Raw genomic sequence first — 144,179 nt, forward strand, 5'->3', positions numbered from 1 at the left:
GCACATGGATCTCTCTATACTGTGGATCTCCACATTGTTCCTCTTATCTTATAAGATATATAAATTATATGTATGCAGAATTGAGTACTCTAAAATCAAGGTAAAAATAGTAAAGTACCTTGTTAGTAATTCTCATAAGATTTTGATGTGACCAGCACTGCGTCGGTGACAAGAGCAAACACGAAAAAATCCATATGCAACAAGGCTTCACATCTTTAAGGATAGTGATTCTGCTTACTTGTGTACCTAGGAACTGCCCATCTCTTTCAGCCATGTGGTGGTCGATCCATGTTTATAGAAACCTTTGTAAGAAGGTCAATCTTTCATGCATGCGATGATACAATTTTTAATAATCATATACGAATAAGAAACCTTGATATCAGAATGAGACAACCCATAAAAAAAGTATATGAAGATAAAGGGAACTATGAATCAACAAAACCCAAAAAATCCCTGCCTCAAATAAGCTGCGAAGATCCGCTCATTCTACTGTAAACCAAGTTTCAATGTCATCCTTTGTGGTAGCACCTCACCTGAATAAATCCATTGCTAGAGAATTGATACAAAAGGATCAATACCAAGTTCATTGAGGCGTTCGCACAAACACAAACTTGCAGTAAAATAATGGGAAGATCATTCCTGAATATGAGGAATTAACACAAACATATAACACAGTGTGATGGAGATGATCAAACAATGGGGAGAAAACCTCAATTTATAGATTGCCTGCTGCAAACAAAATATATAATCAACAACTTGTCCATAGCAATCATCAAAATTACAAAATGGTTACGCAGAATTTTCAACACAAATCTAATTAGGAGTCTTGTTTACAAACATCCATAAACACCGACTACCATCAGTAGCAAGATCTGAGCAAAAAAAATGCAGATTGGGGAAGGGGAGTGGGGGCTTTAGCAGCATATGGAGAGGGAAAAAAAAGGCATTGATCAGTTTTTCACTAAAGGATCCTCGCGGCAGTTGGAGCTCAGGATTCGACCTTGCTTGCTGATGCAACTTGTAGCACGAATTGCGGGAGAAACCAATCTTCATCTATCTCTAATAAGTGGGAGTCGAGGGATATGGTCGTCGGGGGCACGTGTCGTCGGCGAGTGTGATTGTCCACGAAGGCGGCGGTGGCGTTCGAGGAATCCCCCATCGACCATCTATAAAAGGTGCGAGCAACTGAGGTGTCGAGGAGGAGCTACTTGAACTGGAGTCGTCACCCAAGATGCTCGTAGCTTTTTCATCGCCGCCTCTACAGCCTGGTCAGAGCTTCACGATCTAGCGCGTGGCCATCGGCTAATCAACTCAATCTCCCGTGATAGGCAATCCGTTTGCTGGAGCACGAAGGGTGAGGGAGAGCACCAGGAGACAAAGCTATATGGGAGCGCAGGAACTGAAGCGGCTGTAGGTTGGGGAAAACGCACACCTCCATTAGTCGCCGCCCGTAAGTGGCGCACATCGCTCACGGTGAATGCTCCCTAGAACTGATAATTCATTGCCTCAATGCTTCAACTATAGTCAGTTTCACCCCTCCGCTTCACCGAATAGTTGAGCGACGCTTCGCCTCTACCTGCATTGGCGTGCGCGTCGGGAGGCTCGAACCAACACGGGCGCATGGTCTCGGTCCTCGACCAGTAACCGTCCGAACCGCATCGCCAACACTCGCCTCTCACCAGCAACCATGCGACTCACTTTTTTTTGCTCGAGAGAAGCGACCAACTGTCTCTACTCCTCTCGACGAAGCAAGTTCCTCTTCCGCTCCAAACGAGCCGCACCACATAACGCTACATGGGAGGAGAGAGCGAGTGCGCTCCACAATTTTTTTCTCGCCCTTCCAAAGTTGTGACGGACGGGAAAGCGATTACGACAAACTGAAGGCCTGTTAGGCCCAATTAACAGGAGATTGTGTATTTTGTTACGGGAGAAGCAACCCAGCCCATGCAGCCCGATTTGCACAGCAGAGGAAGGCTGGACCGGATTAGAGGGAAATCCAACCGCTAGAAACGCCCACAACTTAACATCTGACGACCAAAAGCGATAATGGCCTGAGAGGGCTCCAATAGTGCTCAGTTATAATGTCTTTAAATACTAGAGAGAAATCCCACACTCACTAAGACCGCCTTAGCCCTATTGATTCCAAACAATCTTCATTTCTCCCTTGCTCCCTTTTATTTTAATCTTGCACTTTATTTCTGTAGTCGGAATTCTCTCGCAATATTTCATAGCACCGTTTACACTTTTGCTTCGACCTACAACTAATTTGCAAGCATAATATTATAAATCTCTACAAGAGACAAAATCCATTTCATGTGCTCCATGTGGGATCAATACTCTTACTTCGAAGAAGCTACAACCAAACCACATGCAGACCATCACATATATATATGAAGCTATATTGTGTTTTGAGTTACACGCGGGATTCACGAATACTTCTATTTTGGCACATTGACCTGCGAAAATAGGAAAGTTATACTCGATGAAAGAAAAGATGCAATGAGCAGTTCCAAACCTTCTATGGACACATGTACACAAACTATACACTATGATTTTATATTTATTTACATCTAGACATACACTCTAGACACTCAACAGCTCTCTATCAAGATATTTAAGGATACAAAACTGGATGCTCATACATATAAGTACACTACAAACTCATCCAACCCCATGTATAAATCTCATAAGTAGTGTGAGTTTTGTGGTTTTATGTTTAATTTTTAGATCTACGAGAGTTTATATTGAACGGCTACTTTCATAAGCAATTTCACGTAAGCGTATTTGCAACGACAGACATCGCAACTAATACACAAAATATTTAATATCTACTCACATCTTATGTGATTTATTGTCCTAAGAATGATTGAAAGTATACTTCATCAAGATTTTATATTAATGTGACAATTAATAAATAAGTAAAAAAGTTTAATACAAATATGTATCGCATGTACTCCCATGTGTGATATCTGTGACGACATTTGTTACATTGCACTTCATCCCTTAGTTTCCTTATAAGTTTAGTATCCTGACCACCGAAACAAATATTTTATCTTATAACCCTCCATATTAGTCCCTGAATAGTCGTTGTTTTTCATTTGTAACCTTTTTGTGGCCGAAACCATTGGTCAAAAGCTGAGTATCGTTAATAAAACTCGAAGACCTTTAAAATAGTTGTAGACTGTTATAAAAAAATACAAGGCCTTAAATTCTACGACCAATTGTTTTGGTCACTCGCAATCTGCCTAGACCATGTCAAATACAACATGACAAAATTGTGACCAAATGAAATAGTCGTAGATCAGAATCAACCCAATCCAGTTCAGTCTTTTATAATCTACTGATTTTGTATTTTCGGTCATTTTATTTGGGTGCTAGTCAAATTGGTCAGTTGGTCCCACTTGTCATGTTCATCTCATAATTGATCACACACGTTAATTTTTTTGAAATTTGTCAAACCATTTTCAGAAGTAGGTCCCCCTAGTCAGGTTTCCAATTCACATACATAATTAATATTTAAATATCAATAGACTAGAGAGCACATGAAATTCGTGCAAAACAACACTAAGTTAGTCTATTACAATCTTTACAATCTATTAGAACCGATATATGCCTATTATTACAATAAATAATATGCTACTCTTTGCTGAAGAAGGCTTCATGACTTCGCACTTCTAACTTTCATTTAGGCCTGAAGGTCCTGTAAAAGAGAAATCGTCACATTTTTAATTAAGAGCTACAATACAAGAACTTATAAAAAAAATGGCACGACAACAAGTAATTCTCATCACAACCTATCTTAAAAAGAAACTTTACGCGTCGAGCTAATACGACTCCTAGCCAACAGTGGTGGTAAACAAAATACACTATGGAACAAAGGTGCTACTGGTGTAGCACATTGAAATGAGCATAAAAGTCTCGAGTTCTATTTTTCTAAGCTGAAGACAAAAAGTCTCGCCGTTTTGAAATAGTATGGATGTCTATATTTTGATATGGACATTCATATCAGAGGGCCTGAATTCAAATACGTCAAATAAATAAAATTTAAATACCAAATAACATGCAATCCGCAGCACAACGTAAGAATTTCTGCGTTTCTAACCTCTATTGAGAACATTTGCTAGCAAGAATGTGCTGACAATGATTGAATTGCACGCAATCACAAAATATGCGACCCAATATTTTTTTAGAGTTGCTAAAATCATCATAGAAGAACCAAAAATAATATCTAAGACATTGCACAACTGACCTTGCCTAATCCAATTGCTTAGTGCGCCAAAAAGGAGACCATATCCTCAACAACTCACCTGTGCCAATGCATCAACCTGATGCACTAAAACTGAGCAACTGAGACCACTATTTACATCAAACATATGTTTAATATATAAGTATGTGGCGTCACATAGCTACAGAAACCATATCATGAGTACACTGAACATTTGCAGAAGTAGAGCCAGGTTCTCTCAAGGATTGTAGCCTTTGATATATTTATGGTACCTATTTCCTACAGGATCATTTCACTCTAATCCCCTACCTGACTAAACTAATAAGTGGTCAGGTTACTAGTAAGCTGGCTGCAAATTTATCCACTCCATATGACAGTAAATCTGAACTGGAAATCGATTGGTTCAACGATGCAATATATAAGTTCATTTGTAATAAATAACTACAAGCCTACAGCAGCTCAAAATGGCAGTAGCTCAAAATAAGCACCACATATGTTGATACGCAAAGGCGAAAAGCTAAAACAAATGTTTGGTCAGAAGAACTAAAAGCTAAATCATGTCATTTAAGCAAGAATGAGTCATGCACTTATAGGAAAAATACAAAACTAGCGGCCTAGAAAATAGGTCGGCAAGTTACAGATAACTGATCGATGATAGAGCCAGACGGTTGTCTGCACGAGCTGCAGCGGCCTCTCGACTGGCGACGTATATGTCAAGGTGACCCATCCGGAGCAGCGCATAGTAGAGGACCTACACCCTGCATCCACACACATACAAATCATTCAACGAGTCCATCAACAAGAAAGGGTGTCGAGATTTCAAAGTTGGGAGGAAGCAGCTAACCGTCTGAAGAAGACGAACCAGTTATAGGTGGAGACACTGGTGCGCTTGAGTATCGACGCCATTGTTGTTGCCACCGTTTGGATCGGTGTGTCAAGGAGGAAGCCATCCGAGGCAACAACAACTGAGCAAAATGAAAAGTAGGCAACAGTAGAGGCAAGGATCAGGTGGGGACTCAGCGAAGAGAAAGGTATCACCGAACAGGTCAACAAAGACGTCACCGGCCCCGCGGCTCCCCCGCCTAGCTCGCCCTCACCCAAAGATGTTCAATGTAACCTTTTTTACCTTTGGGGGGGGGGGGGGGGTGTATGAAGAATGACCAACACCTTTGATGGTATAAGAACCAGTCGCCATAAGCATGTAAGCAACAGTACATGATACACAACTATTACTGGCGGTTTTGTGCGTAATTAAATAGTAAAAAATAGTTGTGCATGTTAAACGTCAATCTTTTGGGGTGGATGTACATGCGAGTGTATTATTAGCAGGTTGGGGGTTGGAACCCCATCCGCCCCAGCCATTTTCATTTATTTGAGGGCTTTTGTGTGTAACTATAGATTGCGAGGGTGTTTCTGCAAAACAATATGGCGTGCACGGGTCACCCAACGCGTCGTGCACTCGCAACCACTGACAGGTGGGCCTCTGCCACGTGGGCAGATCATACGACCAAATATGAGAGGAAGCACCGTATTTGCACGGAGGGAGAAGTTATGTGACCACAATAATGTATTTTGTAAGTTTTGAAACCAAATTGAAGTTGAGCGCAAGTTATATGACTCCCAATGATAATATAGGTACGAGCTAGAAAAGAAGACAGATCGATATATATAAAAAATGTTATGGGCTCCCAACAATGTTTAAACATGGTCTTGTTTTTGTTAAAAGGGGAGATGTCTTAAACATCTGTGTTGTGCATAGATCGTGTGATGTGCACCCTCAACACTCTGAGTAAAAGGCCAAAGCCCACAAATCCTGCATATGGTACGATATAGAATCGACTGGATATAGAAATTCTGCACGATACAACTAGTAGGACAGCAAGGCACGGCTGCATGCAGGTGAAGGGAATTGATGCAGGGTACCTAGCTTTTTTTTTCCTCTTTGACACTAATTCAGGGACCTAGCTAGCTACTAGTGGCCAAAGGCAAAAATATAATAGTAGCTGACGATGCCTGCCCTTCCCCAATTTGGCTCTTTCATTGTAGTGAACATTCATCTCGGAAGAAACAAGATATAATAAGAAAAGGAAAAGAGGACATATGCTCTTGGCCTCAGAGGAATAAACCCTCTTTTGACCTCATAGTATATGGGAGGCCTTGTCGTCTCTTGCATTGCATGCTCATCCCCATAAAACGGCCTCCTCGCCCACAGGGAAAGCTTGCCATTTCGGTGAGTCTCACTCACCCACTTTGCATGCCGTCATAGCTTAGCTAGATTTCCTTTGTAGTGGTGGTGGTGGAAGGAGGAAGAGGAAGAGGATGGGGCGGGGGAAGACGCAGGTGAAGCTGATAGAGGACCGGACGAGCCGGCAGGTGGCCTTCTCCAAGCGCCGCAGTGGCTTGCACAGGAAGGCTTTCCAGCTCTCGGTGCTCTGCGATGCCGAGGTCGCCCTCATCGTCTTCTCCTCGAATGGCAGGCTCTACGAGTTCGCCAACGCAGGGTAATTATTTAACCACCCCCCTCCTTCCCGAAAGAAAAAACCCATATGCATGGATCTTCGCGACAACTCAGCACAACATTATCTACCGCATTCCCGGCGAACTAAGCATAGTCAGCCCACTAGAGTTCAAATCCAAGAATTGACACAAATGCTCACATGTTTTCTAAATTTATTTTAGGTTCTCCGGTGCTTTGCTTTTTTCTCAACGGTGCCTTCATAGGGATGAGCATATGTTTGTACTGTGTTTCTCGGAAAAAAGACCCATTCTTTATGTTAGATTCCAACCATACCTCCATTTCCAGTTAATTGTACACCCCCCTCTTTTTGTTGGCTTCCTCACGTGTGTTAATTGGTCGATAAAGGAGAGAGGCATGACAGAAAGAAAGATGTGTTAACTGTGCGCATGCAAGGAGATGAGTTAATTGCACATGGAAAATTGTTATCATTCTAAAAAAGAACGTAAGGTTCTGTCATAGGTTATTCCTTCTTCCAATCTTATGATACGTTTACAAATCCAAAGGAGTAAGTACTTGGCTGGGTCTAATGGCCGATGATTTCAAGTTTCCAACTCCTCCAGACCATCTCCTGTACATCCGGCTATTGATGCAATTTGAGCTAATTTTTAAACAAAACGGCCTCGGGATGGAAGGACGATTAGTTCATCTAGGCTGCTCATTTCCCTATGGCCTAGATTCTCTAACCAGTAGGATAATTGGGATGCATGGAAAGCAAAGATGATGATTATTATTATTATTATTATTGTTGTTGTTGTTGTTGTTGTTGTTGTTGTTGTTGTTGTTGTTGTTGTTGTTGTTATCCCCATTGCTATTATCCAGGATTGAATTACCTGGGACGCACTAATGCTTGTCTGAATAGCTTATCAGCCTAACTTTTTTCTGGAGTGTCGTAAGACTGATAATTATGAAGGAAAATTGTCAGTACAATGGAACGAGAACCGGAAGCGAAATGACTAACAAGAAACAAAATTACATTGAAAATCATACTAGCATTCTTCTTCCTCCGTATGATTGCCACCCGTCGGCGAATGAAGATTGATCTAAATCAACAGTAAATAGGGCACCTGCAAATGCCTTCGTCATACCATGCTTTAAGGACCTAAATATTCACTCGCTGCTTGAAACATGATCTATATTATACTATAAGTCGCTGAAGAAACATTGGTTGGAGCATGACCCCATGCAGTATAGGTCCAGATAGTTGGAGAAAATGGGACATGCCGCAAACCAACATGGAAGAAGATGTCGAAGTCACCCCACCAATTGTCAGTCAATTGCTCTCCTTCATAGACACACCAACTGTCAAGATTCGAAGAGAGCAAACATATTTTGGAAACACAAAATTGCACAAGCCCTTCGTCAGCAGTATATCAAACGTCGTTGAGGTAGGGAGAGCTTGGAGAGATCTTATTCAAAGGCGTCATCTTCGCCACCACCTCGTCTATGCCGCCGGGGAAACAAAACCTAAGGAAAAGATAAACAAAACAGACCGATCCACACTCCTCTTACCGCCGACAAGCATTTGGATGGCGGAGAGGAGGCGGACCAATATTGTGGTGGCGACTAGGGTTGGGAACAGGAGCCCCGTGCGTGTGGCTGTAATGGGCCTTAATGCACCTGTATGGTTATATCAGGCTAACCTTGAGATCATTTACCGCGTAGTACAACTCATATTTAGCTATGGTTGGTAACTCTTGAGTTAATTTTTCTTTTTTAGAGTATTTAAATTTAATATTATCATATATTTTACATCTTAAATTCAAATTCAGCATGCAGAATACAATTGGACGTTATAATAATACAAGCACAAAGGACAGTACCATCTGCAGCCAGACGGTACATCAAGATATAGAGGTGCATAGTTTGTGTTCCTTCTCAAACTTTGTAAGCTTTCATCAAGTTTGTAGAAAAATTATCAAAATCTACAAACCGTCGCCGCGACCACCAGCTCGTACGGCCGCGGCGCCTCCGCCGGCGCGGGCAGGCCGCCGCCCCCTCAGCCCTCACGGGCGGTACCGGTGCGGCTGCTGTTTTGACATTAAGGCCGGGAGGTGGAAACGAAGGGTATGCCGTGGGGACAGACAGTTGGGCTTCTTTCTTATGTTTGCGTTTGGAGACCATTGGGCTTCGGTATGCACTTTAAGTTTGGAAACGGAGCGACGAAGTGGCATATAAAAATGTCAATAAAAATTGGCTAAAAAGGAAAATAATCGCTGATGTGGCAGTTTGCTGAGGTGGATAGGCTGTATGTCTAGAAAAATAGCATAGTGGGGATGAACTATTTAGGTATTATAGATACGGTGCAGCCGGTTTCGACTTGCATGTGTATTATGAATTTAGAATAGGGCGTGTCCAGGTCTTAGTCAATTGATATAGTATGTAAGAAGAAAAAAAACTGATTTTTTTGTATGAATCTTCATGCAAAATCAAAGGAATATAGCATGGTCTCAGTCGAGCGAGACTTAGCAAAACTGTTTAGAATATATAAATGCTTGTCTTCTTAGGAAGTGCCCCTAAAAAAGCAGTATGATGTTTTTTTCTTTTGTTTGTTTGACAAGATGAGCAGATGATACACATAAGCACTGTGTCCTTAACTGGGGCCTCTCTCTCAGGTTTACATAGATTTTCACTTCTAGCTACTCATTCAAATATACCTATGTTGTTATGTTGATTTGGTTTTGTGTTGTGCAGCGCACAAGTACAAACATCTGGAGTTAGTATGCCATGATATTTTACTGACATGTGTAATTTCACAAGTAGTTCCCCATTGCTGATGATTAACTTCAGAATTTTGGACTATGAACTCGATTTAGGTGTAGCACAAAGAGGAAATTTTTTGAGGAATAGACAATCTTCGACACATATGGTCTTTGTTAAAGAAATGGGTATAAAACTTTGTTTTTAGATGCAGTTTTCCCCCAAATCGGAATCTAATCTCTAATTTGGTGTAAACATTCATGGATCTTGTTGACTAAGTATTAAATTCTCACATAATAATATTGTATTACTTGGTATAACTGATTGTGCAATACCTCTGCATAGGCCAACAGAAAAGAGGAAGCCGGCCATGAACAAAATCAATATATCCATCATCTGTCACACGAACAATCTTTGACAAACACATATGCAAACCAATTTTCTAAAGGAAAGCAGACAGCGGGTGAAGCACAGGACTGTCGTATGCAAAGAGAAATCCAAACAACAAAGGACGCAGACCACCACATGTAGAGATAAAGGCAAATAGAAGACTGCCAAGGAGGACGTAGTCAAATTAGACAGAAAGCATGCATCCCATGTAGAAGGAGAAGGAATGTCCCGTATCTAATCAATAAATGTTGCAGCCACCCATTAGCTGATTTAAGGCTGCTCAAGTGGCCCTGGAGTACATTTGGGGTAACCACAATATCACCATGAACGCCCATAACTATCATCCACTTGAAGTGGCAAAAGAGAAGCTCCTTACAACACAGGAGAAAGCACAAACAAAACAATGACAGTTTAGCATGGCCCGCTAGCAGGTAACCACCTAGCAGAATGAATGTGCAAGGCAAACAAGAATTCTAGCAAAAATGTGCGACAACTTCTCTAATGTGATACCGCTCTGCATATATCCTTAGCGTCCATATAGTAAAGATCCTATCATTAGGCGCCTAGCCATTTGTGGGCCGGAGGAAACAATTCACTGAAGATTTTTATCACTTCATCACGGGCACTAATCCTGCAGGAGGCTACACCAGAATGATCTAAGGGCATGTACAATGGTTGATAAGATTGTCTTATCTTAAGTCTTGCATGTAATTTAGAGATGACATAAAAATATGTCTACAATGGGTCATCTCTTAGCCTTATCTTCAATAATTAATTATTTCTAAAAACAAGGGGAGACATATTGTGCTAAGAGATCATCTCTTGTCTTCTCATAAATAAGAGAAGACAAGCCTTATCTTATGATTTTTCTCTCCTCCACCTCATTGTTTATCCTACATGGCAATATTAAGATAGAACCATTGTACATGCCCTAATCTAGCAATATGTTTCTTTCATTTTACTATAGTGGAGTCGTGCCATGTTCGGTAAAAATAGATCATCCCTATCAGAGATGTATGAACATGTGTTTTCCTCTTTAGCAACATCCAACATGCATGATGCCTAAATTTGCTTCTTTCTAACTTTTTTCCTACGTTCACAATTTTAGGTACAATGATCTGCTATCTTAAATTGATAACTTTAATTGTAAATAGTAAATACAATCCATATGAACACACCGTATCGACGGGCTTGGCGTGCCGCCGTGCGGGCTATGCTAGTTAATGATTATTCAAGATTGCAAGGCCGGTGCAGGAGAAGTAGTGGTAAGAGAGTCCGGGGAATGGCGAGTCGACATGCGGAGCGGCGCCATTGACGAGACGCGGCCAGAGCAGAGGGTCGGTGATGCCGCGGAAGGAAACGAACGGCGACACGCATGGCGTCGCATGCAACCGCCCCTTTCGGCCTCGTTTGGTTCGCAGGCCAATGTTTGGACCCAAAAGCCCACAAAATACCCAAAGCAATGTTTGGTACATGAGCTTTTCAAGCGCGACGACTATATCTCGCCTTAAGCGAGTATGTAGAATGTCTCGCTGCAAGCAAAGCATGTACAGTTATGTGCCGACTCAACAACGACTTTGAAAGAAATGGAGTAACGGAGTTGAAAAAGGAAGCAACCGGGATTCGATCCCGGGTTATGCGAGATGGCAGCTTGAGCTCCTAACTAGTGACCTAGCGGCGGGCTCGGGGGATGCTGCAAGGCGTGGTCTACTTTAAGAGAATACAGCCGGTTAACCATAAGGCTTTCTGGGTTTTTTTGTGTTTTTGTTTTTCGCGGTTTTTCTTTGTCCTTTCTCCATTTTCACTGTTTTATTCGGTTTTCTATGGTTCTTTTTATTTTTTGTTTTCTTTTATATCATTTTTTCTTCCTTTTTTTATTATTATTTTATTTGTTTTTTGGTTTTATTTTTTCTTTGGTTTATCCTTGTTTCTTTTTTCGGTTTTCATTCTTCATTTTTTGTATATTTCAACAAGAAAAATCCTAATAGACTTTTAAAAAATCAATACAAATTTAGCATTTTTTTCATATATGATAAATTTTTATCTAAACACCTTTTTTAAAAATTTAAATACTTGATTAAATTTTTTATATATGGAATCAACATTTTGTCTATACATTTCTTCGAATTTGATGAATAGTGTTCAAATAAAAATATTAATATTTTTAATGCATTTTCAACATTTTTATACACATTTAATATTTCCAAATGCTTGATGAATATTATTTAAACACTTGCTCAACTTTTTGCTAAAAACTTGATTAAAATTTTATATATACATGATCAAAACAAATTCATGGTTTATTTATTACATGGTCAACATTTTTTATATACACATTTAACATTTTCTGATGGCTTGATTAACAATTTTTAAATACTTTTTCAATATTTTTTAAATCACTTGACATTTTTATATACAGCATCAATTTTTTTCATATATTTTTAATACATGGTCAACATTTTTTGTGTACACATTCAACATTTCCAGAATGCTTGATTGACATTTTCCAAATACTTTTTCAACATTTTTTTGAAAATTCTTGATTAACATTTTATTATACATGATAATTTTTTAGAAAAACTAATCCATGATTAAAAAAATCTATACACATTCAACATTTTTCCGAATGCTTGATAACATTTTTCAAATGTGTTTTGTAGAGTGCTTTTTGTAATATATATATATATATATATATATATATATATATATATATATATATATATATATAGAATATTTTAAAGTATAAACAAAAGTATAAAAATAAAGCAAAAAACATCAACAGAAAATGTAAAAAAAAAAACATTGTGGCTGCCGCGCGCGTGGGTCGGCTCCTCTTACTCACCCCTTCAGCGAGTCAGAAGTTGGATTCGTTGAAGGCGAGATATTGGGGCACCCGTTTTTAAGGGCCAACCCCTCCTACCCCCTCACTTTCCCCTCCAATTCACGGGGTCTCTGAGCATCGACGGTACCCTCGCGGCTTTGCCCCACCATGAGACGGAACCCGCCGCTGCCACCACGCCTCCACGACACCTGCTTCCTCTTCTTCCCTGGCCAAGCTAGCCTTATTGCCGAAGGTATCTCACCGATGCCACCTCCCTTACCCACCCCTTTCCTCTCCCTTGCCTAGTGTTTCTCCCCTCCCCCAACATGGCTGCAACCTCCGTCCACCTCTTCATCCCGGGCGAGCTCGCCGACAACACTCTCTTAGAAGGCATGCCATCACCAGTTCATCTCGTCATAAGCTTAGGTTTCTCCCGTCTGCTTGTGTTGCCCATAGATGTTACGTGATGTATGTTTGTTGGTGGTGCTATGAAGTTATTTCTTTCTGTTTCATGGCATTCTGCAAGGCAAATAGAATGGTGGCCTCGGCATTCCAAACTTGCGTCTTCTAAAGCGGCTCTCAGATCACGATGTCTTTGACTAACCAGAACGGAACAAGATTGCCCGTGGAGTGAGTTCAACCTACAGGTCTCACCGGAATCCATGAGCATTTACAAGTCGGTGGTCAAGCGCACGCTAGGAAATGGTGAGGTGACACTGTTCTGGACATACTGGTGGTTGTAGGACGGGCGAATCAAAGACCTCATGCCGAAATTATTCGCCGCCGTCAAGAAACGAGCGCAGAAGAGAACAGTCAAGCAAGCGATAACCGACGAATGGCGGCAAGATGTATCACCTAACATGTGTTCTAAGCATTGCGCGAGTTCTTACAGCTCGTGGATAGGACCAATCACATTCAGCTGCTGGACGGCACTGAAGACAAACTCGCTTGGTATTGGGAGACAAACGGCTCCTTCTCGGCAAGATCGGCGTACCGGACTTTCTTTGTTGTAGAGTGGAGGCCAAGGGTGCCATGCAAATATGAAGATCAAGGGCGCCGGCGACTTGCAAGTTTTTCACATGGCTGATGGCCAGGGAAAGGTGTTGGACGGCGGACAGACTCGAGCGCCGACAACTACGGCACCCTACAGCTTGCCCCTTCTACGATCAAGCACCAAAAACAATAAACCGCATTTTGCTAGGTTGTGTTCTGGCTAGGAAAGTATGGCGCCCAATCATCGACAACTAGAATAAACAAAACTGGCTACCAAGCGCGGATGCAAATCCAGTGGAATGGTGGACGTCCATAAACCCACAAAAACAACTCAGGAAGGAGACATGGACCATCATTACACTTGTGGCATGGATGTTGTGGAAACACATAAATGACATTGTGTTCAACGGAGTGTCCCCATCCGCTAGTGAAGTGCTCAAGAAATTTGACTTGGAGGGACAAGACTGGAGGACGGCCACGTTGCTGTGCGAGACAGGATCGCTTCCGATTAGAGTAGATGTGTGAGCTAGTAGTGAGTAGTTAGCATGTCGAGGCGTTGCCTATGTTAGCCATCCATAACAAGTAACCAACTTTCTGCCTTTCTTGGCACCTTTCCATCTATGATCTCGATGCGTCAACCTTTGACATATCCTTGAAAAGAAAACCATGAGCTCATCGTGAACAACTTCAAGACCATCGATGGTTGGGGAGCAAACCAAAGACCACGCCAAGATGTTGCCGATGGCAATGCACCTCCGTCGCCTCCCTGCTGCATAGGTTTCTTGAGGCATGCCTCCGTCACCGCCCAGCTTGCCCTCAATTTGTGTTCTAAACACGCGCGGCGGCTAACAGTACACACGAAATCGAGGGATGGAAGGCTGATTCAGGAGACGTACGAAGATGGGAGAACGTAGCACAAAAATCACCATCTTCGAGAGGATGGGAGGGGCTGAGATTGGATCCGAGAGGACAGGGTCGAGAAAAAAGGGGGTGGGTGGCGGGAAGAAGAGTTTGCGCACGTCCTTTGCAGAGTTTTCGCCTGCGCCTCAAATTGCTAAACGTACTATTGGCGAGGAATATAGTTCTTATGTTGACGGTTAGATCTAAACGAGTGGGCCTAACCGTGAGACTCTAATTGCTTCATGTAATTGTGTGTTCATTAGGCGGGTACGTTTAGGAAAGATAATGTTTCCTCTTTTAATTGTAGTATAGATACATCTACTCAACATAAAGAATTATTGCGAAAAATTTGCGGTATCGTGCACGGGTGGGGGGAAGGGGGCTTTTGCCCCCCCCCCCCCCCCCCCCCTAAATGATCCTTATATGGGATTATGTTGTCACACTTTTTGCCATGCCCTAGGGCCAGCCCTGAGGGCAACTCGTCGAAGCCGCTGATGTTTGCTTCAGGGGGCTTCTTGGAGGAAGGTTGGTTATGAGTTCATTGCCAAATCAATTTAAATATGGTCAATGTGATCATCCACCACAACTACAATCTAGGGCCAAGTATGTAAAGCTCACGCCGACAACCTAACGAAAGAATTTTATGGAAAGATCATTGAAAACGCAACAATTTTTCAATACATGAATAAAGTCCACCAAACATAGATCGCATGGGTGGATACACATGTCATCAAGAAGGGTGTGAAGGTGCAGGTGCCCTTAGCGACCGTGAAGGCACAACACAGGAGGAAGTCGAGGGGCTCCTGTCCGGCCGCCAGTAAGTTTTAGTTGAACAAACGAATTATTGTCCGGTTTATGTAAATTATATCGAATTTTATGTCAGTTGCATGACCACATTTTACTACAGCGCAGGGTTAGTTCCAAGTTTAATGCCAGGATAGTAGAAAACTTGTAGTCTCTGATGTTCCAAAGCGCAGGGTATATTTTGCGATGATACTTTGGAATTAACCTTGTTTGTTCCTGTGAAGCAGCAGACCATATACTCCCTCTGTTTTATATAATGTAATACATGTAGATATTTACAAAACTCAATTTTGGAATTTATCAAGTTTAGAGAGGAAATTATCTATATCTACAATACCTTACATATACAATATGAAAATGACGCAACAACGTACCTAATGGAGGTATGTATTTGCCATTCTCCATTTTTCTCCATAAACTTGGTCTAAATTTGCAAATTCTGACTTTTGAAAGAAATCTATATACTCCCTCCGTTTTTTATTTACTCCGCATATTAGTGCTGACTAAAGTCAAACTTACTAAAATTTGACCAAGTTTATACAAAAGAATATAAATATTTACCATAACAAATCTATATGAAGTGGAAGTACATTCAATAATAAATCTACTAGTATTGATTTGTTATTGTATATGTTAATATTTTTGTCTATAAACTTTGTCAAAATTTATAAAGCTTAACTTTGACCAAACCTAATACGCGGAGTAAATAAAAACGGAGGGAGTACACTATACGATAGAATGTAGGGAGTACCAACTAGCCCCATGCAACCTTCAAATGTAACCACAGGCCGACCCGTGTTTTGCAAAACAAGTCTTGGACATATTCCAGCCCAAAAGAAGCTGCACCTGAAGCTCATTCGTCGACAGCACACCGTTTCCCCGTAAATCACAGATCAACAATGATGCAAAAGTTAATCTGACAAATATTTACCTACTCTTCAGACCCCAAAAAACAGAAGAAACCTTTGATGAACCATGAGATGGCATAGCCATCAGTGCTAAAAACACATGATAGCTGTACACTGCGAGGCCGGCCATCTGGATCTCATAGTCTAGACTTAAGAGTCAGGGTCTAAAACAAGCTAATCCTTTCTTGCAAGGCACATATCCGATGCTGCGACGAGCGAAAATTGGAAGGAGACACGTCATGCTCATGCAAAGGTGAAATGACAAAAAGTATAGAGCAAACACGTTTCAGGTTCTCTTCAGTAGTTCAGTTCTTCAGCCACTGTACCCTGCCTGACCAAGAGTATTGTTTTTATTACTGAGAAAAAAAATATAGTGTTGGGTAAAGATTGCAGCACAGATAGGGAGTAGATCGTCGCAACAGAAGTGGCCATTCTAGCCCCGCACACAAGCCTTCAGCATCAACCACGAAGCGGAAGGTAATCAGCGTCGCGGAATCTGATACCGAAACAATCCAGCAGCCGACCCACCCGAGGCCGCATCAACATGCACGTCCGCCTATTTTGATGGGGAAAAAATGGACATGAAATTTCACAACAAAAGAAAAGGTAAAGCACGAGGAAAGCAAAAACCTACGGACACCATAGGATGGAGGTAGCTCAAACTTAAACAGCGCATAGCTGGAAATCAATCGCTTAACTGCAAGGTATATGCCACAACAATTTTCATTTTTTTTAAAGGAGGATGACCCCTGGCCTCTGCATCTGGGAAATGCATGCAGTGCAGCCACTTTATTAATTATTCACAAAGACCTTACAAAGTAATACATCAACATGTCTGAAGCCGTCATCTTAGCAACATCTATCGCTACTCATATCCATTGACGAAGGGGTGCAGAAGTGTGAGCCGAATACCCAGACTTCTCACATAGCCTAACATCTAAAGCCGAAGGGCCCGACTAAGCCACATACCGGGTCTGGGGCACAAACCGGTCCGACGCACTCATAGGTCGTCGCTGCCGTTTTCCATCAAACCATCTTTAGAGCCGCTTCTGCTCCGGTGCTCCCCCTGGGCTGAACGCGAGGGGGAGAAACACAAGGACGGCCAGGATTAACCAAAAACGGTTCGAAACGAAGGGCACGATCGTCTTTTTTGCCCGTGTGTATCGCCGTCAAGGAGCAGATCTCGGAAAAATCACAAATACCGAGAGCAGATATCGGAAATGACAGTCCTCCTCGTCTGTGCAAGGCCTAGGCATGCCACAAGGACATCACAAAGGATTTCCCGTGCCGCTACAGGGCATGATTTCATGTGCCGCCTTGCTGATCTATAACTTTCGGCAATGAAATCCTAGCAAAGCAATAAATTTATCGAATATTGCATGCATGCCCGAAAAATGCGGGGGTGTGGCATGTGTCATGCGATTGCCTCCTTTGAGAGCACGAGAAGTTTCGAGGCCAACGGAGCAACATGACCCGCACTTCCTGCACAAACCGGACACGTTCCCTCTCGGTACCCAGAGACTAGCTCGGAGACGGTGAGGTTTACAAGCGGCCTCTGGGGAGGCTTATTCGATCGCACCCAAACTTTTACCACACCCTACAGGGGCCATGTAATGACACCGTGCCATCTCCCGAGGAATTTCGGCATCGTACGATTTTCCGAGGATTTAAACGGTTGCATCAGGCAATGCCACTGAGGTACTTTCGCCTATTTAAACAGGTCATGTTGCTGCAACGGGACTATCTGACTATTTGGACTATCTGACTATTTAAACAGGTCATGTTGCTTGTCTCTGAGCGAGGTGGGACTAAAGTTTGCTGAGAGCCTGATCTTTACCGAGAGGTCCTCTCGGTAACTATTGCTCTACCGGGAGCTGCGCTCGGTAAAGGTGTGGTTGTATCATAAATTTATAAAAAAAGCAAGCATCCATTGTTTAGAATACGGAGTATCAATATGAACTTTCTCTGTCCGGAACATGAAGATTTATAGTGACTACATATTCTTAATAATGAAGACCGAAGGTTAATGAGATTGGACTATTGAACTATTTAAACAGGTCTTTCTGCTTGTCGGTAGGCGAGGTGGGACTAAATCTTTGCCGAGAGCCTCTCTCGGCAAAGAGTTGCAACCGTGACCGTGCCGTTATTCGCCGCCAGATGTGCCATGTGGCAGGCCACTTGGCTCTCGGCAAATAGTGCCTTTGCCGAGTGTTGCCTTTTTGCCAAGGTTTACTCTCGGCAATATCCTGTGTTTGCCGAGATTTGCCTGTTGCCAAGAGTCCCTCTCGGCGTCTGTGACTTTGCCGAGTGCCCGTGTTTTGGCTCTCGGCGAAGACCCTAACACCCGGTGTATACCAAATTTCCAGTAGTGATGTGACACGCCCAGCTGGAGGATCTTATACTTTTCGCAGTATTTTGCATGGGCGTGAGCTTCTGTTGGATGGTCTTGTTTGGAGAATTGGAGATGGCACTAAGGTTAGGATTCATCATGACAATTGGATTCCAAGGAGAGGCAGCGTTAGGCCACTGGGCCAAGATTATATGCATGGTATTACACGGGTGAGTGACCTCCTTTCAGCGGATGGGGATGCTTGGGACAGAAACAAACTCGAAGCCATGTTCTCCCAGGATGACGTACAAGATATTATGCAGATTATAATTGGGGGTAATGGAACAGATGACTAACAAGCATGGAACTATACAAAAAATGGGCAATTCAATATGTGGTCAGCATATCATCTTTGCATGGACAAAAAACGAGCGAAGTCGGGACGGCCGGAGTCTTCGTCAACGGTGGCTGGCGCTGCGGGGCTCAAATGCACCGGGTAAGGCAAAAATGCATACTTCGCGCTTGATGAAGAATGGTCTGGCGGTGGGTGTTGAATTGATGCGAAGAAGTATCAAGGCCGGAGTCTTCTGTCCAGCTTGTGAACCAGAAGAAACGGTGTATCACCGATTCTGGACCTGTTCGCATGCAGCAAAATTTTGGAAAGTGTTGAGCTCGGAGTTGGGGGCGGCGGTGGCGATCCCACCCATTTCGGTTAGCCCCCAGAGCTCGCTCAGAAACTGGCTGCTACAATGGTTTGCTGAAGCGTCAGATGGAGAGAGGTCAGTACTGATTCAAGGGCTATATGCTGTGGCTAGCCAGGAACGAAACACGTGAAGGTAAGAAAATGGAGGAGCCACATGTACTGGCGAAATCGGTGTGTTGTTACTTGGAGGAGTGGCACAAGGCGCATGGGAATAAGCAACCAAAGCAAAAGATTAAGCAGAAGGAAAGATGGACTCCACCGGAGCAAGATTAGATGAAAGCCAATTTCGATGGAGCACGGACAAAAAATGGGCGACGGCGGGGGTGGTGGTCTGATCTTCAGGGATGTTACAGGCGCATTCAGAGGAGCTGCATGCTCGTTTTTTCCATCGATCGCATGCGCTGAGACGACCGAGCTGCTGGCATGCAGGAGGGCGGTTCAGCTGGCAATGGAATTAAACTACCAGAAGATCCATGTCGAGATGGACTGCCTGAATGTTGTTAATATGCTCAATGATCAATCAAAGAATCTCTCTTCTGCTGGACAGGTTGTGGAGGAGCTGAATGTAAGCAAAATTTCTTTGAGTGCGGAACATTTGCAATACAAATGATTCAACAAAACATGCATGAGATTTTTTTTTTGTTCATGATCCGAGTGTACCTTGCTCCATCATGAAGCCTTACGAAGTCGATCCGTCGTTGTCCTACGTTCTTCTTATCTCTACCTCTTCCCTTCAGGTGTTCCTCCGATGGATGAAAAACTAGCCTTTTACTTAGGTGTATGCATGCACTGTAATGTGCCTTCTCTAATGCAGCAGCGTCTACTCTCCAGCGCGGCGTAAATGACCTTAGAGAATCACACATATCCGGCAGTGTGAGTGGCCCTTTTATAGGTTCTGTAAAAATGCGTCTCTTCCAAACAGGCGCGTCGATTCTCACCCAGCGGACACGATGTTTGCATCACCCAGCGGACACAATGTTTGCTAAACACATGCGGACGCGATGTTACTGTAAGATGTTGTAATTGCACGATGTATTGCTCTTCGTGCATAGGCACGTATATATAATGTACAAAGGTGGGACACGGACTTCAACTATACATGGAACTAGGAGACAGGCCTATCACACAATATGCACATAACACATATACTCAACACCCCCCGCAGTCGAAGCAGCACCGCGGCTGGCGCAAAGACTGGACCGGAACTCCTCAAATGACACCATAGGCAAGCCCTTGGTCATGATATCGGCAAATTGTTGGGAAGTAGGGACGTGTAAAACACGAATATGCCCAAGGGCCACCTGTTCCCGAACAAAATGAATATCTAACTCAATATGCTTGGTCCGTCGATGATGCACCGGGTTAGCGGAGAGGTAGACCGCCGAGACGTTGTCGCAGTAGACCACCGTGGCACGTTCAACAGGGCAAGAGAGCTCCTGAAGCGGCTGGCGGAGCCACGAACACTCGGCGACGGCGTTGGCCACTGCACGATACTCAGCCTCAGCACTGGAACGGGAGACCGTAGGCTGTCGCTTGGACGACCACGAGATAAGTGAGGGTCCAGGGTAGACACAATAGCCCGATCAATATAAGTGTCAGGACAGCCCGCCCAATCTGCATCGGAGTAGGCGGTGAGGGCGGTGTCGGCGGAGGCGTGAAGCTTGATGCCGAGATCCATAGTGCCACAGATATAGCGGAGAACCCGCTTGACGGCAGCCCAGTGAACGTCTCAAGGAACATGCCTATGAAGACACACCTGCTGCACGGCATACTGGATCTCCGGTCGAGTCAGAGTGAGGTGCTGGAGAGCACCAACGATAGACCGATAGAAAGCAGCATCCAAAGCAAGAGAACCATCCGTGGCAGAAAGCTTGGAGCGTAGCGGCGGGCTTGCAGTTAAGCATGCCGGCGTGCTCCAGGAGCTCATGAGCGTACTTTCGCTGATGAAGGAAGAAGCCATCCGGACGGCGCACCACCTCGACACCGAGGAAGTAGTGCAAAGGACCCAAGTCCTTGATGGCGAACTCAGCGCGAAGACGAGCTGTGAGCTGACTGAGGAGACTAGCCGTACATGTCGTCAGGATGATGTCATCGACATAGAGCAGCAAGTAGGCCGTGTCAGAGCCCTGATGATAGACGAAGAGCGAGGCGTCCGAGCGGGTAGAGCGGAACCCAAGCTGGTGAAGAAACGCCGCGATGCGCTGGTACCAAGCGCGCGGAGCCTGCTTGAGTCCGTACAAGGACCGCGAAAGCAGGCACACGTGGTCGGGAAGCGCCGGGTCAACAAACCCGGTGGGCTGCTGGCAGAAGACTTGCTCCTCGAGGTGATCATGGAGGAAGGCGTTGGAGACGTCCATCTGGTGTACCGGCCAAGCACGGGAGACCGCAAGGTGGAGAACCGTGTGTATCGTGCCGGGCTTGACGACTGGAGCGAAGGTGTCAGTGAAGTCGATGCCAGCATGCTGTCGGAAGCCACGAACGACCCAGCGCGCTTTGTAGCGATCAAGGGTACCATCAGGACGGAGCTTGTGTTTAAAGACCCCCTTCTCGGTAATCACGTTGGCGTGCCGGGACGGGGAACAAGCTGCCACGTCCGGTTGCGCAACAGGGCATCAAACTCCTCTTGCATTGCAGCCATCCAGAGCGGGTCACGAAGAGCGGCTCGAACGGAGGACGGCAACGGCTCAGAGGTGGACGCCGCATGGACGTAGTCATCCGAGGCGTAGCGTGAGCTCGGGCGAAAAATGCATGTACGGGCGCGGGTGACCGGACCGGCCACAGGCGCCGGGGGGCCGCGGGCGCCGGGGGGGCGTGGGCACCCGGGGGCCCGAGGGAGCCGCGGGGGCGCCTGGGGCGCCAGCGCCGCTGCTGGAGGAGGCGCCGCATACGGGGGTCGCGCCTCAAAGCTAGGGGCGGGCCAAGGGCGGCGCGCGAACCTCCCGGAAGGGGCGTCGAGGTTCCCGCATCACCAGCGACGGGAGGAACGGCCGGGGGTACCTGCTGAAATAGAAACACATGCTCATCAAAGTAAACGTGTCGGGAGGTGAACACACGGTGGGAGACGGGATCGTAGCACCGATATCCCTTGGAGTTAGAGGGGTAGCCGATGAAGATGCAAGCGATAGATCGAGGTGCAAGCTTGTGAGAAGCAGTGTCAGTAATGCTGGGATAGCAAAGGCACCCAAAAATACACAAGTTGTCATAAGACGTGGGCGTACCAAAGAGAAGATGGTGAGGTGCGTAGTTCCACCGTGGGCGGCAGGGTCTAATGTTAAGAAGAAGTGATGCAGTGGCGAGTGCGTCCGGCCAGAAACGAGGCGGCACGTTGGCATGAAACTGGAGCGTGCGAACGCAGTCATTCAGAGTGCGAAGGACGCGTTCGGCTCGACCGTTCTGCTGTGAAGTGTACGGGCATGTGAGACGGAAAACTGTGCCGTGATGCGACAAAAAGGTGCGGAAAGCGAGAATGTCGAACTCTTTTCCATTGTCCGTCTGAAGCGCAAGGATGGGACGCCCAAACTGCGTGCGGACATAGGAGTAAAAAGCCGTCAAGGTAGAGAGTGCATCCGACTTTCTGCGCAAAGGAAAAGTCCACATGTAATGAGAATAATCATCAAAAATGACCAGATAATATAAATAGCCCGAGTTACTGGGAACCGGAGAGGTCCACACATCGCTATGAATCAACTGAAAAGGAAAAGAAGCAAGGATGGTGGAATTATTAAACAGCAGGCGAACATGTTTGCCGACTCGACAGGCATGACAAGCGTGATCCTCGATCTTATTGAAACTGAAACTGAAACTCCTAAGAATATGACGAAGTGTGACAGGGTTGGGATGACCCAAGCGAGCGTGCCAGAGATCGACTCCAGCGGAGAGAGCAACCGGTGCGGTGGTGGTGGATGAAGGCGAGTGCACCGGATAGAGCTCCTCGGGGCTGTCACATCGGTGAAGTACTGTAACGCCCCGGATCCGATGCGCCACGTGTCTGCCAGTTATTCGCTGTCGTTGCCATGTCATTTGCTTGCGTGTTGCATTTTGCCATGTCATCATCTGCATTTCATATCATGTCACCATGTGCATTGCATTTGCATACGTGTTCGTCTCTTGTATCCGAGCATTTTCCCCGTTGTCCGTTTTGCAATCCGGCGCTCCTATCTCCTCCGGCATACCCCTCTTGTTGTTTTTCGTGTGCGGGTGTTGAACGTTCTCGGAATGGACCGAGTCTTGTCAAGTGTCCTTGGTATACCACCCGGAGACCACCGGTCAAGTTTCGTTCCATTTGGAGGTCGTTTGGTACTCCAACGGTTAACCGGGTAACCGCAAAGTCCGTTTGGGTGTTGCAGCAAAACCCCCCTTCAAACAGCCCCAAAACACCTCTAAGTCTCCGCCATGCTCTCGGTCGTTCGATCACGATTGCGTGGGCGAAAACCGCACCTCGTTTGGATTCTCCTAGCTCCCTCTACCTATATATGTGTGTCTCCCGAGATTTTCGCGCAGATGAACCCTAAAATCCTCCCCTCTCCGCGCCGGACATGTCCGACCCGCCGCCGGACGTCCGCGCCGCCGCTCCCGGCCAATCCGGAGGCGCCACGTCAGCCCCGCCGGGCCTCTCTCTCCTCCGCCGCCGCGGCCCGCGGAGCCCATCCGGGGCCCGCGCGGGCCCGAGTCGCCGCCGCCGCCCGAGGCGCCCGCCTCTGCCCGAGCGCGCTCGAGCGCCGCCACGCCGGAGCCTCGCCGCCCCGCCGCCTTCGCCTCCTCTGCCCACCGCCCGGAGCTCGCCGGCGCGCCGCCGCGCCTCCCGAGCTTCCTCGCCGCCCGGCCGCGCCTTGCCCAAGCCGCCATGGCCGCCGCCCGTAGCTCCTCCCTCTGCCTCCGCCCGCGTCCCGCCGTCCGGTCGCCGGCGCGCCGCCGCCGCCGGCGGCGTTCCCCCTCCTGCACCGCACCTCGCCCTCTCCCTCTCCTCCGGCAAACCCCCGGCGAGCCGAGCCCGTGCTCGAGCGGTGCCCTCGATCCAGATCTACAGTTCCCGCAGGTTGACCCCGAAAATATTCCCAAGTCCCCAGTTTTTATTAATATGTGTGTATGTTCAACTATGTGTAACTTCGTGCATGTAGCTCTATTTCGCGCGTGTAATACGTCAAATTGTTCGTCTCGTGATGCTCTTCATTTTGTTCAATTGAACCTTGTTCATTAAAGGTCATCTTGATGCCCAAATCTCTATTGGAAGAGGGCTAGTTGCTGTTATTCTCTGGTCCTTAACAGAACTTGGAGATTTGTCATTTTCGTATCATTTATTCTGTGCATCTTTTGAGCATGAGCTCTATATGTGTTTTGAAGTATGCCATGCCATCTTTCCAGTGGTGTAGTCAGTGTATTTTTGTGATATCTGTGGTGACTAGCACAAGCATGCAAAGTAGGCTCCGTAATGTTTCTGATTTCAGGGACTTAGTGATTTCTCTAAGTCCTTGTCTGCTGTAATTTTGTTGCCATGTAAACTTGATGCTACAGAGAGATCCATGCATATTTTGGAGATGTTCAGTAAGGATGTTTTGTAGCTATTGTTGTAATTGATCCATTACTGCCCTTCTTTGAAATTATGGAGTGCCATAGCATGACTCAATCTTGCTCTACTTTTGCTATAAATTATTTCTGGCAGATTCTTAACATGATATTCATTTTTGCCAAGCTTGTTATAGTTGATCCATACATGCTATGCTATTTCTCTTGCCACGGTTAGCTTCATAAACATGCCATCTTGTTGTAGGTATGCTTGGTTTGTTATGCATTGCCTTGTAGTGAGTGCATCAAGCTCACAAAGAGGCCTACATATTATTATTTCTGCCATGCTCTGTTTTCTGCTGTCTGAAAACCTGATAACGAAACTTGCTATGTTTACATGCTTGCCATCATATCTTCTGGTCCTTTTTGGCTTATGGTCAGTAAGGGACATTTGTTATATGCTTTGAGTAGATTCATGCCATGCCTTGTTTTGCTATGTTAAGTTCCTGTAGCATATTGATTTCGTGCTCTGAACATTGCTACCTGATGCTGTTTCTGTCATGTCCAGTAATTTCTGTTAAGTCTGTGAACCTGTTATTATTTGCAATCTTGCCATGTCCTTTTGAGCATGTTCTAGTGATTTCTGGAGATAGCTCAGTGTTCATGTTTTGTTGTGCTTTACCCGTACATCATGCCCATGCCTTTTGTTTTCATGTTGAGTTGCTGTAGCATATTGTTTTGATGCTTGCTAGATGCCTAGTTGCTGTTTTGGACAGATTGTTGCTATGTTTTGTTTGGAGTGTATGTGTTGCACCGTTGCTCCGTTTTGAGCATGCTCTTTATATAACTTGCTTAGTTTTGCATGTAGTCTCATATTATCATGTTGCATCCTTGTTTTGAGGTGTTTGCTTGATGTTTGTATGCATTTTGCATCAATGCCATGTTTATCTTGTCTTGCTCATATCTTATAGGCCGTAGCTCCGAATCTAATGAACTTTATATGTAACTTGACTAGAATTTCGGGTACATCATCATGGTGCTCTTTAACTTGCTGTTTAACAACTTGAATATAAGGTTTATTCAGTTCTGGACCAATTTCAAAATATGCATATGAGGACTTACCGGAATTGTTATATGTTGTTTCCGGCCTCATTTAAACTTGCCTTGATGTGTTGTTCTTGTATGCATCATCTCTTGTCACGAGTAGCTTCACGTAGCTTTGTCATGCATCATTCTTGATTGAGCATCATACCTCGTTCATGTGTGGTGTGTTTACCTTGTTGTGTGCTTCTTCTCGATAGTTCTGTCGTTGCGTTCGTGAGGATTCGTTCGTCTTCGTGGCTTCATCTTCTTCATGGACTCGTTCTTCTTCCTTGCGGGATTTCAGGCAAGATGACCGTCACCTTGGATCTCATTACTATCATTGCTATGCTAGTTGCTTCGTTCTATCGCTTTGCTGCGCTACCTATTCACTTGTTCCTCAAGCCTCCCATTTTGCCATGAACCTCTAACCTTTGTCACCCTTCCTAGCAAACCGTTGTTTGGCTATGTTACCGCTTTGCTCAGCCCCTCTTATAGCATGCTAGCTGCAGGTGAAGATGAAGATTGCTCCTTATTGGATTATGTTTATGTTGGGATATCACAATATCTCTTATATTATTAATGCATCTATATTTTGGCAAAGGGTGGAAGGCTCGGCCTTATGCCTGGTGTTTTGTTCCACTCTTGCCGCCCTAGTTTCGTCATACCGGTGTTATGTTTCCGGATTTTGCGTTCTTTACACGGTTGGGTGATTTATGGGACCCCCTTGATAGTTCGCTTTGAATAAAACTCTTCCAGCAAGGTCCAACCTTGGTTTTACCATTTGTCCGGCCTATTTCTTTTCCCTAGGGAGTCGCTCTCTCGAGGGTCATCTTATTTTAACCCCCCCCGGGCCAGTGCTTCTCTAAGTGTTGGTCCGAACTGAGTAGACTGCGGGGCCACCTCGTGGAAACTCGAGGCCTGGTTTTACTCGTAGGATGTCTCATCCGGTGTTGCCCTGAGAACGAGATATGTGCAGCTCCTATCGGGATGTCGGCGCATCGGGCGGCTTTGCTGGGTTTTGTTTTACCATTGTCGAAATGTCTTGTAACCGGGATTCCGAGACTGATCGGGTTTTCCCGGAAGAAGGAATATCCTTCGTTGACCGTGAGAGCTTATCATGGGCTAAGTTGGGACACCCCTGCAGGGTATTACCTTTCGGAAGCCGTGCCCGCGGTTATGTGGCAGATGGGAATTTGTTAATATCCGGTTGTAGAGAACTTGACACTTGACCTTAATTAAAACGCATCAACCGCGTGTGTAGCCGTGATGGTCTCTTCTCGGCGGAGTCCGGGAAGTGAACACGGTTTCTGGGTTATGTTTGACGTAAGTAGGAGTTCAAGATCACTTCTTGATCATGGCTAGTTCACGACCGTTCCATTGCTTCTCTTCTCGCTCTTATTTGCGTAAGTTAGCCACCATAAATGCTTAGTCGCTGCTGCAACCTCACCACTTTACCCCTTCCTTTCCCATTAAGCTTTGCTAGTCTTGATACCCATGGTAATGGGATTGCTGAGTCCTCGTGGCTCATAGATTACTACACCACCAGTTGCAGGTACAGGTTGTGCGATGATCTTGACGCGAGAGCGATGTCTACTTGTTTGGAGTTCTTCTTCTGCTTCTTCGTCGATCAGGGGATAGGTTTCAGGTCGGCAGCCTGGGCTAGCAGGGTGGATGTCGTTTGAGTTTCTGTTTATGTTTCATCCGTAGTCGGATGTTGATCTTATGTATGATGTATTGACGTATTCTTGCGGCATTTGTATGCCTTGTATGTATCCCCAAATATTATGTAATGTTGATGTAATGATATCCACCTTGCAAAAGCGTCTTCAAGATGCGCTTCTATCCTTGGTGGGACCTTCGTGTTCCTTTAGGATAGGGTCGCATCTTGGGCGTGACAAGTACCACCCTGGTTCGAGCGTCTTTGACACAAAAACCGAGCTTGTCAAATTCAATGGTAACAGAATTTTCACGAGTGAAACAATGAACAGAAATGAGATTCTTAATAAGATGAGGTGACACAAGTATATTAGACAAAGATAATGGGGTAGAACTAGAAGGAAAAGAAGTGTGCCCAATGTGTGTGATAGGAAGTGTGGAACCGTCGCCGACAATGATGCGGCGGTCGGTGGAGACAGGAGTGAAGGAGGCAAGGTTACTAGGATGAGCAAACATGTGAGCCGTAGCACCGGTGTCCATGTACCAATCACCACCTCTAGTGTAGTTGTTCGGCGTAGGAGCGGCATGCAGTGCGGGAGGAGCACCGGATCCCAGGGCGCCGGCGGCAGGGCCGGCGAGTGGGGTGGAGACGCCATGGGTAGGTCGTAGCCGCCGTTCGGCTGCGGCAGTGGGTACTCTCCATACGGTATGGGTAGCAGCCCCGGCTGCGACTGCAGTGCCGGGCAGGCTGTATGGCCCGCCGAAAAAACCTGCTGGTCCGCTGACAGATGCTGCAGGTGCGGGGCGCCGTCGGGATGCTGCCCAACGGGCGAGTGCTGGCTTGCTGACGACCCCCACCAGTACCCGGGAGACCCGAACACGGGCAGAGCCCCGTACGTAGGATTCCCGTACGTGGGAACGGGCGCGTCGAATGCCCCGCGCAACAGCAAGAGATCGACGGGCAGAGTCGACGCCGGCGGCGGGGCGACGACGGACTGGCCGGAGAACACCGACGGTGGGGCGGCGACATACGCCAGCGGGAGCAATGGAGCCGAGACGGATGGTAAGTCGGGACGGACTGGAGGGGCGACGCCGGACGCGTCATAGGTGGCGGCCGCCCCGTACGGCGGCGGGGCCGCACCGTAGGACACCGGCGGCCAGGGGCACCAGCGGCGTGACGGCAAAGGCGGCGGCGAACGGGCCAGTGGACGCTATCGGGGCTGGCGAGTGACCAGAGTGGCACGCGGGTCGGGCAGGCGGCAGCAGCGACATGGCGCTCGGCGGCTCAAATCAACCAGAGACGCTCACGCCTACAGCTTGATGGATCTTCAGGAACAGTGCACGGTACACACAGCTAGGAACGTGCGTACACGAACTTGGTTTGGCTAGCGATGCAGCGCGATCGGGCCACGGAGCGAGCGGGTTGGCGGCTAGCGAGCGGCGGTTTGCGGCGGCTGGCGTGGAGCAGCGGGCGTGGGCGCGCGCGGCTGCAGCGGATCGGTCAACGCTGCAGCTGGCTAGCGAGCGAGCGACGCGCGGGCGATCTGGCGATGCAGCGCGATCGGGCCAGGAAGGAAGGAGCGGCGGCGGGCGCGGGCGACGCGCGGCGGCAGCAGAAGGCGAGAATTAAAACCTAAAACTGATAGTATCATGTAAGATGTTGTAATTGCACAATGTATTGCTGTTTATGCATAGACACGTATATATATGATTTATAAAGATGGACCACGGACCTCAACTATACATGAAATTAGGAGACAGGCCCAACAAACAATATGCACATAACACATATACTCAACAGTTACGCTGGGACAGGCGCGTCCCTAATACGAAGCATCGCGTCCAGCTGCGCTTGTACACAGCCACCGCTTGGCTACATGCGTAGTTACAAAACAAACCGATCCATGTGCTTGCATCTAATTGGTCCATTCTAGCACATATCGATTAATCGATGCATGCACCAGTACATAGCCATCGCGAGGCACTAATACATGTCCATGCACTAGGCATGTGACTTTGCCACACGTACACATATGCACTCTAGTTTCTGAAGATTAACAGAGGGAGATACGAGGGAATTAAAACCCAGACTTTAATCTATTATTTCTAGTAACCATCATACTAGAACTCTTCATTAAAATCAAACTATTATTTACATTGGCCACATAAATATTCTTACACCGAAGGCGATGCTCCGGACGTGGCAAGATTACAAAGTAACATGGGTGCGGCGGTCAGCTAATGGCGCAGCACATGGGTTGGCAACATTAGGTGTTAGTACTCGCTACGACCTCTGGAGTCTGGACTCAAGTACCTCCAGATTGAATTCTGGGTGATTGAATTCTGGGTATTGTATCGTATGATATTCCTGCTCTTGTTTAAATAAAGTTTAAGTGTGAGTTTAAAAAAAGAGACATAGATAATATAGGTACAAGATAGAAAACAAGACAGATTATATGTTAAGTGCTGTGGGCTCCCAACAAAGTTTAAACATGGTCTTTTTCAAAATGGAACATGCCTTAAACATCGGTGTTGTATAGATCGTGTGATGTGCACCCTCAACACTTTGAGTAAAAGGGCAAAGCCGACAATCCTGCATATGGTACGATATAGAATCGAGTCGATTTAGAAATTGTGCAGGGGTGATGATGGGAATTGATTCAGGGACCTAGGTAGCTAGTGGCGAAAGGCAAAAAATATACTAACGGACGTTGTCTGCCCTTCCCCATATTGGCTCTTTCATTGTAGTGAACAGTCGTCTAGAAAGAAACAACATATTAAGAAAAAGAAAAAAAGACAGATGCTCTTCTCTTCCGGGGAAACAACAGAGTAGAGGCCTTGTCGTCTCTTGCAATGCATGCTCATCCCCATAAAACGGCCTCTCGCCGAGAGGGAAAGCTTGCCATTTTTGGTGAGTCTCACTCACTTTGCATGCCGTCCTAGCTTAGCTAGTTTTCCTTTGGATTGGACATTGTGGTGGTCGTAGGAGGAGGAGGAAGAGGATGGGGCGGGGGAAGACGCAAGTGAAGCTGATAGAGGACCGGACGAGCCAGCAGGTGCCCTTCTCCAAGCTCCGCAGTGGCTTGCACAGGAAGGCTTTCCAGCTCTCCGTGCTCTGCGACGCCGAGGTCGCCTGTTGAAATATGAGATGGGCCTAGAGCCCATATGACAATTTCAGATTTAATCTCTAAGGGCCCATGTAGGTGGCATGACAAGGTGGTGGGAAGTTTAGTCCCATACCGCTAGTGGAAGGAGAGTTGGAGTGGTTTATAAGGGATTCTCTCCCTCAAGCTATTGCGGCTTGAGAAGAAAAGAAGTCCTCGCGCACTCCTCCTCCGCTCGCCTCGTCTCCTATGCGCTTTTTTTTGCCGGTCAGGAACGGAGAGTCTTTGACAGGTAGGGCCAGAGACGTCGGATCATGGGCTACCGACTTGGACGTGGGATCAGCCCACGTCTCTCCACGCGCGGCCGCACATATATATGTGGGGCGCTGCCAACCCTAGCCGTCGCGAAAACAGAACGCATCTCCATCTCCGCCTCCACACCCACGTCGTTCCTCTGCTGCTGCTGCCGCCGGCGACTCCATCCCGTTCACCGCGTACACGGTTGAGGGGAGAGCAGGCCTCCGAAACCCCGCCTCTCCGGATCCTGTACGGGAGAGGGGCGATTAGGTTTTTCGATAGCGACTACGCGACTGCTCGCTTCTGTTCATCTACGTCCGCATCACCTTCGTCATCACCATGTCGACCGACGCCGACCGTGCCGCCGCTGAGAAGGCCGAGGCCGACAAGAAGGCCGCCGAGGATGCCGCGGCTGCTGCCACCGCCACCGCCGCCGCGTGGCCGATTGGAGGGTATACATCGCTTATCCCTCTCGTGTTTCTTTCTGTTGTAGCAGTACTAGCGATATGCGTAGATGTTTCGACTATGTGCGTCGTACATGCTCTGTTAGATCGTAATCAGTGTGTTATCAATGGTGTCCATGTCATGCTCATGATTTATTCATGGATTAATTTAATCGAAAAACTGCCTATTTACTTATCCACCCAAAAACCTAAATTGTGTAGGAGTTTTTCGAATTCTGGTTTTGCTACTACACTGAAACCGTCCCCGTTTACGGGGACGTACTTTAAGCGTTGGCAGACTAAAACCACCTTATGGCTCACGGCCATGAACGTGTTCTGGATCGCCGGTGTGACTCCCACAGGAACGATCGCTCCTGAACAGGAGAAGGCGTTCAAGGAGGCCACTGTCGTGTTCCTCGGGGCAGTTCTGAGCGTGATTGGAGATAAGCTGGTTGACGCATATTTGCATGTGCGGTCTGCCAAGGACTTGTGGGAGGCGCTCAAATCTAAGTTCGGGGCAGCCGATGCAGGGAGCGAGATCTATATTATAGAGCAGTTCCACGATTACAAGATGGTTGAAAACCGTCCTGTATTGGAGCAGGCTCATGAGATAATATGCATTGTTAAGGAGCTTGAGCTTCTTAAGTGCGAGTTACCGGGCAAGTTTGTCGCGGGCTGCATAATCGCTAAGCTCCCCAATTTCTGGAGGAACTTTGCCACCACTCTGAAACATCAGAGGCGTGAATTCTCTGTGGAGGATGTCATTGGCCATCTGAGTGTTGAGCAGAACTCAAGGGCAAAGGACTCGCACGGAAAAGGGGTCGAAGGAACTTCTGTGGCCAATATGGTGCATCAGAAGAACTCCAATTCCCACAAGCCCAAGGGAAAGAACGGTGTCCAACAGAATGTCGACTTTAAGAAGAAGGGTAAGAAGACCTTCAAGAAGAACAAGAAGGATGAGGGCTGCTTTACTTGTGGTTCGGTTGAACATTGGGCCAACAAGTGCCCAAACAAGTACAAGAAGCCAGGGCAGGACTCCAAGTCTGTCAATATGATTGTGAGCAACAATGAGAGTGGTGCATCTGGGTACGGTAATTTATTTGCTGTATTTTCAGTTTGGCCGTCCACCGATTGGTGGGTCGACACAGGTGCAGGTGTTCATGTGTGTGCTGGCATTTCATTGTTTTCTTCTTACCAGGCCACAGTTCACGGGTCCGTACTGATGGGAAATGGCGCGAGTGCTTCTGTTCTTGGTGTTGGCACGGTCGATCTGAAGTTTACTTCGGGAAGGATCGTGCAGCATGTCCCCGCCATCAAGAAGAACCTCGTTAGTGGCTCCCTTCTATGTAGAGAAGGGTTTAAGTTGGTATTCGAGTCTAATAAATTAGTTGTTACGAAATATGGACTATTTGTTGGAAAGGGTTATGAATGCGGAGGCATGTTCTGCCTTGCTCTTGCAGATCTATGTAATAAAGTCATGAACAATATTCATTTGAGTGTTAATGAATCTGAAGTCTGGCATTCACGTCTTTGTCACATTAGTTTCGGCGTTATGAAGCGGCTAGCAAAATCAAATTTAATCCCGAGTTTCACTTTAGCCAAGGGTTCTAAGTGCCATTCGTGTGTGCAATCTAAGCAACCTCGCAAGCCTCACAAGGCAGCAGAGGAGAGACACTTGGTGCCACTGGAACTCATACATTCTGATCTTTGTGAGATGAATGGTGTGTTGACTAAAGGTGCCAAGAAATATTTCATGACTTTGATAGATGATTCCACTAGATATTACTATGTGTATCTGTTAAATACTAAAGATGAGGCTCTACACTACTTTAAAATCTATAAGGCAGAAGTTGAGAATCAACTTGAAATGAAAATTAAACAAGTCAGGTCAGATCGTGGTGGAGAGTACTTCTCGAAAGAGTTTGATGCCTTTTGTGCGGAACACGGTATTATTCACGAGAGGACGCCTCCCTGCTCACCCCAGTCAAACGGGGTTGCCGAGCGGAAAAACCGTACTCTGACTGATTTGGTTAACGCCATGTTAGATACGTCGAGTTTATCCAAGGCATGGTGAGGGAGGCTATAATGACATCATGTCATGTCCTGAATAAAGTTCCGACAAAGGATAATGAGATCACTCCTTATGAGAAGTGGACCAAGAGAAGGACAACACTCTCGTACTTACGTACTTGGGGCTGCTTGGCGAAAGTTAATGTGCCGATCCCCAAAAAGCGTAAGCTTGGACCAAAGACTGTGGACTGTGTTAATTTGGGCTACACTATGAATTGTGTTGGCTATAGATTTCTAGTAGTGAAATCTGAGGTACCTGACATGAAGGTCGGTACAATTATGAAGTCTAAGGATGCTACATTCTTTGAGGACATTTTCCCCATGAGAGATGTACAAAGCACTTCTAGACAGGAATCTGAGGAGACTCCTGAACCTGCCATTCCGATGGAATATTATAAACAAACACATGATGAAAATCCTGAGGAGGATAATGAGGAAACCCTTGGTAGGGGCAAGAGACAAAGGACTGTAAAGACCTTTGGTGATGATTTCTTCATATACCTCGTGAAGGATAATCCCACTTCTATTTCAGAAGCGTATGCATCTCCAGAAGCTGACTACTGGAAGGATGCGGTCCGTAGCGAGATGGATTCCATCATGGCTAACGGGACTTGGGAGCTTACTGAACGTCCTTATGGTTGCAAACCATTGGGATGCAAGTGGGTGTTCAAGAAGAAGCTTAGGCCCGACGGTACGATAGAAAAGTACAAGGCTAGGCTTGTGGCCAAGGGCTACGCCCAGAAAGAAGAAGAAGATTTCTTCGACACTTATTCACCTGTGGCCAGACTGACCACCATTCGAGTATTACTCTCGTTGGCGGCCTCGCATGGTCTTCTCATTCATTAGATGGATGTTAAGACGGCTTTCCTGAACGGAGAGCTAAAGGAAAAAATCTATATGCAACAGCCTGATGGCTTTGTGATAGATGGTCAGGAAGGAAAGGTGTGTAAGTTGGTGAAATCTTTGTATGGCCTGAGACAAGCGCCTAAGCAATGGCATGACAAGTTTAATGAAACATTGACATCTGTTGGCTTTGTTGTTAATGAGGCCGACAAATGTGTATACTGTCGCTATGGTGGGGGCGAAGGAGTTATACTGTGTTTGTATGTTGATGACATACTGATATTTGGAACTAATCTCAAGTTGATCGAGGAGGTTAAGTCTTTCCTATCTCAGAACTTTGAGATGAAGGACCTTGGAGTGGCTGATGTTATCTTGAACATCAAGCTATTGAGAGATGATGAGGGTGGGATTACACCTCTACAATCCCATTATGTTGAGAAGGTGTTGAGTCGCTTTGGATATTCGGACTGCAAACCATCTCAAACACCATATGATTCTAGTGTGTTGATTCAAAAGTCTAAAGGCACAGCTATAGATCAATTGAGATACTCTCAGATTGTTGGTTCATTCCAGTATCTAGCGAGCGCAACGAGGCCTGACATCGCATTTGATATTAGCAAACTGAGCCAATTTGTTTCCAAACCGGGCGATGTACATTGGCGTGCTCTTCAGAGAGTTATGCGCTATCTGAAAGGTACTATGAACTACGGAGTTCACTATACCGGATACCCGTCAGTACTTGAAGGGTATAGTGATGCGAATTGGATCTCTGATGCTGATGAGATGAAGGCCACAACTGGGTATATGTTTACTCTTGGAGGTGGTGCTGTTTCCTGGAAGTCTTGCAAGCAAACGATCTTAACAAGATCGACAATGGAAGCAGAATTAACAGCATTAGACACATCGGGTGGCGAAGCGGAATGGCTTCGAGATCTGTTGATGGACTTGCCAGTGGTTGAGAAGCCAGTTCCGGCCATCCTTATGAACTGCGACAATCAAACAGTTATTGTCAAGGTGAAGAGTTCAAAGGACAACATAAAGTCCAACAAACACATAAGAATGAGATTGAAAGCTGTCAGAAAATTGAGGAACTCCGGAGTGATAGCGTTGGATTATATTCATACGGCTAAGAATCTGGCAGATCCCTTTACTAAAGGGCTATCACGTGTTGTGATAGATAGCGCATCAAGGGAGATGGGTATGAGACCCACATGAGTTGCCATGGTAGTAACCCAACCTATGTGATCGGAGATCCGGTGAAGTAGGACCTGGGAAAACAAGCCAGTGGTGAACTGAGGAGAGTAACTTTACTAACCCACTCCGTTGGAGATGCAATACTCTCGGAAACTGTATGGAAGGATGACTACTGTCTTAATGTGTTCCAAGGCTTATATGTATAAGCAAGATGCTATCCTACAGAGCGATCTTTGGAGGAACACACCTATATGAGCCCGACTGCTGGTCACAGTCTATGAGATTGGGGTGATCTCTAGCAAGCTCATGAACAGGCCAGGAGTGTGACTAATATGCTCCACCCGAGGGGTCGGCCTTCGACAGCCTCGTATCAGTGAGACTTGTGGTGAAACTTCTTGATGCCAAACTGACAATTCAAGGCATAGTCCATTATTCAGTTGTGAAGGACTGTAACTTCTTGGTCTAGGTGGAGCTCAACCTTAATCGGTCTCCACTGAGATGCTGGTATATCAAAACAGCGTTTGGAACAAAGGACAAGTGGGCCCCTGAGATCTGGTGGGGGATTTTTGAAATATGAGATGGGCCTAGAGCCCATATGACAATTTTAGATTTAATCTCTAAGGGCCCATGTAGGTGGCATGACAAGGTGGTGGGAAGTTTAGTCCCGTACCGCTAGTGGAAGGAGAGTTGGAGTGGTTTATAAGGGATTCTCTCCCTCATGCTATTGGAGCTTGAGAAGAAAAGAAGCCCTCGCGCACTCCTCCTCCTCCTCCACTCGCCTCGTCACGCCACGCCACGCCTCGTCACGACGCGCCGCGGGTTGCGGGATTGAGCCGAGCCGAGCTCACTCCTATGCGCTTCTTTTTGCCGGTCAGGAACAGAGAGTCTTTGACAGGTAGGGCCACTATCCGAGACGTCAGATCATGGGCAACCGACTTGGACGTGGGTTCAGCCCATGTCTCTCCACGTGCGGCCGCACATATATATGTGGGGCGCTGCCAACCCTAGCCGCCGCGAAAACAGAATGCATCTCGATCTCCGCCTCCACGCCCACGTCGTTCCTCTGATGCTGCTGCCGCCGGCGACTCCATCCCATTCACCGCGTACACGGTTGACGGGAGAGCAGGCCTCCGAAACCCCGCCTCTCCAGATCCTGTACGGGAGAGGGGCGATTAGGTTTTTGGGTAGCGACTACGCGACTGCTCGCTTCTGTTCATCTACGTCCGCATCACCTTCGTCATCACCATGTTGACCGACGCCGACCGTGCCGCCGCTGAGAAGGCCGAGGCCGACAAGAAGGCCGCCGAGGATGCCGCGGCTGCTGCCACCGTCACCGCCGCCGCGTGGCCGATTGGAGGGTATACATCGCTTATCCCTCTCGTGTTTCTTTCTGTTGTAGCAGTACTAGCGATATGCGTAGATGTTTCTACTATGTGCGTAGTACATGCTCTGTTAGATCGCAATCAGTGTGTTATCAATGCTGTCCATGTCATGCTCATGATTTATTCGTGGATTAATTTAATCAAAAAACTGCCTATTTACTTATCAATCCAAAAACCTAAATTGTGTAGGAGTTTTTTGAATTCTGGTTTTGCTGCTGCACTGAAACCGTCCCCGTTTACGGGGACGTACTTTAAGCGTTGGCAGACTAAAACCACCTTATGGCTCACGGCCATGAATGTGTTCTGGGTCGCCGGTGTGACTCCCACAGGAACGATCGCTCCTGAACAGGAGAAGGCGTTCAAGGAGGCCACTGTCGTGTTCCTCGGGGCAGTTCTGAGCGTGATTGGAGATAAGCTGGTTGACGCATATTTGCATGTGTGGTCTGCCAAGGACTTGTGGGAGGCGCTCGAATCTAAGTTCGGGGCGGCCGATGCAGGGAGCGAGATGTATATTATAGAGCAGTTCCACGATTACAAGATGGTTGAAAACCGTCCTGTATTGGAGCAGGCTCATGAGATAATATGCATTGTTAAGGAGCTTGAGCTTCTTAAGTGCGAGTTACCGGGCAAGTTTGTCGCGGGCTGCATAATCGCTAAGCTCCCCAATTTCTGGAGGAACTTTGCCACCACTCTGAAACATCAGAGGCGTGAATTCTCTGTGGAGGATGTCATTGGCCATCTGAGTGTTGAGCAGAACTCAAGGGCAAAGGACTCGCACGGAAAAGGGGTCGAAGGAACTTCTGTGGCCAATATGGTGCATCAGAAGAACTCCAATTCCCACAAGCCCAAGGGAAAGAACGGTGTCCAACAGAATGTCGACTTTAAGAAGAAGGGTAAGAAGACCTTCAAGAAGAACAAGAAGGATGAGGGCTGCTTTACTTGTGGTTCGGTTGAACATTGGGCCAACAAGTGCCCAAACAAGTACAAGAAGCCAGGGCAGGACTCCAAGTCTGTCAATATGATTGTGAGCAACAATGAGAGTGGTGCATCTGGGTACGGTAATTTATTTGCTGTATTTTCAGTTTGGCCGTCCACCGATTGGTGGGTCGACACAGGTGCAGGTGTTCATGTGTGTGCTGGCATTTCATTGTTTTCTTCTTACCAGGCCACAGTTCACGGGTCCGTACTGATGGGAAATGGCGCGAGTGCTTCTGTTCTTGGTGTTGGCACGGTCGATCTGAAGTTTACTTCGGGAAGGATCGTGCAGCTGAAGAACGTGCAGCATGTCCCCGCCATCAAGAAGAACCTCGTTAGTGGCTCCCTTCTATGTAGAGAAGGATTTAAGTTGGTATTCGAGTCTAATAAATTAGTTGTTACGAAATATGGACTATTTGTTGGAAAGGGTTATGAATGCGGAGGCATGTTCCGCCTTTCTCTTGCAGATCTATGTAATAAAGTCGTGAACAATATTCATTTGAGTGTTAATGAATCTGAAGTCTGGCATTCACGTCTTTGTCACATTAGTTTCGGCGTTATGACGCGGCTAGCAAAATCGAATTTAATCCCGAGTTTCACTTTAGCCAAAGGTTCTAAGTGCCATTCGTGTGTGCAATCTAAGCAACCTCGCAAGCCTCACAAGGCAGCAGAGGAGAGACACTTGGCGCCACTGGAACTCATACATTCTGATCTTTGTGAGATGAATGGTGTGTTGACTAAAGGTGGAAAGAAATATTTCATGACTTTGATAGATGATTCCACTAGATATTGCTATGTGTATCTGTTAAATACTAAATTTGAGGCTCTACACTACTTTAAAATCCATAAGGCAGAAGTTGAGAATCAACTTGAAAAGAAAATTAAACGAGTCCGGTCAGATCGTGGTGGAGAGTACTTCTCAAAAGAGTTTGATGCCTTCTGTGCGGAACACGGTATTATTCCCGAGAGGACGCCTCCCTACTCACCCCAGTCAAACGGGGTTGCCGAGCGGAAAAACCCTCTAACTGATTTGGTTAACGCCATGTTAGATACGTCGGGTTTATCCAAGGCATGGTGGGGGGAGGCTATAATGACATCATGTCATGTCTTGAATAAAGTTCCGACAAAGGATAACGAGATCACTCCTTATGAGAAGTGGACCAAGAGAAGGACAACACTCTCGTACTTACGTACTTGGGGCTGCTTGGCGAAAGTTAATGTGCCGATCCCCAAAAAGCGTAAGCTTGGACCAAAGATTGTGGACTGTGTTAATTTGGGCTACGCTATGAATAGTGTTGGCTATAGATTTCTAGTAGTGAAATCTGAGGTACCTGACATGAAGGTCGGTACAATTATGGAGTCTAAGGATGCTACTTTCTTTGAGGACATTTTCCCCATGAGAGATGTACAAAGAACTTCTAGACAGGAACCTAAGGAGACTCCTGAACCTGTCATTCCGATGGAATATTATAAACAAACACATGATAAAAATCCTGAGGAGGATAATGAGGAAACCCTTGGTAGGGGCAAGAGACAAAGGACTGTAAAGACCTTTAGTGATGATTTCTTCATATACCTCGTGGAGGATAATCCCACTTCTATTTCAGAAGCGTATGCATCTCCAGAAGCTGACTACTGGAAGGATGCGGTCCGTAGCGAGATGGATGCCATCATGGCTAACGGGACTTGGGAGCTTACTGAACGTCCTTATGGTTGCAAACCATTGGGATGCAAGTGGGTGTTCAAGAGGAAGCTTAGGCCCGACGGTACGATAGAAAAGTACAAGGCTAGGTGTGTGGCCAAGGGCTACGCCCAGAAAGAAGAAGAAGATTTCTTCGACACTTATTCACCTGTGGCCAGACTGACCACCACTCGAGTATTACTATCGTTGGCGGCCTCGCATGGTCTTCTCATTCATCAGATGGATGTTAAGACGACTTTCCTGAACGGAGAGCTAAAGGAGGAAATCTATATGCAACAGCCTGATGGCTTTGTGATAGATGGTCAGGAAGGAAAGGTGTGTAAGTTGGTGAAATCTTTATATGGCCTGAGACAAGCGCCTAAGCAATGGCATGACAAGTTTAATGAAACGTTGGCATCTGTTGGCTTTGTTGTTAATGAGGCCGGCAAATGTGTATACTATCGCTATGGTGGGGGCGAAGGAGTTATACTATGTTTGTATGTTGATGACATACTGATATTTGGAACTAATCTCAAGTTGATCGAGGAGGTTAAGTCTTTCCTTTCTCAGAACTTTGAGATGAAGGACCTTGGAGTGGCTGATGTTATCTTGAACATCAAGCTATTAAGAGATGATGAGGGTGGGATTACACTTCTGCAATCCCATTATGTTGAGAACGTGTTGAGTCGCTTTGGATATTCGGACTACAAACCATCTCAAACACCATATGATTCTAGTGTGCTGATTCGAAAGTCTAAAGGCACAGCTATAGATCAATTGAGATACTCTCAGATTGTTGGTTCATTCCAGTATCTAGCGAGCACAACGAGGCCTGACATCGCATTTGCTATTAGCAAACTGAGCCAATTTGTTTCCAAACCGGGCGATGTACATTGGCGTGCTCTTGAGAGAGTTATGCGCTATCTGAAAGGTACTATGAACTATGGACTTCACTATACCGGATACCCGTCGGTACTTCAAGGGTATAGTGATGCGAATTGGATCTCTGATGCTGATGAGATGAAGGCCACAACTGGGTATATGTTTACTCTTGGAGGTGGTGCTGTTTCCTGGAAGTCTTGCAAGCAAATGATCTTAACAAGATCGACAATGGAAGCAGAATTAACAGCATTAGACACATCGGGTGGCGAAGCGGAATGGCTTCAAGATCTGTGATGGACTTGCCAGTGGTTGAGAAGCCGGTTCCGGCCATCCTTATGAACTGCGATAATCAAACAGTTATTGTCAAGGTGAAGAGTTCAAAGGACAACATGAAGTCCAACAAACACATAAGAATGAGATTGAAAGCTGTCAGAAAATTGAGGAACTCCGGAGTGATAGCGTTGGATTGTATTCATACGGCTAAGAATCTGGCAGATCCCTTTACTAAAGGGCTATCACGTGTTGTGATAGATAGCGCATCAAGGGAGATGGGTATGAGACCCACATGAGTTGCCATGGTAGTAACCCAACCTATGTGATCGGAGATCCGGTGAAGTAGGACCTGGGAAAACAAGCCAGTGGTGAACTGAGGAGAGTAACTTTACTAACCCACTCCGTTGGAGATGCAATACTCTCGGAAACTGTATGGAAGGATGACTACTGTCCTAATGTGTTCCAAGGCTTATATGTATAAGCAAGATGCTATCCTACAGAGCGATCTTTGGAGGAACACACCTATATGAGCCCGACTGCTGGTCACAGTCTATGAGATTGGGGTGATCTCTAGCAAGCTCATGAACAGGCCAGGAGTGTGACTAATATGCTCCACTCGAGGGGTCGGCCTTCGGCAGCCTCGTATCAGTGAGACTTGTGGTGAAACTTCTTGATGCCAAACTGACAATTCAAGGCATAGTCCATTATTCAGTTGTGAAGGACTGTAACTTCTTGGTCTAGGTGGAGCTCAACCTTAATCGATCTCCACTGAGATGCTGGTATATCAAAACAGCGTTTGGAACAAAGGACAAGTGGGCCCCTGAGATCTGGTGGGGGATTGTTGAAATATGAGATGGGCCTAGATCCCATATGACAATTTTAGATTTAATCTCTAAGGGCCCATGTAGGTGGCATGACAAGGTGGTGGAAAGTTTAGTCCCATACCGCTAGTGGAAGGAGAATTGGAGTGGTTTATAAGGGATTCTCTCCCTCATGCTATTGGAGCTTGAGAAGAAAAGAAGCCCTCGCGCACTCCTCCTCCTCTGCTCGCCTCGTCACGCTGCACCGCACCGCGCCGCGGGTTGCTTGATTGAGCCGAGCCGAGCTCACTCCTATGCGCTTCTTTTTGCCGGTCAGGAACGGAGAGTCTTTGACAGGTAGGGCCACGATCTGAGATGTCGAATCATGGGCTACCGACTTGGACGTGGGTTCAGCCCACGTCTCTCCACGCGCGGCCGCACATATATATGTGGGGCGCTGCCAACCCTAGCCGCCGCGAAAACAGAACGCATTTCCATCTCCGCCTCCACGCCCACGTCGTTCCTCTGCTGCTGCTGCCGCCGGCGACTCCATCCCGTTCACCGCGTACACGGTTGACGGGAGAGCAGGCCTCCGAAACCCCGCCTCTCCGGATCCTGTACGGGAGAGGGGCGATTAGGTTTTTGGGTAGCGACTACGCGACTGCTCGCTTCTGTTCATCTACGTCCGCATCACCTTCGTCATCACCATGTCGACCGACGCCGACCGTGCCGCCGCTGAGAAGGCCGAGGCCGACAAGAAGGCCGCCGAGGATGCCGCGGCTGCTGCGACCGCCATCGCCGCCGCGTGGCCGATTGGAGGGTATACATCGCTTATCCCTCTCGTGTTTCTTTCTGTTGTAGCAGTACTAGCGATATGCGTAGATGTTTCTACTATGTGCGTAGTACATGCTCTGTTAAATCGTAATCAGTGTGTTATTAATGCTGTCCATGTCATACTCATGATTTATTCATGGATTAATTTAATCAAAAAACTACCTATTTATTTATCATCGCCCTTATCCTGATATTTACTAAGTCCAATTTGAGAATACTTTTTTCTTTTTTAGGTCGTCTTCTCCCCAGGCGGCAGGCTCTACGAATTTGCCAACGCTGGGTAATTGTATTATTTTTTACCACCCCCTCCTTCCTACTCTATGTTCGCTTGCTGGCGAAAGAAATATGTGCCCCATCCATGTGGGCATGGGTATTCGCGCAACTATTTTAGCAGCAAAACTCGCTATTTGCCCAAAGCCCTCTGCAACGAAAAAGAAAAAAAGGAACTCTGTACTTCTGGTGAAATTTAATAATAGATTTAATCCTTTTCGCAAAAAAAGGGAAGCCCTCTGCACTCCACCGTTACACTACATCCGTCTCGTTCTATATATCTGGGACCGGGTGTACTCCATCCATTTTTATATTACAACGCACAAACTCAGGCCACCACTCACAAGGTTTATGGCCTCTTTGATTTGCAGGATTTTAAAAATCTGAGAATAGGGAAAATACAAGATTAGAATGTCATGCTCATCTCAATCCTACAGAATTTTGGTTTGTTAGATTGCATCATAGGAAAAACAAAAGATTTTTTCAAAGAGGTTTGAGTGGATACTAGAAATACTATAGAAAGTAGTACAAAGAAATCCTTAAGAAAAATTCCTATTGAATTCAATCTTATGAATCAAATAACCAGCATAGAAAAAAATTCTAAGGATTCTTATCCTCCAAAATTCCTATGAATCAAAGGAGCGCTTACTGATGACTGGGTGAGAGTTGCCGAGCTTTAAAATTGGCGTATACTTCTCTCCAAAAAAGGAGCAGATAAATCTTTCTCCGTACGTCCGGCTATTGCCGCAATTTGAGCTAAACCTTAAACAAAAGGGCCTCGAGATGGAAGGACGGTCAGTACATCTAAGCTACTCATTTCCCTATGTCCTAGATTCTTTAACCAATAGGATACTCTGGGATGGAAGGAAAGCAAAAAATATAGTAATATCTATATCTATATCTATATCTATACCTACTAATAAAGTAAGGTGTGTTTTGCCAATTTTTTTATCCGTTCACCGCCGAAAATATTTTTTTTATATCCGAGGTGGTACTAAATTTTTGTGGTCCAGCTGCTAGAAAAGAAAACAAAACAGTTTGTGCAGAATTTCGTAAGTGGGCCGCACGCGCTAAGGCCCAGAAAAGCCCCACATTTATATCCTGCGCACGCTGCTGGGGAACCCTATTTGTCGCACAGAGCCACATATAGTTGGAGCTTCCCATCTGTCGCCCAATGTTGGGCCGGCCCATTTCTGTATTTTCTGTGCTTTTTTTCTATTTTTCAATTTTCCCTTCAAGATATATTTTCCTTTTTCATAAATTTATTTTTTTCATTTTCAAAAATTTCGTTTCTTGTAATAATTTCCGTTAAATCTTAGATTTTCATAACTTGTTCCAATTTTCAAAATTATTTGGAACTTTAAATTTATTTTTTCGTTCAATTTTTGCTCGAAATTCAAAAAATGTTCGCATTTAAAAAAAATCCAAATTTTTTCGAGACTTACAAAATAAATTTCACTTTAAAAATAATAGTAATTCGAAAAATATTTTTTTTGAAATGTTTACAAATTCAAAATAATGTTCGTGATATAAAACACATATTTCAAAATGGTTTTGAAAGTCTTTCTATTTTAAAAAATGTTTGTTTCCCCGCCTTAAAAAATGTTTCACCAATTCGAAAAATGTCTGTTTCCCCGCCTTAAAAATGGTCTTGTTTTTAAAAAATGTTTGTGAATTTAAAAAAATCTTTCTATTTCAAGTTTTTTTTGCCTTTTCCAGAAATTAACGCTTTTTCCAAAAAAATGCTGATATGTTTTAAAAAAAATCAGGAGGTCACCACAACCTCGATAAGGAGGTGGACCTGAACGGAAAAAAGGCACGAGTTGGGTAGTGGCCGTCATTCGGACCAACCCCACTACTATAAACATCTCGCGGACCAAACATGACCCACGAGAACACCACAACTCTCCGCTCTGTCGCGCCACTGTTGTGGAGAACGTTTTGATGGACACATCAATTATCTCTCCCGATGCTTCTCGCAAAAAATCTCTCCTGTTGCAACGCACAGGCATATGTGCTAGTATAGAATAATAACCAAATGCTACTAGGCAGCCTAGAATTACATGGGACGCACTAATGCTTCTCACAATAGCTTATCTTGAGATCGTTTGCCGCGTAGGAGTACTACGCGTTTGGTTATGGCTGTTAACCCTGAGTTAATTAACTGTTTATAGAGTAATTAACTGCTGTTGTTGTTGTTTTCATATATTTTACATCTTAAATTTAAATTCAGCATGCAGAATACAATTGGACGATATAATGAGACAAGCACAAAGGATAGAACCAGCAGCCAGACAGTACATCAAGATATAGAGGTGCATAGTCTGTGTTTCATATATACACATAGTACTCCTCCCTCTTTACTAAAATTAATATAGTGCATATTACTTTTATCTTGCTCAACTTTGTAAGGTTTTACCAAGTTTGTAGAAAATGTCATCAGCATCTACAATACCATTAGATTTATCATGAAATATTTTTCATATCGTATGTATTGGTATGCAGAAGTTCATATTGTTCTCTCTATAAACTCAGCCAAACAGTATAAACTTTGATTTCAGAAAAATCTAATATGCACTGTATTTTGGCATGGATTGTGGTAGTACCTTCTGGTTTATTTTAAATGTGACAACAATTTCAAAAACTCCATGTGATCTCAACTGCAGAAAATAAAAGCTGATGCAGAGGCCTTGTCAAAGAAGCTCCATGCTCTTGAAGCATACAAAAGGTAACAACTACGAGAGACGAGACTACTGTTTATGTACTACCGGACAAATGATAAGTTGGCACCATCTTATACTGTTGAGATGCAGGAAAGTTTTGGGTTCTAATTTAGAAGAATGCTCTATTGAAGAACTGCAAAGCTTAGAGGACAAAACTGAAAAAAGCCTTCTTAGCATCCGAACAATGAAGGTTAGCCAATTCTAACTCAGTTTACATGAAGTTTTAGCAATAACGAATCTATGTGTGCATTTAATCATACACAAGCCGGGCAATGGAAGTTTACACAATAGTTAATGTGACTTCAATTCTTAATTATCTTAGAGGAAGTATAATAAGGTGACATAAGCAGGTTATAAGAGTTGCCAAAGGAGAATACAAGCGGGCCATAAAGTTACATCAAGCTAAAACACTGGCTTCAAAAAAGCTTTGTGAGAGAGTGAGGTGTGCCAAGTATTAATGTCTTGTATACAAAAATGGAGGGAGTATATTTATATCTAAGTGCAAAGATAATAGAAACTTAGCATGCTACCAGTGCAAGCTTAATGCTACTCAATTTTCTTACATGTCAGACTCGGCGGTTGGAAGAGCAGCTCGCTAAGCTGAGGCAGAATGTGGTGAAGTTGAGCCACCACAAAGAAGAACTATATTGCCAGGTAAAGATGGACAATGAAATTGCCTTCATGAATGAAACAACCCAACTCTGAACACGTATCCCATCCCTCATGTGCATCCCAGTCGAGATCACCACCCATTCATGCATCTAGCAAGTAGCTCAACTAAGCGTAACATATATAATGATCTGTCCACTGATGGGCTTGCCCTCGTTAATATGTGCAGTACCAGAAGGAGCACCACCTTGCGATGGCGGCGGCAGCCTCTGCTATGGCAACCTTCCCAGCCGACGAAGACCACCATGATGTCATGGATGTGGAGACGGAGCTATTTCTTGGATTGCCTGGCTCAAGTCGTTCATGAAAGAGAGTACATGCTGGAGAAAATGCTCAGAATAAGCTGGAAACGTCTCTGTTTCCAGCCTCAGCAATAGCAGGCAACAAATGAATGAGACACTAATAAAGCCAACCGCGTTATGTTACCTTAGCTGTTTTCGCTTCTTACTTATGATTATTTTCAATGTTAAGTGTTGGTCGAGTAGTATCACGGTTTGAACTTTTGATTCTATTCCATGGAAGGAGCAGCTGGCACAGTTGTGCCTCTGTTTTTTTTTTTGCGAGAAGTTAGTTTCTTTACCTTTTCTACTCTCTTCGCCTTTGTTACTTTCTTTATTAAATCTTCATCTTTCCGTGCCTTCAACTGGCAAAGTTGTGCCTATGCTCCATGAAAATGACCGTGGGGGTATCTTCCCCGCTTCAAGGGACGTGCACTGCTACCTTCAAAAGCTTATGCGCGATTGAGATCGTTCCTGAATCTGTCTGGTCCCCTCATTCTCTCTTCCTAACGTGGTGGAACCGTTGGTGGTGAAGGGAGATGCGGAGTGGCTACGGTTTTATAGGGGAGAAGGCCTTGCAATTTCTCCTTGTTGTTGGTTTCTATTCTATTATTTGATTCTCTGAGTTCCTCGGGAGTGGAATTCAAGTATTAAATACCCTATGGGTGTCTTTTTGTTAATAAAATAAAAAAGTAGCTCGTCAATACTCTTGATCGTACACCTTTATTGACCAAAAATATTTGTAAGGCATGAACCGACCGTACCCTTGACCTATAATAATGACAAAGATCCAAAAGCCAAACAAATGACACTTATCATTCAAGATATGTTTGTAGCTACATCTGTATCGTACTTGGATAATTCTAGAATTTGAAAGTTAGTTTGAAATCATTGTAAACGGATCCCTTTTTTCGAATACAACCACCCGTTTGCCCTTACTATCTCTTTATCGGAGTGGCTAGAGGCTTGAGCATTGTGCTGAGCCTGGAGCAGTGAGTGGTCGGTCAATTGGGTGACGAACCGATTGACGACATCTTGACAACCTACCTCGGGTGGCGTGCGATGACAAGCTACTCCTGCGAGGTGGGTGAAGGTGGAGAGGCTGAATAACTAGGCGATCTCCATTGGTACCGATGGGTGAAACCAGTCCCTATTTTTCATGGATACAAAGAGGTGGGAAGGAAGGAGTAATTGCGTGTACTGCTACTCCCATGACGGCGGCCATGTTCGTTTTTGTACTTAACAATTTGTAACGAATGTTGCAGATTGCAATATTGTGTTAGCAATAGGATTACCACCATATTTAAAAATCGAAACGGTGAGGCTATTGGTTCAAAATTTGGAATACTTGAGGTGATTCTTTTAAAAGACCAGCTCCGAATCAAATGAATACACGTAGTATTGGAGCTAATCCGTTAATAGATCATAAATTGTTGCTAGCCGAGTTGGTCATTGGGCTAATAGACCCTTAGTGTGCCTTTGGCTAAGGGTAATATTTCCCTAGATTTTACTAAAAGACTGATGCATCTTTAAGAAAAGATAAGGTATCGGTGGTATCATATAAACGGTGGTATCACCTGATATTTTCCCTCTTGGCATTACCAGCTTGCTTCCACTGAAATCTAACAACATGAAGCTATCTTCTTTATTAATAGCAAACTAATTATTACTACCTCTGTAAATAAATATAAGACATTTCCTCTGAAACGTCTTATATTTATGTACAGAGGGAGTACAAAATAGTTGAAATTTTAGGTTCTCCATAAGTCAAACTTGCTTAAGTTTAATCAACTCTATGGGGAAATATGTTAAGACTTACAACAGAAAATTAAAACATAATATATATATATATATATATATATATATATATATATATATATATATATATATATATATATATATATATATATATATATACACCTAATAATAAAGGGGCTATTGCTTCTGGAGGTACGTCATGAAAATTGCACCCAGAGTTTTTTATAAATTACCCACTATGTCACCCGTAAGTGTTGAAAACAATTCGATTTTATTTCAGAGACACCATGGCGTTCGGTTCTTATAGAGTGATGACTCCTGATTTCGTAAGCATGGAAGTGTCCCAATGGGTAAGCACTCAATCTTGCACGCCTGAAACCGGGTTCGATACCTCGCTCTACACACCCTTTTTCTCGCCTTTTCTCTCCTCGCCGCACGAGGTCATGGGCCGGCCCATGCACGCCGCATGACGCCCTGTTTCTCCATTTTGCTTTTCCTATTCTCATTTATTTTTTATTTTTCCTTCTTTAAATTATTTTGGGAATTCAAAATTTTCCAAATTTCAAAAAGTTGTGAGTTTTGAAGAAAAAACGACAAATCATAATATGTTCGTGAACTAAAATAATTCTTGGGAAACCGTAAAATGTTTGTTATTTTAAAAAACTATTTGCATATTATAAAAAATCATTATTTCCAAAATTTCTCGCGAAATTAAAAGGCTCATGATTTTTAAAACTGGCTGTGTATTCAAATCATATTCGGGAATTTGAAAAATAAATGTCCATGAAATTTTAAAAATCTTAAATGATTTGAAAAAATGGTCGGGGAATACAATAATGTTCATGCTTTTGAAAAAATTAATCGTGTATTCAAAACATATTCATGAATCTGAAAAACTATCGATGAAATTTTAGAAGATGTTCACAAAAATTCTAAAACATATTGCGAATTTCGAAAGTTGTTCCCCAATTATTTTTAAAAGCAAATCGATTCAAAAAATGTTTGTTGAATCAAAAAAAATTCATGAATTCGAAAATTGTTCATGCATTTCAAGAAATGTCGTCTCAACATAAGAAATGTTCATAGTAGGCGTTCATGAAGTTTTTTATGTGTAGGGTTTGATTAGTTTGTGGGAAGTCTTTATATGTCTAGGCGTTGGTAGTAGTTCGTGCTCGATGAGATTTGTTTTCAGAGTTTTAAACATTTGTTTGCGCGGCACAATGACAAGTGTGGCGTGCAGTGAGAAGCTCATAACCTTGGGATTTACTACGTCGAATATATTATGATCATATGGACATCACAACCATCATCAGCAAGGATAGGACGAAAGATAAGTGGCAACATGGCGGGCCACCATGTTAAAATAGAGGATGCAACGCATGGGTATTCTGTTAGAGTATTGAACCATACATATTTGGCTAGGCGGTAATATTTTTGTTTCCCATTGCAGCTCATGGGTACGTCGATGAAATTGCCTCCAAAGTTGCAAAATATTTCCCATCGATATCTTCTATAAGTGATCAAAAACATTTCATGCAGGAGAATCCCCGCTTGAGCCTGCCCATGCAGTAGCAACCTTCTATACTGCCCTCTGCACGCTGGGAGAAGACACAGCGCGCCTCTTTGGGCTGGTCCATGTTCGATGGCGTGTTATTCAATTTCGTTTTTTATTTTCATTTTTCTACTTTAAATAATTTGGGACTTCAAATAAATTTCTAAAATTATAAAAATGAGAATTTTAAAAAAATGTCTAATAATTCATAAATGTTGTGGATTCAGAAAATGTTTGCAATTTTTAAAAGTGTTTGCAATTTTTAGAAAAATGTTCGGAAAATCAAAAAATGTTTATGGATTTTGAAAAAATTGATGTATTAAAAATGGTTAACGAAATTGAAAAAAAATTCACCAATTAAAAATATTCTAAAATTTCAAAAACTCTTCTTGACTTACAAAATAGGGAGTAGTTTATTGATTCATAAAATGTTCAATGATTCAAAAGATGATCATGCATTTTGAAAAATGTAAAAAATGTTCGGTAATTTCATAAATTGTTTTGCCAATTTCCAAAAAATATTCATTGATTCTAGAAATGTCTGCCTTTTGAAGAAAAATGTTTCTAAATATGTTCACAAGTTTTCTTTAAAAAAATTACAAATAGTATAGAATATTCATGCATTGAAAATATGTTTATGATTTTAGAAAATGTTTGAAAATCTGAAAAAAAATGTTCATGGCTATAAAAAATATTCATGATTTCAGATATGTTTGTGAGTTCAAAAGAATGTTCATGACTTTCAAAATTGTTCACGATCTCACAAAACTGAGAGTGGAGTGTATCTCGATGAAAGGGCAAAATGTGATATGGCCACAGAAGATTATGATTTTTTTTCCTTCCGTTGCAATGCACACGCCGTGTTCTGCAAGTATTTAATAAAGAATCTATTGAGACTAATTTGGCGTTCGAGATGATAATAGTATATATTTCTGTAGTCTTGACAAACTTAAACAAGATTGAGTTGAGACAAATCCAGAACTTCAATTATTCTGAAACAAAGGGAGTAAATAGGTAAGCAAGCACGTGAACGTTACTGAATAGCTTCGCCTGTGATTTATTCTGTTCTACTCCACTAGGGAGGCAGGGGCAGTACTAACTAGCTTACTGAAACTACAGAGCACCGACTGATCGATGGAACTAAGTAAGTTGCACTAGTAGTTCTTGATGCTGCCGTTGACGTCTGCGTTGGCATTGCCCATGTCGATGGCGGCGGGCTTCTCGACGTCCTCTATGTCCTCCTCCCGGACGAACACCGCCTGGTCCAGCACCGACGCCGTCCCGCCCACGCCTCCGTACAGGTGCGGTGGGGCGGGACGCGCGCCGCCGCCGTGGGTGTCAGTGTCGGCGTCGGCATCGGCGGGGACGAAGGCGCCCGTGTCCTGATCAGACGAAGACGCCGCTGACCCCTCCGCGGTGGCCGCCGTGGCACCTCCGAACAGGTGCGGTGGAGCGGCAGCCGAGCCGCCGCCGTGGGTGTCGACGTGGGCGGGGCCGAAGACGCCCGTATCCTGGTCGGGCACCCACGACGCGTCCTCGCCACCGTCAAGCGACCCGCCGATGGTCTCGTCCGGCAGCACCGTGGCGACGTGGTCCTCCTCGCCCTGGAGCACCTCGACGTTCTTGCGGTTGAGCGCGGCCTCCACCTGCGCCCCCGTCATCGCCGCAGCGGCGGTGCGGACGTCCTGGTACTGCTCCTCCTCCCGCCGCGCGCTGGCCGAGGAGTGGTTCATGCTGACTCCGTTCCTGAAACACACAGGACGATGCTGCCATGAATGACTGAGAGTTGTACAACAAGCTAGCAGGGTAAACAGAGCTGGTTAGTTACCTGCGGGAGGCGAGAAGAGGCGTCGTCCCGGTCCGGCCGGCCACCCGGCGGCCGGCGGCGGTCAGTGCTCGCGCGGCCATGGTCGAGAGAGATCGATGCGGCGGCGGCTTTCCTCCTCGCGAGCTCGGTACAGAAGATCGCCAAGCAGAGAGAGAGAGCGTGTGTAGTGTGTAGTGTGTGTGTGTGTCTGGGAGGGAGAGGAGAGCACGAGCGGTGCGAGCTTATCCACGCGGGTGGAGCTGAGACTTGAGATCGAGTTCTCCTCTTGGATGGGCGGTGGCTTTATTAATGAGTTACTGCCCCCGAGGCGCAAGCCCGGTGCAGGACGAGCAGTGGTAAGAGGGTGCGGGGAATGGCGTGTCGACACGCGGAGCGGCGCCATTGACGAGACAGGGGAGGGAAGGGACGATGGTCGGTGATGGATGCGGTGGAAGGAGACGAGCGGAGACACGCGCGCGCTGCTGCATGCGACCGCCCTTTCCGTCGGAAACGGACACGCAATGGCCTCACAAAATTCCCGCATATAAATATTCCAGGTGCTTTCCCAGTGATGTTTTTGACATACTTGTAACAAAAATTTTTGGGGTTAACAGCCGAGCTTTGCTACACACACGGAATAATTTCACGGACTTTTACAGGACGTGCTGACGTGGAAAGGTATGACTGGGAAGAAGAGATGAATGAAAATCAGGGGGGAGTTCAGTAGTAAGATGGAAGGGGCCCGTTGCAGCCCCGTAAATATCCGTGTGTAGCATTTTTGCTTAATTGTTGGTAATCTTAGGCCGTGTAATATGAGTTTTTCGTTTACTAATAGTTGTGTGTAGCATTTTTGTATACTAGTACAAACATCCGTGTGTGTACTAAGGGAAGATTACCAACAATTAAGCAATGGACAAATAATTACTAGCGACATGGGATCACACTTTTAGTTCCGCGCATGGACCGTCGTAGGTGTCGCTCAGACAAGCTTCAGACAAACCTGTATCGGAAAGCTCTCGACAAATGCAAGTACACGTAGATTTATTTATTTTGTTATCGAAAGAGAGCCTAAGCTAGACGCGCCATGCCGGGAGCTTGACGTGTTTTGTGACCCAAGTTTTCAACAGATTTCAGCGGCCTCAGCCTCATTCGTCGACGACAGCATGCAGATGCTGTCGGGCTCATGAAGAAACCAACCACCAGAAAGCAAATCACAGATGAACGAGGATATACAAAATCTAACCAGAGGAGAGCCAGCCGCCAGATCTCCCCGAAAGGGATGTATATTTTCTGCCCTTTTTATCTGGAAAAATACTTCTTCACCAACTCTTCGGCAAAAATTTTTTTAGCAAAAACCTTGGAAAAAAAAAACTCTCTCCGATCCATATTAATTGTTGCTGCAATTAACATGGATCGGAGGGAGTATCAAACCTTTGACAAAATGGCCAAGCCTCAGCAGCGAGCATCGCTGAAGAATGAGATGCGTCTCGAAGAACCATGAGATGATAGCTGCCAAGTGCAGCTAAAAGGCACAGCAGCTGTGCCCTGAGAGAGAGGCCATCTGGGTCCTGGTGTAGAGTTAGAACAAGGGTCTAAAACAGATTCCTTTAGCAAATTCTCAAAAAGAAAAAAGAAAAAATATATATCCTTTAACAAGGCACATATTCCAGTGTGACTAGCAAGCACAAAGTGGGAGTAAACAAACAATCATGTTCGCGCAATCAAAGATGACAAAAATGTCTAAAGCAAATACTCTTCAGGTTCTCTTGTGTTCTTCACAAGAAAGAAAACCACACAAGAACGCAAGTGTCCATTCCCAGGTGTGCAGGCGACAAGCCGGCCGTTTGTCCCCAGGTATCCAAAACACAATCTTCAAGGGGAAGGGGTTTGTTAGCTTTTGACAATCGAAAGAAATGCACCAAAGAAATGCAATTTCTAATGCAGGTACTCTATGTCGCGGCACTATCAAACATTAGCCACTGTGTTCCTTGTATTGTAAATTGTAGTAGAGATAACCTGAGCAGCAATCCACCGAAAAATCATGTCATCTACTTGTAAATTTTCTATGGCACACCCAACTATTTCAATGGGCTGAAAAATGGACGTGAAATTTCACAGTTCAGAAGTTCCACACCAAAAGAAAAAAAATTAAAACACAAGGAAAAGCAAAAAAACGAGGAAGCAAGCCGTTCAGAACTTGAACATCACACTGCCTGAAACCACTTCACTGGAAGGCCCTTTCCGGGTGAACCCCATCGATTTTGGAATGATGGGGGAAGTCATGTGGCATATCTTCAGCTTTCAGACCAGCGCCTCTCAAGGTCTGGACGACCTCCTTGTGGACCAGAGCGTTTCCTTCCGGCGTCAGATGCAGTCCATCACTACGAGATGATGAAAACAGTTATTTAATTGATCGATCAGAACGAAAGCATGCAGTAATGGATGCTTCTTAACAAGCTTCTGTTCATATGCACAGGTTGCAAACAGCCACTTGTGAGGTGGTCACGAACGACTAGCCTGATTCGACAACTTTCTTGGAAAAAGTTATTGTTGAAGCTTGCCTGGTTTCCAAAGTATCAAAAGATGATTAATGCACCCATGCTATCTTTAATTCCATCGTAAATGCACGATATACCAAAGCAGATGACGTTGTCTAAAAGTTTCAAGTTATTAGTATTGTAAAATAGCCTTATCTTGCCTTCGTGAGAAAAAAAATGCTACTGATCAACACACTGGGAACAGGGGGAATTAAACCATATCATTCGTTCTATTAGAAGTGGCAACAGGGGGAATTAAAATTTCGACAGGCATTAATTACCTTAAGTAAAGTTTCTGCCAACCTTCAGTGGCTTGCATCTTTGACCAAAGATCAACACACTGTACATCCATTTCTTTGGCAAGTTCTATGCATTGACCTGCATAGACGCCAGCCATTTCATTTGTCCTTTCAGGGAGCCTCCTCGCATCTTCTCCATACTGTGATCTTGAGGACAAAATACAAACAATCAACAACTAACAAATTACATGTGATGTATACAGTAAAGCTTGTGGAAAATGAAACGTGTCAGTCACTGCAGATAACATGAATGACAAATAACAAATGAATTATAATATTCCATAACTCAAGCATTCCCACACAATAAAGAACTCCAGTATTTAGTAGCTCCAAAATACTAGACAGAGATTAAGGCTTGCCATTGCCATGGATTTATCATAATCTTGTTTTCCCACCCGCTTTTGCTTATCTGAGTGCTTGTTTGACCCTCTTTTTCCTATTTTAGTACTTGTTCAACAGCAGATTATAAAAAAAAACTGCAACAAATGTTAGGAAACCACAAACTGGGCCCGAGTAGAATTGACAGAAAAGGTATCGGCTTTCTTGGCTCTCATTTATTTCTTTCCATGCCAGTCAGTCACTAAAGTTTCGAGAGCAAACATGAACAGTTCAAGAGGAGAAGTGATGCCAACCGTGCATATCTTTCTCTTCCATCTTCATCGATAGGAGGTGGAGTGATAAGCAAAATTACCATGGACTTGGAACAATCCTGTGTTGTGATGAAATGTCAGATATACAAATAATTTGAAGGACTGATACCTCATATTGCCCCTAAAGAAATACTATTGAAAATATACGCAGACGTAAATTTATCTCAGCATACCTACTTCAACTAGACATAAGAAAGATAAATATTTTTAAGCAATGCAACACATTTAACTGTATGACAGATCAGGAGACCCTGACGTCGATGCTGCCGTATCAACATTGATGTTTCTATTCCAACAATACTAATTATTAGGTAAAGGCAGTTCAAGAAACCAATGAGTTAAGTGACTGGGCATCAATCTGAAATGGAGGTTCCATAACTTCTGTATGACAGATGACAAGCAAGATGTGAATACTGCTTCTTAATCTTCCTGCGGTAGAAATCACAATTAAGACTCCAGCAACCTATGACCTAAGCAAGCCAATCCACTTTTCAACAGATATACACCTCCAGACAGGCAGAGTTACAGCTAGTCTGAAACTGCTTCAGGTCAGAGTTCCGAAAGCAAATATAAGCTTTCCCCTTTCGTACAGTTCAAACTAGTTAGGTACATTACTATTTTTCGTTTCAAATTCACCTTCAGATGATTAACAATTGTTTTGAGATTCTGTCTGTACTCCTCAACTGGAACATGTTGCCGCTGACTTGTTCGTCCTGGAAGCGCTGCATCATTAGCACCAAAGAATATAGTGGTCGCAACGGGTGGCAAGCCAACCTGCATAGGGAGTATTGATTAACTTACCACAGATATCAGCATGATGATCCCATAATTTAACACCTAAGCAGCTGGATGCAAGCCGTTCGTACCAGGGGGAAAATGCGCTGGATCAGGAACAGAGCCCATCTTGAGTTGTACCCACCATAGCCTCTGACAACAATATCGGCCTGATAAAGAAGAAAAAAACCACTGGATATCGACACGGATACACCAGGAAACGACAGGGATTTGAGAATCGATGGGGTCTGGTTCGACCTTGCGGGAGTAGGTGTCGGCGAGGGCCGCTCCCCACCCGCCGGGGCGGAAGGACTGCTCGGTGATGGAGTCACCGAAGAGCACCAGATGCGGCCGCAGCATGTCTTGGGATCCCGCTCCCCCTGCCAAAGCCGAAAGTGGGAGAGCAATGTGAGAGGGGTTGGAATTGGCGGGAGTGTGCACGGTGATGGTGGGAAAGGAATGCAGCAAACCACCTGAAGCATCGGCGAGGCAGATGGGAGGGTGGCCAGCAGACGGAGCCACCGTCGAGGGGCAGGATCCAGGCACCGCCATCGAGGCTAGGCACCTATTTGCAGGCAGGAGTATCTAGGGCCCCTATAATTTTATCTTTCCGCTCCTAACCTGCAAGAGGAAAAATGGCAGCTATAGTTAGAGCAGAGCAGGTACTGTAATCACCATACAGTTTCAAAGGAGTGAGCAGAGCACACAGACTCAAATTCATTCGACACGAGAGCGCCTAAATGCGGGCCCACAGAGAACTGCTGTGCCGGCTGACCAATTAAAGCAGATGTGTATGTAGACATAAACACACAACACAAGTTGCATCAAAGAAGAAAGGAATCCAAACATGCTTGCGATCCTACCAACCTACATACTAGACGTTTGATGCAAGCAAAAGCTGAAATCATTTTGGAGTTGCAGGTAGCAGTCCACAATAATGAATCCTGATTCATAGCTAGCAGCTAGAAGGAGAATCTTGGTCAGGTCCATTACTGAAGGAAGGAAGGAAGGCATGGGAGAGCAGAGGAATCGAGCCGCCGCTCCCCTCGCCAGCTCAATGAAGAAGATCTGGGGCTCCTACTGCCTGGCACGGGTTGATCTAGAAGCATCTAACGTTGACGCCTAGATTCATACACGGAGAGCAAACTAGATCAGGGGACAGGAGGGTGAGGGTGGATCGGATCGAACCTGCTCTGATCAGGTCATCAGTGATTCAGGTCGGCCTCGCGGTGCGGAGTGGCGGAGCTCGGTGGAGCACGCGCCGGCTGGCTCGGGGGGTTGGGGGTGGGCGCCGCCGCGTTCGATTCCACCGGCGGCGGGCCGTCTCGCTCCTGTAGTCCTCCACGGGATGTGCGCTGAGATTCAGTCGCTAGCTGTGCCAACATAAAGGCAGGCCAACCTAGCCTCTCATCTCTGCCCTGCAAAGCAGATCCAACGGCCTAGGTTTTATAAAAGCCAAAACAGTACAAGAATAAACTATAGAGTACTCCCTCCGTTCGCAAATATAAAATGTTTTGGAATATGGACTATATACAGACTGAAATGGTTGATCTCGTAAAAAAAAGATTAAAATGAGTGAACAAACACACTAAAATGCGTCTGTATATACTCTGCACCAGAAAAAGTTAGAACATCTTATAATACTGAATCGAAGGGAGTATTATATAGAAGAAAAAACTAAAGAGATTGCACAAAACAATTTTTATTTTTTGAAAAAAGGCAAAAACTAAGGAGGTCACAAGACATCATTTAAGGGCCAGTTCTTTTGAGGCTTACAAACAGCTTATTACCTAAATAAGCAAAAGCCCCAAAAGATCTTGCTTTTGCTTCTCTCGCGCCCATTCAATGTGAAGAAACCAATTCAAGTGCAGACATGTTTGTTTGCCATCAATTATCATGTATCTTAGCTAATAATGAGAGGGATAAGTAAATCAAATGTGAAACCATCAAAAACATATATCTGAAATGTTTAATTATATACAAGAAGATAGTTATCGTAGAAATGTCATTGATGGAAGAGCCTCTTGAAAAGTTGAAGTTTTCTAGGCAATGATAGGTGTTGAGGAAGAAGTGTGTTCCCTGCTAGTGATAGAGGGTCCTCATGGCATCAACCAACACACATGTCTCGTAGATCTTGCTATGGAGATTAGGAATCTCTATGGTAGGCATAAAGTGCCATCATCATTTTTAGTGTTTATTGGGACATTGTTTGTACTCTTGCAATTATCTCTTGTTGTATCTGAGCCCCGAGAATGAAAAATAATTCCCTTCTCGTAAACTAAGAAAGGTTTAGGTATATGTCTAAAAACCAACTGATGTTTGTCGTTGTAACATTATTGAGGCAAATACTAGCATACTTTTGAAGAGTAGTCACGAAATAAGGGTGAGTATACATATCATGTTTGCTTTTCTAAACTGCTTCAAGAAATTGTATGTTAATTGCTCATCATATTTCTAATGAAAGTATGTATGTATTATTTCCTTGTATTTTGTTTACGTATATCTTAGCCATGTTGTGTTGTTCATGATTTCAGCATGTACATATGCTCTAAATTGTGGCCAAGTGAAAGTAATCTCAAGATCAAACCACTAACTACATATAGTGTACCTATCTGAACCAAATATACAAGAGATACAGAATAATCTTCTACTAAAATTCATGATTTGCCTTCCAGTCAATTAATAGGCATTAAAAGTCACTCCCATGCTCATAAATGTACTGCCTACCGATACAAAATCAATGCAAAATGGTACCATCCCCAACGACCATGTTGCACCTTGCTAATATCAATAAGGTTGTCCTCATATATAAAGCTAAATCTCCCCTATGGCAGCAAGCTTGAAGACCTACTAGTTGGCACAAACTTCTATTGCTGATATTAAATATCTCACAAGCGAGGAAAGCAAAATAAGAAGCAACCCTAGGGGATGCATGCCCGAAGAAGGAAATTAGATAATGATCTTGTGATGTGTTCGGGAATGGGAGACTTTGGAAAAGGAAGTGGTACTAGTTCGTGGAGCTACCAATGTTTAATACTGTCAGGTGGCTTAGTTGTTAATTGAGGGATCCCTTGCCCTCTCGTTTCCGGTCACGCAACTCAGTTGTAGATGGACACATCATGTCCTTTAGACCACAATACGTGAACCATTTGTTTAATTGCTTGGTGCGCAGTCAGACATGCACCTACAACCCTGAAGGCCAACATAAACACCTCCTCGTGTACCTTGTGCCCAAGCAACTGCCATTTGCGCCCCCTTTCAAGTTTCACGACAAGGTGTGGATTTGATTCGTTTTGGGTTGACGTTCACGTTCTACTGCTCTTCTACATTGAAGAGAAGAGCAGGACACCATCACGCTAGCAGACCAGATGACAGAGCTCAGCAAGAGTCTCCCCGCAAATCACATGTCAACCCTGATGCAAAAGCTAACCAGAGCGGAGTCAGCCGTCAGATCCCCGAAAAAGGCTGTCATTCATTCCGTAAAAATAGTAATAGAGAAATTAAAATATGCACCAGCGTTTACATTTGCTTGGTTGGTTAATAGGAAGGTATAAGTTCAAAGATCCAAATATTACTTGTGTAAGGTTGAGTATATTGACCGTGTAAGCTTTTCTAAACTGCTCCAAGAAATTGCTTGTTAATTGCTCTTCATATTTCGGATGAAAGTATATATATGTTTGTACTATTTTGTTATAATTGATTTACTTGTGTCTAGCCATACTGGGTCATTCACGATTTCAGCATGTACATAGGCCATAAGTTGTGGCCAAGTGAAAGCAATCTCGAGAATGAATCACTAACTACATATTGTACATGTCTGAACCAAATGTACGGGAGATATAATACATGATTTTCCTTCCAGTCAATTAATACATGTTAAAAGTCGCTCACATGCTCATAAATGTACTACTTATCGATATGTATTCAGTATGCATGGAATGGTACTCATCCCCAACAACTATGTTGCACCATGCTAGTAATATCAATAATGTTGTGTGCATATATAATGCTGAGTGTCTCCTATGGCAGCAAGCTTAACGACCTACTAGTCGACACAAACTTCTAGTATTGTTGTTATTAAATAGCTCACAAGCGAGGAAAGCAAAATAAGAAGCAGTCCTAGGGGATGCAGACACGCTACTCAGTTGCAGCGGACACATCATGTCCTCTAGACCATAATACATGGACCATTTTTTTTGGGACACTCTCCCTAAGCTTTATTTAACTCACCACAATATTTACAGGTAAAAGTAACAGATCGGGATGACCAAACCAAACATGGCGGCCAAACCCGAGTGTTAAAGCATGCTTAGCGAGATTGTGAGCCTTGGTATTCGAGCTCCTATACTCATGGACTATATTACAAGACGAAAGCACAGTCGAATGTTCTTTGATTTCATGTACTATTGCACCATATTCCGCGAAAAAGCCCTGCTTAATTCGGTCCACCACTGTCTTACAATCCGAGGCCACCTGAATCTTCTGCACATAAAGATCTTCCGCCAACGCTAGAGCCTCTCGAATTGCCATAGCTTCAAGTGTTTCTGGACATGAAATATTCCTTACCGTAATGCATGATGCACCTAGAAAAGCTCCTCCGGAATTTCTGCTGACCACAGCTAACGAACCATAGTTTCCATCTCTAGATATAGCTGCATCAGTGTTGAGCTCTACATGATCCTCTGGTGGTGCTACCCATGTTCGTCTCGCCGGCGGGATTCTGTTCTGACCGTACTTGATGGCTTGGCGGGACCACTTGTTTACTTGCTTGGTGTGTGGCCGAACATGCACCTGCAATCCTAAAGGCCAATATAAACACCGCCTTGTGTACCTTGTGCCTAAGCAACTGCCATTTGCGCCTCCTTTCAAGTTTCTTTTGATTTGTAGTGGGTCACTGGAATCTGACTGCATGTTCCAGACTTCCGCCATGTGTTCAACCATACCTAACACTTTGGCATTCGTGCCTTCGTCAATAATATCTTGTATAGCTCGATGTGGAATGCTCTAGCACAAATTGAGGAGAAGAGCAGGATGCGGAAGCGCGACAGGCTGTGAATTTGATTCGTTTTGTGTTCAGGTTCACGTTCTACTGCTCTTCTACATTGAGGAGAAGAGCAGCACGCCATCGGCACTAGCAGACGGGATGACCAAGCTCAGCAAGAATCACCTCGCAAATCACAGATCAACACTGATGCAAAAGCCAATCAGGGCGGAGTCAGCCATCAGATCTCCTGGAAAAGGTAGTGTTTCTACCTGGGCAAATTTTAAAATGGTCCCTCTTACCTCCTCTTTTTACATGTGAGGTAAGAAGGTAAGAGTTAATCAAGCCATTCATTAATGAGATCAACGGCTAAGATCTATTTTATACTCTTACCTCTCCTGTGAAAAGAGAGGGTAAGAGGGGCCATGTTAAAACTGCTCGCCTGACAAAACTTACCTGCCCTTTGTCCCCCGCACCCTAAAAGGAAAAACCAAAGGCTAAGAAAGCAATGAACATCGGCCGAGATTGAAAGAGAAATGAAGCCTCTGGATGAACCATGAGGTGCTAAGCTATCAGTATCGAGTGAGCTAGAGCACATCAGGAGCTGTCCACACTGCAGAGGCCAGCCATGCACCTGGAATCCTAACTAGTGTAGAGTCTAAAACTAGATCCTTAAAAAAGTTGCAAGGAACATATTCCAATATGCTGCAACAAGCACAGGGTGAAAGCGAACGCGTTGTAAAGATGACAAAAAAAGTCCAGAGCAAAATAATACGCTTCAGGTTTTCTTTTCTTGTTCAACCAGGCTACCCTGCTAACAATACCGAAACAATTCACAATTCAAACTTTCACAACAAAAAAGAAAGTACATGAGGAATGCGAAAACCTCCAGGCGACAAGGGAAAGCAAACAGTTCAAACTTAAATATCACAGGGCCCAAAAACACTGGAAGGCTTTTTTCGGGTGAATTCATCAATTTTAGAATGATGGGGGAAGTCATGCGGCATTTCTTCAGCTTTCAGACCGGCACGTAGGTCTGGAAGACCGCAATGTGGACCAGAGCGTTTCCATCCGGCGTCAGATGCAGTCCATCACTACTTGGAGATGAAATGAAAGCACTTGTTTTATTAAGCTATCAGAACGAATGCATGCATGCGGTAACGGATATTTCTCAAGAAACTGTTTTCAATATGTACAGGGTGCAAACAACCACTTGTGAAGTGGTCTCGAACGACTAAGCTGATTTGACAATTTTTTCTTTCAAGAACCATAGTTAGAGTTTTCCCTGTTCCCAAGTATGTGAAAGATGATTAACACACCCATGTTATCTATCGTGAAGCATAGTAATACACCAACCTACGAAGCAAGTATAGTTGTACAAACATATATCAAGGAGGATGTTGCAGCCTGAATTTTTTGAGCTATTTTTGTTACAAAAATATCCTTATCTTACTTTGGTGGGAAAAAATGCAACTGATTATACTTTTTTCTAGAGTACACAAATTGGGTACCATATTTTTATAGAAGGCAGAGAGTAATTCAAATCGGACTGCCAGCTAGCAACACCCACCCACCCTCAAATACATGTTACTCTGTCATAATGGTTTGAAAACACCTAGCTCCAGCCTGTCTCCAAGTTTGTACCTCATCGAGAATGAAGTTAACAAATTGGGGGATATTGCGTTGCTGCACCACATTCCTGAATACACTCGCATTTCTTTGCTTCCACAAGCTCATTCTCGATGCACCCGCAAAAAAAAGCTCATTCTCGATGAACTTGGTAACAGAGAAAATTAAAATATGCATAGGCGTATACATATGCTTGGTTGGTTACTAGGAAGGTATAAGTTCAAAGATTCAAGTGAAAATATTTTAAAAATCCAGAGAAAATGTAAATAAAATATCATATTTTAAGAAGGTAAATAAACCTGAGAAAGCGTTACCTTAAGTAACGTTTCTGCCAACCGTCAGTCACTTGCATTTTCGACCAAATATCAACACACTGTACATCCGTTTGTTTGGCTAGTTCTATGCATTGACCTGCACTGCACAGAGTCTCCTTGCATCTTTTCCATGTAGTGATATTGAGGAGAAAATACAAATAATGAACAGCCAAAACAATTACATGCAATGCGTTCAGGAAAGCTTGTGGAAAATGGCAGTTGTAGTTAGAGCAGAGGAGGTATTACAACCACCCTACGGTTTCGAAGAGCACACAAATACAGATCCATTCAATCCAAGAGCACCTGAATGGGGGCACACAGAGAACCGATGTGCCGCCATTAGAGAACCAATTAGAGCAGACGTTACTGAAAGAAGCATGAGCGAGCAGAGGAATCTGGGGTGGACAAGTTGACCTTCGTCGAGGGAGTATATAGCAAAAAACTACCACATTATAGACTAGGTATACAAAAAACTATCACTTTTTTTAGTGTTTCAAAAATCTACCACAAAATTGATTGGCTGTTCCAAAAAACCCTAATGACCATGTGATTTAAAATTGATCTGGTTTATGACAGGTCGGGCCCTCCCCTAAATAAACCATTAGTTGACTGTTTGTTTGACCATTAACTTACATTTAGGGCCCACCTGTCAGCACTCTCTTCTTCCCCTTTTCTTTCTTCTCTCCCTCCCTTTACCTTATATCTTCCCGAGAGGACACACCATGGCCGGCACCAAGGCTCCGCCGCCGCTACTTGGCCTTGGAGCTCCGCCGCCGCTGCTGCGCCTGGTGATGCTTCCATCGCCGCCAAGCTTCTGGGTAGGTCGTGTCGCGCCGCCGCGGCTGGTGGAGGTCGGGTGATGAGGCGGCGGGCCAAACTCGTGGGCACGGCGGCCCAAGCTCCTGCGCATGGCCGACAGTGCCTGGGCATGGTGCCTAAGCTCCTCCGCATGGCCGGCGCGCCGCGGCCTAAGTTCCCGTGGGAATGGCCGACGGCAACCCGAGGGCGGAGGGAAGCCGCGGCTCGCCTGGAGCATGGCTGGGCACAGGATGGAGCGGCCGAAGGGAGCTCCAGGGGCATGTCTCCATCGTGGCTGCTCCAGGGAGGCGGCGACAGCTCGCGGGGAGGTGGCCGGAGGGAGCACAGCCTGGAGGGTGAGCAGCACTACGGGGTGGCTCCGGCGGCAAGCAGCCCGCACCAGGCGGCGCCACATGCGCCCGTGAGCAGCAGCCTGGGTGGCGCGAGATGCAGCAGCTGTTGCTTGCCGCCGCAGCCACGGCCAGAGCAACTAGGGGTGGGCATAAAAACCGAGGAACCGAAGCCGAAACCAACCGAATTTTCGTTTTTTAGTACTGCTAATGAAAAATTCGGTTTTTACTTTTGTTAACCGAACAAACTTTGATTGGTTCGGTTTTTGACTGGTAACCGAACAAAAAAAGGGAACATGTACCGAAAAATGCGAATGGAGGCCGAGCATCAGGCAGGGCGCTATCCCTGCCGCCCGACCACCATCTAGATTCCCGCTGCCATCGTATAGAGGCGGTATTCGAATTTTTTTGGCTTGTATTGATCCAGCGCTGGCCCACCCACCTAGGGTGTCTTAGAACCTGTCTGACATGTATGCACAAGTTTTGACTTGTCAGCACCGATGCTCCATGCCATCTCAGTTGTGTACCACCCGGAAGTGGACCTCGTGGTCGAGTCGTGGCCACAGTAGAGCCAATGGAGGCACAAGTGCATTCGTGGCGCTTCCCTGACCAGCGAAAACACTCAGTAGTGTTCGAGTGCACCTAATTATCCTCCCCCCCCCCCCCCCCCCAAAGAGTGCACCTAATTAATCATCGTTAATGACGTTGTTCGTTCTTGTTTTTGCTGGTAGCAGTTCTCCCGCTCGCCAGGTTATGCCGAATGAGCTGAATCAATCATTTTGCACATGTGTCATAGCATTAGTCAGCAACTTTTTTTCGTCTTTATACTTGAACTTTTATAAGCATTTAGTTAAACACGCACTTGACCACGCTCTAATGAAAATCTGTCCCTAATTTGTTCTTCATGATCTACACGCCGCCCTCTGTGTCCCACTTTTAGAGTCGTGTCACATCTCGAAATTTTCTATTCCCTCACATCAACCTCACCCTGTTGTCATCTACCTCCCCCCACCTAACCTAGTTCTTTGTCACTCTCTTCTTCGCACCGGAAAAGAAAGGTTTTGGGACAAGTGCTTCCATCACCAGTCACTTGGCAAACCCACCCACCCTCCACCCCCACCCAGACCGGACAGACGGTGCGTCGCACCCCCAAAAGCAAGGCGGCAATCACGTTATCCCCCAATCAATACATGTCATTACTTGTGCCAATGTTACTGACTTGTGTGGCACTAACAGATGCAAAAAATCAAGACGTAACAGCGACATCTTTGTTTGTTTTCGGCCTCAACATAGATCCACACATGCTGATTTACTAAAAGAACATTACCTAATCCCTTAACACATATGATCGATTTCTTTCGTGCACACACAACATAAAACTTGACCAACCACAATATTTCAACCGGACACATGCAAGGGAAGAAAATTGTCTCACATTGGAGGCAGTTAACGAAAATGGTTGGATCCTGAAGAACTCATACTGCCTACAGGAAGTTTGGCTCAAATGGGCCGGTTTTCTTAGTCCCGCAATTATTGCGCCCATGTCCAACGACACCACAGTTTGTGCATTTCGGCAACTTCTTGGAGTCTTCGGCAAATCACCTCGCTGCGACAAGTTGTACATTTGTGCCCCTGCTCTCTGCAGATCGTGCAAAACCGCGACCTCTTAAGTTGTTGCTCATACGGAGCCTTGTCCCTGCTGGTCGTTGGCCCTCCCCTTTGCCTCTTCTTCTCATTTAGCCCAACAGCTGAGCAACTGGATTCACCATCACCTGTAGTTTTTTGCAGCACAACATTGCCATCCACAGATGCATGTTCCTTTTGCGCTACAATCTGCTGCTGTTTCTCTCTCTCTCTCTCTGCAAGCCCCATTCCATCTTTATCGACACTAAGTGGAAGCAGAGTTGCATGCACCTCCTTCATCATGGCCATGAAAACATCATAGCACTTGACATTGCTGTCGCCAAGCACGACACACTCATCCACACCTCGACGAACGGATGTTCTCTTTCAATGGGGAACCCTGCAGAAAAAAAATAGGTGTCAACCACAATTTCGACCGATACTTGACTACATCCTATTATACTCCATCCGGCTCAAACAAAGTTTCACACAGATGCATTCTAACTACAATTAAGATATTGTACTAAGATTCAGGAAACTAGCGGAGTATATCAGAGGCAAAGATGCATGGTAAAAATGTTTTTTTCCGCACACGTACCGCACAGGCACACACAATCTCTTGCATACATCTTGTTCTTTGCACATTGAGTCTGCTTTTTGCCAGCCGTACACCAAACCCAGTTTCCCATGAATAAAGGTTGTAAAACTCATCCAGTGAGTCAAATTCTGTGCCAATTTTTGGATTGATGACATGACCTTCACGATTTTCAGCATAAGCACGGACAGACGACTCAAGTGTTTTTTTCCTATCAGGGTTCATCTCCCTCTCTTCAGGTGCCTTCACTAGCCTCACCCTGTACCGGTGTGTCACACAAAAAACAAACACTTAGCAATTTGATACATTTTTCTACTTATTTGCATTTCTTCTGCCACTACCGGGATCCAGCTCTAATTTCAAACTCTATATTTCCACAATCATAATTACGATAATCCTCTTTTTCGCATCCAACTAAATACACATGTAGTTATTTATTCTAAGCTAAACAGAACATCATAGTATACAAAACAAAGCAGACATTGTGTGCGCATGTGGGGGGTCGTTCTCGTTAATCAAACTATATTTACATCAGCTAATGAATGGCTCCCTCTTCCCTAATATTGAAACGCAACAGTTGAGCTCACACATACATATTTCACTGTCAGACACCTTTTCGGATTTTTTTTCCTCTGACCATCACAAAACAGATCTAATTACATAATCCGATTAGCATATTGTCTAACTTTGCACCCTCCTAAAATCCACGAACAGCCTGCTAAATGCAACAGATGATCCTAAAAATTCAGAAAAGACATGGATTGTGTGTTACGTGCGCTGGGGGCCTCGGTAATCCTGGAATCCAAAAAAATACACACTCCAGAGCAGACGACTATCCAAATGAAAACATTGTAGTGGTGGAGTGGTTTGTGCCACTCTGAAATCTAAAAACCTAAATCGAACGACCTGAAACATTGTGCTGTGCGTCAGTTTAGAGGAGCATGCATACAACAGCACACTTACTCCATACAATTAACTAGTTGAAATTGCTGCTGCCAAAAACGTATCACTGGGGTGTACAGCCAAAATCTTTGCGAGATTCATTTCCCAATCTAAACAGGTGCGAATGAAGCATGACGGGGGAACAGAAAAAAACGGACCTCCTCGTCTAGCCGCTAGTAGCTTCAGAGCACACCTCGTATCTCTGCCCATGTCCACCAACCAGTGCTTCGTCGCCCTTCTCGAGCTCTAGAGCTGGAGAAGTCATGGAATCCTGGGACTCCACCGGGAACACACCACAATTCCTGCGGTCCAGGGTAGCGCCGTCAGTGGATGAATTTGCAAAGAAAATGGGGGGAGGAACTCGGGGGAGAGAGAGATTGGACGAACATGAACATTTCACCGGTGGGGAATCACTGGAGAGAGAGAAGATGTCTATCTACAGCGGCAGAAGCACAAGCACATGGACGACGAACGACGCACCCCTTTTACTTTACCTACAAGAACGAAACGAACGCTGTGCCGAAACAGGGGAGGGAGGTCCGGGAGAGACAATGTACTTATTTCTTGTAGACATGGCGATGACGATGATGATGATGATGACGGCGATGATGGTTCACCGGCCGTCGGCGGAGGTGAAGGACTCGGCGAACCCGGCGGGCCGGGCGGGGATGCTGCCCTTGCTGTCTTCGAGGCTCAGGCTCATGATGCTGCCGTCGGTCATGCTCGCCTCCGACTCCTGCCACCCCTTCACCATCTGGAGCAGCGGCAGGTGCAGGTCGATGCCCATGTATTCCTCGGCCTCGTTGCTCGACGGCTTCCATTTCTCCACCATGGGCACGAGCACCGTCACGGCGTGGCCCATCTGGGGCTTTTTTAGGGTACTGCACAGCCCATATAGACTTCCTGTACGTGGGAGTGGGAAGCTAGCAGGACGTGGAGTCGTCGTCCGTTTAGTCCCACCTCGGCTGGCCGCGAGAAGGAGCATAGGAACCTCGGCTATAAAAGGGTAGGTTGCAGGAGGTACCAGGCACGCACGGCCTTGAGCCAATCTTTCGGTGCATACGGTAGAAACCGAATACCAAACCGATTTATCGGTTCACCGAAGTTTTGGTTTCCTAATTTTTGAGCCATTTTCGGATAGCATTTTGTTTAACCGAAATTTTAAAAACACCGAAATACATTAACCGAAATTTCGGTTTATACCGAATGCCCAGGCGGAGCAACGCAGGCAGACCAGCACATCGGCCCTGGCGTCGAGGGCCCTATTTACAGGGACCCAATTGCTTTTTAGAAAATATTACAGGGACCTGATTGCTTCTTTAAATTATTTGGGCCTTGCCTGTCATAACCTATCAACGGTCAACCCAACCCGACGAGTGGGCCCAAGCTATCATAATCTGGCTTAAAACTTAACTGCTCAACCATTAGGGTTTTTTTGGAACAGGGAACCAAAAAAGTGGTATGTTTTTGAAACATAAAAAAATGGTAGTTTTTTGTAGACCCAGCCTGTATATACTCTCGTCGAGGTGGTGCCCGGGACTCCTCTTGGTGGTGCTGACGTGTGTCCGGGCGAAAGCTCCGCGCCTCTGACGCCGACGACGGTGACGCCCATGAGTGCCACTTGCTTCTTGAGGACGGCGTCGTGGATCTCGTCCCGGTTCCAGGGCTTACGGTGGGTCTCTGGTCGGGCCTCGGCGAAGTGTTAGGCTTGTTCTAGGCTCATGTTGTGTATCTTTTGATTTGCTTTGTAAGTGGGCCTCCCCACCATATTGTATCGTACGGCCGTGTACTGTGGTTCGTTGCTTTATTTATAAAGCGGGGCGAAAGCCTGTCTCGAGGAGAAATTGTATGTTAAATTGTTCGTCATTCTTTGACAAAATTAGTTCTGTACTATTTATTTGTGTTTAACTTACTTGTGTATTAGCTATGCTGGGTCGTTCATGATTGCAGCACGTATGTATGCTATAGATTATGGCAAGTGCAAGCAATCTCGAGAAGTCGTCACTCACTACATATTGTACCTGTATGAACCAAATGTACGAGAGATACACAATAATTGTCTACTAAAGTTCAGGATTTGCCATCCAGTCGATAGTCAATACGCATATAAAGTCATTCCCATACTCCTAAATGTACTACTAACCGACACAAAATCAGCGCAAGATTGTAGATACCCTCGTCGGACCATGCTGCACCATGCTTCGCGCATATATAATGCTAAACCTTACCTATGGCAGCAAGCTTGGCGACCTACCAGTTGATGCAAGCTTATATTGCTGCTATCAAAAAGCTCACAATGCGAGGAAAGCTAAAAAAGAAGCAGCCTAGCTAGGGGATGCATGCTCGAAGAAGAAAATTAGACAACGGTTGTGTGATGATTCGGGAATGGGAGACTTTGGGAAAGAAAGTGGTACTTTCATGTGGAGCTACCAGCGTTCAATATGCCAATTTGGCTCGGTTGTTAATTGAGGGATCCCTTGCCCTTGCCTGCTGGGTCGCACAGTTCAGTTGCAGATGGGCCCATCATGTCCTCTAGATTACAATGTAGGAAGCATTTGCTAACTTACTTGGTGTGTGGTTAGACATGCGTATGCAACCGTAAAGGCCAACATCAACACCGTCTCACATACCATCTACCCAAGCAACTACCATTTGCACCTTCTTTCAAGTTGTTCATCAATGACTTGGAGTGGGTTATTGGACCCTAACGGCATGCTCTTGACTTCCGTCATGCTTTCAACCATACTAGCAAACACTCCGACATTCATGCCTTCAACAGTGATCTCTGGTGTAGCTTGACGTGGAATGCTCTAGCATAACTTGTAGTGTAGAGAAGGGTGCGGAAGTGTGGCAGGTGTGGAGTTGATTCATTTTGGTTTCAAGTTCAAGTGCACAGTTGCCCTAGGAGCTTACAAGCATGGATCGGCTAGGTGAGCATACGTCCACATAGAAAAAAAAAATCAAAATTGGTTAATTAGGACATTCAATTGTGGCATTTAGCTACAAATTAATGCTTTTCGGGACAATTACAATGTCTCATCCTTTTCAGTCACTAGCTCTGCTAACACGAAGTCAACCTAGCCTTTCATCTCTGCCACGCAAAGTAGATCCAACGGCCATAGTTTTACCAAAGCCAAAACAGTACAAGAACAAACTATAGAGTACTCCCTCCATTCGCAAATATAAAATGTTTTGGATATTTCAATATGGACTGTGTATAGACTAAAATGAGTGGATAAACACACTAAAATGTGTCTGTATATACTCTGAACCAAAAAAGGTCAGAACATCTTATAATACTGAACCAAGGGAGTATTATATAGAAGAAAAAACTAAAAGAATGCACACACACCATTTTTTGAACAAAAAGCAAAAACTAAGGAGATCACAGACAACATTTAAGGGCCAGTTCTTTTGAGGCTTACGGAAGCTTAATGCCTCGCCCACAAGGTGTTCGGGCTATTGCCTACAAGCTATGATTTGTCTTACAATCAAATTTACATTGAGATTTGACTTTCTGCACATCCAATTGAGATGTCAAATTGATTGATCCATTTTCTGTATCCTATTGCTGAGTATTTGTGAATAAGGGTTTTTATCTACTAGACAGTAAATTGTTATGATATATGTACATGTATGTATTGTATGTGAACAATGCTGTTGCTGATATTGAAATGTGAGATAAAGAAACATTGTTCTATTAGTGATTTTGTGATATTGGTGTCTAACACTTTGTGTGATATTCGTATGCAAGACAATGATGCTCATAATTGAGATATCATAGCAATCACTTTTATGTTCACATGTGCGACAAAACACTATAAAATAACTTCATATCATTTAATCAGAACGGAATTGAAGTCCAAAGGTATTATAGACTATTCACCAGACATATGAGAAATAAGCTAAATGAAATAACCTAAAAAGAACTGGGTGGCTTATTCTCATGGGATTATTTCCACGACCACTTCTACACACATGTCTTCTGATGTTGAGGAAAAGGTGTGTTCCCTGCTAGTGATTGAGGGTTCTCATGGCATCAATCAGCACACATGTCTTGTAGATGTTGCTATGGAGATTAGGAAGTGTCATCATCATTTTTAGTGTTTATTGGGACATTGTTTATACTCTTGCAATTATCTCTTGTCGTACCTGAGCCCCGAGAATGAACAATAATTCCCTTCTCGTAAACTAAGAAAGGTTTAGGTATATGTCTAAAAACTGTATGTTAATTGCTCATCACATTTCTAATGAAGACCTGAGCCCCGAGAATGAACAACAATTATTGAGGCAAATATTAGCATACTTTTGAAGAGTAGTCACGAAATAAGGTAAGTATACATATCGTCGTGTTTGCTTTTCTAAACCACTTCCAGAATTGTATGTTAATTGCTCATCACATTTCTAATGAATGTATGTATGTATTTAGTTTGCGTGTGTCTTAGTCATGTTGTATTGTTCGTGATTTCAGCATATACATAGGCTATAAATTATGGCCGAGTGAAAGTAATCTCGAGATCGAATCACTAACTACATATTGTACCTATCTGAACCAAATGTACGAGAGATAGACAATAATACTCTACTAAAATTCATGATTTGCCTTCCAGTCAATTAATACGCGTTAAAAGCCACCCCCATGCTAAAAAATGTACTGCCTACCGAACAAAATCAGTGCAAAATGGTACCCGTCCCCAACAACCATGTTCCACCATGCTAATATCAATATGTTGTCCACATATATAAAGCTAAATCTCCCCTATGGAAGCAAGCTTGAAGACCTACTAGTAGACACAAACTTCTACTGCTGATATTAAATAGCTCACAAGCGAGGAAAGCAGAATAAGAATCAACCCTTGCCCTCTCGTTTCTAGTCACGCAACTCAGCTGTAGGTGGACACATCATGTCCTGTAGACCACCATACGTGAACCATTTGTTTAATTGCTTGGTGCGCAGTCAGACATGCACTTACAACCCTGAAGGCCAACATAAAGTCCTCCTCCCGTACCTTGTGCCCAAGCAACTGCCATTTGCGCCCCCTTTCAAGTTTCGCGACAGGGTGTGGATTTGATTCGTTTTAGGTTGACGTTCACGTTCTACTGCTCTTCTACATTGAGGAGAAGAGCAGGACACCATCGCGCTAGCAGACCAGATGACAGAGCTCAGCAAGAGTCTCCCCGCAAATCACATGTCAACCCTGATGCAAAAGCTAATCAGAGCGGAGTCGGCCGTCAGATCCCCGGAAAAGGCAGCGTTTCTGAAATATTTTATTTCTGAAACCAAATCATTCATTCCGTAAAAATGGTAATTGAGAAAATTAAAATATGCACAGGCGTTTACATGTGCTTAGTCAGTTAATAGGAAGGTACAAGTTCAAAGATCCAAATATTACTTGTGTAAGGTTGTGTATATTGACCGTCTAAGCTTTCCTAAACCGCTTCAAGAAATTGCTTGTTAATTGCTCTTCATATTTTGGATGAAAGTATATATGTTTGTACTATTTAGTTGTAGTTGATTTACTTGTGTCTAGCCATACTGGGTCGTCCACAATTTCAGCATGTATATAGGCTATATGTTGTGGCCAAGTGAAAGCAATCTCGAGAATGAATCACCAACTACATATTGTACACGTTTGAACCAAATGTAACGGAGATACACAATAATTCTCTACTAAAATTCAAGATTTTCCTTCCAATCAATTAATACACATTAAAAGTCGCTCCCATGCTCATAAATGTACTACTTATCGATACAGAATCCGTGTGGAATATTACTCATCCCCAACAACTATGTTGCACCATGCTAATATCAATAATGTTGTGTGCATATATAATGCTAAATAGTATACCTAAGGCAGCAATCTTGACGACCTACTAGAGTACTAGTCGACACAAACTTCTATTGGTGTTATTAAATAGCTCACAAGCGAGGAAAGCAAAATCAAAAGCAGTACTAGGGGATGCATGGCCGGAGAAGAAAATTAGATAATGATCGTGTGATGTGTTCGGAAATGGGAGACTTCAGAAAAGAATGTGGTACTAGCATCTGAACCAGAACGGAGCTTGTTGGGGCCCGCGCCCGTCAGGCCAGCAACTGACTCAGGGGGCGTAGAGGGAGCGCCGTCACATTCGATTCAGCCAACGGCGGGCTGTCTCGCTCCTGTAGCCCTCCACGGGATGTGCACTAAGGTTCACAGTAAACTAGCTCTGCTAAGTCACAAGGTCAACTTCGCCTCTCATCTCTACCCTGCAAAGCAGATCCAACGGCCAAGTCTCACAAAAGCCAAAACTGTACAAGAGCAGGTTACAAGTACAGAGCAGAATATTATAGAAGAAAAAATTAAAGAGATTACAAACAACATTTTTTTGAAGAAAAAGCAAAAACTAAGAAGACATCATTTAACACGCTTTGCTAAGGAGAAGACAGTACAAAAACAGATTATAAAAGACAAGGCTGAAGAAGTGAAGAGAGAAGCAGGGCTAGTGTTGAAATGTTATGGTAACACGTGCTAATATCGAACAATCACATATTAGTCCATCTCAGTGTGTACTTAGCCCACAAAATGACATATTTAGCACCCAAACTACCATAATTACCTCTAAAATGACATGTTACCAACTTCTTAATGCTAGAACGATCTTCGTAAAAAAGAGTATCATCGTCACAAGTAGGTGCTGCCATGAGCTAGCTAAAACTTCGATGACATTGCACCCTTCAAGCTCCCCATATGTCCATTTGTTGCTGCCATGTGCCATCATCCTCCACGTCTACTTGACTTTGTAGTACACTATAATTTTCTTTCTGCTACGTACCACCAATGAAAATGCAATTTATTAGTCTACCAAAAATAAATAAATAAAGCATATTGAAATGTGTAGATTGCAACTTACCTTAGCTTCTTTTTCTGGTGGATTTAGTTGGCTTGCACATTTTCCTTGTGCAAGTTGACGATCCAAGTTCTCTTCCTCTTTGAATGCCTTGATTGAACCTCACTTCTCTTAAGGTGTGATCACTTAGCAAGTCATCTGTTTGATGCACATTTGGCTCTCGCCATTTGTGCCAAAAATAGTGTCAAATGTTACAACATCACCAAAGTGTGAAGGGTCATTTTAGCACAAGCATGTAATATGTTTGTTATATATTCTCTGCGAAATCAAATTGGAAAGCAATAATAGGTTTTCCGCAATTTTGTCATGGTGATTGTCAACATACTTTATGCCTGACCAAAAGCCAATTCTCTCTACTACTTGCTCTGCAAATAATTTTTTTGTTCACGGCAGCCAGCAACAAGTGTAGCTAAAGCTAAGTCTAGTCCTTTATCTATTCATGTCATGCTATTGCTTTTTACCCTCTTGCACCCATTCATGATGTGAAGAAACCAATTCAAGTGAAGACATGTCTGGTCGGCATCAATAATCATGTGTCTTAGCCAATCATGATAGGGATAATTAAATCAAATGTGAAACCATCAAAAACATATGTCTAACATATTTTATTGTATATGATCAGATAAAGTTATCCTAGAAATGTCAATGATGGAAGAGTAGGGAATGATAGGTGTTGAGGAAGAAGTGTGTTCCCCGGCTAGCATAACATGTCTTGTAGATCTTGCTAGGGAGAGTACGAATCTCTATGGTAGGCACAAAGTGTCATCATCACTTGTAGTGTTTACTGGGATATTGCCTATACTCTTGTTGTGTTCGAATCTTGAGAATGAAAAATAATTCCCTTCCCGTAAACTAAGAAAGGTTTAGGTGTATGTCTAAAAACCAGTTGTTATTTATCGGTGTAACATTATTGAGGCAAATGTTAGCAGACTTTTGAACAGTACTCACAAAATAAGGGTGACTATATAGAACGTGTTTGCTTTTCTAAACCGCTTCAAGAAATTGTATGATAATTGCTCGCCATATTTTTTATGAAAGTATGTATGTATTATTTCCTTGTATTAAATTTACTTGTTTCTTAGCCATGTTGGGTCATTCACGATTATATTTTAGCATGTAACTGGCTATAAGTTGTGGCCAAGTGAAAGCAATCTAGAGGACGAATTACTACCTATGTACTGTACCTGAACCAAATGTATGAGAGATACACGACTAAAATTCATGATTTCATTTTCTGTCAATTAATACAGATAAAAAGTTACTTCCATGCTCATGAATATAGTACTTACCGATATGAAATCAGTGCAAAATGGTACTCATCCCCAACAACATGTTGCACGCACCATGCTAATATCAATAATGTTGTGCACATATATAATGCTAAATCTCCCCTATGCCAGCAAGTTTGATGAGCTACCGGTTGACACAAACTTATATTATTGCTATTAAATAGTTCACAAGCAAGGAGAGAAAAATAAGAAACGGCCCTAGGGGATGCATGCCCGAAGAAGAAAATTAGATAACAATCGTGTGATGTGTTCGGGAATATGAGACTTCAAAAAAGAAAGTGTGGAAGCACAAGTGCTCCCTGGGTGATTTTGGTAATTAATGCCAACATATCTCTTGTTGGACTAATGCTTTTACCTAGTATGTTTCAGATAAGTTCAACAATGGAGTGGCATGTACTAGAGGATGTGGAACCCTTTCTAGATGATAAGGACAAAGGATTGGCTCAAGCTCAAAGCTCAGGACTCTACTTTTTTCATTTTAGTGATCCAAGATCACATTGAGTCCATAAGAAAGCCAATACTATTAAGAGGGGATGAGGTGTTGCTTAATGGATTGCTTGCTCAAAGTGCTTAGTGATATGCTCCAAAGCCCTCAACCACTTTCTCACATCCACATATGTCCCAAACCAAAAGTCAAACTCGGCCCCATCGAAACTTTCTATCCGGCGCCACCGAGTTCTCTTGACATAGCCACTGCCAGAAACCCTAATCAATTCGGTCTCACCGAGATGGGCTTGCAAACTCTTTGTTGCCTATTGCAATAATCTCGGTCTCACCGAAATATGCAATCGGCCCCACCGAGTTTGCTTGGCAAAATTTCTGTTTCGCTTATTACCCAAATCGGTCCCACCGAGTTTGAGTAATCGGTCAAACCGAGATGAGGCTTTAACCTAACCCTAGCACATCGGTCCCACCGAGTTGATCAATTCGGTCCCACCGAAATGCCTAACGGTCACATTATGAACTAAATCGGTCCGACCGAGTTTGACGATTCAGTCCCACCGAGTTTGGTAAGTTGTGTGTAACGGTTAGATTTTGTGTGGAGGCTATATATACCCCTCCACCCACTCTTCATTCGTGGAGAGAGCCATCAGAACATGCCTACACTTCCAACATACAATTTCTGAGAGAGAACCACCTACACTTGTGTTGGGGTCAAGATATTCCATTCCAACCACATAAATCTTGATCTCTAGCCTTCCCCAAGTTGCTTTCCACTCAAATCATCTTTCTACCAAATCCAATCCTATGAGAGAGAGTTGAGTGTTGGGGAGACTATCATTTGAAGCACAAGAGCAAGGAGTTCATCATCAACACACCATTTGTTACCTCTTGGAGAGTGGTGTCTCCTAGATTGGCTAGGTGTCACTTGGGAGCCTCCATCAAGATTGTGGAGTTGAACCAAGGAGTTTGTAAGGGCAAGGAGATCGCCTACTTCGTGAAGATCTACCCGAGTGAGGCAAGTCCTTCGTGGGCGACGGCCATGGTGGGATAGACAAGGTTGCTTCTTCGTGGACCCTTCGTGGGTGGAGCCCTCCATGGACTCGCGCAACCGTTACCTTTCGTGGGTTGAAGTCTCCATCAACGTGGATGTACGATAGCACCACCTATCGGAACCACGGATAAAAAATCTTCGTGTCTCCAAATTGCATTTGCACACTCCAATCCCATCCCTTTACATTCTTGCAACTTGCATGCTTTACTTTTCGCTGCTCATATACTCTTGTCACGCTTGCTTGATATGTATTGTGAATGTTTAAACTTGTGCCAAAACTCCACTTCAACTTAAAGAAATTAAAAACTGCAACTTTTCTTACTTAGAGTCTATTCACCCCCCTCTAGACACCTCTTCTTGATCCTTTCAATTGGTATCAGAGCTTTGGTCTCCATTGCTTTGGTTTAATCACCATTTGAGGAAGATAGATGAGTCTACATTGGGAGTCTTAGACGTAGAGTACCTATTCTTGATGGAGAGTTCTTTCATGAGTGAAAAAATGAGATGCTTGAGATTTTCAATGAATATCATTTGAATAAGTACATTACTAGCCCTTGTGCACCTCATGTTGATCCTTTGCATCCTACCCTTGATGAGTCTATTGACATGATCCGCAACCTTAGAACTGTTAATCTTATCACTAGAGGCTTGCCTAGAAACTTGATTGGATGTTTGCCTACTCTTGAGTGTGCCTACACTATATGGAGATTTCTTGAGGAAAGATTTCCAAACTATTCCTTGCAAAACTTAGATGAAATTCTCCATAAGTCTATTGCCTTGAGTAAGATGAATTCCAGTGATCCTAAGTTTGGTGATTGTCTATTTGAGCTTACCAATCTCATGCGTGCCAAAGGAGATGTTGGAATCATTAGCAATATCATCTCCGAAACTATTAGAATTCATAAAGGTGACCATTGTGATGATCATTGATCTAATGAATTACCCTCTCTAGGAATTAATCAAATACAAGACGATGTTGAACATGGATACTATGATGAGGATGATGATAGTGACTATGATCTTGATGATGCGATGAGACACTTTGGTCTTATGGCTAATCTTCGCGGCTACATGGCTGGAGGAAAGGAATGGGTCCTTGATAGTGGATGTACTGATCATATGACCGGAGACAAAGATATGTTTCGTGAGCTTGCTGAAAACAACGACCCTCGAAAGTATGTCACTTTTGGTGATAACTCAAAGGGCAAGGTAGTTGGCCTCGGTAAGGTGGCCATCTCACATGATAGCTCCATACAAAATGTCATTCTCGTTGAATCTCTTGGGTACAATTTACTTTCAGTCCCTAGACTTGCTGATTTCGGTTTCAATGTCCTATTTACTGAAGTAGATTGCCAAGTGTTTCGAAGAGACAATCATAAAATGGTCTTTACCGGTATACATAGAGGTGATCTTTACATTGTTGATTTCACTAAAAAGGCTCAACCTAGAACTTTCTTAATTGCTAAATCTTCTAAAGGCTGGTTGTGGCATGGAAGACTAGGTCATGTGGGTATGCGAAATCTTGATAAGCTTATTAAAGGTGATCATATCCTTGGAGTAAAAGATGTTATATTTGACAAGGATAGACTTTGTAGTGCTTGTCAAGCAGGAAAACAAGTTGGAGGAAGTCACCCCGTGAAGAACATTATGACCACGGTAAGACCGCTCGAGCTACTTCATATGGATCTCTTTGGTCCCAATGCCTACAAGAGTCTCGGTGGTAACTCATTTGGTCTAGTCATAGTTGATGATTTTTCAAGATTTACGTGGGTGTTCTTTCTTGATGATAAATCGCAGGTCCAAAAGATCTTCAAAAACTTCGCTAGGAAGGCCCAAAATCAATTTGAAGTGAAGATCAAGAAGGTTCGAAGCGAGAACGGAACGGAGTTCAAGAACACAAATGTGGATACCTTTCTTGACGAAGAAGGAATCTCACACGAGTTCTCGGCTACGTACACGCCTCAAGAAAATGGAGTTGTTGAGAGGAAGAACCGAACTCTTATTGAGATGGCAAGAACGATGCTTGATGAGTACAAGACTCCAAAACACTTTTGGGCGGAAGCGGTTGAGACAGCTTGTCATGCAACAAATCGCTTGTATCTTCACAAGCTACTCGGCAAGACAGCATACGAGCTTCTCACCGGTAACAAACCCCAAGTTGGATACTTTCGAGTATTCGTCTCAAAGTGCTACATTCTTGATAAGCATCGTCGTTCTAAATTTGCTCCTAAATCTCATGAAGGTTTCCTACTTGGTTATGGCTCAAACTCTCACACTTACCGTGTCTACAACAATTTCACCCGAAAGGTTGAAGAGACGGTAGATGTGAAGTTTGATGAATCTAACGGCTCGCAAGTAGAGCAATTGCCAATTGATGTAGGAGACAAAGACCCTTCGGAAGCAATCCAAGACTTGTCTATTGGAAAGATTTGTCCAACGGAGGTGAAGGAGAGTACCTCGTCCGTCCAAGTGGAAGCTTCCACCTCACGACAAGGTGAACCAAGGATTGATATGGAAGCATCCACAAGTGGGACACATCAAGATGAAGAAAACGAGGAAGTACACCAAGATGAACATCAACAACCTCCTTCTCCACCACGACAAGAGAACGACAACGTCAACAATGAAGAAGGCCAAGAAGAAGAACAAGATGAAGAGGATGTTCCACCCCGAGCCAAGCAAAAGCTCCCACGAGTTCGAGCAAGAGTCGCCAAAGACCATCCCGTCGAGCAAATCTACAATGATATCCAAACCGGGAGAATCACTCGCTCTAAAACTCGTTTGGATAACTTTTGTGAACATTATTCATTCATCTCTAGCATTGAACCTATGAAGGTTAAAGAGCCATGCATGAAGAGCTACACAACTTTGAGAGAAATCGAGTGTGGACATTGATAACCCACAAGTATAGGGGATCGCAACAGTTTTCGAGGGTAGAGTATTCAACCCAAATTTATTGATTCGACACAAGGGGAGCCAAAGAATATTCTCAAGTATTAGCAGTTGAGTTGTCAATTCAACCACACCTGGATAACTTAATATCTGCAACAGAGTATTTAGTAGCAAAGTAGTATGATAGTAGTGGTAACGGTAACAAAGATAACACTAGCAAAAGTAATATTTTTGGTGTTTTGTAGTGATTGTAACAGTAGCAACGGAAAAGTAAATAAGCGAAGAACAATATGTGAAAAGCTCGTAGGCATTGGATCGGTGATGGAGAATTATGCCGGATGCGGTTCATCATGTAACAATCATAACACAGGGTGACACAGAACTAGCTCCAATTCATCAATGTAATGTAGGCATGTATTCCGAATATAGTCATACATGCTTATGGAAAAGAACTTGCATGGCATCTTTTGTCCTACCCTCCCATGGCAGCGGGGTCCTAATGGAAACTAAGGGATATTAAGGCCTCCTTTTAATAGAGTACCAGAACAAAGCATTAGCACATAGTGAATACATGAACTCCTCAAACTATGGTCATCACCGGGAGTGGTCCCGATTATTGTCACTTCGGGGTTGCCGGAAGATAACACATAGTAGGTGACTATAGACTTGCAAGATAGGATCAAGAACTCACATATATTCATGAAAACATAATAGGTTCAGATCTGAAATCATGGCACTCGGGCCCTAGTGACAAGCATTAAGCATAGCAAAGTCATAGCAACATCAATCTCAGAACATAGTGGATACTAGGGATCAAACCCTAACAAAACTAACTCGACTACATGATAAATCTCATCCAACCCATCACCGTCCAGCAAGCCTACGATGGAATTACTCACGCACGGCGGTGAGCATCATGAAATTGGTGATGGAGGATGGTTGATGATGACGATGGCGACGGATTCCCCTCTCCGGAGCCCCGAACGGACTCCAGATCAGCCCTCCCGAGAGGTTTTAGGGCTTGGCGGCAGCTCCGTATCGTAAAACGCGATGAATTCTTCTCTCTAGTTTTTTTCTCCCCGAAAGCAAATATATAGAGTTGGAGTTGAGGTCGGAGGAGCTCCAGGGGGCCCACGAGGTAGGGGGGGCGCCCTAGGGGGAGGGCGCGCCCCCCACCCTCGTGGCTAGGGTGTGAGCCCCCTGGTCTTCGTCTTTTGCAATGATTTTTTATTATTTCCAAATAGACGTTCCGTGGAGTTTCAGGTCATTCCGAGAACTTTTGTTTCTGCACATAAATAACACCATGGAAAGTCTGCTGAAAACAGCGTCAGTCCGGGTTAGTTCCATTCAAATCATGCAAGTTAGAGTCCGAAACAAGGGCAAAAGTGTTTGGAAAAGTAGATACGACGGATACGTATCAACTCCCCCAAGCTTAAACCTTTGCTTGTCCTCAAGCAATTCAGTTGATAAACTGAAAGTGATAAAGAAAAACTTTTACAAACTCTGTTTGCTCTTGTTGTTGTAACTATGTAAAGCCATTCAAGTTTTCAGCAAAGATTATGACTAACCACATTCACAATAACTCTCAGGTCTCATGTTTACTCATATCAATGGCATAATCAACTAGCGAGCGATAATAATAAATCTCGGATGACAACACTTTCTCAAAACAATCACGATATGATATAACAAGATGGTATCTCGCTAGCCCTTTCTGAGACGTAACAAGGACTGACTAGACATTGTAATTCATGGTAAAAGAGATCCTGTCAGAGTCATACCCAATATAAATTAATTTTAATGAATGCAAATGACAGCTGCGCTCTCCAGCTAGTGCTTTTTAATAAGAGGGTGATGACTCAACATAAAAGTAAATAGATAGGCCCTTCGCAGAGGGAAGCAGGGATTTGTAGAGGTGCCAGAGCTCGGTTTTGAAATAGAGATAAATAATATTTTGAGCGGCATACTTTCATTGTCAATATAACAACCAAGAGATGGCGATATCTTCCATGCTACACACATTATAGGCGGTTCCGAAACAGAATGGTAAAGTTTATACTCCCCCTCCACCAACAAGCATAAATCCATGACTTGCTCGAAACAACGAGTGTCTCCAACTAGCAACAGTCCCAGGGGGAGTTTTGCTTGCAATTATTTTGATTTAGTTTGCATAAAGCATGGGACTGGGCATCCCGGTGACCAGCCATTTTCTCGTGAGTGAGGAGCGGAGTCCACTCCTCTTGAGAATAACCCACCTAACATGGAAGATAAGGGCAGCCCTAGTTGATACATGAGCTATTCGAGCATACAAAATAGAATGTTTATTTGAAGGTTTAGAGTTTGGCACATACAAATTTACTTGGAACGGCAGGTAGATACCGCATATAGGAAGGTATAGTGGACTCATATGGAATAACTTTGGGGTTTAAGGGATTGGATGCACAAGCAGTATTCCCGCTTAGTACAAGTGAAGGCTAGCAAAAGACTGGGAAGCGACCAACTAGAGAGCGACAACAGTCATGAACATGCATTAAAATTAATAAACGTTGGATGCAAGCATGAGTAGGATATAATCCACCATGAACATAAATATCGTGAAGGCTATGTTGATTTTGTTTCAACTACATGTGTGAACATGTGCCAAGTCAAGTCACTTAAATCATTCAAAGGAGGATACCACCCCATCATACCACATCACAACCATTTTGATAGCATGTTGGCACGCAAGGTAAACCATTATAACTCATAGCTAATCAAGCATGGCACGAGTAACTATGATCTCTAATTGTCATTGCAAACATGTTTATTAAAAATAAGCTGAATCAGGAACGATGAACTCATCATATTTACAAAAACAAGAGAGGTCGAGTTCATACCAGCTTTTCTCATCTCAGTCAGTCCATCATATATCGTCATAATTGCCTTTCACTTGCACGACCGAACGATGTGAATAATAGTATGAGTGCACGTGCATTGGACTAAGTTGGAATCTGCAATCATTCAATAAACAGGAGAAGACAAGGAAATATGGGCTCTTGGTTAAATCAACAATAATGCATATAAGAGCCACTTCAACAATTTAATCATGGTATTCTCCTACTACCCCCAAAGAAAAGAAATAAAACTATTTACAGGGGAAAACTCCCAACAAGCAAAAGAAGAACAAGAAATCTTTTTGGGTTTTCTTTTTAATTATTACTACTATAGCAAGAAAAGTAAACTAACTAAAAGTTACACTAATTCTTTTTGTTTTTCTTAAAGTTTATTAAACACACAAGAAGAAAGCAAGAAAAAGAAAATAAACTAACATGGATATTACAGTGAAAGAGTATGAGCACCGACATCTAGCAATGAGTGTGTGTGAACATAAATGTAATGTCGGTGAGAGATACGTACTCCCCCAAGCTTAGGCTTTTGGCCTAAGTTGGTTTATTGCCAAGGGTGGCCTGACGGATACCCGTAGGTGTAGCTAGGGTCGTACTGAGATGCAGCGGTTATCGCTTCCTGAACTGCAGCGTGGCGGCGAGCTGCCTCGGCCCTCCTCTCGTACTCATCTGCCTCCTCTCTGGTGATAAAATGTCTTCCTTTTGCCTGATAATCAAAGAAGGCAGGAGCAGGGAGAGTAATACGGACAGCATGACGTCTGTCAAAGATTAAGCGATATCAGAGAGGTGATTCATTCCTCTCGACAAACTGGTGGTAGACCATAGAATTATAGTCTAAATAAGTAGGAGGCAACTCAATATCATCCTCACGAACGCCCACACCAAGAAAATCAGCTAAGCGGGTTGCATAAATTCCTCCGAAGAAATCTCCATTAAATCTATTATTATGCAACCTACGTGCAACAATGGCTCCCAAATTATAAGATTTGTCTCCTAACACAGCACTCCTAAGAATACTAAGGTCAGGGACACACATATGACATGCTTCATCTTTACCATTTATGCACCTACCTATGAAGAGAGCAAAATAATGTATAGCGGGAAAATGAATGCTCCCTATGGTAGCTTGTGCTATATCTCTAGATTCCCCCATGGTTATACCAGCAAGAAAGTTTCTAAATTCAGATTTACGGGGTTCACTAACACTACCCCATTGTGGAAGTTTGCAAGCAGAAGTAAAATCCTCTAAGTCCATAGTATAAGATTTTTCATAGAGATCAAACAGGACAGTTGGAGAATTACGTGAAGATGAAAATTCAAACCTCCTCACAAATGTACTAGTGAGATAGTGGTACTGGCGGCATTTGTCTGCCTCAAAGCTCACAAGATCAGCTTTACGCAAGTATGCGTTAAATTCTTCTTTGATTCCCGCTCGATCCATAAAATTTTCTGAGGGCCATTCACAAGGCCGCACTGGAGCGTCCCTTGGTGGCTCCTCGTCAGCATCACGCATTGCAAGCCTGGGTCCTTGCTTCCTTGAAGAACCACCTTGGAACATTTTCCTAAGCATATTTCTTCCTCTAAAAAATTTCTGAAATTTTTAGTAACTTCAAATAAGAGTAAACCAAACTCAACAAAATTGATAGCAACTACTCCTACAAGTGCCTAGAGACTATATCATGCATTAGAACTACTTGGAACCATATAAATTTGACATGCAAGCTCAAGAACATGGTCACCTAGGCTGCACAAATTTGCAATGAATAAAGCACTAGAACAAAAACTAATTGGACCAATGGAGGAGTCACATACCAAGGAACAATCTCCCCAAGCAGTTTTGTGAGAGGTGCTTTGAGCAAGGAGATCGAAAATCGCAGCAAAATGAGCTAGAACTCGTGCTTGAGCTGGATATTGGTGTTTGTGGGAGGAAGAAGGAGTGTATGGGTGCAGGAATAAGTGGAGGAGGGCCACCGTGGGCCCACGAGGCAGGGGGCGCGCCCTGGGGGGTAGGGCGCGCCCTCCACCCTCGTGGCCAGGTGCTTGCCCCTCCTGCTGTGTTCTCAGTGCCAGATATTCTCAAATATTCCAGAAAAAATCATATTCCATTTTCAGGGCATTTGGAGAACTTTTATTTTCGGGGTATTTTTATCTTGCACAGATAAATCAGAAAACAGACAGAAAAATACTATTTTTACTTTATTTCAACTAAATAATAGAAAGTAGAAAGAGGGTACAGAAGGTTGTGCCTTCTAGTTTCATCCATCTCATGCTCATCAAAAGGAATCCACTAACAAGGTTGATCAAGTCTTGTTAACAAACTCATTCCGAATAACATGGAACCGGAGAAATTTCGAATAGCACTATGTTACCTCAACGGGGATATGCACATCCCCAATAATAAGAATATCATATTTCTTCTTGACAGTAGGAAGAGGAAATTCAAAACCTCCAAAAATAATCGATGGAATTTTTCCAATAGAGTTGATACTATGAACTTGAGGTTGTTTCCTCGGAAAGTGTACCGTATGCTCATTGCCATTAACATGAAAAGTGACATTGCCTTTGTTGCAATCAATAACAGCCCCTGCAGTATTCAAAAAAGGTCTTCCAAGAATAATAGACATACTATCGTCCTCGGGAATATCAAGAATAACATAGTCCGTTAAAATAGTAACGTTTGCAATTACAACAGGCACATCCTCACAAATACCGACAGGTATAGCAGTTGATTTATCGGCCATTTGCAAAGATATTTCAGTAGGTGTCAACTTATTCGAATCAAGTCTACGATATAAAGAGAGAGGCATAACACTAACACCGGCTCCAAGATCACATAAAGCAGTTTTAACATAGTTTCTTTTAATGGAGCATGGTATAGTGGGTACTCCTGGATCTCCAAGTTTCTTTGGTATTCCACCCTTAAAAGTATAATTAGCAAGCATGGTGGAAATCTCAGCTTCCGGTATCTTTCTCTTATTTGTAACAATATCCTTCATATACTTAGCATAAGGATTCATTTTGAGCATATTAGTTAATCGCATACGCAAAAAGATAGGTCTAATCATTTTAGCAAAGCGCTCAAAATCCTCATCATCCTTTTTCTTGGATGGTTTGGAAGGAAAAGGCATGGGTTTCTGAACCCATGGTTCTCTTTCTTTACCATGTTTCCTAGCAACGAAGTCTCTCTTATCATAACGTTGATTCTTTGATTGTGGGTTATCAAGATCAACAACAGGTTCAATTTCTACATCATTATCATTACTAGGTTGAGCATCATCATGAACATCTTCATTAATATTTTTACTTGTTTCATGTTCATTACCAGATTGTGTTTCAGCATCAGAAATAGATATATCATTTGGATTCTCAGGTGTTTCAATAACAGGTTCACTAGAAGCATGCAAAGTCCTATCATTTTTCTTTTTCTTCCTTTTAGAAGGACTAGGTGCATCAATATTATTCCTCTGAGAATCTTGCTCAATTCTCTTAGGGTGGCCTTTAGGATACAAAGGTTCCTGAGTCATTCTACCAGTTCTAGTAGCCACTCTAACAGCATAATCATTTTTCTTACTATTCATTTCATTGAGCAAATCATTTTGAGCCTTAAGTACTTGTTCTACTTGACTGGTAACCATAGAAGCATGTTTACTAATGAGTTTAAGTTCACCTTTAACATTAGCCATATAATCACCCAAGTGTTCAATCATATAAGAATTTTGTTTTAATTGTCTACCAAAATAAGCATTGAATCTTCTTGCTTAACCATAAAGTTATCAAACTCATCCAAGCATTGGCTAGCAATTTTAGTAGGAGGGATTTCAGCTTTATCATATCTATAGAGAGAATTTACCTTTACTACCTGTGTCGGGTTATCAAGACCATGAGGTTCTTCAGTAGGTAATGGATTAAGATCATATGTTTCTTCAACAGGCGGTAAATTAAGACCATGTATTTCTTCAATAGGAGGTAAATTCTTAACGTCTTCAGCTTTAATACCTTTTTCTTTCATAGATTTCTTCGCCTCTTGCATATCTCCAGGACTAAGAAATAGAACACCTCTCTTCTTCGGAGTTGGTTTAGGAATAGGCTCAGGAATTGGCTCAGGAGCTGGCTCAGGAAGTGTCCAATTATTTTCATTTGTCAACATATTATTCAATAGAATTTCAGCTTCATCCGGTGTTCTTTCCCTGAAAACAGAACTAGCACAACTATCCAGGTAATCTCTGGAAGCATCGGTTAGTCCATTATAAAAGATATCAAGTATTTCATTTTTCTTGAGAGGATGATCAGGCAAAGCATTAAGTAACTTGAGAAGCCTCCCCCAAGCTTGTGGGAGACTCTCTTCTTCAATTTGCACAAAGTTGTATATTTCCCTCAAAGCAGCTTGTTTCTTATGAGCAGGGAAATATTTAGCAGAGAAGTAATAAATCATATCCTGGGGACTACGCACACAACCAGGATCAAGAGAATTAAACCATATTTTAGCATCACCCTTTAATGAGAATGGAAATATTTTAAGGATATAAAAGTAGCGAGATCTCTCATCATTAGTGAATAGGGTGGCTATATCATTTAATTTAGTAAGATGTGCCACAACAGTTTCAGATTCATAGCCGTGAAAAGGATCAGATTCAACCAAAGTAATTATATCAGGATCAATAGAGAATTCATAATCCTTATCGGTAACACAGATAGGTGAAGTAGCAAAAGCAGGGTCAGGATTCATTCTAGCATTAAGGGATTGCTGATTCCATTTGGCTAATAACCTCTTGAGCTCATATCTATCTTTGCAGGCTAAAATAGCTAAAGAAGCTTCTTTATCAAAAACATAACCCTCAGGAGTAACAGGCAAGTCTTCATCATCACTTTCATCAATATAATCAGTTTCAATAATTTCTTTCTCTCTAGCCCTAGCAATTTGTTCATCAAGAAATTCACTAAGTGGCACAGTAGTATCAAGCATAGAAGTAGTCTCATCATAAGTATCATGCATATCAGAAGTGGCATCATCAATAACATGCGACATATCAGAACGAATAGCAGAAGCAGGTTTAGGTGTCGCAAGCTTACTCAAAACAGAAGGTGAATCAAGTGCAGAGCTAGATGGCAGTTCCTTACCTCCCCTCGTAGTTGAGGGATAAATTGTTGTCTTAGCGTCTTTCAAGTTCTTCATAGTGACCAGCAGATATAAATCCCAAGTGACTCAAAGAATAGAGCTATGCTCCCCGGCAACGGCGCCAGAAAATAGTCTTGATAACCCACAAGAATAGGGGATTGCAACAGTTTTCGAGGGTAGAGTATTCAACCCAAATTTATTGATTCGACACAAGGGGAGCCAAAGAATATTCTCAAGTATTAGCAGTTGAGTTGTCAATTCAACCACACCTGGATAACTTAATATCTGCAGCAAAGTATTTAGTAGCAAAGTAGTATGATAGTAGTGGTAACGGTAACAAAGATAACAGTAGCAAAAGTAATATTTTTGGTGTTTTGTAGTGATTGTTGTTGGGGAACGTAGCAATAATTCAAAATTTTCCTACGTGTCACCAAGAACAATCTAGGAGATGCTAGCAACGAGAGAGAGGGAGTGCATCTTCATACCCTTGAAGATCGCTAAGCGGAAGCGTTACAAGAACGCGGTTGATGGAGTCGTACTCGCGGCGATTCAAATCGCGGAAGATCCGATCTAGCGCCGAACGGACGGCGCCTCCGCGTTCAACACACGTACAGCCCGGGGACGTCTCCTCCTTCTTGATCCAACAAGGGGAGAGGAGAAGTTGAGGGAGAACTCCAGCAGCACGACGACGTGGTGGCAATGGAGCTCGTGGTTCTCCGGCAGGGCTTCGCCAAGCACTACGGAGGAGGAGGAGATTTATGAGGAGGAAGGGGGCTGCGCCAAGGGAAGGGTATGGCTGCCCTCCCACTCCCTCACTATATATAGAGGGAAGGGGAGAGGGGGCCGGCCCCTCTAGATGGATCTAGAGGAGGAGGCGGCGGCAAGGGGAAACCCTAGATGGGTTTGGGCGCCCCCACCCCCTAGGAAACTTGCCCCCCAAGCCGGGAGGGGCGGCTGCCCAAGGGTCGGCGCCCCCACCTCTCCTGGTTATGTGAGAGGGGTTGGGAGGGGCGCAGAACCCCTTAGTGGGCTGGATTGCCCCTTCCCCTTGGCCCATAAGGCCCCCCAACGCTTGCCGGGGCCTCCGAAACCCCTTTCGGACATGCTGGCCATAGCCTGGTAGCCCCGGAACAATTCCGGACTCCAATACCCTTCGTCCAATATACCGATCTTCACCTCCGGACCATTCCCGAGCTCCTCGTCATGTCCGGGATCTCATCCGGGACTCCGAACAACCTTCGGTAACCACATACTATTTCCCATAACAACTCTAGCGTCACCAAACCTTAAGTGTGTAGACCCTACGGGTTCGGAACCATGCAGACATGACCGAGACACCTCTCCGGCCAATAACCAATAGCGGGATCTGGATACCCATATTGGCTCCCACATGTTCCATGATGATCTCATCGGATGAACCACGATGTCGGGGATTCAATCAATCCCGTATACAATTCCCTTTGTCTATCGGTATGTTACTTGCCCGAGATTCGATCGTCCGTATCCCTATACCTCGTTCAATCTCGTTACCGGCAAGTCTCTTTACTCGTTCCGTAACGCATGATCCCGTGGCTAAATCATTAGTCACATTGAGCTCATTATGATGATGCATTACCGAGTGGGCCCAGAGATACCTCTCCGTCATACGGAGTGACAAATCCTAGTCTCGATTCGTGCCAACCCAACAGACACTTTCGGAGATACCTGTAGTGCACCTTTATAGCCACCCAGTTACGTTGTGACGTTTGGTACACCCAAAGCATTCCTACGGTATCCGGGAGTTGCACAATCTCATGGTCTAAGGAAACGATACTTGACATTAGAAAAGCTTTTAGCAAACGAACTACACGATCTTGTGCTATGCTTAGGATTGGGTCTTGTCCATCACATCATTCTCCTAATGATGTGATCCCGTTATCAGTGACATCCAATGTCCATGGTCAGGAAACCATAACCATCTATTGATCAACGAGCTAGTCAACTAGAGGCTTACTAGGGACATGTTGTGGTCTATGTATTCACACATGTATTACGGTTTCCAGTTAATACAATTATAGCATGAACAATAGACAATTATCATGAACAAGGAAATACAATAATAACCATTTTATTATTGCCTCTAGGGCATATTTCCATCAATTGTAACAGTAGCAACGGAAAAGTAAATAAGCGAAGAACAATATGTGAAAAGCTCGTAGGCATTGGATCGGTGATGGAGAATTATGCCGGATGCGGTTCATCATGTAACAATCATAACATAGCGTGACACAGAACTAGCTCCAATTCATCAATGTAATGTAGGCATGTATTCCGAATATAGTCATACGTGCTTATGGAAAAGAACTTGCATGGCATCTTTTGTCCTACCCTCCCGTGGCAGCGGGGTCCTAATGGAAACTAAGGGATATTAAGGCCTCCTTTTAATAGAGTACCGGAACAAAGCATTAGCACATAGTGAATACATTAACTCCTCAAACTATGGTCATCACCGGGAGTGGTCCCGATTATTGTCACTTCGGGGTTACCGGATCATAACACATAGTAGGTGAATATAGACTTGCAAGATAGGATCAAGAATTCACATATATTCATGAAAACATAATAGGTTCAGATCTGAAATCATGGCACTCGGGCCCTAGTGACAAGCATTAAGCATAGCAAAGTCATAGCAACATCAATCTTAGAACATAGTGGATACTAGGGATCAAACCCTAACAAAACTAACTCGATTACATGATAGATCTCATCCAACCCATCACCGTCCAGCAAGCCTACGATGGAATTACTCACGCACGGCGGTGAGCATCATGAAATTGGTGATGCAGGATGGTTGATGATGATGATGATGATGGCGACGAATCCCCCTCTCCGGAGCCCCGAACGGACTCCAGATCAGCCCTCCCGAGAGGTTTTAGGGCTTGGCGGCGGCTCCGTATCGTAAAACGCGATGAATTCTTGTCTCTAGTTTTTTCTCCCCGAAAGCAAATATATAGAGTTGGAGTTGAGGTCGGAGGAGCTCCAGGGGGCCCACGAGGTAGGGGGGGCGCACCCTAGGGGGGAGGGCGCGCCCCCACCCTCATGGCTAGGGTGTGGGCCCCCTGGTCTTCATCTTTTGCAATGATTTTTTATTATTTCCATAGACGTTCCGTGGAGTTTCAGGTCATTCCTAGAACTTTTGTTTCTGCACATAAATAACACCATGGAAAGTCTGCTGAAAACAGCGTCAGTCCGGGTTAGTTCCATTCAAATCATGCAAGTTAGAGTCCAAAACAAGGGCAAAAGTGTTTGGAAAAGTAGATACGACGGAGACGTATCAGACATTGGTCGAGAAGCCCGACAACAACCACAACATCATTGGTGCCAAATGGGTGTTTCGCAACAAGCAAGATGAAGATGGACATGTAGTTCGCAACAAAGCACGTCTCGTCGCCCAAGGCTGCACTCAAGTCGAAGGTATGGACTACGGTGAGACATATGCCCCCGTTGCTAGACTTGAGTCCATTCGCATCTTACTTGCTTATGCTAATCACCATGATATCACATTGTACCAAATGGACATTAAAAGTGCTTTTCTGAATGGTGAAATTGAGGAGGAAGTGTATGTTAAGCAACCTCCCGGCTTTGTCAATCCTAAGAAACCTAATCATGTTTACAAACTTCACAAAGGTCTTTATGGTCTTAAACAAGCTCCCAGAGCATGGTATAAATGCTTGACCAAGTTCCTTATTAAAAAGGCTTTGAAATTGGAAAGATAGATTCTACTCTTTTCACTAAAAGGGTTAATGGAGAACTATTTGTGTGCCAAATTTATGTTGATGATATTATATTTGGTTCGACTAACCCTCATTTTAGTGAGAAGTTTGGAAAGCTAATGTCGGAGAAGTATGAGATGTCTATGATGAGTGAACTCAAATTCTTTCTTGGTTTGCAAATCAAGCAAACTAAGGAAGGTACCTTTGTTTCTCAAACAAAGTACACCAAGGACTTATTCAAGAAGTTCAATATGCAAGAATGCAAAGGTATGACTACACCCATGCCTACTAGTGGACATCTTGATTTGACCAAAGATGGTGAACCGGTTGATCAAAAAGTTTACTGCTCTATGATTGGTTCATTGTTATATCTATGTGCCTCTCGTCCCGATATTATGCTAAGTGTGTGCATGTGTGCACGATATCAAGCGGCCCCAAAAGAATGTCATCTTAAGGCTGTGAAAAGGATAGTGAGATACTTATTCATACACCAAATTTTGGCATTTGGTATCCTAAGAGGTCTTCTTTTGATCTTGTTGGCTACTCCGATTCGGACTATGCCGGAGACAAGGTTGATAGAAAGTCCACTTCGCGTACTTGTCAATTTCTTGGTAGATCTCTTGTGTCTTGGTCTTCCAAAAAACAAAATTCGGTATCCTTATCCACCGCTGAAGCGGAATACATTGCCACTGGTTCATGTTGTGCTCAATTACTTTGGATGACCCAAACTCTTAAGGATTATGGGATATATGTGAAACATGTTCCATTGCTTTGTGACAATGAAAGTGCTATCAAGATTGCTCACAATCCCATGCAACATTCTCGAACTAAGCATATTGAAGTTCGTCATCATTTCATTCGAGATCATGTTGCCAAAGGGGACATTGATTTTAAGCATGTTCGCACCGATAAGCAATTGGCGGACATACTCACCAAACCGCTTGATGAGAAAGTCTTTTGCCGTTTGAGAGGTTGATAACCCACAAGTATAGGGGATCGCAACAGTTTTCGAGGGTAGAGTATTCAACCCAAATTTATTGATTCGACACAAGGGGAGCCAAAGAATATTCTCAAGTATTAGCAGTTGAGTTGTCAATTCAATCACACCTGGACAACTTAGTATCTGCAGCAAAGTGTTTAGTAGCAAAGTAATATGGAAGTAACGGTAACGGTAGCAAAAGTAATATTTTTGGGTTTTGTAGTGATTGTAACAGTAGCAACGGAAAAGTAAATAAGCGAAGAACGATATGTGAAAAGCTCGTAGGCATTGGATCGGTGATGGAGAATTATGCCGGACGCGGTTCATCATGTAACAGTCATAACATAGGGTGACACAGAACTAGCTCCAATTCATCAATGTAATGTAGGCATGTATTCCGAATATAGTCATACGTGCTTATGGAAAAGAACTTGCATGACATCTTTTGTCCTACCCTCCCGTGGCAGCGGGGTCCTAATGGAAACTAGGGGATATTAAGGCCTCCTTTTAATAGAGTACCGGACCAAAGCATTATCACATAGTGAATACATGAACTCCTCAAACTATGGTCATCACCGGGAGTGGTCCCGATTATTGTCACTTCGGGGTTGCCGGAACATAACACATAGTAGGTGACTATAGACTTGCAAGATAGGATCAAGAACTCACATATATTCATGAAAACATAATAGGTTCAGATCTGAAATCATGGCACTCGGGCCCTAGTGACAAGCATTGAGCATAGCAAAGTCATAGCAACATCAATCTCAGAACATAGTGGATACTAGGGATCAAACCCTAACAAAACTAACTCGACTACATGATAAATCTCATCCAACCCATCACCGTCCAGCAAGCCTACGATGGAATTACTCACGCACGGCGGTGAGCATCATGAAATTGGTGATGGAGGATGGTTGATGATGACGATGGCGACGGATTCCCCTCTCCGGAGCCCCGAACGGACTCCAGATCAGCCCTCCCGAGAGGTTTTAGGGCTTAGCGGCGGCTCCATATCGTAAAACGCGATGAATCCTTCTCCCTGGTTTTTTTCTCCCCGAAAGTGAATATATGGAGTTGGAGTTGAGGTCGGTGGAGCGTCAGGGGGCGCACGAGGTAGGGGGCGCGCCCCCACCCTCGTGGACAGGGTGTGGGCCCCCTAACATGGATTCTTCTTCCAGTATTTTTAATATTTTCCAAAAATAAGTTCCGTGGAGTTTCAGGTCATTCCGAGAACTTTTGTTTCTGCACATAAATAACACCATAGAAAGTCTGCTGAAAACAACGTCAGTCCGGGTTAGTTCCATTCAAATCATGCAAGTTACAGTCCAAAACAAGGGCAAAAGTGTTTGGAAAAGTAGATACGACGGAGACATATCAGAGGTGGATTGAACATCATTGATGCTTCAAACTTGGAGTAGGAGCTCCATTTGGATACATGCAAGGCATGAGCCTTTGACTAATCCTTGATACTTCTTTCATGATGCTATTTATATGTCTTGGATATATTTGCACCTCTGCATGCTCTCTAACCCTTGTAGGTACTTGGATGAGTCTAAATCTATGGGATTGCAACTCACTCACATCTTGAGCAATTTCTACATCACCAAGTTTCTACACAATGGTGGTTGAAGACAAGGAAGCACGAAACCCTTCAAACATATCCTTTGACAAATTCTATATTAAGTTTTATGATTGTCATTTTGGATACACAAGTGCTCTTCCTTGCAAGACTAACCCATGTAGGTAAATGAACTCAAATTCCAAGTGGTGCTCCCAACTCTTGATGAGCTACATCAACCTTGAGCAAGCAACACAAGTTCAACTACATGATCAAGATCAACACCACCACCCAAGGTATGTTATTCCATCTTGGAGAAGCTTTACTCCAAGTCATGGGTCAAAGCAACTCAACAAGATGTGAATACATCAAGATGCTTAAACAAAAAATGGTAACCCCATTTTGAGCTTAAACGATGAGTATGACCTATGATCAAGTGATCTCACTTGCCTCCTAAGTCAACATACTCTAACATATGTGACTTTGCCGCCGACCAATTCTAGATGAAGTTCTCTTGTGTTTCTCCGTGCTCTTTTATTTGTCTCATGCATATTTGTTTCCCCTTTCACAAAAAAACTTCATCTAGATTTCTTCTCTGTTTAATTCTGTTCTGCATTCCCTGCATCCAATTCATTGCAAATCTTTCAGCTAATTCCTTGCAAATCCTTGTGAGATTTTACTTGCCTAGTGATCTGAGGTGACAAGTGTTTTCACTGTGATGAACTCGGTCACACCGATTTGTTTCTTTCGGACCAACCGAATCCTTTCGGCGCCACCGAAGCACACAACTCGGTGCTACCGATTTCACTGCAGAAAAGACGACTTGCCACTTGATTCCTGCATTCTTCTGCTCCAGCTCCACTCAATGATTCTTGTCCTCTACCAGCATCACATTCGACATGCTGCTTTGGTTTGTGACTCAATGACCAAACCCATTTTGCAACCAAAATCCAGAAGAGCCCTTCTTGGAAATTGATGTCAAACGGGGAGAGAGAGATCACATCAAAGCTTAATCATTTCAATAGGGGGAGAGAATTCTTCAATAAGGAGGAAGAAGTATCACATCAAAGACCCCAGATGCTTGGTGTTCAAGAGGAGAGAAGTTACATGTCTTTAAGAGGGGAAAGACATGTTCATATTTGGTTGTTTGCATTTGCTCTATTTTTCTTTGCTCTGATTTTCTGTTCCCTATCTTCTCCCGGTATCCCATGCTAGATTCAGGGGGACCAAGACATCTAAGGGAAGGAAATCCTTGAATTCATTGCATATCTTTATCTTTGGGGACATGTCTACATCCAATAAAGTACTCAGTACTCACTCTCTACATGTCATCCCAGTCTTGGTACTCTTGTGGTTTCTTTTGTTTGCTCTGGCCAGTAGGTGTATCTGTGTTATCTAACCTTGTTTACTCAGGTTCATTCCTTCCTAAGCCAACTCAAGACCTCAAGGTAAGTATATGCATCACAGTCATGTGTATGAGTGTAGCGACCAGACCTCAAATGGTCTGTGCTGCTGTGCACCAGTGTCATCCCTGGATCAGTAATGCTGACACGCACAGTACAAATGGAGGATTTATAACAGAGTAGCAATCACACACTTATTACATCGAATATCTCCGAAGAGATTAAGTATGATAAACATGGCTTAAGGCCATCTAAGACGATAACAGCGGAAGACTTGGAAGATAAGTGAGTCCATCAACTCCAGCGGCATCACTGAGTATAAGACCACGACCTAAGGCACCTTACTCGTCGTCTGAAAAGTCTGCAACATGAAACGTTGCAGCCCGAAAACGGGTCAGCACATAGAATATGCTGGCAATGTAACACATAGAGAGTAATGAACAATAATAAGGCTATACTACATGCATATATGGCTGGTGGAAAGCTCTATGGTTACAATTTTTGCGAAAAGCCAATTTTATCCTACTTCAAAGGAATAAATTTTATTTAACTATCGTGGTGGTTGTGAAACATTGAGATGGTTGACAGCATCTCAATCCCAATTAAATGTCATCAATAACCCAACAAAATTAATTAGAAGTAACATAGTGATGAGATTCACATGATAATCCAAGTACTAGATACTCAAGTTGTCCATAACCGGGGACACGGCTAACCATGATTAGTTTGTACACTCTGCAGAGGTTTGTGCACTTTTCCCCACAAGACTTGATCTCCTCCGTTGGATTACTCGCACTACATGGTGTTTGAGTAACGGATGACCAAGACACAGTCTTTCAGAAGTGTTTGCACCTTACGTATGGGTAGACAGTTACACCTACTTTCCCCTACATCTGCTAGTCTACCACTGTAAGAGTTCACACAACTTAATCAACTATGCTAGAGCCCATAATAGCTTGCGGCTGCACACGGAAGTTTCTAGCATGAATAATCTTATGATCCCTTTGAACCTGGGTGGCGGTCCAAAAGAAAAACAGGCAATCCTGGAATACCCAGGTACCTCAATCCACCCAGATGTGAGTTTTAGTTGCCACCTTAAGTAAACCATTAATATCAATCTCACATCTGTCATGGAAATCTCTCAAACCCAATCCACGTCTACGAGCATAGCATGGCAATAATAATAGCAACGTGGAAGTAACTCCCAAGGGTTTGATAATAAAACAGGTAATAGGTTCTACCTCAACTACTTCCCAATACCCACAATTTAATTAGATCCTAATCATGCAAGTGTTTGAGGAAAAGATCTAATGCAATAAAACTGGGTATGAAAAGTATGATCAAAGTGTTACTTGCCTTGCTGATGATCCGCAAAACCTAGCGATTCGAAGTAACAAGCGGCACACTCCGGGTACTCTATCGCAAACAAACAAGCATACAATCAGTACTCATCTAATGCACAGGTAAAACTCGAATGAAAGATCCAACCAGAAAGTTCAACTTAAGAACTCCGGTTTACAAAAATAATCAACTCGAAAGAAGCAACGAAAGTCAAACGGCGAAAGAAAGTAGCTTCGTTTACTAATCTGGATCTAGGTCAAATTTTACTGTAGCAAAACTTGTTTGAGTAGGTTAAACGGAAAGAGAATTTCGAGACGAAACTCTAGGCGCTTGAATCGCCTGATTCCGATAAACGAGCGAGAAGTTAAACAGAAACGAAGATTCGATCAGAAATCGAATCTGAGATAATCGCAGAAAAATCCGACGAAAAAGAAAAACGGACGAACGGTTAAAGAACGGACGTTCGTTAACAGAGAAAAACCGACGAACGCGTTCGTTAAAACGAACGGTTCGGTGAACGCTCGCAAAATAATAAAACCGAAAAAATACCGATCTAGGGTTTTTTTTAAACAAAGGTTTTTTTTTGAAGAAAACCGGCAAACCGAACGGCATCGAGGTCTACCTCGTCGGGGCGGCTCCGGCGAGGCTCCGGCGGGGCGGCGGTGGGGCGGCGGGTGCGGCGGGGGTGCGGGGGAGGGCAAGGGGGCAAGGGGTGGCGAGGGGCGCGGCTCCGGCGACGAACGGCGGCGGCGAACGAGATGAGGGAGAGAGAGAGGGGGGGTATAAATAGGAGGGAGGGGGGAGAGCTCGGCTTGGAGGAGGGGGCGGCCGGGCGGCGTGCGGCGGCGGGACTCGGCTCCCATGCGCGAGGAGGACGACGCGCGGGCGGGCCGGCGGCCTCGCGCGGCTGGGCTTGGCCCAGCGCGGACGCGCGCGTTTTTTTAATAAGTTCCACGGAAAATAATTCGTAGAAAAATAAATAAAAATCAGAAAAATATAAAATAAATTTTCCCCGTCTTGTTAGAAAATCTAGAATAGGGTAAACATTTTTTTAACACAAAATAAATATTTTGAAAACATGCAATATTTTTAATGCAATAAAAATTGCAAATAAAATCCAAATAAATTCCAATAAATGATTTTAACATTTTTCCTCCAGTATTTCAATTATTTTGGAGAAGTCATATTTTCTCCTCTCGTTTATTTTAGAATGAAATATTTTTCCGGAGAGAAAATAATTAAAACCAAAATCCTCGTCTTAATATTTGATGAAAATCAAATATGAAAATTCGAGAAAAATCCCCAACTCTCTCCGAGGGTCCTTGAGTTGCTTAGGATTTATCGAGGATTTGTCAAAATGCAATAAAACATGATATGCAATGATGATCTATGTATAACATACCAAATTAAAAATTTGGGATGTTACAAACCTACCCCCCTTAAGATGAATCTCGCCCTCGAGATTCGGGTTGGCTAGAAAACAAGTGGGAGTGGTCTTTCCGTAGATCTTCCTCTCGCTCCCAGGTGGCTTCATCCTCCGTGTGGTGACTCCACTGAACTTTGCAAAACTTGATAACCTTGCTGCGGGTAACTCGACTGGCATACTCAAGTATCTTAACTGGTTTCTCCTCATAGGTCAAATCACTTTCCAGCTGAATCGCTTCCAACGGTACAGTATCTCTCAGTGGTATCTCAGCCATCTCTGCGTGGCACTTCTTCAACTGAGAAACATGAAATACATCATGAACTCCAGACAATCCTTCGGGCAATTCCAGCTTGTAAGCAACTTCTCCCATACGTTCCACAACTCTGTATGGTCCGATAAAACGGGGCGCTAACTTTCCCTTAACTCCAAAGCGCTTCACTCCTCGAAGTGGTGATACTCGAAGATAAACTCGGTCTCCGACTTCGAAAACTGTCTCCTTTCGTTTAGAATCAGCATAACTCTTCTGTCTGGACTGGGCTACCTTGAGCCTATCGCGAATCATCCTCACTTTCTGTTCAGACTCCTTAATCAAGTCTGTTCCAAACAACTGACGATCTCCAACTTCGTCCCATAACAACGGTGTTCTACACCTCCTTCCGTACAAAGCTTCGAAAGGGGCCATCTTCAAACTGGTTTGATAACTGTTGTTATAAGAAAACTCCGCATATGGCAAATTGTCGTCCCAACTGGATCCATAATCTAGTGCACATGCTCTCAACATGTCCTCCAAAATTTGGTTGACTCTCTCGGTCTGTCCGTCTGTCTGTGGGTGGAAAGCTGTACTAAATTCCAGCCTGGTTCCCAATGTTTCATGTAACTGCTTCCAAAACTTCGAGGTAAATTGGGTTCCTCTGTCTGATACAATGGTCCTCGGAACTCCATGCAAACATATGATCCTGGTCATGTATATCTTTGCCAACTTAGCACTGGTGTAAGTGGTCTTCACTGGAATGAAATGAGCCACTTTCGTCAAACGGTCGACTACAACCCATATTGAGTCATAGCCTGAACGAGTCCTGGGTAATCCGGTGATAAAATCCATGCCTATTTTATCCCACTTCCATTCGGGTATCGGCAATGGTTGTAGCAATCCTGCTGGCTTCTGATGCTCTGCCTTCACTCTCTGACATACATCACAAACTGCTACATACTCTGCAATATCCTTCTTCATTCCGGTCCACCAGAAAATATTCTTCAAATCCAAATACATCTTCGTATTTCCTGGGTGAATCGAGTACGGTGAATCATGGGCTTCTTGCAAAATCAACTTCCTGATCTCCGGATTATTTGGCACATATACACGGTCCTCAAACCATAAGGTATCGTGCTCATCCTCACGAAATCCCTTGGATTTTCCTTTGCTCATCTTCTCCTTTATCTCTTCAATCTCCTTGTTTGTCTTCTGAGCTTCTCTGATCCTTTCCATCAAGGTAGACTGAATCTCCAATGTCGCTAGATAGCCTCTTGGGACTATCTCCAAACATAACTCGCGAAGGTCCTCGGCTAACTCCTGGGGTATCTCTCCTGTCATGAGGGTGTTGACATGACTCTTGCGGCTCAACGCGTCTGCTACTACGTTAGCCTTTCCGGGGTGATAATGCAATCTCATATCATAGTCTTTAATGAGCTCCAGCCATCTCCTCTGTCTGAGATTTAACTCCTTCTGCGTGAAAATATACTTCAAACTCTTGTGATCCGTATACACCTCACAATGGTTTCCGATGAGAAAATGTCTCCATGTCTTCAATGCATGTACCACGGCTGCTAATTCCAAATCATGCGTAGCATAATTCTTCTCATGGGGTTTAAGTTGTCGTGAAGCATATGACACAACTCTTCCTTCCTGCATAAGCACTGCTCCAAGTCCTCGACGAGAAGCGTCGCAATAAACTTCATAATCCTTGCGTTGATCTGGCAGAATCAACACTGGTGAGGTAACCAATCGTTTCTTCAACTCCTGGAAACTAGCTTCACATTCCTCAGTCCAATTGAATTTGGTGTCCTTCTTTAATAGCTCCGTCATGGGCTTAGCAATCTTCGAGAAATTCTCGATGAATCTCCGGTAGTATCCTGCAAGTCCAAGAAAACTCCGGATTTCTCCAACTGTCGTGGGTGATTCCCAACTTGTCACTGTGTCAACCTTGGCAGGGTCTACTGCTATTCCTTCTCCAGAAATAACATGTCCAAGGAATCCAACTTCCTTCAGCCAAAATTCACACTTGCTGAACTTGGCATATAACTGATGTTCTCTGAGCTTCTCAATACCAATCGTAAATGCTCCTCATGCTCTTCCTCATCCTTGGAAAAGATTAAAATATCATCAATGAACACCACGACGAACTTCTCCAAAAACTCCATAAACACTTTGTTCATCAGGTTCATGAAATAGGCAGGTGCGTTAGTCAGACCAAATGACATAACGGTATACTCATATAATCCATATCTGGTGGTAAATGCCGTCTTAGGTATATCCTGCTCTCGAATCTTTAACTGATGGTATCCTGATCGTAGATCGATCTTGGAAAATACTTTAGCTCCTTGTAGGCGGTCAAACAAATCATTGATCATTGGCAGTGGGTACTTGTTTTTGATGGTTACTTCATTCAATCCACGGTAATCAACAACCATCCTCAGCGATCCATCTTTCTTCTCCACTAGAAGTACTGGTGATCCCCAAGGTGACGAACTTGGGCGAATATAGCCTTTATCCAGTAACTCCTTGATCTGCTTCTTAATTTCCTCCAAATCCTTTGCGGGCATCCTGTACGGTCTCTTAGATATTGGCCCTGTGCCTGGCAAAAGTTCAATCAAGATCTCAATGTCTCTATCTGGTGGCATGCCTGGCAACTCTTCTGGAAATACATCCGGATAATCCTTCACCACCGGTACTTCCTCCTGTACAACTCCTGATAAGGAATTTACTTGAGTCCTCTTCGGCATATGCCGGGATACATACTTGATCCTTTTTCCTTCCGGGGTGGTAAGCAAAATCGTCTTGCTGGCACAATCGATGTTTCCTCCATACAACGATAGCCAATCCATTCCCAAAATTACATCCAAACCTTGCGATTCCAAAACAATGAGGTCTGAGGGGAAAACATGCCTACCAATGGCCAATGGTATCTGAAAACATCCTTGGGTGGCCATATACTTTGCTCCTGGCGAGGTTACTAACATAGGGTTTCTGAGAACCTTGGTGGACATCTTAAACTTATTCACAAATTCCCTTGATATGTATGAATGCGATGCACCAGTATCGAAAAGAACGGTTGCAGTAAATGACTTAACCAAGAACTTACCTATTACTGCATCAGGCTGAGCTTCAACCTCCTCCACGCTCACGTGGTTCACGTGTCCTTTGTTGAACGGGTTCGGCTTCTTCCCAGATCTTCCATTGCCATTTCCATTTTGGGCTTCAGGACATTCATTGGCATAATGTCCATTCTTCTGGCACTTAAAACAAGTGACTTGGCTCAGGTCCCTCTTGGCTGGGGTAGATGGGTTGGTGCGGTTCTGTCCGTTGCCTCCTCCATTCCCATTACCATTCTTGGTGCCATTATGGTTGTGCGAGCTACCTCCTCCATGGGTATGCTGAAACTGTCCTCCCGGCTTCGGGGCAAAACGAGGCTTCTGCTGGGCTCCAGAATTGTACTTCCCTTGTCCATACTTCCTCTTGCGGTTTTCAATCTGCTGTTGCTTCCCTTCAATCATGAGAGCTGTATCTACCAGCTCCTGGTAGTTGTTGAAGGTTGCTACCATCAACTGCATACTCAGTTCATCATTCAGCCCTTCCAAAAATTTCTCCTGCTTGGCTGCATCTGTAGCAACGTCATCTGGTGCATAACGTGCTAGCTTACTGAAATCCTCCACATACTGGCCTACGGTGCGTCCTCCTTGGCGTAGGTTGCGAAACTCACGCTTCTTCATAGCCATAGCTCCTGCTGAAACATGAGCTGTACGGAAGGCTTGCTGAAACTGGTCCCATGTGACAGTGTCAATAGGGTGCGTGGCTGTATAATTCTCCCACCATGATGCTGCGGGTCCATCAAGCTGATGTGCGGCAAAACGCACTCTTTCCGCATCTGTGCATCCTGCAGTGGTCAACTCCCTTCCAACTTTGCGGAGCCAATCATCTGCAACAATCGGCTCGGTGCTACTGGAAAACACCGGCGGGTTTAGCCTTAAGAAACGGGCTAAGTGATCAACAGGTGGTGGTGGCGGTGGGTTGTTGTTGTTGTTGTTGCCTTGGTTCTGCACTAACACTTGCATCAGGGCATTCTGTTGTTGAATCAACTGGGTGATCTCTGGCGGGAAAACAAATCCGGTGTCGCGTCTCGGAGGCATCTGATAGGTTTAGAAAAGATGAGAGTTAAGAATAGAATGAGGTCTAGAGAGAAAACACTACCCATATGCTCATGAGACAAATACAATCAATATCACTCAATCAATTCAAACAAGGCAAAACAATCGATCTAACTAGCGTTACAAAATGCTTGAACTATACTATTAAATGGGGGAAAACTACTACTGATATGGTGGTCTACTAGAAATTCTGATCCGTTGAAGACTCCATGATGTCTGCTCCAGCTTCGTCAACCCAGTCGTCTTCACTTGGTTCTGAGTCGGTGTCGTCGATGATGATGTAGTTATCCGGACAAGTGCATTCGTCGATTTCTGCTTTTGGCACTGGATTTCCCATGAATATTCCAATCTTCTTCTCAAGGTCGTCATTCTTCCCTACTAGTGCGTTGATTTCCTCCAAATAATCTTCGCGTGTAGCCTTGAGTTCTTCTTGGAGCTCTTTGATCTTCGTCAATGCCTTCTTCAGTTCTTCCTTGTCCGTGCACATCTGGTTCTCCTGGCGACGAATGTGTTGGTTTTGCTCCTGGATGAAAGCTGCAATTGATCCATCCTTCTTGGTTCTGATCATCTCCCATTGCGCGTCTCGGCGTCCACATATTTGGTAAATTGTATCCTTAAGCTCCTGGTGGTAGACTTCTCCAATGCGTCCCATGGCGATGTGTGCGGCCATGCTCTTCCCTAAACTCCAGGTTGGTGCTTCGAAAACCAATCTTATGGGTTCGGTAACTGGCACAAACGTCCTTCCTGGAATGATAACTTGAATCTTCCAGCTCTCCTCTTCGGGTAATGTGGCGCTGTAGGTTCCGATGATGCTTGGTATTCCTATGTTCAAGTACTTGGTGACTTCCTTCAAGTGTCGACCAAACGGCGTGTCTTCATCTGGTTGCATGAACTTGCTCCTTGCATTCGCCATTCCTAAAAGAGTAGAAAGTTGAGAGGGGTCAGAAATGAGAAGAGAGAAGCTTTCTAGGGCTTAAGCTTAGTGGTCGTGTCCTACAGTCAACGTGTGCTCTGATACCAACTTTGTAGCGACCAGACCTCAAATGGTCTGTGCTGCTGTGCACCAGTGTCATCCCTGGATCAGTAATGCTGACACGCACAGTACAAATGGAGGATTTATAACAGAGTAGCAATCACACACTTATTACATCGAATATCTCCGAAGAGATTAAGTATGATAAACATGGCTTAAGGCCATCTAAGACGATAACAGCGGAAGACTTGGAAGATAAGTGAGTCCATCAACTCCAGCGGCATCACTGAGTATAAGACCACGACCTAAGGCACCTTACTCGTCGTCTGAAAAGTCTGCAACATGAAACGTTGCAGCCCGAAAACGGGTCAGCACATAGAATATGCTGGCAATGTAACACATAGAGAGTAATGAACAATAATAAGGCTATACTACATGCATATATGGCTGGTGGAAAGCTCTATGGTTACAATTTTTGCGAAAAGCCAATTTTATCCTACTTCAAAGGAATAAATTTTATTTAACTATCGTGGTGGTTGTGAAACATTGAGATGGTTGACAGCATCTCAATCCCAATTAAATGTCATCAATAACCCAACAAAATTAATTAGAAGTAACATAGTGATGAGATTCACATGATAATCCAAGTACTAGATACTCAAGTTGTCCATAACCGGGGACACGGCTAACCATGATTAGTTTGTACACTCTGCAGAGGTTTGTGCACTTTTCCCCACAAGACTTGATCTCCTCCGTTGGATTACTCGCACTACATGGTGTTTGAGTAACGGATGACCAAGACACAGTCTTTCAGAAGTGTTTGCACCTTACGTATGGGTAGACAGTTACACCTACTTTCCCCTACATCTGCTAGTCTACCACTGTAAGAGTTCACACAACTTAATCAACTATGCTAGAGCCCATAATAGCTTGCGGCTGCACACGGAAGTTTCTAGCATGAATAATCTTATGATCCCTTTGAACCTGGGTGGCGGTCCAAAAGAAAAACAGGCAATCCTGGAATACCCAGGTACCTCAATCCACCCAGATGTGAGTTTTAGTTGCCACCTTAAGTAAACCATTAATATCAATCTCACATCTGTCATGGAAATCTCTCAAACCCAATCCACGTCTACGAGCATAGCATGGCAATAATAATAGCAACGTGGAAGTAACTCCCAAGGGTTTGATAATAAAACAGGTAATAGGTTCTACCTCAACTACTTCCCAATACCCACAATTTAATTAGATCCTAATCATGCAAGTGTTTGAGGAAAAGATCTAATGCAATAAAACTGGGTATGAAAAGTATGATCAAAGTGTTACTTGCCTTGCTGATGATCCGCAAAACCTAGCGATTCGAAGTAACAAGCGGCACACTCCGGGTACTCTATCGCAAACAAACAAGCATACAATCAGTACTCATCTAATGCACAGGTAAAACTCGAATGAAAGATCCAACCAGAAAGTTCAACTTAAGAACTCCGGTTTACAAAAATAATCAACTCGAAAGAAGCAACGAAAGTCAAACGGCGAAAGAAAGTAGCTTCGTTTACTAATCTGGATCTAGGTCAAATTTTACTGTAGCAAAACTTGTTTGAGTAGGTTAAACGGAAAGAGAATTTCGAGACGAAACTCTAGGCGCTTGAATCGCCTGATTCCGATAAACGAGCGAGAAGTTAAACAGAAACGAAGATTCGATCAGAAATCGAATCTGAGATAATCGCAGAAAAATCCGACGAAAAAGAAAAACGGACGAACGGTTAAAGAACGGACGTTCGTTAACAGAGAAAAACCGACGAACGCGTTCGTTAAAACGAACGGTTCGGTGAACGCTCGCAAAATAATAAAACCGAAAAAATACCGATCTAGGGTTTTTTTTTAAACAAAGGTTTTTTTTTGAAGAAAACCGGCAAACCGAACGGCATCGAGGTCTACCTCGTCGGGGCGGCTCCGGCGAGGCTCCGGCGGGGCGGCGGTGGGGCGGCGGGTGCGGCGGGGGTGCGGGGGAGGGCGAGGGGGCAAGGGGTGGCGAGGGGCGCGGCTCCGGCGACGAACGGCGGCGGCGGCGGCTCGGCTTCCGGCGGCGGCGAGGGCAAGGCGGGAGGCGGCGGCGAACGAGATGAGGGAGAGAGAGGGGGGGTATAAATAGGAGGGAGGGGGGAGAGCTCGGCTTGGAGGAGGGGGCGGCCGGGCGGCGTGCGGCGGCGGGACTCAGCTCCCGTGCGCGAGAAGGACGACGCGCGGGCGGGCCGGCGGCCTGGCGCGGCTGGGCTTGGCCCAGCGCGGACGCGCGCGTTTTTTTTTAATAAGTTCCGCGGAAAATAATTCGTAGAAAAATAAATAAAAATCAGAAAAATATAAAATAAATTTTCCCCGTCTAGTTAGAAAATCTAGAATAGGGTGAACATTGTTTTAACACAAAATAAATATTCTGAAAACATGCAATATTTTTAATGCAATAAAAATTGCAAATAAAATCCAAATAAATTCCAATAAATGATTTTAACATTTTTCCTCCAGTATTTCAATTATTTTGGAGAAGTCATATTTTCTCCTCTCGTTTATTTTAGGATGAAATATTTTTCCGGAGAGAAAATAATTAAAACCAAAATCCTCGTCTTAATATTTGATGAAAATCAAATATGAAAATTCGAGAAAAATCCCCAACTCTCTCCGAGGGTCCTTGAGTTGCTTAGGATTTATCGAGGATTTGTCAAAATGCAATAAAACATGATATGCAATGATGATCTATGTATAACATACCAAATTGAAAATTTGGGATGTTACAATGAGGATTTCCTGCTGATGTACATACTGTTTGCAAGAAGGACTCATGAGCATGAAGGTACATTTCCTATACTCACATCATTTGCTCTGATGCATATAGCCAAGATGCATGTAACACATTGCTTACTCTGTCATGCTTATGCATTCACATGCTCCTATATTCCATGTTCACATGATTGCATACATGTAGGGAGAGCCTATGCATGTTCAATGTCTTTCCAAAGCTTTACTTGCTATTCTCTATATCTTTATCTAAAGCTTTGATGTATGTTGTCATCAATTACCAAAGAGGAAGAGATTGAAAGCACAAGTGCTTCCTGGGTGATTTTGGTAATTAATGCCAACATATCTGTTGTTGGACTAATGCTTTTACCTAGTATGTTTCAGATAAGTTCAACAATGGAGTGGCATGGACTAGAGCATGTGGAACCCTTTCTAGATGATAAGGAAAAAGGATTGGCTCAAACTCAAAGCTCAGGACTCTACTTTTTTCATTTTAGTGATCCAAGATCACATTGAGTCCATAGGAAAGCCAATACTATTAAGAGGGGATGAGGTGTTGCTTAATGGCTTGCTTGCTCAAAGTGCTTAGTGATATGCTCCAAAGCCCTCAACCACTTTCTCACATCCACATATGTCCCAAACCAAAAGTCAAACTCGGCCCCACCAAAACTTTCTATCCAGCGCCACCGAGTTCTCTTGACATAGGCACTGCCAGCAACCCTAATCAATTCGGTCTCACCGATGGGATCTCGGTCTCACCGAGATGGGCTTGCAAATTCTCTGTTGCCTATTGCAATAATCTCGGTCTCACCGAAATATGCAATCGGCCCCACCGAGTTTGCTTGGCAAACTTTATGTTTCGCTTATTACCCAAATCGGTCCCACGAGTTTGAGTAATTGGTTAAACCGAGATGAGGCTTTACCCTAACCCTAGAACATCGGTCCCACCGAGTTCATCAATTCGGTCCCACCGAAATGCCTAACGGTCACATTATGAACTAAATCGGTCCGACCGAGTTTGATGATTCGGTCCCACCGAGTTTGGTAAGTTGTGTGTAACGGTTAGATTTTGTGTGGAGGCTATATATACCCCTCCACCCACTCTTCATTCGTGGAGAGAGCCATCAGAACATGCCTACACTTCCAACATACAATTTCTGAGAGAGAACCACCTACACTTGTGTTGGGGTCAAGATATTCCATTCCAACCACATAAATCTTGATCTCTAGCCTTCCCCAAGTTGCTTTCCACTCAAATCATCTTTCTACCAAATCCAATCCTATGAGAGAGAGTTGAGTGTTGGGGAGACTATCATTTGAAGCACAAGAGCAAGGAGTTCATCATCAACACACCATTTGTTACCTATTGGAGAGTGGTGTCTCCTAGATTGGCTAGGTGTCACTTGGGAGCCTCCGTCAAGATTGTGGAGTTGAACCAAGGAGTTTGTAAGGGCAAGGAGATCGCCTACTTCGTGAAGATCTACCCGAGTGAGGCAAGTCCTTCGTGGGCGACGGCCATGGTGGGATAGACAAGGTTGCTTCTTCGTGGACCCTTCATGGGGGGAGCCCTCCGTGGACTCGCGCAACCGTTACCCTTCTTGGGTTGAAGTCTCCATCAACGTGGATGTACGATAGCACCACCTATCGGAACCACCGATAAAAAATCTTCGTGTCTCCAAATTGCGTTTGCACACTCCAATCCCATCCCTTTACATTCTTGCAACTTGCATGCTTTACTTTCCGCTGCTCATATACTCTTGTCATGCTTGCTTGATATGTATTGTGAATGTTTAAACTTGTGCCAAAACTCCACTTCAACTTAAAAGAAATTAAAAACTGCAACTTTTCTTACTTAGAGTCTATTCACCCCCCCTCTAGACACCTCTTCTCGATCCTTTCAAAGTGGTACTAGAATGTGGAGCTACCAGTGTTTGATACTGTGAGGTGGCTCAATTGTTATAAACACTACCTCGCATACCTTGTTCTCAAGCAACTGCCATTTGTGCCTCCTTTCAAGTTTCCTTCTAGTAACTTGCAGTGGGTCACTAGAACATGACCATGTGTTCCAAACCTCTACCATTTTTTCCACCATACCTAGACGCACTTTGGCATTTGTGCCTTCATCCGTAATGTATAGTGTAGCTTGATGTGGAATGCTCTAGCATACATTAAGGAGAAGAGCAGGATGCGGAAGCACGACAGGGTGTGGATTTGATTTGCTTTGGATTCAAGATCTAGTGCACAGTTCCTCTAGGAGCTTACAAATCATGGCTTAGCTAGGCACGCCTACGTCCACATAGACAAATCAATATTGGTTAATTAACGTAATCTTTTAATTAGCATAATGGACCATGGCACTTAGCTAGGAATTAATGGTTTTAGGGGCAACTGCAACGTTTCATCCTTGCGATATGCAAAAGGAAAAATCGTTTTATCGATATAATACATACTACACAGAATGTTTGTGTTCCGAAGCATCATGGCAAACCACATTCTTGCTAGCTAGTTTGGCCAGTAACATGTGTTTGCTAGGACAACTGTTGAGTCAACAATATCATGTTTACACGTCAAAGCTATAGAAGTTTGTATGAAGGCATGAACCAAGATGTATTGTTGAACACGTTGAGTACTTGTGAAAATGACAAGATGTATTATACAATGTAATTAATCAATAAAATCTTATGTTGTCTAAAAAGAGATGAATTGTACATTCTAATGACATGATGTTTATGTTCCAAAGCATCATGGCAAACCACATTCTTGCTAGCTAGTTTGGTCGGTACCATGTGTTTCTAGGACAACTGTTGAGTCAACATAATTGTAAGTGCATCTAGTGCCCCTTAGTGATTTTGGTGTATTGAAGACTTATAGGTTAAGGGACTAATGTGTTTATGAGTGTACACAGGTCTATAAGTCTATGAGGAGTTTGATATTTACAGAGAAAGTCGACCCCTAAAAATGAAGTTCTTCGACTGAAGACTTTGGATTTCTGAAGACTTCCTGAAGACTTTGAAAGTGAAGAAATTGGTGTGACCTTGAAGACTTGGTATTCATTTGAGGAACATGAAGCGTGAAGACTTTTGTTTTCGTAGTTTCATTTTCTCTTTCTTGGGTCATAGGAAACACCGTACTGTTAAAGGGGGCCGAGGAAATAGTAAGGAAAAATTTCCAAGTGATGCTCAACTCAAAATCCTACACCTACCAATCCCTTCGAGTGAAGCCATTGGAAATCTCATACAGTTCAGTCAATTTCTTCAGTGAATGAGACGAAGTTCTTCTGGTCGCTGAGGAATTTGTTCTGACTGAGGAGTTAGGAATTCGCCAGTGCGGATTGCCTACACAGTGAGGAAAATGATAGCCCTGAGGAATTTGATACTCAAATTTCCGACCGTTGATGTGCTATGCGCGAGCTGTCCCAAAATATCTACCCACCTAATGGTCATATCATTGAAGGGCATTTATGTCTTATCATGTCGGGCTGCTCCCTAGGCTATAAATAGCCGCCCCCTACAACCACTAGTTGGTTGGCTGCTCCGAGAGAAACTGACACTTGTCATTTGAGAGCATCCCATCCTCCGAGGACTTTGAGCGAAAATCATCGAGTGAGGAAAACCCAAACCCAAACACCTACAAACCCAAAGTGATTGAGCATCACTGAAGAGATTGATCCTGCGTGGATCCGACGCTTGTTACCTTTAAAGACTGGGCTTCTTCCAGACGGTTAGGTGTCATGGTCTAGAGCATCCAAGAGGAATTGTGGATCGCCGAGTGACCGAGTTTGTGAAGGTTCGGAAGTCACCTGAAGACTTACCACGAGTGATTGGGCGAGGTCTGTGTGACCTTAGCTCAAGGAGAATACGGTGAGGACTGTGTGTCCTCAGGTTTAAATACCTAGCCGCTCCAACCAGATGTACAACTGAGACAGCAGTTGGAACTGGTCTACCAAATCATTGTCTTCACCAAGCTTACTGGTTCTATTTCCTCAACTCTTTCACTTCCTCATTACTGTGTTGTGCACTTGTTCAGATCTGTGTTTGAAGACTTTGACTGAAGACTTTCTCAACTTCCTCAGTTCAATTTCTTCAGTCTGTTTGTCTTCATCCTGTGTTATCCTGTGATTACGCTTTCTGTACTCTGTGCTTGTCTTCATTTCATCATGATGACCATGCTTGTGTTCTGTTATGTTTACATTTGAGTACTTATTCCGCTGCAAGTAGTTCTTCGCTAAGGAATTTCCTCACCCGCAAATTCCTCAGTGAAGAATTCATAAAAATCGCCTATTCACCCCCCTCTAGTCGATATAACGCACTTTCAATTGGTATCAGAGCGAGGTACTCCCTTGTTCTGTGTGATTTTGGTTTAACCGCCTGGAGTTTTAGTTATGTCGACCACAGGAATGAAGACTGTGTCATGCCCCATCTTTGATGGTCACGAGTATCCCAAGTGGAAGGCCATGATGAAGAAGCGCCTCATGGCGATGAACAGCGAGCTGTGGACTGTCACTGAGATTGGTCTGACCGATCTATGCAAGATGGCGGAAGCAGATGACATTCGCAAGTACACTCCTCTCAATCTCACGGTGAAGGACGTCATCTGCTCCTGTCTGTCTCAAAATTAGTTCAGGAACATCATGCATCTCGATCATGCGAAGCTTATCTGGGACCGTCTCTCTGAGGTCTATGAAGGTCATCGAACTCGTCATGATCCTTGGTTTGAGGATTTCAAGGAATCTCTCAAAGCGATGACATTTGAACCAGAATCATCATCCTCTTCATCATGCCTTATGGCAAAAAGTGCTGAGGTAACTGAATGCTACCTATCCGAGTCTAGTGATGATGAATCTGGTGATGAATTTGGACCTAGTTATGTCAAACTTGCTTCCCTTGCCACTAACAACAAAGAGCTTTGGAAAAAGTTCAATACATGCTAAACAAGAGTGATGATATGTTGGGTGAAGAAATGGATCAGTCAAAAGCTTTGGCTGAGAGTCTTCAGAGACTTCAGTCTAAGTTTGACAACATTCAAAGTCATCATAACACTCTCTTATCTGATCATGAGAAGCTTTCTTATGAATTTCTTCAAAGAAAGCAAGATCTTGAAAAGCTAAGAGTGAGTTATGAAGATCTTCAGAAGGAGCGCGATTCATTACTTGCTCAACAAATCAGCGCTTCTCACGAAGAATTTGTTCCTCCATGTTTGAAATGCATTGAACGTGAATCTGCTAATTCTTCACCTGAATGTTCAAATGCTTCTAATGCTACAAATTCTTCAACTGTCTCTGCTATCACTAATTCCTCAACTGAGGACATTGCTAGTATCAGTAATGATGCAGGGCTGAAGGAATTGTACATGACAGGCATGTACAAAAGCCTCAAAGGGCATCAGACTCTTTGTGATGTGCTTAAAAAGCATATCCTCAACATGAACCCTAGGAAAGAGGGTATTGCCTTTGAGAGGAAACTCAATGCTGATGGTACATATTGGAAGCCTGAGCAGTACCCCAAAACCTCATGGGTTGCTGCAAAGGGACCTCCAGTTGATCCATCTAATCTATCTGGCTTTACATGTGAATCTTCTCATTCTTCTGATGAGTCATTTGACTCCAACTATAAACTGTTCAAAAATCAGAATGGTGAAGTATTTGCTAGATATGTTGGCACTAACTGTAGGAACGGTTCCCCTATGAAGAAAATCTGGGTTCCCAAAAGGTGCCTTTAAAGTCTTCAGGTGAATGTCCCCATGACACCACCTGTGAAGAATACGAACCCCAGATCAAATTCTTCATATGGATCCAAGTCCTCATACGGACCAAATTCCTCACGTGGATCAAAGTCCTCATATGATTATCATCGTGCTAACACCTCTGTTTCGCAGGGAAGAGCTAAGGGCTATGAATATGAGCATTACTCTTCTAACCATTATGTTCATAAGTCCTCGAAGAATTTCTCTGCTTATTCATATGCTTACCCTAACTTCTCTTATGTGAAATGAAATGGATTGGCTTCTATGCCACCTTTCTCGTATGGAGCTCGCAGAGTGATGAACTCTTTGCCACCCCTTCAGATGAGGGTGGTGAAGAAAAAGAACTAATCTCTTCTGCAGGGTCAGGTCTCCAGATGTGCTCAAACGTCTGAAGAATTTGCTGGAGACCTGAAAAGTGCCTGAAAGGACGCAAGCTAATCATGAAGAAATGAACTCTCATTTCTCACGTCCTCATATTGCTTTATCTATTCTGTTGCTTGATGAAATTGATCTGATGAATTGTGATGTCATATTCTTAACTGATGAAGTATATGAGTTCGTAAGCTGCACTAATTCATCTGCAGGATGATCAAACCAAAGCCACTGAGTGGGTCCTCGATAGTGGATGTACAAATCACATGACTGGTGACAAGAATCTATTGATGGATGCTCCCTTATCTCCATCTCATCTGAAGCATATCATCTTCGCTGACAAAGGCAAAAGTCAGGTATTGGGTCTAGGTAAGGTTGCGATCTCAAAGGATCGACACATGGACAAAGTCATGCTTGTCGAGTCCTTAGGATACATCATGTCTGTCTCAATGTTTTGTGATCTTGATATGGTTGTTGTCTTTGGCAAGTATCGTTGTGTTGTGGTCATGGAAGCTGACAATTCCAAAGTCTTCGAAGGCTTTAGGAGAGGAGACTTGTATATTGTTGATTTCTCTACAGGACCACAACCAGCCGTGTGCCTACTTGCAAAAGCTTCAGAAGGCTGGCTATGGCATCGACGACTTGGTCATGCAGGCATGAGGAATTTGCACACGCTTGCAAAGAAGAAGCATGTCATTGGCATTGAGAATGTCAAATTCCTCAAGGATCACTTATGCGGAGCCTGTGAAGCTGGAAAGATGACCAAGGCTAAGCATCCAGCGAAGACTATCATGACTACTACTCGTCCATTTGAATTGCTTCATATGGATCTCTTCGGTCCTAACCATTATTCTACAGTTTCAAATGATGCATCTCAATATGGCTTTGTTATTGTTGATGATCACTCTCGATACACATGGGTACACATTGTTACTTACAAACATGAAGTGCAGGAAGTCTTCAAACGATTTTCCTCGAGGGCTTCAACCAACTTTGGTGTGAAGATCAAGCACATTAGAAGTGACAGTGGAACTGAGTTCAAGAATTCTGGTCTTGATGACTATCTTGATGAACTTGGTATTACTCATGAGTTATCTGCTCCTTATACTCCTCAGCAGAATGGCATCGTGGAGCGCAAGAACAGGACTCTTGCTGAGATGGCTCGCACTATGCTTGATGAATACAAAATGCCTCATTGTTTCTGGATTGATGCAATTGATACTGCATTCCACATCATCAACAGAGTATATCTTCACAAATTCTTCAAGAAGACTGCCTATGAACTCCTCACTGACAAGAAACCCAATGTGAGTTATTTCAAAGTCTTCGGTGCTAAATGCTGGATTAGAGATCCTCATCACAACTCTAAATTTGCACCGAAAGCACATGAAGGTTTCATGCTTGGTTACGGAAAGGACTCGCACACCTACAGAGTCTTCAACAACGTTCTTCACAAGGTTGTTGAAACTGTAGATGTGCGGTTCGATGAAACTAATGGCTCGCAAAGAGAGCACCTACCTTCTGTGATAGATGAACCAGCACCTGAGGAATCTATCAAGTTCAAGGCTACTGAGGATGTCATTCCTACCGAAGAATTTGCTGAAGAATTCATTCCAGAACGTGAAGAACGTCAAGCTAATGCACCTGAAGAAAATGCTGAAGAAAATGGTGCTGAAGAAAATGCTGATCAAATTCCTCGACGACAACCAGCTCATCCTCGCGTTGCAAAAGAAGTGCAAGTTGAAAAGATCATCGATGACACTGAAGCACCAGGTCCTCTCACACGCTCAAGAGCTTCACATTTATCTAACTTTTGTGGGCACTATGCTTTTGTCTCTATTACAGAGCCCACTAAGGTAGATGAAGCATTTATGGAGCCTGAGTGGATTCAGGCCATACAAGAAGAATTACATCAATTCGAGCTCAACAACGTCTAGGAACTGGTCAAACGTCCAGATCCTCGCAAGCACAATGTCATTGGCACAAAGTGGATCTACCGCAACAAGCAAGATGAAAATGGCCTTGTGGTGAGGAATAAGGCACGGCTAGTAGCTCAAGGCTACACACAGGTTGAAGGAATTGATTTCGATGAAACTTTTGCACCTGTTGCTAGACTTGAGGCTATTCGCATATTACTTGCTTATGCTAACCATCATGATATCACTTTATATCAAATGGATGTGAAAAGTGCATTCCTCAATGGTAAGCTTGAGGAAGAAGTATATGTTGCTCAACCCCCAGGTTTTGAAGATCCAAAGAATCCTGACAAAGTCTTCAGACTCAATAAGGCCCTCTATGGCCTCAAGCAGGCCCCTCGGGCGTGGTATGATACTTTGAAGGAATTCCTCATGAAGAAAGGCTTCAAACCCGCTTCACTTGACCCTACTCTTTTCACTAAATCTTATGATGGTGAATTGTTTGTGTGCCAAATATATGTTGATGATATTATCTTTGGTTGTACTGACCAACGTTATAGTGATGAATTTGCCTATATGATGAGTGAAGAATATCAAATGTCTATGATGGGAGAATTGAAATTCTTCTTAGGTCTTCAAATTCATCAACAGCGCAATGGTATATTCATATCTCAGGAGAAATACCTCAAGGATGTACTGAGGAAATTCGGCACGCAAGATTGCAAAGGCATCAAAATTCCAATGCCCACAAATGGCCATCTATGCACTGATGAAAATGGTATTGACTTTGATCAAAAGGTATACCGCTCCATGATTGGTTCTTTATTGTACTTATGTGCATCTAGGCCAGATATTATGCTTCATGTTTGCATGTGTGCCCGATATCAAGCTACACCGAAGGAATCACACCATAAGGCTGTGAAGCATATTCTTCGATATCTAGCTCACACACCAACACTTGGATTATGGTACCCCAAGGGCTCGGCTTTTGATCTCATTGGATATTCTGACTCTGACTATGCTGGTGATCGTGTGGACCGCAAGTCAACATCTAGTACATGTCATTTCCTCGGACGATCTTTGGTCTGTTGGTCCTCGAAGAAACAGAACTGTGTATCACTGTCTACTGCTGAAGCTGAGTACATTGCTGCTGGTTCTTGCTGTGCTCAATTGCTGTGGATGAAGCAAACTCTCAAGGACTACGGCGTCAACGTGAAGAATGTGCCTCTCTTTTGTGACAATGAGAGTGCCATCAAGATTGCTCACAACCCAGTTCAGCACTCGAAGACAAAGCACATTCAGATTCGTCATTATTTTCTTCGTGATCATGTGTTGAAGGGCGACATTTCTATTGAGCATGTGAAGACTAAAGAACAGCTAGCCGATATCTTCACAAAGCCCTTGGATGAGAAGAGATTTAGCAAGTTGCGGTGTGAGCTAAATATCTTAGAATCTTCGAATGTTCTTTGAAAAGGACACTCATCCTAACACTTATGCAAAATTGATGACTTAGATGTGCAACACATGAAGAAACGTTTTTCTTCAATCAATGAAGAATAACACTCTAAGTGTGAAGAAATTAACGAAGAATTTGATTCTCAGAACCCTACGACAATTGTACGCGGTGTCTGAAATCATCATTCTTATACGGTGGGTCACGCCACCACCAAAAGTTGAAAATCTTCAATTTGAGTTTTTCCTCAGTGTTGAAATTCCTTAGTTGTTCATGTTCTTCAACTTTGCATTGTCTTCACTGTTTCCGTCGTTTTTCTTCATTAGCTATATATATATATATATATATATATATATATATATATATATATATATATATATATATATATATATATATATATATATGAGTTTATGTCCTCTACAGCATTCACTTATGGCTAATTTTTCAAGTTGGTTTTTCTGCTAAGTGAATGTGATCGGACCCTTCCCCCTCTATGCTAAACTCAACCCATTCTATTCACAAATTTTTCATGTGCGTTCTATTTGAAACTCGTTCAAAATCTTCACTGTGTCCTTGTCAGCTGAAAAATTTGCGAACGGAACTTTTAACTTATATTATCCAAATTTTCGGCTTTGCCGCTCAAACCGTTCCGCATCCCACGAAATACTTATCTATTCACCCACGATCTCACACGATCTCCACTTCTCTGTACGTGGGTGACACATGTCAAGCGAATGAGAAGGGTCAGGGGCACGTTCGTCCAAATTCTTCGGGAGAACCGTTTTTCACCGTGGCTATAAATACCCCTCCCCTTCCTCACTTCTCTTTTACTCCGCTCGACCTCACTCCAGCTCGAGCTTCTCAAACCCTAGCGCCGCTGCTACTTCATCGTCGCCGGTGAGGAAGAGCTTCACTGCCTCGACCTCGTCGCCGTCGTACTCGCGCCGGCCGCGGATTTCTTCATTCCGCCGCCGTCGTAGCTGTCTTCCTCTGCCGAGTTAGGGCGTGGAAGATCTGCACTGACGGACTTCACATCTCCACATCCCAGTTCGTCGTGTTCTTCGTCCAGGGTAATTAAAAGTTACTTTTACTGCCCTCTTTGATTCAAATGATTTCTACAAAATCCTCAAATGTGTTTTTCTTCAAATCTTCACACACTAAACACTTCACATGTCATATGCTCTTGATTCATTTCTCTAAGCTATATTTTTATTCAAGATTCCTCAATTGTGTGGATTTTTTTATCTGTACAACTCTGGAACCTAAGACAAAGAACGCTTAGTGAAATTCTTCAAGACTCATCTGGTCAATTCCTCAAACTTGTTCTTTTTACAAAACCTTCTGAGAACGCATATGACCTCTCCAAATTCCTCGCAACTATACTCTGTTCACAGGTACTCATGTCCGCTGCTGAATCACTAGGTTCTGAACAACTTAACTCATTTGCAGCGTTCCTCGAAGAAAAGTTGCATACATCTTCAGAGAATTCCATTGTTCAAATTCCTCAGCTGAAGAAAATGGCTGATGGAAAGAAGCCACAGAAAGGAGGAAAGAGGCCTGAAATCAATACTGCCTTTGAGATCCCTGATGACATATACAAAGACTATTGCACTCCTGATGAGGCCAAGTTTGGTAAGGATCGGAGGACAAGAATCAGCGCAAGGTGCGCATACAGAGGATAGAGAGGAGATGGGCAAGAGAGTGGAGGGAGTACAGATATGTTACTCCCAAATACATGAAGAAATTCGCACTCAATCCTCCATGCCGAAGACCTCCATTGGCACCTGGCCAAGAAGCAGATCCCACCAGCCTCAAGCGCGGTGAGGATTATCCTGATGAATGGGCCAAGCGCCAGGCCAAGTTGGCTAGACAAGGCAGAGAAGCAGTGAGGAAATTCAACGAAGACTCTGCCGTTGTTGTTGCTGCTGAGGCCTCTGTAAAACAGAAGAAGGCCATGTCAAAGAAGCCTGCTCACAAGCCAAGTGCTTCTTCTTCAATGCCCTCACGGCCATAATCCTCAAAGCCCTCACGGCCAATTCCTCACGCTGCTCCTGCTCCTCCAAAATCCTCAGCTCCTCCGCTCAAGTCCTCAGCTGCTCCGACCAAATCCTCTACACCTGTGCATCTTGCCACGTGCCAAAGGACTACAGGCATCTCTATTGCCTCGGGAGCTTCTGCTAGTTCCTCAGCTGCACCGAATTCTTCAACTGGCCCCTCTCTGCTGAAGACAAAGGCCACTGCTGGACGAGGTTCTCACCCAAGTCCTCACAAGAAGCAGGTCGCCTTCCAAGTGCCGTCTGATGAAGACGAAGCTGATGATGAGGAACTTGCCGAAATCATCAGAGACAGGCAGGTCAGGGCCGCTAGAGCCAAGGGCACAAATGTGCCTCTGCTTTTGGATCCAAAGTTGATCCTCGACTACATTGATCTCTGGCACAAGGACCCAAACACTCCTATGTCTGATTTCAAGTTGACTCCTGGCCAAAGTCATATGCTGACTGCCTTCATACAAGAAGAGAAATGGAAATTTGAAAAGGCCAGGCAGATCAAGAAAGCGCAGTACAAGAATGAGCGTTTTCTGAAGAAACACGTTGTCTCTATGACAATTGAAGAACTTGTCAATATTCAATCTGAGATCAAGAAACTCAGTGATGAATTTTACGTATTCCGCGCTGACTGGCTTGGAGCCAAAGTCCGTTTTGTGAAGTTGACAGAAAAGTTCACTCCAAATGTTGCAGCTCCATCGCAACCAGAAATTCCTCAGGCTGAAGCATCTGCTCAGCCGACTGAAGAACATGCCAGCACCACTGATGAAATTCAGGCTGCTGAAGAAAAAGTGAGTTCCAGGGCTGATGACTGCATTCCAACCGCTGGTGAAATTGCCAGGGCATCCACTAGTGGTGCGCCTGAAGAAAATGAAGAGGTCAGGGCAACTGCATCAGTTGTGCCTGAAGAAACTCAACCAAATTCCTCTGCTCCTCCTGCGCCTACCCCAACTCCGATCCTTCCATCTGCTTCAGATGTGAAGAAGACTAAGGCTGCAGAGCGTGCAGCAGTGAAGAAAAGGAAGGCATCAACTTCATCAGATTCTTCAGCTCCGAAGAAGATGAAGTCTTTGACCAGCTCGTTTGCAAACCCCATTGATGCTGTTCCTATCTCAACCATGCCATCAAAGGACCTTGTTCCTTATGATGAAGAATATGTGATTCCTAGCGAATCCGATGAAGAAAATCCTTCTGCTGCTTCATCAGAGCAGTTGGATGAAGAAATTGAAGTGGATACAATCCCTTCAACTCCAGTTGTTTCCTCGCCTATGCCTCAGTGTACTGCTGAAGAGGCCGGCGTCGAAGAAATGGAAGATGAGGATGTGGACATTGGTTGTACCACACCTGTGCTGAATGATGACTTTTGGGAAAGTCAGCACCCCAACTCTCCACTGTTCACAACGTTGCAACAGATTCCTCAGTCCCCAGTAACTACAGTTCAAATGGGATCTGATGAACCACATGCCACACCGTCTGTCCATGAAGAAATTCCAGCCACTAGTGCTGAAGAAAATGTAAATGAAGAATTGAAGACCCAGGCTGTCACTGAAGAAGAAGCTGAAATTCCTCAGCCTGTGGAGCCTGAAATTGCGATTCCTGAGGTAATAATGCAATTGACTGACACTCCTCAGCCCAAACCAAAGGATCCATTCTCAAAGAAGCAGAAATTTCAAGGCTGATGATTTCTTCGGCGAGCATGTGTTCTTCACTGACTACAATCCCTATGATTCTGCTCGTCTTAGAAGGAAGCGCTTCTGGACCGCCAGCCAGGCCAACTTCTATTCTTCACTGCTCTTCGACAAGGACAAAGTCTTCGACCACGAGCATATTCCTCATCTGGACATGGAATCACTGCCATGCTTCACACCTGTCCTCAGTGTGCTTCATGACACAGGCCTCCACAACTTTTGCACAAACATAGTTGATTGGAATGAAGAGCTCATTCTTCAATTCTACGCAACACTGCACATCACAGGAGATGCTGATGATGTGAACTCCTGGGTTTTGGACTGGATGACCGAAAACACTCACTACAAAGCACCGGCCTCTGAATTACTTCACGCCCTGCCCATCAGTCCTCCACCTGAAGGAGCTCATTGCATGTACCAAGAGCCTGAGCTTACAGATCACTATATGCAAGTGCTGATGAAGCCATTGAAACCTGGTCAAGCCTCAAGGACAAAATTCCTCGTGAAGGAATTGCAGTATGTACCAAGGACAGTCTATCGCATTCTGACGAAGACTATGAGTCCAATCAAAGGCCACGACTCATCTGATGAGGAAATTGTTGGCATCATGAAGAATCTGGTATTCAACATCATTCATGGCATACCCGTCAACTATCATGATTTCTTCATGAGGACTCTGGCAAATGTTGCACTTTCTCCGTTTGAGCTGAAGCCTTATGCACCTTGGATTATGAGATTCCTCAGGACAAGGTCTTCACTCAACTACAAGGCTGATTTTCATAATCACCTCAGCTACTTGCCCCCAATTGAAGTCCTCAAGCGGACCTATTCCTCAGCTGATGAAAAGGGCAAGACACCAGCTGTTATTGATGAAGGCATTCGTCCATTGGATGGTCAGTTTCGCAAAGCTGCATCTTATTCCACCAATGATGACTCTGCCACTCATGATTCTGCTGCCCATGCCTCCAAGCCAAATCCTCAAGCCACTGCTCCTCGTGTGATGACTGACCGTGAGCTTCTGCTAAGTCTTCACCAAAAGGTGGATTGAAACCATAAATGGGTTAAGCGTCAGTTTGGTTCAATTCTTCACAACATGACTGCTACACATAATGCAGTGAAGAAAAATCATTACTACCTCCATAAAGTCTTCGGTCGCACCTGGGCTATTCTGTCACATGTATATGGTGAAGAAGATCTGAAGCAAATGGGTCTCAAGGAGGACTTTGACTGGTCTGCACCTCCACCGAAGAAATAGAAGAAGGTCAAGGTTCCTTCCTTGGTGGCCAGCTCCTATTCTTCATCGCGCGACACCGATGAGCATGAAGACTTGAACGACACTACGGAAGGCCCTGCATCAACAGACGACCCCAACAACGCTGGCGCTCCTTCATCAAATTGATATTCTTCAGGGGCGTTAGTCCTCATTTTTGATCCTTTTGCTCATTCGATGACAAAGGGGCGTTAGTTTGGCCAGTAACATGTGTTTGCTAGGACAACTGTTGAGTCAACACAATCATGTTTACACGTCAAAGCTATAGAAGTTTGTATGAAGGCATGAACCAAGATGTATTGTTGAACACGTTGAGTACTTGTGAAAATGACAAGATGTATTATACAATGTAATTAATCAATAAAATCTTATGTTGTCTAAAAAGAGATGAATTGTACATTCTAATGACATGATGTTTATGTTCCAAAGCATCATGGCAAACCACATTCTTGCTAGCTAGTTTGGTCGGTACCATGTGTTTCTAGGACAACTGTTGAGTCAACATAATTGTAAGTGCATCTAGTGCCCCTTAGTGATTTTGGTGTATTGAAGACTTATAGGTTAAGGGACTAATGTGTTTATGAGTGTACACAGGTCTATAAGTCTATGAGGAGTTTGATATTTACAGAGAAAGTCGACCCCTAAAAATGAAGTTCTTCGACTGAAGACTTTGGATTTCTGAAGACTTCCTGAAGACTTTGAAAGTGAAGAAATTGGTGTGACCTTGAAGACTTGGTATTCATTTGAGGAACATGAAGCGTGAAGACTTTTGTTTTCGTAGTTTCATTTTCTCTTTCTTGGGTCATAGGAAACACCGTACTGTTAAAGGGGGCCGAGGAAATAGTAAGGAAAAATTTCCAAGTGATGCTCAACTCAAAATCCTACACCTACCAATCCCTTCGAGTGAAGCCATTGGAAATCTCATACAGTTCAGTCAATTTCTTCAGTGAATGAGACGAAGTTCTTCTGGTCGCTGAGGAATTTGTTCTGACTGAGGAGTTAGGAATTCGCCAGTGCGGATTGCCTACACAGTGAGGAAAATGATAGCCCTGAGGAATTTGATACTCAAATTTCCGACCGTTGATGTGCTATGCGCGAGCTGTCCCAAAATATCTACCCACCTAATGGTCATATCATTGAAGGGCATTTATGTCTTATCATGTCGGGCTGCTCCCTAGGCTATAAATAGCCGCCCCCTACAACCACTAGTTGGTTGGCTGCTCCGAGAGAAACTGACACTTGTCATTTGAGAGCATCCCATCCTCCGAGGACTTTGAGCGAAAATCATCAAGTGAGGAAAACCCAAACCCAAACACCTACAAACCCAAAGTGATTGAGCATCACTGAAGAGATTGATCCTGCGTGGATCCGACGCTTGTTACCTTTAAAGACTGGGCTTCTTCCAGACGGTTAGGTGTCATGGTCTAGAGCATCCAAGAGGAATTGTGGATCGCCGAGTGACCGAGTTTGTGAAGGTTCGGAAGTCACCTGAAGACTTACCACGAGTGATTGGGCGAGGTCTGTGTGACCTTAGCTCAAGGAGAATACGGTGAGGACTGTGTGTCCTCAGGTTTAAATACCTAGCCGCTCCAACCAGATGTACAACTGAGACAGCAGTTGGAACTGGTCTACCAAATCATTGTCTTCACCAAGCTTACTGGTTCTATTTCCTCAACTCTTTCACTTCCTCATTACTGTGTTGTGCACTTGTTCATATCTGTGTTTGAAGACTTTGACTGAAGACTTTCTCAATTTCCTCAGTTCAATTTCTTCAGTCTGTTTGTCTTCATCCTGTGTTATCCTGTGATTACGCTTTCTGTACTCTGTGCTTGTCTTCATTTCATCATGATGACCATGCTTGTGTTCTGTTATGTTTACATTTGAGTACTTATTCCGCTGCAAGTAGTTCTTCGCTAAGGAATTTCCTCACCCGCAAATTCCTCAGTGAAGAATTCATAAAAATCGTCTATTCACACCCCCCCCCCCCCCCCCCTCTAGTCGATATAACGCACTTTCAATAATCGTGTTTACACGTCAAAGCTATAGAAGTTCGTATGAAGGCATGAACCAAGATGTATTGTTGAACACGTTGAGTACTTGTGAAAATGACAAGATGCATTGTACAATGCAAATTAATCAATAAAATCTTACGTTGTCTAAAAAGAGATGAATTGTAGATTCCGATGACTCGTTGACTAAAGTTGAAATCAACATTTCAAAGCTTTGCGTATAGTAAATGAACACACTGCTGGAACTAACTGAAGTTGCAGATATTCGCTGAACACATTATACGACCCCCACAAAGCAAAGAAAACACTAGTATATGAAATCATCTTTACAAGCAATAAATGTATGATATGGGCTCAATATGAGAAATATTGTAGTACATGATACAACAACTTTCAACCATACAAAGGTACGATATGCACTGGCCTTTTGGCACAAATAAAAATAATCATAAAACACGTAAGAGGATCACGAAGATACACCGATAACTCACGCACATAATGTACAATAAATAACAGTATGTTCTTCCATGCTTGCATGAAATCTATGGAAATGAATGGCAAGCTAACCCCTCTCGTTGTTGTACTATTCGCCTAAATAGGCATCATAATAAGCTCCATTCTTCCTTCACCCATGGAGAACATTCGACAAACTTCTGGTATCGTGTAATTGAAATTAGTAATACTTTGAAAAATGAGACATCAGGAAAGTTCTATGTTGTACCACATGGCCTCACCGAGCTAGTTCTTTTGAGGTCACATGAAAAACCACAAGAAGAAGCACATCAGCCCTTTGGCGAGCAATGTGACCTTAAAACCGATGTTATCGCTATTGTTTGATTGGCTCCGTCCACTTTACAGAACATGTTCCTATTCTCTATGATTTAGAGAAAAAACCCTTAGCATATGGAAAATGCAAAATCCATATGACAACGCAATCAAAAGCTATAGTAGGACTGAAATTCATTGGGTGCTTAAGCTCATGTAGCATCCAAGTCTTTATGTGATATATATAGTCATAAAATTTATAACTAAATGACTAACTTTGGGTGTATTTCTCTTCATTACCAGTTGAAATACATTTTGGTGCTTATGGTGTTTTCAGATCATAATCTTGTTTCTCCGCACTGAAATAGTATCCACCATTTGCCAGTCAATCAGTTGCATTCTCTCTCTTTTACACATAGCAGAGCAATGTTGATGCACCACTCATCCTTTCTACCGAGTGACGCTTGGGCCGTGCTGATGCATCAACAAGATTGATCCATCTTCCCTCTTTCCACAAGCTTTTTTGCAATTTCATCACATAGCTGTGTAAGGCATCAGATAAACAATGCATATTTATTTATTTATTTCATGCGGCCTAAACACGCCACATGCCCACATGTGAGCTTTGGACTTGCTGACAGAAAAGCAAATCAACTAAAAGTACATGTACTCTAAAAAGAACACTAAAGTACATGTTGTCAGTTTATACAAACTAGAAGGGAAAGCGCACTTAATTTGCCGCGCCGTTTTCTTCTTGCCATTGTGCATGAAGTTTATTTTTCATTATATTTGTTTTTTAGGATTCTCATTATACTTCTTAATAATGTCATCTTGCCACTTATTATCTACAATCTCGCTCTGTTGTCCCTCCCGTCTCGTCTCACTCCCGCGACACGCTCCCCGCGTGCGTCACGGGAGACCAGATCCGCCGCCGGCCCTCTAGATCTCCTCGTCCCAGCCCCCTTCTCGCCGCCGCCGGACGGCGTCCGCCGGGCGAAGCCCGTGCGCGGCGCTGGCGGCGGCGGGCCTTCTTCTCTCCTTCCCCTGCATGGGATCTCAGCAGCAGGGGGTGGCTGTAGCTCGGTGCGATGGTGTCGGGAGACGGCGGTGCGGCCCAGCAACGGTGTTGTAGCTCGGTGCGATGGTGCCTGTGCTGCAACCGACTTGACTTGGCTTGAGCGGTGGCGGTGGCTGGCGTGTCCCTGGTCACCGATGCGTGGCCCGGGGAACTCCGGCGGAGGCTGTGCCACCACGGCTGCGAGGGCAGCGTGGGGGCCGGCCGTGGCGGCGGGCGGCGGCAGATCTCGGACCCTGGCCCAGATCTAGTCTCCGGCAGAGAAGGCAGCGATCCATGCACAGCAAGCTGGATGGAGTTCTTCGAACAGATCTGGGTGAAAACCTGCTCTTGGCTAGATGCCAAGGCCGGCGACGGCGGCGCTCTTCGGTGTCGTTCCCTTCTTGAAGGCATCACCGTGGAAAAGTTCTAGAGCACTATCTGCTACCTCCGGAGGAAACCCTAGATCAGTAGATCGGAAGACGACGGCGCGCTTGTGTCGTTTCCCCCTTGGGGCGTCATTCTTGGAGGTGTACACGAGCTCGAGGGACCAGCGGACCGCATCTTTGGTGGAGCGGTGCTTCATCCTACGCATTGATGGCGATGGATTTTGACGGCGTGGCGCAGTGCAGATTTGGTCTCCGATGTGTGGAGATGGACTCGCGCAGGAGGACGAAGTTGTCTGGCGTCGATGGTAGCTAGATCTGGCAAGGTAGATGCAGCAGTACAGCACTGAAGATGGATTGGTGGCAGGTGGCTGCGGTGGCCTCATACCCGGCAAACGTCCTGGTTGAGGAGTGCGCCGGACTGCTGGGTGCCCCATACCCGGCAGGCGTCCTGGTTGGGACCTCAGTTCTTAGATATTAGGCTTGGCTGCGAGGTCTGTTTGGTATTAGGCCCAGACTATCAGCATCCCTACATCAACTGGATAGGAGTAGCGACAGATGTTGCCTAGACGGTGGCTTCAGTCTTAATAATTAATAAAGTGGCTGCATGCATCGTCCAGATGCAGAGGCCGGACGTCCTCCTCCTTTTAAAAAAAAAAAACATAATTGAAGAGCTAACATAATAACTTGGAAAAACCAGTGTAGCAAGATCCAACCTACAGGTGAATGTTTCACATATTTCACGAGATAGCAGAGCAGAATTTGCACTCTTTTAAATTTCTTCTCCCCTAGTTATTTCTGATGGGCATGTAGACTTCAGAACCACTGACCAGTTTGCCTAAGCTTTTGAATACAGCTCCGCAACATGGTGCATGTATTCGGCTGAAAATCTAATAATACAACCACCAGAATATTGATGCCCATGGTGCATGTATTCGGCTGTCAATCCAACCTGAGCGTTTCCACCCCTAGGGAGCTTAGTGATACAGTAGATTACAGATCTTTTACATGTACCACTAACAAGCTGACAACTCGCATCAATACTAATTTCATTTAAAAAAAATTCAAGCCGCAAACTAACCTGTGGTAATAGACGTTTTCATCGACTACGACTGAAAAATAATGTGCCAGCTCAACCTTTTGAAGATGCTCATAGGGGTAGGGTCGTAAGGGACGTACGTGCATTCATTTGGATGAGTGAGTCTATATGAGTGCTTACATCTGTACTGTGTTAAAAAAAGTTTCAAGCCAGGAAATGCACCTGAACCTCCTTCATCGAAGGCAAAAACTGCCAACCAATCACCGATCAACACCAATGCAAAAACTAACCAGACTAGAGTTAGCAGTTCAATCTCCCAGGTGTTTTTGCTCTGGCAATTTTTTTACCAAATCTTTTAACAAAAAAGAGTTTACCAACACAAGCAATAAGCACTACTCACAGGAAACCTCTCGAGAACAAGGCCATCTGGATCCTAGTCTGGAGTTAGGGAAAGGGTCTGAATTTGCAAGGCACATACTCCAATGCTCCGACAAGCACAAATTGAAAAGTAAACATATGTTTATGCAAACGAAAGATGACAAAAAGTCCAAAGCAAATATGCCTCAGGTTCTCTTCTGTTCTTCAGAAGAAATATAACCACGGTGCCCTACGCAATAGTGTTGATTTAATTATTGAGACAGACCAAATAGCCTCGAGAGTACAGCCAGCACATATAGGTAGATTTAGCAACAGGCATCGCCATCAGGGTAAAGGTTCCAACCGACCGCAATCCTGAAACGAACGCGTGGAAGATCTAGAATCAGTGCCATGAAAAATGGTGCGGAGACGAGGTTTAGCGGGCAGCGAGTTCAGTCTAGATGGCTGCTCTACCTTAAGGTCTTGAGCCTCAGGGGTTGAGGTCCTTGACGATGAAGTTCTGGCGGCTGATGGGGTTCATGATGACCGGCGGCCCAGCGACCCGGGGCCAGGCCTGGAACCTCTGCTCCGTCGCCTTCAACCACTCCTTGTCGGACACAGTCCCTGGGATGGTGCCTGGTCAAGGAGTAACAGCATGGTAAGAATAATTAACAAAAACGGAAATGGTTTTTGAACACTTTTTTTTTGAAGCACCAGAGTGTGATGCTGACTATGCTGTGAATTCACAACAGGAACTATAGAGACAGGACACACAACGTACCACCGAAGATCTTCTTCTGAGAAACGATGTAGTCACAAGCGTACGAGATGACACAGGAGCCGACGAGGCCGGCGACGATGTACTTGCCAGCCATTGGAGCTGCACAGTTCAGTACACAGAAAGTGAGCAACAGAGGGCAGGAAACTTGTACAGATTGTTCAAGGTTTAAATCATCAAAGTTGCCAAGCTTGGAATGAAAGATTTGCAAATAATAAGAAGGTTCTACCAACTACATCCGTCAGTAGGCCCTTCAGGCTTCAGATGACCAAAGTGATGTTTTACCATAGTAGTACCATGCAAATAATGAGGCAAAGCTGTTATCCGTTAATATACTTCATACATCATAATTATATATATGGGCATTTCCCATGCTCATTTCAGTATACAAATTCGTCCTTGACGATAGGAATGTGCGCAAAATCCCTCTGGCTTTTATCTTTCACACATTAACAAAAACTGAACCCAAATGCAAACAATGCCCAAGCGAGTTGGGAAGTTATCTTGCTCTCCATAACCCTAATGAGTCACTGATAACACGGAAATGTGACCTAACCTAAAACTAGGCTCATTCAGTTGCAGGACTGAGGCACTTGCAGAAAACATGGTAGACCAAACCAACAAACTAGCAACACATGGCTACCTGCTCGCTGTTCTCATTGTAACAAGCAAAAATGAGAGGCATTTCTTGTATCGCAGAGACAGGATTCACTTGAGAGCAGTTTATAGCAAGACCGGGGACGCATTCAGCACTTGAACCCGGCCGGGGGAGAAGACCAGCGTAGAGAGAAACATCTCACCCTCATCCATCAGTTGGAAACTACGGAGCTATGCAGCTGCACGCTGCTCCGGTCAAGATCCAGCAACAGTGCCCCTCGTACAGCAGGCAGGAGCAACGCACCAACCCAACCCACTTCACAAAAGTCAAGGCACCAGTTTGGCTCATCTCTCCCCATCCTGGGGCACGCGCTACGCGAAACCTACTCTGGATCTGCTGTTGCCGAGCCAGAAACCCGAGCACAAGCAGCAGCACGCGGCGCGACCTACAGCTGCAGCACGGGGCGCACACACGCGCACGCCGCGAGCCTTTTCCCCGCCGACGGGAAGCCGGCGCGCGCGATCCAGACGGGGTCTCCGCCCGCGAGAGCAAAACCTAAGCTGGTCTCCCGACTTCCGGAGCTCCTAATCCCAGAGATCCAGCTCGCCGAAGCTAAGGACGGGAGGAAAAAACAGGGTCGCTGCTGCCAGATCCAGAGCGGGGAAGCAAAGCAAGCAGCTTGATGCTGCAGATTCGGCGCGCGCGGACGGAGCTACCTAGCTGGGAAGAAGGAGGGCGGGAGGAGGGGGGGTTACCTTGCCGGGCGGCGGCGGATTCCTTGGTGCTCCGAGGTCGAGGTCTCGCTGTTCTTGGTTGGTGGAGAGAGCGAGAGGGGAGAAAGATTCTGGAATGCGCCAGCCAGAAGGCGTCGGGTGGGGAAGAAGAAGAGGCCGGTGTAGCTGGGCCGGCTCGCGCTCGGAATGTGGGCCTGGATGGGATGTCTACTTGGGCCGGCTCGGGCTCCAAATTATGGGGCCGTAGAAGCCTCGGGCTCAACCGAGAAAATATTTAGTTCTAAAAAAACGAGATAATGTTTTTTTAAGATGAGATGTTTTCTTTCCATCAAGCCTCGGCCATGAAGTTCTAGGTTTATTATAAGTTAAACTCAAAGTAGCCCTATAAAAAATACTTCCTCTGTCCCAAAATAAGTGTCTCAACTTTGTACTAGCTCTAGTACAAATTTGTACTAAGCTCAAGACACTTATTTTGGGACGGAGGGAGTATTAAACATCAAGTTTGATAAACTCTATAGAAAATATGTTATATATTTTTCGAATTAGAAAAATTGTTATATTTTTTGGGGGAATTAGAAAATTATGTTATATAGATTTGGTCAAATGTAAAGATGTTTGAATTATGAAAATCCTAAAAATATAATTTGTAACAGAGAAAGCATTTACAAGAATATGTATAGTCAATTCAGTCTAAAGCCCCTTTAGATTAAGGTGCTTGTGGTCATTCATGTCTGGTTTTCAGCAAGACTTTTAGTTTCCGGAAAAAAAATAACCTCCTATTTTAACATAAAATATGTTAATCAATTTCAAAAAACAAAACAAATCCACTTTCGTCGATGTATATATTTCAGACAATTATTTTCAAATTTTAACATGTACAAAATATACTCATATCATAAAAAAATATGTATGCATTTTAAAGGGAAAATATGGGTTATCTTTAAAGAATGTTGGTATAAATGTAACAGCTCCCCATGCTAAGAAAATCATGTATGACAAACATTATATTCTTTCATTTAAAATTTTGCATTTGTTATAAAAAATCATAACATTTAAATATGTATGACATACGTGAAATAAAAAATAAAAAATATGTCTTTATAAAAATCATTTACAAAAACATTATAAGAAAACATTTAAGATAGACCAATTCAAAATAAGTAGAGAAAGAAACAAAAAGTCTGGAAAAAAAAGAATAATAAGATGAATGAAAATAATAAAAAACCAGTTGCAAACCGGAAGAAAAGACTCTGAGGAAAAATGAAGAATACTAGAAATGATTAAAAAAATACATCAAGGTTTGCTAACTGTTGTAAATAAGTAGGCGTGTTTCTCTCTCACTTTGCACTCTAGTACTCCATCTGACCCAAAGTAAGTATCTTTGATTTAGACAATTTTGTATCGAAAATATTTTAATTTGTGTGCTTAGGACCAGTGGAAAAGCATGTGGAGGTGTGGCTCTGGCGGGTTTTCTAGGATTTAGCCGGTTTAGGTGTCCGGTGGATCTGTCTGGATTGGGCCGACGCTCGTTGTCTTCTGAGTTTTTACAGGCCCTTTTCGACGTTTTTTTTCTTCTGGTCTACATTGGTGAATTCTCGACTGCTGCTTCTACAAGTTTCTAGGTTTACAAAATTGCTCCGCCAAGACGGAGGGCCAGAGGCAACAACGAGCTTTGCTCACGACGCACTGCTGATGGATACAGAAGGAAAAGGACCTTTTTTTTATATAGATGTAGAAGGGAAAAAGACTTCAACGCCTCTAATCATTTGAACATAATTTTCCCTTTTTAACGGTGTGTTTGCAATGACATGTGATTCGTCGCAAAATAAAAAAGACATGTGTTACTTTTAGAAAAAGTTGCATTTTTTAAGGAAAAAAATAAACTGCATTTTCACGAAGGCCAACAAAAGAAAATTATTATTTACAGACTTGATTGATTGAAGTAAAAATGAATGCACCTGGAGAAGCGAGACGGCCGCCGCCGGCCGAAACCGTAGCGACGGCGTCCCCTCGAATCACCTTGCCTCCATTTATAGGGACCTTCCTCGTTGACGGCGGCCCCGGCAGCCCGCCACCCTCCCGTCTGCCTCGCCGGCGCTTCAGGTGGTCTGCCGCGTTCCTCCCCCGCCGTCATCAAGCGCTAGACGCACTTGCACGCTTAGCTTCCACCGATCCGGCTCATCCCCTCTCACGTAGCTCCTCCTGCTTTTGTCCTTGGCAGGGGGAGCCCAGGAAGCGCTGCGGCCGCGGCTGGTGCTCTTCGGCGACTCCATCACCGAGTGGTCCTTCCGCCCCGGCTGCTGGGGAGCCGTGGTTTTAGTTTAAAGAGAATCTCAGAGCAATAGTTAATCATCTCAAGGTAAATTGAAGACCAAAAGGAACTAGTAGTAGTTATAAGTGTACAAAGGGGATTGCATATATTTGCTTTTTGAACGGTGGCTTGAAGCAGTTTCAGACTAGCTGTAACTCTGCGTGCTTAGCTGGAGGTATAAATCTGTGGAACTGTCAATTGATCCTTAGGATCACCGGTTGCTGGAGTGTCTTCTGATTGCTAGGGCTTGGGAGATTAAGAAGCAGTAATTACATGGTGCTTGCTATCTACTCCCTCGGTCCCAAGTTGAACTAAAACCACGACACTTATTTTGGGACAGAGGGAGCATCATACAAAAATTATAGAACCTCCAGTTTGGAGTTGATGGCCAGTCATTTTTAACTCATCGGTCTTTGGGTGCCTTTACCCAATAACTAGTGCTATTGGAACCAAAAAAATCAATGATGATACAGTATATTACAGCAGCATTCACTTCAAGGTCTCTCGGTCTGTCATATACTCATATACCAGCAGTCCATTGTGCTGCACTGTTAAAAAATGAATGTAAGTTATGTCTTAGTTTAACTAGACATACTGAGGTGAATCTACCATTGCAGTGCTATATTTTTCAATAGTGTTTTTTGGGGCAATATGCTGTATTAGTCCTTCAAATTATTTTCTGACATTTCATCTCAATAAAGGATTGTTCCAAGTCCATGGTGATTTTGCTTATCACCCCACGGCCTGTTGATGAAGACGGAAGAGAAAGATTTGCACGGTTGGCGTCATTTCTCCTCTGAACTATTCATGTTTGTTCTATAAACTTTAGTGACTGAGAGAAATAAATGAGAGTGAAGAAACGCAATAACTTTTTCGACGTTCTACTTAGGCCCAGTTTGTGGTTGCTGTACTGTGTTGTGAACTTGTGATGTGCTTACATTTGCCATAATCTCTGTATTGTCTTCTGGATCTACTAAATACTGGAGTTCCTTTTTTGTGTGGGAACAATGGAGTTACAGAATATTATAATTCATTTATTATTTTTTAGTCAAGTTATGTGCAGTGACCGAGCACAGTACATGTAATTTGTTAGTTGTTGATAATTTGTGATTTCTCCTCAAGATCACTTCACGGATATGATGCAAGGAGGCTCCCAGAAAGGACAAATGAAATGGCTGGTGTCTATGCAGGTCAATGCATAGAACTTGCCAAAGAAATTGGTGTACACCGTGTTGACATTTCGTCAAAGATGCAGGCAGTTGAAGGGTGGCAGCAACTATATTTGAGGTAATTCTATCTCAGGTTTATTTACCTTTTTTCAATGGTGATTTTGTTTAGTTTTCTCTACATGGTATCAATCAAGCTGGATTTCAAAATATTTGCGAGTTGAAGTTTTGGATTTGTAGCTTACTAGTAAACGACTAAGCATACACACTAGTAGAAAAAGAGGCTTCCATACGCCCCCATTAGTCCTCAAAATAATCGAACCGCGACAAAAGGGGTCTTTAGTCGCGGTTCGGGAGGAGACCCGCGACCAACTATCTGGGCCCAGCGCGCTCGATCGACAGCTGGCGGATGGGAGGGGCTTTAGTCCCGGTTGGCCTGGCCAACCGGGACTAAAGGTCCCCGAAGGCCTTTAGTCGCGGTTGGCCAGGCCAACCGGGACTAAAGGCCCATCCCTATATATAGGACTCAGCTCACTTCACTTCACTCAGCTCACTTCACAATATTCAGAAAGGGGTGGTGGGTTTGCTTTTGGTTCCTCCTATGCACACAAGGTGTTCGATGAAATGCCCGAGAGCCTGAAACAAACATGATATGAAGTGTCCGAGCCACACTTGAGCTTTCTCATTTATTTTTCCTCCGCGATCGCGGTTAGCAACTTGAACCTTTCATGTGTCATTGATAAAATACGCATGTGTGTAGTTCATTGTTTAATTTGTATTATTTCTAGCTAGTTAGTTTAACAAATGCATGATGGTTAATTATATACTTTATATAATAATAATGCAGATGAATCGGCAATGGATGTACGGTCCCCGACTCTCCGGCGAGTTCACTACGGGTTTGAAAGATTTCCTCGTAGTGGCAAATGCGAACAAGCAGCAAGGTTTTATTATCTGTCCATGTGCTGTCTGTAAGAATCAGAAGGGTTACTCCTCCTCAAGAGACGTTCACATGCACCTGCTTCGGCACGGTTTCATGCGAAGCTATAATTGTTGGACCAAGCATGGAGAAAGAGGGGTTAGAATGGAAGAAGATGAAGAAGGGGATGATACCGATGACAACTATCATGATCATTTCGGTGATACTTTCATGGAGGATGATGCTGAAGGTGGGGAAGGGTTAGGTGAAGGTGAAGAAGAGGCACATGATGAGCCCGCTGATGATCTTGGCCGGACCATTGCTGATGCACGGAGACGCTGCGAAACTGACAAGGAGAGGGAGAATTTGGATCGCATGTTAGAGGATCACAAAAAGTCGTTGTATCCAGGATGCGACAATAGTCTGAAAAAGCTGGGCTGCACACTGGATTTGCTAAAATGGAAGGCACAGGAAGGTGTAGGTGACTCATCATTTGAAAATTTGCTGAAAATGTTGAAGAGTATGTTTCCGAAGAATAACGAGTTGCCCGCCAGTACGTACGAAGCAAAGAGGTTGTCTGCCCTCTAGGTTTAGAGGTTCTGAAGATACATGCATGCATTAACCTGTATGCACTGCATTGCGTTATAAGATCAGAGGCGATGACCCTGGTGACGATGTTGAGGGCGAGAAACCCAGGAAGAGGGTTCCCGCCAAGGTGATGTGGTATGCTCCTATAATACCACGGTTGAAACGTCTGTTCAGGAACAAAAAGCATGCCAAGTCGTTGCGATGGCACAAAGAGGACCGTAAGTCCGACGGGGAGTTGAGAGACACCGCTGATGGAACGCAATGGAGAAAGATCGACAGAGTGTTCAAAGATTTTGCAGCTGCACGCAAGGAACATAAGATTTGGTCTAAGTACTGATGGCATGAATCCTTTTGGCGAGCAGAGCTCCAGCCATAGCACCTGGCCCGTGACTCTATGCATCTACAACCTTCCTCCTTGGTTGTGCATGAAGCGGAAGTTCATTATGATGCCAGTGCTCATCCAAGGTCCAAAGCAACCCGGGAACGACATCGATGTGTACCTAAGGCCATTAGTTGATGAACTTTTACAGTTGTGGGCCAGACCTGGTGTACGTGTCTGGGATGAGCACAAAGGAGAGGAATTTGACCTACGAGCGTTGCTTTTTTTAACCATCAACGATTGGCCTGCTCTCAGTAACCTTTCGGGACAGACAAATAAGGGATACAATGCATGCACGCACTGCTTACATGAGACTGAAAGTGTACGTTTGATTAATTGTAAGAAGAACGTGTACCTGGGTCATCGTCGATTTCTTCCCCGAAATCATAACGTAAGAAAGAAAGGCAAGCATTTCAACGGCAAGGCAGATCACCGGCCGAAGCCTGCGGAACGTACTGGTGCTGAGATATTTGATATGGTCAAGGATTTGAAAGTCATCTTTGGAAAGGGTCCTGGCGGACAATCAGTTCCGCGGGGACTTGACGGGCACGCACCCATGTGGAAGAAGAAATCTATATTTTGGGAGCTAGAATATTGGAAAGTCCTAGATGTCCGCTCTGCAATCGACGTGATGCATGTTACGAAGAATATTTGCGTGAACCTGCTAAGCTTCTTGGGCGTGTATGGGAAGACAAATGATACAAAGGAAGCACGGCAGGACCAGCAACTTTTGAAAGACCCAGATGACCGGCATCCGGAATGGTTTCAAGGTCGTGCCAGCTACGCTCTTACCAAAGAAGAGAAGGTCATTTTTTTGAATGCCTGAGCAGTATGAAGGTCCCGTCTGGCTTCTCGTCGAATATAAAGGGAATAATAAACATGGCGGAGAAAAAGTTCCAAAACCTGAAGTCTCACGACTGCCACGTGATTATGACGCAATTGCTTCCGATTGCTTTGAGGGGGCTCCTATCGAAAAATGTTCGAGTAGCCATTGTGAAGCTATGTGCATTCCTCAATGCAATCTCTCAGAAGGTAATCAATCCAGAAGATCTACCACGGTTACAGAAGGTAATCAATCCAGAAGATCTACCACGGTAACCGTGCTAGGCCAGAAGGAAGCATCGTCAAGGGCTATGGAAATGAGGAGGTAATTGAGTTCTGTATTGACTATGTTCCTGACCTTAAGCCGATTGGTATTCCTCAATCGCGGCACGAGGGGAGACTAAGTGGAAAAGGCATGATCGGAAGGAAATCAACGATATGTATGGACGGTCATTCTATGACTGAAGCACACCACACAGTTCTGCAAAATTCCAGCTTGGTGGCTCCGTTCTTCGAGCAACACAAGAATATTTTACGCTCGGACAACCCGGGGAAGCCTGAATCCTGGATTAGAAAGGCCCACATGGAGACTTTCGGCAGTTGGTTGCGAAAACATTTAATGAATGACAATGATGTTGGAGATCAGCTGTACATGTTGGCCAAGAAACCATCTTCGACTATAACGATTTTCCAAGGCTACGAGATAAATGGGAATACATTTTACACCATCGTCCAAGATAAAAAGAGCACCAACCAAAACAGTGGTGTCCGCTTTGATGCAGCAACCGAGAATGGGCAAAAGGTCACATATTATGGTTATATAGAGGAGATATGGGAACTTGACTATGGACCCTCCTTTAAGGTCCCTTTGTTCCGGTGCAAATGGTTCAAGCTAACAGGAGGTGGGGTAAAGGTGGACGAGCAATACGGAATGACAATGGTGGATTTCAACAATCTTGGTTACCTTGACGAACCATTCGTCCTTGCCAAAGATGTCGCTCAGGTTTTTTATTTGAAGGACATGAGTAGCAAACCGAGGAAACGGAAAGATAAGAAAACGATCAGTACATCATGCGATGATCCAAAGCGCCACATTGTTCTTTCAGGGAAAAGAAACATCGTGGGAGTGGAGGACAAGACAGACATGTCAGAAGATTATAATATGTTTGGTGAAATTCCGCCCTTCAAAGTGAACACTGACCCAAGCATTAAGTTAAATGATGAGGATGCTCCATGGATACGGCACAATCGTAAGCAAGCAGGGACACAAGGGAAGAATTGATGTGTAATAATTTATTGTACCAAACTTTGTTGAATGGATCATGTGAATTAAAACGTACGATGGCGAATCCGGATAATTTGTATTTGGTCGATGAACTGAATGATGTATCAAACCTTTTGTCGAACCTTCAAGGGATCGATGAACTAAATTTTTTGATATATTATTTGTATTTTTAAGATTTTAAAATGAATTAGTTTTATTTTTCTGATTTTTTTGATATATTATTTGTATTTTTTAGATTTTAAAATGAATTAGTTTTATTTTTCTGATTTTTTTGATATATAATTGTATTTTTAAGATTTTAAAATGAATTAGTTTTATTTTTCTGATTTTTTTGATATATTATTTGTATTTTCAAGATTTTAAAATGAATTAGTTTTATTTTTCTGATTTTTTTGATATATTATTTGTATTTTTAAGATTTTAAAATGAATTGGTTTTATTTTTCTGATTTTTTTGATATTATTTGTATTTTTAAGATTTTAAAATGAATTATTTTTATTTTTCTGATTTTTTGATATATAATTGTATTTTTAAGATTTTAAAATAAATTAGTTTTATTTTTCTGATTTTTTTGATATATTATTTGTATTTTTAAGATTTTAAAATGAATTAGTTTTATTTTATATGAAAAAGGACCTTTAGTCGCGGTTCGTGACACGAACCGCGACTAAAGGCTCTTTCCGCGCGGGAACGAAAGCGGCGCGAAAGAACCTTTAGTCCCGGTTGGGATACCTTTAGTCGCGGTTGGTGTCCCCAACCGGGACTAAAGGGTACCTTTAGTCGCGGTTGGTCTCCCCAACCGGGACTAATGCTTTTCCTATATAAGTGGCACTTAGGATTTTTCCACATTCTCCCCCGACGCCAACGCCCCTGCGCTTCGACGCCGCCAGGCTGCTCCTCGTCGCTGTCGCCGTTGCCGCGCCCTGCCCCGTCGCCGCCCGCTCCTCCTCGCCGTCGCCAACGCCTCCCCGACCTCGCCGTCGTCAATGCCTCCCCGACCTCGCCCTGCCCCCAGTGAGCTCCGACGCCCTGCACTGTCGCCGTTGCCGCGCCCTGCCCCGTCGCCGCCCGCTCCTCCTCGCCGTCGCCAACGCCCGCCGCTGCCCCTGCCCCTGCCGCCGCCTGCCTCCCGCCGCCCACCCGCCGCTGTCCTCCTCAAACAAAGAAAAGGAGGAACAAAAGGAAGAAGAAAAGGAAAAAGAAAAGGAAGAAGAAAAGGAAAAAGAAAATAAGAAAAGGAAAAACAGAATAAGAAAAGGAAAAAGAAAATAAGAAAAGGAAAAAGAAAAGGAAGAAGAAAAGGAAAAACAAAATAAGAAAAGGAAGAAGAAAAGGAAAAAGAAAATAAGAAAAGGAAAAAGAAAATAAGAAAAGGAAAAACAGAATAAGAAAAGGAAAAAGAAAAGGAAGAAGAAAAGGAAAAAAATAAGAAAAGGAAAAAGAAAAGGAAGAAGAAAAGGAAGAAGAAAAGGAAAAACAAAATAAGAAAAGGAAGAAGAAAAGGAAAAACAAAAGAAGAAAAGGAAGAAGAAAAGGAAAAAGAAAAGGAAGAAGAAAAGGAAAAAGAAAAGGAAAAACAAAATAAGAAAAGGAAAAAGAAAAGAAAAAAGAAAAGGAAAAACAAAATACTTGGCAGTGCTAAACAAAAATTTCTATGCAAATTAGTGCTCAATAATCTTATTTTTTTAATTCCTCCTCCTCTATGTCCCCTTAATCTTATTTTTTAATTTCTTTATACTTAAAGAATTTTTACTACATGCAGGAGTGACATATGGCGGACGATAGAGCCGAGCCGCTTAGGGATCCGGAGGCTGAACGTTATTTAATGGGCATCATCAACAACGAGATTCCTTATGTGCCGGGCTCAGAATATGAGTAAGAAGAGGATGTAGTCTCTTCTTTTCTGAACCTTGACGGTGGAACAGACATTGTCGATGATCAAGAAGGTGAAGGAACGGACATTGTCGACGGAGGTCAACCGTCAACAAACGACGATCTCGAATTGCAAGTAGCAACCACCTCCGGCGAGGTATATATACATTGAGCCTCTCGTGATACAAACTTACTGAAATGTGAATACATATGTATTAACGCGCGCGACTCCTTTCTTTTTTAGCCCTCGGCCGGATCGAGTACGACAAAGCGTGGCAAATCCAAGGCGATGAAAACAGGAGAAACATATGCCATTGAGTTTGTCAGTGAAACCGGCAAGCCCCTACAGCACACCTCAAAGTTTATCAACCAATGCGGAGTCGTTGTTAGAGACAACGTCCCGATCACCGTCCAGGAATGGAAGGAGCCAAAGAAGGCACGTCTTGGTTTCAGTTTTGTTGACAAGAGAACGAAAAAGGATTGCTGGAGAAAGCTTATGGAACATTTCATTCTACCTCCGGAATACAACAAAGTCGATGAATTCGGTAACGAGGTTCCGGGTGGACGTGAGAGGAGGAGGCTAGTTAAAGAGTTCGCTCTTCAGAAGATGGGCGAAGCATTCCGGAACTTCAAGAAAAATTTAACCCGTGACTATGCCAACAAGGGCAAGACTCCGGATTTCAATGGACAACATGAGAAACTGAAAGATGATTGGCCAAAATTTGTGAGGCAAAAGCAATCGGAGCATTTCAAGGAAATATCGAAAAAAATAAGGATAATGCGAGTAAGAAAAAGTTCCATCATATTATGGGGCCAGGAGGATACCTCCTTTCGGAGCATAAGTGGCAGAAGATGGAGGAGGACCTGAGGGTGCGAGGAATCCCTCTAGGTACAGAGGGATGGGACCCAAGGGCCAAAAGCTGGTGGTACGGGCATGGGGGATCGCTAGACCCGGAGACAGGGGTGTGTGTTCACCGGAAGAAAAAGTTTGCTCCCACCCAAGCCCTTATTGACGCAATGACCCAAGCTCAAGAGGGCTTGATCAAGTTCAACAGAGAGAAAGACGCACTGACAACAGCCCTCGGGAATGATGAACATGGAGGACGTGTACGAGGCAAAGGCAAAGTTCCGTGGAAAGTAGGGTTTTCCCAGGACAATGACCCGTACTGTTACAGAAGCCGTAAGAGAAAGACGGACCGGGATGCAGATCTTATGGCGAAGTTTGCATCGGAACTCCATGAGTTGAAGCAGACCGTGCATGAACTAGTAAAAGAAAAATTGGCTGCAGGGCCGCATGAAGATCATGAAGCGGATCGCGGAAGCCAGCAGCGGAGAAGCAGCGTGGCTTCCACGGATGCCCCGCCTGGTGCTAGTGCACCGATGATCGAGATTCGTGCACCGGAGCCTCACTACCCCGTGGATGATGTAAAGGAGATGAAAGAATGTGATCTGCATTATCCCGTGGGGAACGTTTCCACGAAGGTAGCTAGCGGCAGTGCTTTACCCTGTACACCTGGAGCACTCCACCACAACAACCCCATTGCATATGGCTATGCTCGTGTCACGGTGGAAGACATAGTCCAAGGGTTTGAGGACCTGGAGATTGACAAAGCTACACCCGAAGGGGAGAGAAGACTTGGAGATGTCAAGCGCCAGATCATTCTATGGAAAAAGAAGTACATAGTGTTTCCAGGCGAGGCGCCAAGGCTAACAAGTCCACCCCCCTCCGATGGTGATGGTGGTGGCGGTGGTGGTTCACCTACACCTCCTTCACGCCATTCGACGCCGTCCCCCGATCCACAACCTCCGGCGGGTACGACGCCCCCCAATCCACCTTCGGCGAAGAAGCAGAAGCAGGCGGACAGCAAGGAAACCCGCTCCTGGACTATTAACCCGGACCCTTATGTACCTAAGACCACAAGGGTACCGGAGCCATCACTGAAGCCTCTCCTCCCAAGGCCTTGGGAACTTAGTGAAGCTGAAACCAAATTGGCCGCGTCTGCTCATTATGAGAAATGGAAGGCGGATATGAAGGCGATAAAAGAGCCTGAGCCCAAGCAAGTATTCACTGAGAAGCAAAAGAAGTGGGCTAAGGATTTTTTGACGACACCGTCCCAAGCCGAGCTGAATATGCCTGACAACTATGGACATGAACTTCGTAGGCAAGCAAAAATATTGAAGGAGGAGAAAGAAGAAAGTAAAAAAAGCGGGAAACAAGTTGACCAGCTCGGGATGCAGAATAAACAATCGATCCCCCCGCTCATAGTGAAAGCCGGTCCGGAAGAGGACCCCAAGATCATAGCAGCTGCGGCAGCACTTGGATTGACTGTAGCGAGTGCCATGAAACAAGCGTCCGAGATGGGTTTGACTCTTCGTGCCTTCTTAGGCCTTGAGGATGCGCCAGTATGTGAGATAGCATTACAATATGTGCGGAATGGGCCTCTCGTCGAGCCTGCGCGGGAAAAGAGTCTACCACCACAAATGCGAAATCTGCTACGTTGGTACAAGCAATTCATAACATGGGCCGACAAAGAATATGTTTATGCGGATGTTACAGAGGAGCATCACACCAAACGGTACTCTGTACAAGTTCATATGAGTGAATTGTTCCAGCTGTTCAATCTGCGTGACCTCGACAAATCTATGCTGAGTTGCTACGTTCTGTAAGTGATTTATTTCTACCTCATCTCGTTCTTCATTGCCTGCACTATATTGTCCTAACTATATTGTTGCGTACGCTATTATGCAGATTGAAGATTTGGGAATGCAAAATAAGAAACATCCATGATGTTGGGTTCATTGACCCACATATCGTTAATGGACATGTGTTACAAAATGACCCCGAAGACGTGGAGAAAGACTTGTACAAGTTTCTTAGAAAGCATCAACTCAAAAGTCATATTCTATTTCCTTACCATTTTGGGTGAGTGTTTCTCTCTTGTGCCCATTCTCTTTTGTTTACTCCATGCATGGTATGTCTAATCGATGAGTTATGCATGACTGTGCATGTAATGTGTCCGCAGGTTCCACTGGATTCTGCTAAATATTGAACTTCACACCTCCAGAGTTCTAATCATGGACTCTATGGATTCGGATCCAAAGCGTTGGGCCGACATGAGAAAAATGCTGCAAAAGTAATTATTTTCAATCATTTGAGCTCTATATCGATCGGTCTCTTTCGTTCATTTCCTAATATCAAGTAACTAATAACTCCCTTGTTCATTTAATTTTCTTTGCCCTGTAGGGTTTGGAGACGGTTCTCAGAAGAAATTATCGGTGAATTCAAACATGAGCTAGATTTTAGAAGGTTAGTTAATGTGGATAAGCAGCCACCGGGGACCAATTTATGTGGATACTATGTTTGTGAGAACATCCGGAGACACACCTCTGAGCAGAAGGCATCGGATAGCGTGCGGAAGGCGACGGATAACTTGCGGAGGAGGCTTAGTCCAGAAGCTCGCTTCCGACCAATTCAAGATGAATTAGCAGGATTTTTCATGAGGGAAGTCATCAATCCTAAAGGAGAACACTATACCGAGGACGAAGAAATTTATATGCATACCCGAGATTGAAACTTGTTCGAAGTTGTATATGGTCATCCATCCTAATTGTGTATGGAAACTTGTTCGAAGTTGTATATGGTCACCCGAGATTGAATATATATTATATATTCCTCTTGAATTCTTCTTGTTTGAAATTTCATATGCATGTATATAGTAGCGTAGAATATGTGTACTGAAACTTCATCAAAATTAAAATAAAACACAAAATAAAATATAAAAAAAATAAAACACTACAAATTAAAAAGAAACCAGGTTTAGGGGGGCTAAAACCCTAAACCTGCGGAGGAGGCCTTTAGTCCCGGTTAGCCACAAGAACCGGGACTAAAGGTCCTCCGCCCCGACGGACCCCTGGCGCCCACGTGGACGGGCCTTTAGTCGCGGTTCGTAAGAGGCGCGACTAAGGGGGGGGTCTTTAGTCGCGCATATTTAGTCCCGGTTGCACAGCCGGGACTAAAGGCCTTTGCGAACCGGGACTAAAGGCCCATTTTCTACCAGTGACATGTGTAACGCCAGTGCAAATATAATTTTTCTCTGTTACCGTTTTCTTTTCTCTATATCGTTTTTGTTGAATAAATGATTTTGTTTCAAATATATATTTATACTCAGGTTCTCTATTTGAAAATAATATTGATTTTAATCGGTTGCATTTTTCCTCATGAAAACAAGACAAGGCTGCCAAAACTAGCTCAAAAAATCTAAACCACATCATTCGCCTTAATATATCTTTCTACCACTAAACTTGATGCGTAGTAGGGTTGCGTATTACTGTGCCTTTTTGACAGGATTTACGATAACATACTTGGGAATTGGGAAAACTTAGTTTAACTAAAAGTCCTTCCAATGAAAGTTGTCAACAAACCATCTTAGTTGTTGGAGACCTCTCTTGGGCCGGCGGCGGGGTCTGGTGTAGGGCTCTTCGGTGGCGCGGCTGCGGCTTGCGGACGGTCCTGCTGCTCGCACGCTGCGGCTGCTGGTCAGGCGGCGGCGGCCTGGATCCTACTTCCAGTCCCCGGTAGAGATGGCGGCGATCCGTACACAAGACTTGATGGAGGTTTTTCGAACAGATCTGGGTGAAAACCTTGCGCTCGGCTAGATGCCAAGGCCGGCGACGGCGGTGCTCTTTTGTGTCGTTCTATTCTTGAAGACATCGTCGTGGATAAGTTCCAGACCTCTATCTGTTACCTCCGGGGGAAACCCTAGATCGGTAGATCGGATGACGGCGGCGCTCTTGCATCGTTTCACCCTTGGGGGCTTCAGTCTTGGAGGTGTGCATGGACCCGAGGGACCAACGGACAACATCTTTGGAGCGGTGTTTCATCTTACGCATCGTCGACTGTGGATCTCGGCGGCTTGGCGCAGTGGAGTCTCGGCGTTCGATGTGTGTAGACGGACCCGCGCAGGAGGACGGCACTGTTTGGCGTCGTGGTGGCGTGGATGGAAGACCTGGCAAGGTCGTGGCGTCAGTACCTGCTTTGAAGATGGATCGGTGGAAGACGGTGGCGGCGGACTCTGAGAGTGCCCCAGACCGGTGTGTGCCCCGGACCATGTATTTGGCTTAGCTGGGGCCTCCGGTTTTAGATCTTAGGCTTAGGTGTGAGGTCTGTTTGGTATTAGGTTCCCTTCATTAAGTGGACAGAAGTAGCGACAGATGTTACCAAGATGATGGCTTCAATCTTACGGATGTACTACTTTGTAAGGTCTTTGTGAATAATTAATAAAGTGGTTGCATGCATCGTCAAGATGCAGAGGCCGAGGGTCTTCCTCCTTTTCAAAAAGAGTTGTTGGAGACCTGACAAGTGGCTGTTTGCTACCTGTACATATGAACATCGAAACGGCTATGCAGACGATAGACAGCCTGCAGGAGAGCTGCATGATGCCAATCCATCATCCGCTGATATGTGTGGACGCACTGATGTGCTCTGTCGGGCAGAAATCGTCCGCTGTGCATTGTGTGTATAGAAGCGCTCTATGAACATAAGCTTCCTAGAAACATAACTGTTGTCGTCATGTTGTAGTGATGGACTGCATCCGACGCCCGAAGGAAACGCTCTTTCCACAAGGAGGTCGTCCGAACCTTGAGAGGCGATGGTCTGAGAGCTGAAGTTATGCCGCTTGACTTCCCTCATGATTCCAAAATCGATGCAATTCACCTAGCTTGTAAGGGCCTTCCAGTGAAGTTAAGTGATTCAGGGCCGTCTGATATTTAAGTTTGAACTACTTGTTTCCGGTGTGTTTGGACCCGTGGAGGTTTCGATTTGCTCAAGTTTAATTTCCCCTTTTGTTGCAAACTTTTGAATAGTGAGGTTTCATGTCCTTTTTTACACCCTCAAGATGATTGGGAATGTTGCTTTAGCTTACATCTAATGACTCCTAATTAATTTTGCCATTTCCATAGAAACTATAACTTAATGACATAACTTGGATGGATTGTTCAAATTATTATTACTACTACAGTTTATTCAATACAGGGAACACAGTGATAATCTTTATGGATGCGTTTGGTTACCTGCATCGTTTTAGGCACTTTGCATACTTGTCCCAACTTGGCTTGGTCGAGCATATGCATGCAAAAAACCAACATCTGCATGTTGATTGGTTGCATGCATCCCCTCTAGCATGCCGAAACCGAAGGCCTGCTGTTTGGGACGCGTTTGGTAGGCTGCATACAGTGGCGGAGCTTGGGCCAAATCTTTGAAGGGGCAATGGGCTAAGAAGGGGCAAAACTATGAGATTTAGCCTGTTTTTACTGAACATACAACACAAACACTAACAAGTAGTAGGTGATTTTTTCTTTGGCTGGGGGGACCACCGCCCAGGTTGCCCCCCATGAAGCTCCGCCACTGGCTGCATTTACCTCAGCCAGACCCACATTCACTGTTGGGCCTGCATAGCACAAACATTAAGACACCTCTGGGCCTGCATCTAGAGGAACACTCAAATCGGCCGTTTTTATGGAGCCACGCCCGCGCGATGCAACCCTAGGCACGTGGGCGTGGG

The 144,179-nt window shown here is 44.1% G+C and overlaps 4 protein-coding genes and 1 long non-coding RNA gene across 5 annotated transcripts; 1 reads left to right on the plus strand and 4 right to left on the minus strand.

The window, feature by feature from the left end:
• The first annotated feature begins 6,387 nt into the window (after nucleotides 1-6,387).
• LOC109785683 (MADS-box transcription factor 50-like) lies at nucleotides 6,388-46,276 on the plus strand. The gene is made up of 6 exons (XM_020344280.2): nucleotides 6,388-6,726; nucleotides 44,811-44,892; nucleotides 45,244-45,305; nucleotides 45,391-45,490; nucleotides 45,871-45,954; nucleotides 46,139-46,276. The coding sequence occupies exons 1-6, from the start codon at nucleotides 6,545-6,547 to the stop codon at nucleotides 46,274-46,276; spliced, it is 648 nt and encodes a 215-aa protein (XP_020199869.1). The 5' UTR covers nucleotides 6,388-6,544.
• A 4,181-nt stretch (nucleotides 46,277-50,457) lies between these two features.
• LOC109785680 (uncharacterized) lies at nucleotides 50,458-51,679 on the minus strand. The gene is made up of 2 exons (XM_020344278.4): nucleotides 51,386-51,679; nucleotides 50,458-51,303 (listed from the first exon to the last, which is right to left on the minus strand). Exons 1-2 carry the CDS (start codon nucleotides 51,463-51,465, stop codon nucleotides 50,712-50,714), a joined length of 672 nt encoding a protein of 223 aa, XP_020199867.1. The 5' UTR covers nucleotides 51,466-51,679; the 3' UTR covers nucleotides 50,458-50,711.
• A 1,648-nt stretch (nucleotides 51,680-53,327) lies between these two features.
• On the minus strand, nucleotides 53,328-57,044 carry LOC109785681 (GDSL esterase/lipase At5g62930). Its single transcript, XM_020344279.4, has 8 exons — nucleotides 56,813-57,044; nucleotides 56,098-56,245; nucleotides 55,883-56,004; nucleotides 55,717-55,794; nucleotides 55,487-55,624; nucleotides 54,833-54,909; nucleotides 54,183-54,347; nucleotides 53,328-53,745 (listed from the first exon to the last, which is right to left on the minus strand). The coding sequence occupies exons 2-8, from the start codon at nucleotides 56,174-56,176 to the stop codon at nucleotides 53,589-53,591; spliced, it is 816 nt and encodes a 271-aa protein (XP_020199868.1). The 5' UTR covers nucleotides 56,177-56,245; nucleotides 56,813-57,044; the 3' UTR covers nucleotides 53,328-53,588.
• A 7,906-nt stretch (nucleotides 57,045-64,950) lies between these two features.
• LOC109785682 (uncharacterized) lies at nucleotides 64,951-67,227 on the minus strand. Its single transcript, XR_002238157.3, has 3 exons — nucleotides 67,015-67,227; nucleotides 65,918-66,173; nucleotides 64,951-65,719 (listed from the first exon to the last, which is right to left on the minus strand). It is a non-coding gene; the product is annotated as an uncharacterized lncRNA (long non-coding RNA).
• Nucleotides 67,228-126,311: 59,084 nt separating this feature from the next.
• LOC109768471 (uncharacterized) lies at nucleotides 126,312-128,431 on the minus strand. The gene is made up of 4 exons (XM_020327187.4): nucleotides 128,299-128,431; nucleotides 126,949-127,047; nucleotides 126,642-126,803; nucleotides 126,312-126,542 (listed from the first exon to the last, which is right to left on the minus strand). The coding sequence occupies exons 2-3, from the start codon at nucleotides 127,040-127,042 to the stop codon at nucleotides 126,658-126,660; spliced, it is 240 nt and encodes a 79-aa protein (XP_020182776.1). The 5' UTR covers nucleotides 127,043-127,047; nucleotides 128,299-128,431; the 3' UTR covers nucleotides 126,312-126,542; nucleotides 126,642-126,657.
• Between the last annotated feature and the right edge of the window lie 15,748 nt (nucleotides 128,432-144,179).

This window comes from Aegilops tauschii, chromosome 7 (genome assembly GCF_002575655.3).
Source record: "Aegilops tauschii subsp. strangulata cultivar AL8/78 chromosome 7, Aet v6.0, whole genome shotgun sequence".
NCBI classification, from domain to species: domain Eukaryota; kingdom Viridiplantae; phylum Streptophyta; class Magnoliopsida; order Poales; family Poaceae; genus Aegilops; species Aegilops tauschii.

Bases quoted from the DNA above. Each gene is read 5' to 3' on its own strand.
- LOC109785683 (XM_020344280.2), top strand. From the start codon at position 6,545: ATGGGGCGGGGGAAGACGCAGGTGAAGCTGATAGAGGACCGGACGAGC. The intron at 44,893-45,243 runs GTGCATAGTCTG...TCTCAACTGCAG, and splicing joins CAGTACATCAAGATATAGAG to AAAATAAAAGCTGATGCAGA. The intron at 45,491-45,870 runs GTTAGCCAATTC...CTTACATGTCAG, and splicing joins TTAGCATCCGAACAATGAAG to ACTCGGCGGTTGGAAGAGCA.
- LOC109785681 (XM_020344279.4), bottom strand. From the start codon at position 56,176: ATGGCGGTGCCTGGATCCTGCCCCTCGACGGTGGCTCCGTCTGCTGGC. The intron at 55,625-55,716 runs GTACGAACGGCT...CTCCCTATGCAG, and splicing joins TCCAGCGCATTTTCCCCCTG to GTTGGCTTGCCACCCGTTGC. The intron at 54,348-54,832 runs GTTGGCATCACT...TTTGTCCTCAAG, and splicing joins GGAAGAGAAAGATATGCACG to ATCACAGTATGGAGAAGATG.
- LOC109768471 (XM_020327187.4), bottom strand. From the start codon at position 127,042: ATGGCTGGCAAGTACATCGTCGCCGGCCTCGTCGGCTCCTGTGTCATC. The intron at 126,804-126,948 runs GTACGTTGTGTG...CTCCTTGACCAG, and splicing joins TCAGAAGAAGATCTTCGGTG to GCACCATCCCAGGGACTGTG.
- LOC109785680 (XM_020344278.4), bottom strand. From the start codon at position 51,465: ATGGCCGCGCGAGCACTGACCGCCGCCGGCCGCCGGGTGGCCGGCCGG. The intron at 51,304-51,385 runs GTAACTAACCAG...TGTGTGTTTCAG, and splicing joins CCTCTTCTCGCCTCCCGCAG to GAACGGAGTCAGCATGAACC.